The 144,179-nt window shown below is 39.3% G+C and overlaps 1 protein-coding gene and 1 long non-coding RNA gene across 3 annotated transcripts; one reads left to right on the forward strand and one right to left on the reverse strand.

The window, feature by feature from the left end:
* Nucleotides 1-3,255: 3,255 nt before the first annotated feature.
* Nucleotides 3,256-107,386, reverse strand: METTL22 (methyltransferase 22, Kin17 lysine). Of its 2 annotated transcripts, XM_075179842.1 has the most exons (11): nt 107,278-107,385; nt 102,998-103,157; nt 97,647-98,000; nt 82,375-82,415; nt 81,561-81,705; nt 52,423-52,494; nt 38,299-38,349; nt 29,714-29,794; nt 18,076-18,178; nt 5,829-5,994; nt 3,256-4,962 (listed from the first exon to the last, which is right to left on the reverse strand). In XM_075179842.1, the coding sequence occupies exons 2-11, from the start codon at nt 103,101-103,103 to the stop codon at nt 4,927-4,929; spliced, it is 1,155 nt and encodes a 384-aa protein (XP_075035943.1). In that variant the 5' UTR covers nt 103,104-103,157; nt 107,278-107,385; the 3' UTR covers nt 3,256-4,926. The 2 variants fall into 2 exon arrangements, with proteins under 2 accessions (XP_075035943.1, XP_075035944.1); XM_075179843.1 differs by lacking the exon at nt 52,423-52,494 and having other exon boundaries at nt 107,278-107,386.
* LOC142097744 (uncharacterized) lies at nt 107,339-113,299 on the forward strand. The gene is made up of 2 exons (XR_012678232.1): nt 107,339-107,461; nt 112,759-113,299. It is a non-coding gene; the product is annotated as an uncharacterized LOC142097744 (long non-coding RNA).
* The last annotated feature ends 30,880 nt before the right edge of the window (nt 113,300-144,179 follow it).

The raw sequence follows: 144,179 nt of genomic DNA on the forward strand, positions 1-144,179 counted from the left end.
GAAATGTATTGAATACTTTGCACAAAATCCTTTGTTGGTAATGACAGCTTCAAGACGCCTCCTATATGGAGAAACTAGTCGCATGCATTGCTCAGGTGTGATTTTGCACCATTCTTCAACGCAAATAGTCTTCAAATCTTGAAGTTTCCGTGGGCTTCTTCTATGAACTCTGCTCTTTAATTCTTTCCATAGATTTTCAATTGCATTCAAGTCAGGTGATTGGCTGGGCCATTCTAGCAGCTTTATTTTCTTTCTCTAAAACCAATTGAGAGTGTTCTTGGCTGTGTGTTTGGGATCATTGTCTTGCTGAAATGTCCACCCTCGTTTCATCTTCAGCATCTTGGTAGATGGCAGCAGTTTTTATCAAGAATGTCTCGGTACATTTTCCCATTCATCCTTCCTTCAATCATATGCAGTATGCCAGTACCATGTGTAGAAAAACAGCCCCATACCATGATGTTCCCACCTCCAAACTTCACTATTGATATGGTGTTTTTGGGATGATGTGCAGTGCTATTTCTCTTCCAAACATGGTGTGTATTATGGCATCCAAAGAGTTCAAATTTGCTCTCATCACGCCACACTATATTCTCCCAGTATTTCACAGGTTTGTCCAACTGTTGTGAAGCAAATTTTAAACGAGCTTCAACATGTTTTATCTACAGCAAAGTAGTCTTGCATGGTGAGCGTGCATACAGGCCATGGCGGTTGAGTGCATTACTTATTGTTTTTTTTAAACAATTGTACCTGCTAATTCCAGGTCTCTCTGAATCTCTCCACCAGTGATCCTTGGTTCTTGGACAACTCTTCTGATAATTTTTTTTCACTTCTCTGTCAGAAATCTTGCGAGGTGCACCTGGTCGTGGCCGGTTTATGGTGAAATGATGTTATTTCCACTTCCAGATTATGGCTCCAACAGTGCTCACTGGAACATTCAGCAGTTTAGAGATCCTTCTGTAACCAATGCCATCAGTATGTTTTGCAACAATAATGTAGCGAAGGCCTTGAGAGAGCTCTTTGCTTTTACCCATCATGAGATGTTTCTTATGTGACACCTTCGTAATGAGACACCTTTTTATAGGCCATCAGTTGTAGTTGAACCAGCTGGCAGGATTGCTTTCTAATTACTGATACATTTCAGCTGGTGTCTTGGCTTTCTTGCACCTCCCTTTCTTCATGTGTTCAATACTTTTTTCCCCTGTGTCATTTCACATTATTACAGAAAACTTAAATTATGGACATCTATGGTTTGATTTCTTTGCATGTGTGGATTGTAAGGGTTGTTGCTGACATTTGGTGTAAATTTCATTACAATAGCCACATTAAATATATATTTAATGAAAAAAATGTTGATGTGTTCAATACTTATTTCATCCGCTGTAAATATGATATTGCTAATTAATGTGTATGTACAGGTTGTAATATTTTGATTTGAACTTTCTAGAAGTGCAACTGGAAGGTGCAAAGTGCACCCAATTATATGTTATATTATTTTGACTTAAGTTACTTTAAATAACACACACACACATATACGTGTGTTATTTAAAATAACTTAAATCAAAATAATATAACATATAATTGGGTGCACTTTGCACCTTCCGGTTGCACTTCCAGAAAGTACATTTCAATGCACACTTCCGCAACTGTCATAAAAAAATCTCACAATAGTGGCACATGTAGTAAAGACCTATTCTCTCACCTGCATGATTCAGTTAAGACATAAAGGGCTTGAGTCATTAAAGAGAGTAAGGCAAAAAAAAGGAGTAAATTTTGACCCTGGACAAATCATGTTACAATGCAAGAGGTGCAAATTAGTTTATTATTTTGCATGTACGGAAAATACTGGCTGTTTTTTCATGTAGCACACAACTACTTAATAGCTTTATTTGTACACCTATATTTAAAGTTGATCTAGGACATGACCTACCCCAACTATAAATCTATCCCCACATTTTAAGTTTACCTCCCCCTCTAATGCAATATGGTTTTGACACAGTGCAAAGTTACTTTTATTTTTTTTTGCTTTGCTCTCCTTAATGACTCAGGCTCAAAGAGCTTAAACTGAGCAGATTTTTGGAGAAATACAGGGTAAGTTGTACTTTGATGTGGCTTTTTACTGTTTTTCCACTGTGAATATTCTGGAGCTTAAGTAAATCTAGGCACAGAATGATTCGTCATGCATGCACCTTGAAATGGGTTTGCAGGAAAAGTAGCTAATGCACATAAAGTGCCACTGCAGGTCTGCCATATTTGGTGGTTCATAAATGAAACTGTTGCTACTCAATATTTGTAATCATTACTAACAGAGGGAAGGATGTAATGCAGGCTTATACATGTTTGCAAAAGTGGTCTGTCATTATCAGTATTTAGGATGGCCAGCAGAGGGCACTAATAAATGTAAGTACAACAATTGCTGAATTGAGCAAGCAATGGTAGTCCCAGAGGACTATATTAATATTGTGAGGAAACAGAGGGGAGAGGATGTTAAAATGTGTTAGTAAAGTAAATAGAATCAAGCTATTATTGAACAATTTTCTTTCTCCCATAATGCTCAGCTAACCAACTGATGGCAATCGGCAATGGGGCCAAAGTTTGCCCAAATGCTGACAGATACTGTAATGAACAAAAAAGGATTATTTAATAACATAGCGAAAATACACATCAACTGTCAAGTACTCTGCTGTCACCATAGTAACTAATCAGATATTAGCTTTCATCAAGCTCAACTAAAGAAATCAAATATCTGTTTTCTGTAGCTTATAGCAAACTTGTACTATTTGCACCTTGTTATTAGATAATCATCATAGTGTCAATCAGGCATCCTTTCTTTGCACTCTGCTGGCCTTTCCAGTGTTGTTACACATTCCTCAGTCACAAAAGTGTCTTGATTTAGTAATGTATGGCACTGCCAATTCATTTAGTGATGCGATAAGCAGTATTGCCAGTAGTATACATTTTAAAAATTTTAATAGTAACGAGTCACACATCAAGTAATCAATTAAACACAAAACACTACAGTGTTAAATACTTAATGATCAGAAAAAGCACATTTGATACAACTTTGAAAAATAAAAATAAATAAGTTCAATAATTTATCCATGGAGATACTATACTAATTTATAACAACAAAGTCAAACAAAATGCAACTTAGGTTAAGTATTTTAATGTTAATTGTAAACGAATATATCAGCAAACCATAAACATAAAACTGCTCACTGCAATCAAAATAATAAACACAATGTAAAATTCAGTTAAATAATAAAACACAGTTTTAGAACAAAAACCCACACAGTTAAGAAATGTATTTATATTATTGCCCAATGTTAGGTGCCGTTTCTGACCCTTTGCTTAGAGCTTGATAACCTGTATTTACCAATGGAGAGCTAAAGCTGCCTCAGCCTAGTTTGGTATATAAAATGGAATACTCAGTTTGAGGCAATGTATAAAGTGTTTGTGCTCTCTAGCAATATGTCGAGATCGTGTAGTACATAGTATGATGGGGAAGGCTAGCTGTCTTAGAATAATTGCATGTCAAAATGCAGGATACACTTTAGCGAACAGAAAATAAAACAAATAAAACGCAGAATTCTGGACAGCTTGATAAACTAACGCAAAGCGTTCTAAACCATTCCTTGCCTGCAAACTACTATTGTGTTATAACAAAATGCTAAAATAACATCAGCCTTTTTTATACCCTTTAACCCTTCTACAGCAGAGGATGAGTCAGGCTAATGATAATTACCAGTGTACATATTTGTAATCAGTTGTGACTATGTTGAAGAAGATTGCTGCTTGATTCTTGTTTAGTTACAGTGGAAGCTATGTATGGCAGGCAAGGTATTTTCTTTTAAAATCCCCACTAGAGTTAAGAAAACACCACTGACAAGGTATGAAAAATGCATTTGACAAGTGATGTGTAACTAACTCTGCGGTCAGGTGTGTGTGGGTCAACTCTTCAGTGAACACGAGTAAATGGAGCATGCAGTGTCCAAAAGATGCTTACATATTGGAACCAATAGGTTAAAACATGGCCGAAAAAGCATACTTATTAACGCCACAGTGTTATCAAGTTATAGGATTTTGTTCGTTTTGCCAATTTTGGCAGGTGGGGATAAATTTGTGGCTAAACAGAAAAAAAGTGATGTATCAGCCCTGATGTGAACCATCTACACACCAGTCTGAGGTTCCTCACTTTAGCAGCACTTGTAAGAGTATCACAGCAGTTTGAGCCCTGGTAAACTTCAGCAATTTAGTGGTGGTTGTGTTTACTAGTGTGTCATCAGGCAAGGGCTGGCAAACTTTAGCCCAGGGGGCAAGATTCGACTCAGCAACCTATAAGGAACATTTTAAAGGAAAAAAATGCAGGTGGCCCAGCCCAAGCTAGCCCACTATGGGACCAACCCAGGGGGCAGATGTCCCTGTGCCCCCAAGCCCAGCCTGCCCCTGTGTGTGACACTAATAGAAAGATGTCCCATTCAACATATTAAAAAGATAGGCAAAAATAAAAAGTTGCTATTACTAAGGCAACATACATTATTTCTTTTTACAGCATTACTACATAACTCAGTGTTTTCATACTGTTATACTAATCTGCAGTTAAAAAGAAATGGAACAAAATGCCCATAACTCGGTTTAGGACAATGAAACAGTTATGAGGGACCATAAAAGCACCATATAGTTTTTCAAATAACCAGATTAAATTTTCAACATGGTAAATCTTATTTTCAGAATTTGCATAACCTTTATATAACAAGTTAGACTTTTGCTTCATTTTTTTATGAGAATTTATCCAAAACACTTTGTTGTCACTTGCCAGCACTTTATTGCCGTGTCATTCCAAAATCATTGGCAATTCTGATTCAATGTCTTCTTATAACTGCAATTGTAAACGTCACATTCATCATCTTAATACTTGATAGAAATACATCATGTAAGGGGCGCAGAAATAATTTTCCATAGTTCCTATTGATGGAAAAAAAAAGGATACAATGAATGATATCATGATTCACTGCTCTTGTTATATTAAGTTGAAATATTGAGGGCAAGTAGTCATAAGACAAAGAAATGGAAAAACAAACACACCATCTCTTAGTTACTGGACATTTTACACCATAACAACCTGACCAAATCTTTTCAATTTTCATTTGTTATTTTTTTATCTGCATTTTACATTTTTTATGTGACAGATACTTTTGGTGGTATATTGGAATATGTTTTTTCATTGTAAGTACATTATACAACATATGGAAAAACAAATACAAAACCATAGTAAAATACACATTGTAATGATTCTGGCAATGGTTATTTCCCACAACCAACAAAAAATAACAATCAGCTATTCCTTTCTATTACTGGGAAAGCAAATAATAGAAATAATATATAAATATAGATACATTGGTGATACTATAACTAGACCCATCATTGCTGTTCATTAAACCACAAGTCAGACAGAAATGTAGAAATGAAAAGTACCAACTGTTGTCCTTTTCGTGCAATGTATACAAAAAAACACTTGTTGTCTTCATTATGCATGTACCTTGTGATCCAGAATTCATCTTCTTATCTACATACATTATATTAATGTTAACTGCTAAAGGGCCATGATTTAAAATCTGTTAGACAGACTTTTAACAAATGGAGAATAGTTACATCACACTTCAATTTTCCACCACACTGTGTTCTTGTTGCAAATATATTTAGTCTTATTTTCGTTGACATCACTTGTCATATTAGCTTACAAAAAACAGCAGCATACTATGAGAATAAAAGATAATGCGGACAACTATAATAAAATAGCAGCCTTATGCATTAGAACATATACTACCTACCAAGTGTTCTCGCTCATAGCTGAAGAACTGTGGAAATACTGGTTCGATTTCCATTGCTGTCCATTTTAGTTTCCCATTGCTGTCGTTCTCAAAACTGTTTAAGCAATTTCTAAAATGATTGTATGCATCACATGTAATGTCCATATGTCTTATGGTAAAGTTGAATCTAAGAGAAATATAAAATGAAAATAAATTGAGAACAGACCATTTAAATGTAAAATGTTCACATATCATGTTCATCATCAAGTTTTACAAATAACATTCTCCCGATTGATTTAAGATGTGCCACTAAAACAATACAGAGTAAGCAATGGCTTAAAGGTCTTGAGGTACCCCTGACATAAATAACTTAAGCATAACTGAATTCTGCCTTCAATCCCTTCTTCTTGCAGTGCTTCACTAAAGAGCTCTCCTAAGAAAACTCATTTTCTTTATGGTAACAGTGAACTATATTATTATTATCTTTTATTTGTTAGGAGCCACAAGGTATCCGCAGCGCCGTACATAGTACAAACAGTAAACCATACAGGGTGGAACAGTACAGAACAGTAAACACAAAGCACCAATACTTCAGAGGCTCCGGGCAGACAAATGGAGTAAATACGGAGCAGAAGAACGGGTATGAAGACAGGAGGGGAGAGGGGCCCTGCTCATTCGAGCTTACATCCTAAAGGAGGGTGGACGAAACAGGCAGGATAGGGAGGCGGTGATGTAAGGGGGAGAGAGAGGGGACCAGAGGAGAGAGGGGAGAACGAGCGGAGGAGATGAAGGGCTAGGTGGAAGGTTGGTAGGCTTTGAGGAACAGGTGAGTTTTGAGTATATTCAGCTGTGCACATGCTGCTGTTAGTATGAAATGACCACCCTTCTTTCAAAACCACAGAAGGAGATGAGTGGAGTGACAGAGAGAAGGACCACCGCTTTGCAGTACACTTGTGATTGAGTCCTGCTGTTGTGTAACAGCAGTAAGAGGGTTGGTAATGATTATTATAGTATTATACATTATAATGACGACATGACAACCCAATATTATGATGGCGCCTCTCAGTGCAGATATCCGGCATGACTCAGCAAGCCAAAAGCTCTGAATGCCATGTCCCTAAAGCCAAGTTTACATATAAAGTACTCCATCTCTAGCACTATTTTTTGTAGTCCAAGGGGTAAATTTATCAAGCTGCGGCTTTTAAAAAGTGGAGATGTTGCCTATAGCAACCAGATTCTAGCTGTCATTTTGTAGAATGTACAAAATAAATGATAACTAGAATCTGATTGGTTGCTATAGGCAACATTTCCACTTTTTTTAAACCTGAAGCTTGATAAATTTATCCCCAGGACTTAATTTTCATCCATATTTGATGACAAGCACACAGCATACCCTCTATTTTTTGGCTACACAGAAATTAACAGAATTTTATAAGTTTTAACATCTGTGTGTTATATTTATTATTATGATAATTTGATCAAGTTCTCACCAACACTTTAATTGGTTAAAGTTGTTTTTTTAATGTTGAACATGCATCAGTACAGTAAACAGTTGCATTCCAGTGTACCTCCCTGGCTTATTAAAGTTTTCAGTTTGCATACTAAAAGTCTCAAATGAAGTATTCAAATGAAGCAGGTTTTAATAACTGTACTAATGAAAATTGAGCAGGCAGCTAAAGCCTCTTGTCTCACCACTTTTTGTTGGCAAACTCCTGCAAATACAAAATGATTAAAAGTGAAAGCTATGAAACTCTGTTTACCGGCTCACCTCACTTTACATTTCACGCTTCTTGAATTCAACTAAAATCTGGCCACAGGTAAGTGAAAAGTAAGGTCACCAATAATCATTATAATCCATAATAAATAGGTCAGGAGCTTATTAGAGTATTTTTGGTGTGCGATTTTAGAAGCCAATCTATTGACGGGGTTTTACCAGAGGTAACAAATAAGCTGCAAAAGCTGAAAGAAATGTTAATAAATCTCATGTGAAGTAGTATAGAAGGGAGAAGGTCATCTAAAATACAAAGTACACAAACTTTTAAATCTGTGCTTTTATAACTCTATACATTGGACAATTGTCTACACCTCATCAAATCCTAATATTGTATAAATGTAATTATGTCATTATAAAAACAAATAAGATTTTATTCGTCAACATACACCAACATGAACAATCATGGGTGAAAAAGTAAGCACACCCCAATGCTTATAGAACCGCCTTTAAGAGCAATAACTTGAAGTAGCCTAATTGTTTTCTGTATAAGTTTGTTAGACACATGGCCTCACATTGTCCTGCTCAATGTTCTCCATTTATAAATAATCTTTCTCACTGTGGAATGATGGACTTCAAGTTGTTTGGGAATGGCTTTATAATCCTTTCCATACTTCTGGGCAACAATCGCTTCTTAAGAGATCATTGCAGATGTCTTTTTTCCCTGTCATGGTGCTAACACAAACCTGGATGACCGAACTGCCAAATGTTATTTTTTTTTTATAGAACTGGAAGCACTTATGATCAAATAATGAAGTGCACTAGATTAGCAATACATTGCTCAAATTAACGTCTTTATTGATATTTAAACAAGTCTCATATATAAAATCAGATTTGAAAGATGGTGTTCTTTATTTTTCACACAGATGTAGAATAATCAACTAGAGCAGAGTTAAAGTAGTGATCAACAGAATTAGGTGATACAATACACTCATGTTGCAGACCACTTCAGGCTAGGTGCCAGTATATGGCAAGTCTGAGACAAGGCATCAGATTTCAGCTATGGTACAGCTAGAGTTTTGAGAAATGGGTCCTGTTCCGAAATACTTTTGATGTTATAAAATTGTCATTGAGCTCCATAACAATAGTTTAGATGGGGAAATCCATCTATATTTTCTGTTACGTAGTCAGAGGTGCTCTGTAAGCTTATGGAGTGCCCAACGTACCAGGCAAAAAAAAAACCATACCAGACAAAGCACTATTTATGCTGTTGTTGGAGGGCTCAAAAAGCTCTATCAAGTTCCAGCAATGGTTTGGGATGATCCAAGAAAATGTGATCAAGTCATGAAGAAACATCTCTAGGTCTGAACTATCTGCAGGACTCATTTGAAGAGAAGGTTGTTTCATCTGGACCAATTTTCTGCATCATCCTGATTTAATCAGGGCTATTTGCAAATAAATATCACAATATCAAAACAGCCTCAGTTGTCACTTTGACATCAATTTCATCAACATTCATACTGAGGCAATCTCTGAGGTTCACTCCTTAGTGGTCTGCTAATGCCCAGCTTGAAACATTTTTCAGGCTACAACATAGGGCATGTAAATCATTCTAAGTGATCTCTGTCCTGATCACCGTCATCTTTCACCATCAGCGGAGCATGTGTCTTAGCATTCGTAGGCCTTTCATATTGAAGGTATCAGGTCTCTGATTCGCCTTCTTCATAATGGGAGACATTTTGCAGGTTTGTGATGTTGGTGGAACGTTTGTATTTATGGGAAAAGCAAGGTAAGAAGCAGATTAATTAAAAAGAATCTCTCTGAGCAGCTTCTCAACTACACTCCATCATGATAGATCACCAGGTCACCATAGAAAAGCATTAATCAAGGGAACTAAAACCCTTGGAAAGAGACTAAGGGCTAGATTTACTAAACTGTGGGTTTGAAAAAGTGGAGATGTTGCCTATAGCAACCAATCAGATTCTAGCTTTCATTTATTTAGTGCATTCTACAAAATGACAGCTAGAATCGGATTGGTTGCTATAGGCAACATCTCCACTTTTTCAAACCCGCAGTTTAGTAAATATACTCCTAAATCTGTGAGTAGAGTTTAACCAGCATGTTGCATGCTTATTCCCAGCAGCTCTATTTCCAGGTGATTCTTCGTGTGTCTCTCCAAAGTGATTCTACATCAAAGCAAATGGGCAAGAAAATGCAAGTGAGAAAGAAATAGGGTAGAATATTAGCATGATATGTTTAGTTTCTTGCTCAATATGTATGCGTGCTAAATAATAAGTTACTACTGGTGTGATGGGCATTTTTAGTTGGTGCACAAATGCAAACTTTCATACCAATCAAATTAACGTGTTTTCAAATATAAAATGTCTGTTAATATTAACACATGTAGATCTGTGTTACTGCAGCCGTTCCAACTGGGTAATGACCTATAAATAAAAATTAATAATAATAATAATAATAATTTGATCTGTTTTAGCATTTCAATCTCTTCAGAAATTGAATGACATGCTTTCCACTACAGTACTAAAAACAGGATTGTCGGTTTCCATCTGATCCCATTGGGACTTTTCAGTCAAGAAAGACCAGAGGAATACATGAAGCTGTTTTACTGTGACGCAAGTTCCATCCTCACCGGCACAAAAGAAAGACACTAACCAGATGTTTTTACAATTCTGTTATTCAATTTGCACTCTACAAATTACTGTGTTAAATATGGCCTGCTGCTCTCAAACTTCCTTTCATTTATTTCACAATAGTACAGCTTCATGGATCAAAAGCAAAATAGGTTGGTATACTTGTCAACATATTCTCCATATTGTTAGAAAAAGACTTGCCATTCAGTGCCAATATACTACAAGTTAATGGGTAAAGGCCACCGATTTCAATAAAGTTGAGCTCTTTTCATTTGAGTTGTTGTACTCCTTTAGTAACAGGGTAAGTTAAAAGGCATAGTATAAAACAGAGTTGGGGCAGCATAATTATTTTTAACATGTGCCTTTCCTTCCTCCTGTTAGTATATAAACATGTCTTTAAGAGTCTTTATGAGAAGACAGTGACCTCCCAACCAGTGTGTTAGAACACAGGTGTCCTTACTATACTTCATGGGAATTGCTGTCCTATTTTCATGAACCCCACAATCATTGTGTCACAGCGCTAGACTATGGGTGACACAAGAATTTAGGTGATGTAAAAAGTCTTAAAAGAACAACAATGATATATATATGCAATGACAATCAGAAGCAAAAATATATTTAAAAAGAAAATGGTAATATTTACTTGATTAATCATTTTGAGTAAGTAGACAGAAATCCAATATCATACTAGGTAAGTCACTTTGCTAGCCAGAATCTTCACAGAACAGGGAGATTGCGCATCCCAGTAGAGATACAAATAATACATTTGTTGAAACTCAAATCTATTAGGTGGGACAGAGAAAGGTGACTATAATAATTGGAAGTGAAGTGAACTTATCTGTTGAATACAGTGGCACCTCACAATTACAATAATAGCATGAAAATCAGTTGGTAAATTGCAAAGAATATATGAGTAGGTAATTTATGTAAATGGTGCTCCATATCTTTATATATTTGTATTTCTAAGGATATTATATTACATACTGATTTATTTTTTTCAGACCCCCTTTAAGAATTTTGAGAATCAAAATTCAAAACAACAAATGTGTTTAGAAGTCATACAGAAAAAAAATTTATGCTACAAAGTAAAAGGCTTACCACACACATATCAGTGAGTGTCAGACAGAAATAAAAGTGCAATGTGGGATAGCAAAGGTGTGTGGATCAAACAGTGCTTAAACACAAGGGAGCTGGGACGAGTTGCAGACAGTAAAAGAATTGGCTGTTGATGTTGATGTGGGAGAAACAATAAATACCACACTTAACGGCCAACCTATGGAAAAGAGTCGGTATGGCGCTAGGAGTAGGGATCGCAATTGTGGATTGATAACAAGTAGGTTGTGTTTATTGTGACGTAAGTGGAACCTGTGAATAAACAGAACAACTCCTTACAGAGAGATTGCGATGCTGTCGTTATAGGAGCACATACAAATTTTAAATGGTCTTTATTGACTTGTTATGTACAATATTACAATATCAATCTTTGATGTATTTTGGAGCTACAGTGTCTCCCTTTTATACTCAGTATCTCCCTTTTATATAGGATAGGTTTGAATACCTTTATGCTGCAAAAACAGAGTTTATCATTGGCCCTGAAAGATTTTTGGGGACTTTGAAACGCAGAAGCTGACTCATGGTATAGAAATAAATAAAATTTAATTGGTCTCTATGACAACGCAAAGTTATATCCTCATGCTTAATACGGTCTCACACAATTGATCTTATGTGGGCCACCAGTATCAATATTTGTCTATAACTGTAAAAGTGTGCCCTGTTGTATGAGAGCAAAACAATAAAATAAACATATTCCATTGGTACTTGATCCTTATATAGATTACATTTTCTGACAATTTGGACATTAAAATCATAAAAGAGGCTGGGGTGTAACTTAGCTGTTAATGTCTTTATACATGTCTTAACTCAATACTCCTACACAACACAGAAAGTTCTGACAAAGAATATATTGAAAAGTACTAGAAATGTTTCTCAATGCCCACTGGGGGACTTAATCAGATGAAGAGCCATCATTCATCACCGTGACAAGCTTACATATATCAGACCAACACACTACAGGCTGCTGTCCCACACTGAAAGTGAAGCACGGGCTCCTGCATCATCTGCTCCCTTCATAATCTCTAGCCCTATTGCACTGAGGGACTAGAACTGCCAATACCAAAGTTTTGCAGCCTTAGCCAGTGACTACTCTTCTTCCTGTCAAATATACATCTCCATGGACAGTTAGCCATCCGTAGGTTAGTGAGCAGCTCTGGACCATTACAAAATAGACCCATTTCAAGAGGAGCGACCACCCTTCATTGGCTTCCTCAAGATTCCCTACAACACACTACACTTCCCATTCTTCCAAAAAACTAAATGGTTAATCCATATTTATTTGCAATGCAGTTCCCTTCTTGATAACAGTCTCTAAATCTGATCCAGAAGCCTAGATCATTGTCTTAGTGGGTAAGGTAATAAATGACTGGCCAATGCTGGCCTATTTGATGATGGGTGACATTTAATCCTACTTCAAGAAATTCCATTTTTTATATCACCCATCACTTGTACTCCTATATAAACATGATGGTGAGATGTAGCCAGTCTATCCAGACACCAACTGGAGATGACATTCTTTCTAATCCATGGTTGACCACCTTATTATAAAACAATTGACCTGTTGGAAAGTCTGAGAGGACGTTTGGCCGAGAGACTGATTTAGACCCTGTTTAAAATCCCTCAAATTAAGTAAACAATTTTATACACAGCTACCCAAAATATAAGAGGCACCTTAGACTGTCATTACAAGGTCAATAATAAAATATACCTCACAAAACAAAAAACAACAGTCGGCTGCAGCTGACTGTGTCCTCACAAAGAGAAAGTCTTCAGTGGTGTAATCAGAAAATTTATGTGAAAATTAACAAAGCAGATTCACTGTTGGATGACACACTGAAAACGAAAAAAAATATCTCAATCTCAATTATGATCTTAGAGTGATTACAAAATATATTTTGTGACTTTTATTCACAATAATAAAATTAACACAATTGCAAACATTCATGTATTCAGCATTATTCAGAAAAGTGATTTGCAACCCAACATACTTCAAGGGCCCTCCAAGCTCTAAAAGGGCTGCAAATTATCCTTAATTTCAAAACTACAGCAACCCCACATCACTCATTCCAAAACGCATCCACATGCCCTCCTGCTCCAAAATTTCACCACATGCCACATAGATCTGCCACTTGATCCAAAATGCACCCACATGCCGCATGTATTTAACAACTTGCCCATATGTCATCCAGACTCCCCTACATGCCCTTCATGTCACTCAGACCTTCCCAAATGTCCCACAGACCTATGCACATGGCCCCTCAGACCTCCCCACATAGCCCATCAGACCTCCCCACATGCCCCTCACACCTCCCCACACTTACTTGAACAGCCGGAGCCACATAGATAGACGGGAGAACATATGGAGCAGAATGCACTACAGTAACTACTCCTATGCTTGGCTGTACTGCGTGACCTCCCCCACATGCCCCCTCAGACCTCCCCACTTGCCTTGTAGTGTGCAGAGGAGGTCACATGACGAGGAAGCCAGTTGCTCCCATTCAGTCTTATTCTCTGCTCAAGCAGAGGGGGCCAAAAGGTGAAAGCTCAGTGGTCTATAAGGTTATCTTATACCTAAATTAGACCTGGCCTGTGCCTCACTAGCACAAATTTTCAATTGAATAATGCATGGAAGTAAATTTTGCTCTTACAAAACCCATTCTAATATTACGGTGATCCCAAAACTTGACAAAGTCTACACTAAATGCCCCAACTTCAAACTTATTTATATCTTGAACAAAGACCTAGGGGTATATTTACTAAACTGCAGGTTTGGAAAAGTGGAGATGTTGCCTATAGCAACCAATCAGATTCTAGCTGTCATTTATTTAGGGCATTTTACAAAATGACAGCTAGAATCTGATTGGTTGCTATAGGCAACATCTCCACTTTTTCAAACCCGCAGTTTAGTAAATCTAGCCCCTAATCTCTTTGCAAAGTTTTAAATCAACAGAATTAACACTCTCTTGAGTTACATTATTGACCTGGACAAAAGGTTTTTTTATACCCAAAAAGCAAGCCCTGGACAACACCAGAAGTACAATAAATTGAATTTCTTACATAAATAAAGATTAACCTACTGTAAGTTATTTAAGCATTAGATGCATAAAAAAGCCTTTGACCATCTGTCCTAGTCATTTATGTTCCAAGCCTGATAATCCTTTTTCTGTGGTATTGAGCAATGGTCTGACCTCATCTGCATTGAAGTTGGGAAAATGTACAAGGGGGATATCCTCTGTTCCCCTTAATTTTTGCACTATGCATTAAGCTTCTTGCTGACAAATTATATGAAGCCCAGATGGGAATGCAGATTGGTACATAGCAATATAAAGTATCTGTGTTTGCAGATGACATATGGTTGACCGTCATCAAACTACAAACTTATTCCACCAACTGGACAAATATGAATACTTTCAGGGTACAAAATGACCAACTTTGAATCGAAGGCTCTTACTCTCCATCTTCCTCAGCACATTAGAAAATTAATGTGTATAATTTCATTATTACATGTTTTTAAACTTTTTTACAATTATTTAGCATTGTATAGGTGGATACTATTTGCTACTGATAAAATGTAACTTTTCCTTATATTTAAAACATTTTTACTGCCTAATGTAATAAATATTCATAGTATGACAACAAAATATCTTAAAACCAGTCATATTGTCATGTGAATGTATATATATAGCTTTGTAACATTGGAATAAATGGACTTTTAAATGGTGCAACATTGGCATACCTCCCATCTTTGTCCCGGATGGCATGTCAAGTGCTTCCAAAGCATTAGTTTTCCCTCGACCCCACCCCCCAAAATAACTTTGAACTGGCGCTCCAGTGGAAAATGAACCTGGCCTTTGCTCTAAACTTCCTGTGAGTTGGGAAAAACATGACAAATTGGGACTGTATTGCCTAAATTGGGTCTGTTGGGAGGTATGCAATGGTCTAATTGGTGGTAGAAATAATTGGGTAAATTTACCACATATTTCACATATTAATATATTTATGCTTGATTCCTCTGCATATCTGGTACAAACATGGCCATTTAAGCTAAGTGCTCTGTCTATATATAAATCAACTGCATGGTCATGGTTGCAATTTTTACTTTCTTGTATTCAAAAAACAACAACTAGATCTCCTTATGTGGCTGACGGTTGCCCCATTTGATATAAGATCTATCAGGTATGTACATTGAGTATGTGGCAAATATAGACTTTTGCCCTGTAAAATGAGATCTTGTTTTGAACGAAGGTGCATTTCGCTATTGCTTCTGCTCAGTTCCTTACATCGGAACATGCAATACTTTGAAACCCTGTAGATGCTGCCATCTTAATGTGCAGATAAAAATGGGTGCATTATGTCACAAAACAACAAATATGCTGCAAGTGAGCATTACTGACAATCTTTATATTTTAATCTAATGTAAGTAATGAAATAGGAGGCACAAACAAGAACAGTTTTTCATTGGTCCCTGGCCCTTAACAGTATAATTGTTGGCCATCCAATAAAGACTGTGTGTGCCTTCTGCATCTGAGTAAATATTGATGATGAAGCCCTGAATACATTTTAGAGTATACTTCAGGTGATGTACTAAGTATATGAAAATAATCATGAAAATTGTTCTTTACATGTTTCTTATTTCTGACTCAAATGCAAATAAAATAACATTTAAAATGTGAACAAACGCAAAGCTATTAAAATATTTGGATAACTTGGGTGGTCTTGCCCCACCCCTCACATGCCATTGGAAATGTTTTACCATATGTAATATATGCACTCCTAATAAAGTATATATGTGCAAAGTCTGACTCCTGTCTCCTTTACCATGTGCAGGGAATGGAAGGAGGCAGTAACGAGACCTTCACAGTAATTCCAGTCAACTCTACATAAGCGAGATGTAAGAGAAGGGCCTGTAGTATTGTGACTGCTACACTCTGACTTGCTAGGAGGAAAGTGGAGACCAGAAGAACCGGGGCCCCTACCTGTGGTGCTGCACTGGAATGTTCAAAGCAGTAGCCTGGAAACTCTTGCCCCAGGATCTAGCAGACAGATTCCTAGAGCCAAAATTGCCTTCAAAGTAGCATTAGGAACTGGGTCAGAAGTCCTGAAGTCCGTTTGGAAAAAATCCTCTCCCAGTCCAGTAGTTTTGTATGAAAACTGTGCTGAACAACCCCACCTCCCCCACCACGAATTTTAATATAAACAGTTTAATCAAGTGTCGAAGTTGTATAATTGGATGAGCGAAAGTATATTAGTTAATATGGTTTTATTGTGCGATTGCACTCAGTATGCCACGGTACACATGGCATGGCGCGATCACGCGGTAAAATACGCAAGCACACACTCGCACTACAACATTTAGTTATTTATATATTTCTTATTTATATTGATTCCATTCCACAGTGATTTATGATCAGATAGTATTTAGTTTATTATTAGTTTATATATTATGATTATATGTACACTTTAGTGTAATTTAAGGTCCAGGTTATAGGAAATGTGTCATGTCTGGTATCATTTTAATCCCCTATTCATCAGCAGTTGTCCGGTTCTTTCGCTGAAGAGATCGCACATTGCAAACTCTAATTAGTGATGATAGGGAAGAAATACTTAAAGTGATACTGACTGTAATGTGTAAATAGACTAGATTAAATCGGTTTCTGGGCGGGAGAATCATTTGGAATGTTGACCCTAAGCCTTGGAGGGGGTTGTTTGAACTAGCTTATGACCTGTTTACTCTGGACCCATCTGAAGTCTGGACCTATAGAAGCAAGCCACGTCTTCTGCATTGTTGTCTCTGTAACACTGAGTGTATATAATATAGCTGTGCTGGCACTGGCCTCAGTATTCTGGAGTGAAATACTGTTCGCTGGTACCAGTGGGAGCGCAGCTAGCGAAAAGCGAACGCAGCGGTATGTATTTATCTTTTGGTATTGGCTGTACTGTATAATAATCATGTATTGAATTGTTAAATTTTACATCTGCTAAAATAAATTACTTTGTGCTTTGGAAGCACAATACAATCGCTTATGCAATGCTTATTTGAAAACGATAGAATTACTTTAATACAAGTAATGTGATAGGCAGAAGTCCAACTGATCCTCATGATAAAATAATCTGTTGGGAATGGCTAATGAGAGAGGGGGTTGGTTTAACTCCCTGCTAGTAAGTTGTGTAAAACTGCAAAAATAGTCAGGCTAAAAGTCTGTGTGTGTATAATATCAAGACCATCAAGTAGTGTTGTGTAACAGCTTCTATAAAATATATTGAGCAATAAACAACTTCAATGCTAATATACCGCTTTGTTCTTGCGACCAACAGACTGGGCAAACACTCCAGGCTATCCTGTGTTGAGACATTTGTCCTGCCTCAGAGCTCTGCTCACTACCCAGAAATCCAAATCCAAAAAAAAAGAAGTCAGGAGGAATTAGCCAGAGTAACCAGCAAAAAAGTGCTCTACACACTACCTAGTGGGTAAATGGTTCCAAGTGCCAATGAAGGAGCCTGGTATTAGCAGCAATGCCCTCTTAGAACTGAGTGAACCAAGTTGGCTCACAGTTGACTTACAGTTATTGAGTAGCTGGTTTTGCCAATCTACGCCAGTAGGCGTGGTCAGTATGGCACGTTACTGACCTGAGTAAGCCCATCCTGTCACATTACATAATATAGTCTTAAAATTTGTCAATAGAAGCATAAAGTATCCTAGGACATAAATAGGTTAAGCAAATATTTAATCCAGAAAAGTATTTTAACATTCTTGCAATTAAACTGTTAATATGCAGAACCGTATAACACTTACCTTCTTTCAACAGATAAATAAATAGTGCAACGATTACTTAAATTGTGTGTAATTCGTGAAAGGGTTTCAAACAGTGCATTCGTAAGGACCTCATCATAAAATACTGAAAAACAAAAAGGAATAATGTTTGACTTTAATTTAGCAATAATTAAACTGTTAATTCGAACAATATAATTTTAATAATATGTTTGTCACACATTTTGCTAATTAAATGTATTTAATTAACTTTCATTTACGGAGCAAACAGGAGGACCTAAGACACAACAGAATTGTGCCACATAAACAGCAATTACCTTTGTGTTAATGTTTATTAAAAAGAAAACCACGGCAAACATAAGAGTGGCGCATTAATCTTTCTTCCATATTTGTCTTGACCCCAATGACACATGATTTTGAAGCAAAAGTGCATTCTATGTAAGAAATAATTCATACAAGGTGCGCTCTGCTCCAACACAGAACATTGTGGGAGTTTAGCAGCGGTAAGTGTGCACCATTTTTCTTTTTTTTTAAAAAAATTCTCAGCAGAGAATATCTAATCTATCTAATATCTGCATTCTTTTAGGTAGAGCAAGGTATAAGGGGACTATGGCATATCTATCTATATACAGTAATTTTTACCAGAGAATGTGAGTCATGACATAATTTTCTGAGCATCTTCAGAGTGACAGGATGTTTTTGGCACTTACAGCTTCACTCACTGGCGTTAAATTATCTGGATTTGCTAACGTTTTTAAATCAGATATTTTAATTAAGATTTCAACAAAAACAGTACAAGAAAAAGAAATACTTGACATAGTTCCAAGGAGAGTTACAATCCACATTAATATAGTAAACATATTAACAACTCCATATATTGCATTTACTGGTAAAATACAGCCGTGCCATAAGACTTGGTTATAAAAATTGACAGTTTGCTAGATTGTATATGGATCCCCCAAACTCCTACCCTACAGGGTATATAGTAATAATGGATACAGATACAAACAGCTGGATACATCTGTTATAGGAATTAGTTAGCGGTGTCTAAAGTGCTTATGGGTGTTTAGATGGAGCAATCCCCAGTGCCGACCAGGGATTACGTAATATTCAAATAGGATCAAAGTCTGCAGCCAGAGAATGAATCGCATACCTTGACTTTGTCCATCTCAACCATACTTTGTAATATTTCGGCCTGATATCTCGGCACTGATAGGTGAATCTCTTGTCCCCCACAGCTACATTAACAAGAGCCACCCAAGCACCGAGATCCGGCCCTTCCCGTGCCATTCACAGTCTAGCAATTAATTAATTTAGAAAGCTCCGGTAGAGTACTGTTAACCCATAATGAAGTATCCGCATCCAACCCGGTGGGTTGCAATGTCCCCCCTATAATGTTCCAGATCATTAAAGTCTGCCTAAGTAGTGGCAGGGTCATTCTAGTAACTCTCGTACCCAATAGGGTCTGTATGGGGGGTCTGTCAAAACCTGTACATCCTCTAAGAAAACTTGTGAGGTCAGCTGTCAGAGAGTTCCGAATCCATACGTGGGGATTAGCCAGTTGTGCAGCAAAGTAGTAGGCCCTGAAATTAAAGAGGGCCAGGCCATCCGACATTCGGGGATGACACAGGGAAACCAGTCTAACTCGAGCTCACTTCTCCCCCCAGACCAGAGAGGACATATATCTGTTGATTTGGGAGAAAATCCTCCTCGGAAGATAAACCGGGGAAAGATGCAGTGGGTACAAGAATTTTGGTTGCAAGACCATTTTGATTAAACTGACCCTACCCTACACCGACAGGTATATATCTTGGCCCGAAGATAACTGATCACAGGATGAATGTTAGAGATATATATATACAGTATGCAAATTTCTGATACATATTCCTAGGTATTTTAATTTTACCGAAGACTGCAATGGGAAGGGTCTAGCAGCGCTCTCCGGGACCCCCCCACCAATGGAGAAAATGCTAGACTTGGACCAGTTTATCTTCAGGCCAGTGAAGCCACCAAATTTGTCCACCAGACACAGCAATGTGGCTAGGGATGCCTTCAAGTCCTGCAGAAAAAGAAGCATATCATCGGTATATAGCGCAACCTTATCTACTCCCTTTCCAGCCCTGAATTCACAGATTTCAGGGTGTGCCTGTATCATACATGTCAAAGGCTCTATGGAGATGGCAAACAGTCCTGGAGAGAGGGACTGTTTGGGGAAAAAGGTGCTTAAAATGGCAGAAAGTATAAAAGGTGATTGGTGCACCAGTCTGCACAACACAAGATGAACTGGTCTCCAAGATGAGGGACTGCCTCGTGCCCGTGCCCATGCCCATCATAAATGGGGAAGAGGTGTGACCATTCACACAAACTCTTACTACAGGGGGCCAAATATAATAGCCTCAACCAGGACAAGAACCAAGGACCAATACTGAATCTGTTCATGACTGCCTACAAGTACTCCCATTCTACAGAGTCAAATGCTTTAGCTGCATCTAAGGATAAAACCACTGCCCCATTGCTGTGACCACCAGGCATCTGTAGATGGGTATACAGGCGGCGAAGGTTGATGACTTTATATTTGCCAAGCATAAACCCCATCTAGTCTGAGTGGGTCAGCTGAACAATAACCGTGTTTAGTCTTATAGAAAGTATTTTTGCTAAAATTTTTACGTCCTTTGTCTTAAGGGGCCTATAAGATACAGGTAGCAATGTGTCCTTGCCCGGTTTGGGGATGACCACTATTACTGCTTCAGACATGCATGGTGGCAGAACGGCTGCCTCATGGAATTCGTTACAATGCTCCAATAATGTAGGGACAAAGAAGGTGCCTAATTTTTTGTATAACTCCATGGGCAATCCATCCACACCCGGGGCCTTGTTACACGGAGAAGACACTATGGGCGCCTCAATTTCCTCCACAGTAATAAGGGCCTCCAGGGAATCCACAGTCTCCAACGAGAGGAGTCCGCCCCTGGAGGTATAAAAATCTTCGTAATAGGCTCGGAATACTATGGCAATATTTTCAGTATGAGTTTGAATAATCCCCATCTAGTCAGAAATGGCAGTCACAGTTTGGGTTTGTAATTCCGTTCAGGCCAAATATGCCATGAGGCTTCCACTCTTGTCCCCTTGTGCATACATAGTGTGTTTAAAAAAGAGGAGCCTACGTGCAGATTTATCTAGCAGATAATTCTTCTGTGCATGTAACCAAGTCAGCTGATCTGCGTGGAGCTTTGTTGACAAATACACCTACAATACAATCCCGGCAGACCTGATCCAGTCTTGATTCCTCTGCCCTAAAGGACCTCTATTGCCCCTCAACCCGATTTACTAGCGTGCCACTGAGGAATGCTTTAAGGCGTCCCAGAGGAACAGCGGATTGACTGTGTTGCTATTGTGTGAAAAGAACCCCTCCCAGTCCACTATCAGGTCACTGCCGGTTCCCATGAGTGTGAGTAAGAATAGGTTAAGTTTCCAGAATCTAATTCCAGTATCAGGGGCCAGGGCAACAACCAGCAGCACTGGGGAGTGATCAGATATGCCCCTTGAAAGGTACCCAGTCTCTCTAACCAGTGGGGCCAATATATTGGATATCAGGGCCAGGTCTATATGAGAAAATTTGCTAGCGATTTTAAAGCTAATGTAACACATGTAAAACAGGCGGATTACAAAACTGTGTCAGCACATCCACATTCGGGTTCATTACTTTATTGTCGCTGTTTACAGAAAGCTTCTTACTCCATTAAATGTGCTCAGTACTAGTTATATATGCTTGTGGATAATTGCATTATAAACTAGAAAATTAATTGTAGGTGTCTAACTGTATCATTTGACTTATCAAACTTTATCATATGTCTTTGATAACGTTTGAAAAGTCACGAAATGCATTAAACACCTACAACCGAGACTTACTTCTTCAATCCTGTGAGACCATGGTACAGATTTTTGTAGTTATTAGATGGAAAAGTGCATTGGTCTGAGTCATTCTATTGGACTGCTCATGGTGGTTTTCAGATTTCACACTAATTACCTCAAACAGTATTTGTGATTGTCACTCAACGGACTGTGAGTGCTACTTCTCGTGTAGTTAGGAACCGTGGCCGTCCACCATCCTGAGGGTCTGCGCATGTGCAGCCCTTTCAAACCTTCAGTACCTGTTCCTTTTAGTTAATTGGCTGATCAGGCAACACTCCCTATTTAAAGCACCTGTGGTCTATACCTCGTTGCCTGATCTTGGAGTCTCATTCCCCATGAGCCTCTGAAGGTGTTCCTGTGTTTCCTCGTGTATTCAGCTCCTGCTGATTCCTGTTGTTCGTTTGTGGTTTCCAAACCACTTCAACTCTCCTGTGTTCATCGTGACTGCACCAGCTGATTCCTATCCGCTGCCTCCGTGCTTCTACAGTATCCTGCTCACCTCAACTCTCCCGTGTTCATCGTGACTGCACCAGCTGATTCCTATCCACTGCCTCCGTGCTTCTACAGTATCCTGCTCACCTCAACTCTTCCGTGTTCATCGTGACTGCACCAGCTGATTCCTATCCGCTGCCTCCGTGTTTCTTCAGAGTCCTGCTCATCGCAACTCTCCAGTGTTCATTGTGTCTGCAGCCAGCCGATCCGCTGTCTCCGTGCTTCTACAGTGTTCCTGCTTATGTCAACTCGCCTGTCTGCATCGGGTCAACGCTCCGCTGCTTTCATCTCAGCTAGACCGCCTCAACTCTCCCGTGTTCTCCAGGTGTCCAGTTCTATATACTACTGCTTCCTGAGTATTGTTTAATCCTTGCTGGTCTACCTACCGTGCGCTGCACCTACTTGGTTACCGCTTCCACCCTCCTGTGACTTCTCATCCTGCCGGCCTCCAGCCGTTCAGGTATCCCTGCACGTCTCTCTGACAGCCTGCTCTCCTGAACCACGGTATGCATACTTCTCATTGACTGTGCTGGTGTATTACATATCTAGGTGGACTGAGTTGTTCTCCTCCGGAGTTTCCTATCCACTGGGATTATTGCTATCATTTCACTGTGTTTCCTTTTAGCCTGGATAGTTCTTGTGACTTTGTATATTTGTGCAGTGCTGCTCAGTTATCATTGTATTGTGCAGATCATCGTGGGATCAAGTTCAGTGTGCCCGTGTATACTCTGCATTGCATTCATCTCCTTGTGCTCCTCCTCACAAATATATTTCAGTGGTACAACTTGCTAGAGGCAGACCACTGTCACCTGTTTCCTGTGTCACCAGTTTCCAGTATCCTCTCACATAGCAGTGGTACAACTTGCTAACGCAGACCACTGACTCCTCTGATACCTTCACCTGGATTCCATTCATTCACCCAGACAGCGGTACAACTTGCTATACGCAGACCGCTGACTACCCTCACGTTTCCTTGTCCATCCAGTTCCTCGTGTACAGTTATCTACCCATTACCAGTGCTGCTAGTCATAGACTTTCCTCGAGCATTCTCTTACCATCTGCTGTCTCCTGTTCCGTGGTCACCCCGCTACCAGAGTACCATATTACCAACTATACTGCTCTGGTAAGTCCATCATCTGGTGATACCTGGGTAAGACTCCTAGTGCCCGTGACAGTGATACTCAGAGTGATCTGGAACCGTGCCTACTTCTGCGGTGACTTCATTAGGAGGATTTATTGGTACCAGTATAGTGAATGGACTATTTTTCTTTAACTATTACCACAAAATCTGAAACGGACATATTGTTTGGACTTGTCCCTATTCTGCCAAGAACTGATTCACGGTCCTTTTATTGATCTCTTCCACTTATTAATATGCAGCCCACTTTTTTGTAAACCAATTTATGTTAAGACATACAATTTCAGTTTTTTCCACGCATTTTAGAATATATATTATATATATATATATATATATATATATATATATATATATATATATATATATATATATATATATATATATATATATACACACATATACATACACACACAGTGTTCTCCCCAGCATCAATTTCTTAGGTGCTCTATCCGGCTGTTTTTATTTGCCACCCGGCATTTGGAGCCCAACAGAGTCCAATTCTAATAGAAAAAAAACATTGTTTCTCCTATTATAAAAGGCACTAGGTGAACACAACAGCCAGCAATGTGTGTTAGACCACTGACCAGCAGTCCGACCAGTCCTGGCAAGTGTGGGCAATTAAAGCAAACATTTTTCATTATTATTGCAAAGTATTACAAATGTCCCCCCCAGCTGCTTCTTAATGCCACCCGGCTGCCAAAATTTTATAATATATACATGTATATATATATATATATATATATATATATATATATATATATATATATATATATATATATATATATATTTATTTTAATGCTTCTGGTTTGGTTAGTTATATATTTCGCCGTAGTCTAATTTGTGGTTTTTACTTTTAGACTCTCTAGAGACTGCACTTCAGCGCTGTTTTTTTTCTGTTTGATCTGTGGATAATTGCATGTCAACTACATTTGCATTTTTACTTACATTTTAACTATTTTCTTCTTATTTGCAAATCAAATACCAATGGATATCTTGCCTAACACTGATTTTTGTTGAAAGTACCTAGTGTCTTATTATTGAGTATTGGAGAGAGGATGTTTGAGAACTCTGTACAAGTATCTGTAGATTTGTATTAAATTTACCTTAAACGTGATCTAATTTTGATACAACTCCTGATAATGTAAACAGAACTGAATTAAACAAATAGCATGCAATATTTAACTTTGTACATCTTTTTTGAATACATTTGAGATGCATTTATAAAAACTGCTGCATAGAAATACTGTGCAAAAACAGAATAGTTGAAAAATAAAGGGCAAAAATTCCCTACATTTATAAAAACTGTACTTTTAAGTTTTTATAACAGCCTCCCAAATAGCAAATCCACAGCAAAACTTCAAGTGAATCGAGCTTTGCCATGAAGAATGCCATTTCTCAGAGGTGTGAAGTCATGGTGATACCATATTGGTATTCCGCTTGTGCTTTGCCACTCCATGCTGTATTTCTAAATTTTCTATTAGCAGGCAAAGCTGGAACAATGATAGTCAATTCATTCTAATATGTAGTGTGGTTGGGATAGAGCTAGGAAAACTTAATTCAGAGGTAAATATCTTGCGGATTAGTTTGGAAAAATGCTGCACATCTCTAAATAGCACCTTGCACCTGTCCTCGAAATGGGACTTTCTATAGAAGTTGAACAGCAGATTCCACTGATAAGTTCAACCTCTTTCCCACTAAACTCCACTCCTTTTTTTCCATGCTAATTACATGGTGTGCAGGAAATGAAAATAACCCTTCTGTAATATAGGAGAAAAATATCTTATTTTGCAATTTTATAAATGCCACTAACTGATACAACATTCATTTTCACAGACATAGTAGATCATCTGATTAGCCAAGGACACTTGGAAATCCTCCATCCCCACAAATCCCTGCAATGAGGCCATGTAAATTGCACATAATTTTCACTAATATCACTTTACTATCAGATCAAACCTGTAAAATGCATTTTTTCTAGTAGTTCCAGGTTATATAGTTCATATTTTAGCCTTACATTGGGGTGTTATCTACTGACATAAGAGCAACGATTAATTTCCCTACAGCAATATATACATTATTTGCATTTATTAGTTTAGCAGCTAGCCCTAACAATTTTTGTTCCTAAAAAGTATGTGCCCCTTATGAGCCTTTGCAAATCTTGAACAATCCTGCCCACTGCTTTCGAGGTATTCAAACACATTCCTTGTCACAGTACTGCTTCCACTAATATGTGTTGTCCTGTATTATCTATTCAATTCTCAGTTCATGCCAGCACATTTATATTAAGGTCATCTCTCTTGGCCATTCCAAAATGTAACACTTTTTCTGGGTTCACTATGATGTTGTAGACCTGCAATTGTGTGTTTAGGATTGCTTTTGTTCTCCAGACCCCACATTCTGTTAAGGTTCAGCTCATGGACAGCTACCTAGAAATTCTGCTGTACAATTCACTGAACAATTAATTGTTTCCACAACGACTAAGCTCTCCCTAAAGCAGCCCCAAACCATAATACTACCACCACCACCATGTATCATGGCTTGGATATGGTTCTATAGGTGGAAAGAAGTGTTTTGTTTTTTCCAACCAGACTTAACATTTATCACTTATCTGACCGAAGAACATTTTCCAACAGTCCTCTTGGATATACAAGTGATCTTTGGCAAGCCTGACATGGGTGACACAGTTAATTTTAAAAAGCACAATGTACATCACTACTGACGGGTGTTTTAAATATTGTGGACTTATGAACAGTGACAATACACCAAGAGATACTTGCTACCTTCTGGAGTACTGCACATCAAGCCCATGGAGTGGCTCTTGTCAAACAAGAACTCCCTGTAAAAATGGTATTTAATTGTCTCTATTAATTGATAAGTTTATAGTTTGCAAAGTATTCAGCAATGTTTTTGCAGTCCATCCCAACGTCAGAGACATAGTAACACTTTTTCTGAGGTCTGAGGTATGTCTTTTGATTAAGGCGTGATTCACATCCGTAAACCGATCACAACAGCAGACTCTAATCATACCAAACAAAGTTTCTGTATATTTCTAAGCGAAGAGTTTCACAAATGAACATCTAATTGTCACCTAATTAATTGGAACTACTTATCCTCTTAAAAGATCTGACTATCCTTGAGGTGTAGGACACATGACTAGCGCCATTCACCATGGGTAACCTTCACAAATTCTGCTCAAACAGTAAATCCAACCATTTTAAAGTTCACAAATAAAAGCCTGGAAATAGTAAAAGTCCATGTTTTCTTCATTCTATAAAACTGTGATGTATTATGCCCACCTAGTTAAATCAGACCTATAGCAAGCAATTATTGTCTCCTTTCACAACTAATGTGAGTTTAATATAAAAATATACTGCGCACTGTTTTATTCTTACAGAATAAGAATTATTCTTACAGAATAAAGATGATTTAGAAAAGCACATATCTGATATTGAAAGACTTTCTATTTCTTCATCATTTCTACACATCCAATGTATAAGTTTGCTTTTATGAATTAATATATATTTTAAGATGAAATTGAGAATAAAGGACAAACTCATATTACGGCTTTAGGCAATGTTTTTAGGCGAGTGTAACCACATCCTACAGTTTACATTATTTTTAAATTTATATAGTGTATACTATATTTCTTTAGAATTTTCTTTCCTGGTTCCTTCCACTTGTGGTGGAAACACAACTCATTACATTAGGAAGAAAATTTCCCCAAACAAAATGAAATTCCTCCTATATTAAAGTATCACTGTGAGGATCCTCTGCAATACCATCTAGAGATGACAGAAGGCAGTGTACCATCAACTCTGACAACTGCAACATTTTTCACATACTGGAATTAGCACGTCTACAAAAGATCAAGTCAATTAGGACTAGCAGATTTATAAAGCCCCCACTTCTACCAAACTTTGCACAAGTAAAGTTTGGATTTCTGCATCTCTATTGGTGCTTCAAAGAATCTTAGTTTCTTGCCTGTTCATCGACTTCATCTTTCTCCCTCACTATTCTACCTTGTACAATCCATCGACATCGTCCCTCATTATTCTACCTTCTCCAACACTTCGACTTCAACTTTGTCTCTCACAACCTATCCTCTCAGGACTAGACAGGAAGTGGTGTGTCTCTGATAGCTATCCCAGCCAGTGGTTTTCTCCTGGGAGCAACCCGCATTGTTACAGTTGCACTTGGAGGAAAGAATAATTGCTTGCTAAATGACTGACATCACCATAACTGGGTGAGCATAATTATTCACGGTCCATTTTATGGACTACTAATCCACACTATTGTTTTTGAGTAAGATACATATGTAAGAAAATCATTTTTATTATGGCACAGCTTTAACTCAACTCTTTATTGAAGAAAATACTCATGTAATTCTGGGTCTCTTCAGTGTCACAGCACACTACAATAGTATATCCTTAAGGTTCTCATTTCATTACCAAAAAAAGCAAAGCAGCAAGGCTCATTTACAAAGCTGTTAAGATGCACAAATGCTGTTTTGTGATGTCTGTGCCTCTATTTCTATGTTATAAGCTTGTTTATTTAGTAATTACATGGTCCAGTAAGTTCTAGCTGACAGTGACTGCAGGGGATGCTATGAGTGATGTAACGGTAGGAGTTGTAGAGACTGGCCATGCACACATGTGCCTTGTATTGCACCTACACAAAAACAAGACAGCATGTTGCAGGTGACGCATCTTTTGCACTTTCCAGGCACATTTAATAAAAGTGCATTTTGTTGTGCACAGATAGCAGTGTGATAAAGACAATCAGATGTAAATATGTAACACATGAACTATAGACAGTACCGCAATGTTCCCTTTCCCTCATGACTTATTTAAAACACAAATAAGTTACTAACAAGCAATATTTTAGGAGGTGCTACTAAAGTGCCAGGAAGGAAGACAATGAAGTGACATAATTCTACCTGGGTATGCACTCATGGGTAAATGTCTTATGTGATCATTCACAGAAGTATTTCCCCAAAGCACTAATCTTAGTATTATATAGGTGGTCAAATGAACAAAATTAAATGTACTCTGTCCATATAATATGTAGTCAGCAAATGAGACTTTGTGAAATGCTGGATCAATATGCTAAACAAAAGAAGTAATTTTTTTATATATATTATTAAGACTTAAATGAAGATCAGTTCACTTTTAATTAATACAGAAATCCATAACTGTAGAGGATTCCAAAACGGTTTTCTACCACTTAATGAACAGGTGGCTAAAAAGTTTTAAGCTGCTGTTATTTTTCCCCCCATAAGAAATAGGTAATAAAAAACTATTGAACACTGCCTCTTTAATCCTCTAATCAGAATAGGTAGTCTTATGTTCTATTGAAGGGAATCTTAAAAATCACCTGCATTTTTAAAGAGTGATATGTACAAAGTAACTAAATTAGGTGCAGTTCGATAATAATTCTAAATACAACATAGTTATCAGAAATGTAAACAGCTTCACAAGGTAAACAGACACCTCGTCATGAAAACTATGACTAATTTGCCCTTTAAAACACCAAAATTAAACATTCTCCTTCACTTATATGCTATTAATTCCACTCACTGAACTGTAAATTAATAAAAAGGGACACTAACCCTAAAATATGAGTTGATTTAATAAAAAAAAGACACAGACTGAGCATTTTTCTTTTAAACTAATGAAACTATACAGTGATCTCTGAATGGAGATGGGCTTACTGGGGCGCACTGCAATAAACCATCTTCTCAGTTCTATTTTAGTGGTAGTGGGGCAGCGTAAAGCACAATCAATGTACAGTGTGATGTTCTCCACATGGATGTTTGTCTAAAGCAATTCCACTTCATCTGTGTCTTGTAACATCCACATCTGTTTATATAAACTAAACCATGAGCAGGGTTAAGTTGTTTGAAACTATAATTAACTTTTCTATCAAGCTCATCACAAGTCAGCAACCATGAAGCAAGGTCGAATTCTTGTTTTGATTAAAAAACAAAACATTTGGAGGGCTAATAAAATTCTGAAAAGGTTAAACAAATATAATGAGCTTTTTAAATAAGTCACTTGCTTATTAAGTTTAGAAGTTTTTTTAAAAAAAATTGCTTACAAATTCAATAACACAATACATTACCATCTGCCGCAAGGATTACAGTTGTTTGATCATAAAGGTCAGCTATGTCATCTTCTGTCCAGCTGTAAGAAGCTTCTGTATCTGAAAACATGAGGATATGTCATCAATCTTTTTAATTAAACATTATCACAAAAATATTTTGGTTAACTGGTGAACATGTCAAAGATGAGGGCACAGAAAGTACCCAAGCCATTGTTTAATACTCTTTTTTATTCCATGTTTGAGCCAACATGCAGCAACTGTTTCCATAGGGAATACAAATGATTTACCAGTACATTTAAACTTATGTTTACTGAAGATAGTTGAGAAAAGTCACTGTTCGGAGTAAAATGTTCTGAACCATTCTTTAAAATAAACAGCAGTATTGTCACAGTGAGAAACTGGATGGGGTATTCTGAAATATATTCAGCCTCTGTGCGTGATCTATTCCATGTTCCAAGCTATTTCAGATTTATTAGCGCCATTACATGTCTACTATGGAGTCTCTTTGCAGGACAGAAAATATGAAATACCAAACTTCATGACAGTAGAAATACATCTTCATTACAGTGGAGCTACATCTATAGATGCAGCCAGATTCAAGTCCTACTTTTCGAAAGAAATAGACACAAAGACACATATCTACAACACTGTTCAGCTGTGAGCAGTTTGGTTAAGTTGTACAAGAGATGGGCTGCAATGTGAATCTGGAAGAAATGCTCTTCACCACTTTGAGGTTCACAGTGAACCTCACACCCAAGCAGAAATGGTTCATTGGCCATACCCATTTTCTGTTCTGATGCACCAAATTCAATCAAATTTCATTTTGGCCAAGTAGTACAGGGACATACTCTGCCAACCAAATCTGTGGCCAACTGAAGAGGTATTCTTGTGGAAAGCTGGAAGCAACACACAAAGGAGACCTTAATGACTGACCGTGAAACTGGTAGCTGGGACTTTTTACTTTGTGGAACCATGAGGAGAGGTTAAGTGGGCCTAGCTGAGGTGGTAACTAGAACTTTTCATTGTGCAGACTGCGAAAATGGGTAAATGGGCCTAGATGCCCACCAAATGGAGAACTGCAAAAGAGTGAATTGCAGACTGGGTTTATTGATTTTGCACATAATCAATTTTTCTGTTAGGTGCCTTACATATAGGACCTAAACATACCACAAACAGCATATAGAGTACCACCTACTTTGAAAGGGTGCATTAGTCAACAAAGACAAGACTATACCCCCATGTATTACTTTCAAAAGAATTAACAACTGTATCTTAAATTAAGTTTTATATGTGAGTTCATAGGTGGGTTTAGATCCATTTGAAAATCAGATGTTTCAAGGTTTATTTATAAAGAGAGATCTTAAGTACTTGATAATAATTAACAATATCTAAAGATTTACTGGGATGAGATATGAAATCAGTTCAAATTAAAATAAATCAGTGATGTAAATGTAATGCGTGATAAATATATTCTGAAAAATGCTGAGCACAATACTAGTTTGTTTTGTGATATAGATGCATAACACAAAAAAGTTTGACTTGAGTCTGAGATACTGTAACAGATGATCTCTTATTCCGTACTTATTGTATGAATGTCAAAAATACACAGGAAAGCAGACCAGAGTAGGAACTGTCTGTGGGATCCCATATGATACTGTCTGTCATTCACCACTTGACCAGTGGTCAGTTATGTCCTAGTAGTTATCTCAGACTCTAACCCAAAATATGTGGAGTTGCAAATATTCAACTGTACTAATTAAAAATATGGTTAACAACAAAATAAATTCTACCAAGTCTGAAGCTATGAGGGTGGGCTTAGCACAAGATAGGCTTCTCTATCTATAATCTACTTACAAATTTCACTGGTGCTCCTCGTCTCTTAAATACTTTGGAATCCATATCCCATTCCACCGTAAAAAACGTATAGACTTATTATATCCCGCTCCTGCAACATTTTATAGTCCTTACTATCTCATGGCTCGGTAGGCTAGCTTTGCTCAAAATTATGCTCTTGCCAAAAATCCTATACTTTTTCAGGTCCATTCCAGTTTTGGCTCCTCGCCAAGTACTCAAATTTTACATGAGTGCCTTGTGATTTATGAGAGGTTACAAGCTCCCTAGGATGGCTTGGTCATGTCTGTTATTACCTATATTAAGAGGTGGCCGTGCAGCTCCCGACTTGAAACTCTACCAACAAGCCACAAGGCTTGACTAGTTTAAGGACTGGACAGCGCCCCATCCTTACAAACCATGGGTTTCTACTGAAGCACATGCAGTATCCCCGTTTCACATCCACCAAACACCGCTTACCTTTCACAACACCAAATATATAACCAATATTTGCCACTGACAGTTCCTTCATATATAAACTGGATAGGTTTCTGACAAAAATGCCTAAAACCCATCACACAGTACATGTTTATAGTTAAGCCTCAAAGATTTGAGTTATGAAAACTTTAATAATCTAATGAAACTATTGTTACAAATAGACAATTTCTAGCTTAGTATTCATATTGTATATGTATCAGTCATTTATTTGTATTTTCAATCTTCTGCCCATGCTGATCTGAAAATGTGTTTTGTGGCTGTGAAGCTTGCTTTACCTGCTGTTTGCCATTTGAGTAATCTCTTTACTTCCTGAAAACATTCTGAATTATGTGGATGTAAATTTAATGTTCGAGAATAATAACACTATCAGCAATAAGAGCATAGAGAAACACATAAAACACACAGAAAAAAATGTAAGCACATTTGGAAAGAGCCACATTGGAGCATGTTATGAGAAGAGATTGTGAATTACAGACACAACAAAACTCAGAAGTAAGGCACGTCCTAACATATATATAGGTTAAAAATCAGGACTGTTTCAGTGCTTATTAAATATATATAATAGAATACTCTTACAGCTTGGAGCTTGTGATTTCCATTGCTGTTTGATTTTAAGTGCTGTTTGTTTAAAGTGTGGAATTAGATCTAGTAAGGAGTTGAATCCAGGAAGGGGTTTAATCTGGTAAGTGGCTAGCAAAGGTTAGTACTCTCGAGTTCACTGTAGGCTATAAGAAGCCATAATAAGATGAGTGGTAGCAGGCTTGATGTTCTCACTCAATGCATATCTTGTCATATGAATGCACACTTGGAGCAATTGTTCCAAGGTTTATACCTCTGTGAGAAATGTGAGCAATTAGTCTCTTTGTAAGGTAACTGATCTAAAGCAGACCATTGCAACATTGAGAGAGATTGCCAACCTGGAGCAGAGTTTACAGCTCACCATTGATGCGTTAGCTGAGCAGGGTGGAGCAGAGACAGAGGAGGATGCACAGGTAGGCAGCTGGGTAACAGTTACTAGGGCTAGCAGAGGGAAGAAGAGGCAGGCCAGTTTTGAGTTAAGCAATCCCAGCAGATTTGCCAGATTGGATGAAGATGCTGTGGAAGGCAGTTCATAATTGGTAGAGTTGAGTGAGACTGCCTCCTCTAGCAACCAGGAGAACGGTCTCTCCAGCATAGAGGGGACAAAAGTTACTCAGGGACCCAGGCAGATTGTGGTGGATTCAATTATTAGGAAGGTAGATAGGGCAATCTGTTACCGGAACCGTGCATGCCGAACAGTGTGTTGTCTCCCGGGTGCTCGGCATATTGTGGATAGGTTGGACAGATTGTTGGGAGGGGCTGGGAATGGCCTGGTGGTTTTGGTGCATGTTGGCACCAATGACCGAGTTTGAGGAAGAAGGGATGTCCTAAAGAATGATTTCAGAGACATAGGTCCTAAACTTAAGGCAAGGACATCCAATGTAGTATTTTCGGAAATACTACCTGTGCCACGCGCTAGTCTAGGGAGGCAGCGGGAGATTAGGGAGGTTCATGCATGGCTAAAAGATTGGTGTAGTAAGGAGGGTTTTGGATTCTTAGAGCACTGGGCTGATTTCTCGGTCAGTTTCCATCTTTATTGTCGAGATGGATTGCACCTGAATGAGGAGGGGACTGCAGTGCTAGTGGAGAGGATGGTTAGAAGGTTGGAGATTTTAAACTAGGCTTCGGAGGGAGGGGCAAGCAAGTATTTATGGGATAGACATTGAGAGTAGTAAGGAGGAATTTAACAAGAGTCAAGGGGGTGGAGAAGGGGGAAAGGGAAGCATAGCCGATAAGGAGAGGCCCTTTTTAAAGCAAAAAGAAATACCTAAGGGAGGCAATAGACTTAATTGTATGCTTGCAAATGCAAGAAGCCTGACAGGTAAAATGGAGGATTTAGAACTAGTAGCAATGAATGAGCAGTATGATATTATAGGTATTACGGAGACCTGGTGGGATGATACACATGACTAGGCAGTCAACTTGGAAGGCTATAACCTCTTCAGGAGGGATAGGGTAAATAAAAGGGGAGGAGGAGTATGTCTTTATATTAAGCCAGAGTCAAAACAAAGTATTCAGGAAGTTATTTACACGAATATTGATAAGATAAGATAGAGGCATTGTGGGTGGAAATATCCAGCGGAGGAAAAAGTTCAGGGAAGCTGCTGATAGGGATATGCTAAAAACCGCCAGATATTAGTATGAGTGAGGAAGACCAACTTCTACAGCAAATTGAAAAGGCACAACACACACAACTAGGTCAAATTTTAATTATGGGGGATTTTAATTATCCGGACATTCATTGGAGTACTGAGACCTGCGGCACAGCTAGAGGAAATAGGTTTCTGAGCGCGCTAAAAGACCATTACATTTCCCAATTAGAAGAGGAACCAACTAGGAACCAGACTACACTTGGGAAATAGTGGTCATAATATGGTCTCATTTGAAATTAGTTTCCAGAAGCAACGGTATACGGGATCAACTAGGACTTTAAACTTTAGAAAGGCAAATTTTAATATGCTAAAGGAGTCTATAAAGTGCATAGATTGGGACAACGACTTTGAAGGAAAAAACACGAAAGAATAGTGGGCTGTCTTTAAAATGTTGTTGGAAACATACACGTATACGTTCATTCCTATGGGAAATAAATGTAAAAGAATTAAGTCTAAACCAATGTGTCTAAATAATAAGGTAAGGGAAGAAATGCACAGGAAGAAGCGTGCATTTAAATTGCTTAAGTCTGAAGGGTCCCAGGAGTCCTTCTGTAGGTATAAGGAATGTAATAAAACATGCAAAAAGGAAATTAGATTGGCTAAATTACAAAATGTAAAACAAGTTGCAAAAGAAAGTAAGACAAACCCCAAAAAGTTTTTTAAGTATATAAATGGCAAAAGGATTAAAAAAGATAATATAGGACCCCTAAGAAGTGAGATGGGTGAATTGATAAATCATACGAAGGAAAAAGCAGAGGTATTAAACACTTTATTTTCTTCAGTATTTACTAAAGAGACACAAATGGTAGAAATAATACATAAAAATGGAAATGAAACCATGCCATTAATTAATACATGGTTGACAGAGAAGAAGTCCAAAGGTGACTCAAGAATATTAAGATAAATAAATCTCCAGGTCCAGATGGAATACACCCAAGGGTTCTTATGGAGCTAAACTCAGAATTGCTAGACCACTATTCCTAATTTTCATAGATTCAATCTCATCAGGTTCAGTACCAAGGGATTGGCGAATAGCAGATGTGGTGTCATTGTTTTAAAAAGGGACAAGATCACAACCAAGGAATTATAGACCTGGAAGCCTGACATCAATAGTGGGGAAAGTACTGGAAGGTATATTAAGGGATATTATTCAGGATTACTTGGTGCGCAATAAGATTATAAGTGGGAATGAGAATGGATTTGTGAGGGAAAGGTCATGTCAACTAATCTAATTAGTTTCTACAAGGAAGCTAGTGGGAACTTAGACCAGGGCAGCACAGTAGATGTGGTCTACTTAGATCTTACAAAGGCCTTCGATACAGTGTCACACAAGAGGTTGGTTTACAAAATAAGGGAACTGGGTATAGGAAACAACATTTGTACTTGGATCGAAAACTGGTTAGAGAATAGGAAACAGAGAGTTGTGATAAATGGAACATTTTCTAATTGGTCAAAAGTTTTAAGCGGAGTACCTCAAGGTTCCATGCTGGAGAGACTCTTTTTTAATATATTTATTAGTGACCTTGGTAATGGATTAGAAAGTTAAGTTTCTATTTTTGCAGATGATATTAAACTCTGTAAAGTTATAAAATCAGAGCAAGATGTAGCTTCTCTACAGAGGGACTTAAATAAACTGGAAGATGGGGCGGCCAAATGGGACATGAGGTTTAACATAGATAAATGTAAGGTTATGCATTTAGGGATCAAAAACAAGAATGCAATCTATAAATTAAATGGAATTTAGGAGAGCCTATAATGGAAAAAGATTTGGGAGTGATCATAGACAGTAGACTTAGCAATAGTGCTCAATTTCAAACAGCAGCTGCAAGAGCAAATAAAGTATTAGCATACATAAAAAGGGGTATAGATGCAAGGGAATACAGTGTAATTTTACCACTGTATAAATTGTTGGTAAGACCTCATCTTGAATATGCAGTACAGTTCTGGGCACCACTCTATAAAAAAGATAATTTGGAACTAGAAAGGGTTCAGAGAAGGGCGATTAAATTGATAAAGAGTATTGAGCCATTAAGTTATGAGGAAAAGTTAGCCAGTTTAGGCATGTTTACTTTAGAAAAGAGGCGTGTAAGAGGAGATATGATTACTATGTACAAATACATTAAGGATCAATACAGAGAACTCTCATGGGAACTTTTTACCCCAAGGACTATACACAGGACATGTGGTCACCCCCTAAGGTTAGAGGAGAGGAAATTTCACAACCAGGAAAGGAAGGGGTTCTTAACAGCAAGGGCAGTCAAGATATGGAATTCACTGCCAAGGAAGATTGTGGTGGAAGATTCAATAGATATGTTTAAGAAAGGGTTAGACAATTTTTTTTGCGGAAAAGTGTATCCAGGGATATGAAAGTTAATTAAAATGAATGATAGTAGTGGATATAGGGTAAAAATAGGACTGCAATATTGGGTCTGCGGGGATTTTCACAATTGAAACTGATTGGCGGTTGTTTCCTCTGGATCAATTTCAAATATAAGTGAGGGATCGCAGGAGATCCAAAATAGGTTGAACTTGATGGACTGGTGTCTTTTTTCAACATCATCAACTGTTACATAATAGGCAGTTCCACTTAGCTGTTATTTAGGCATTGGCTGAAGGCTATTGCACATGACAAGGATGAATGCTATGCTGTACCAATAAAATTGTCACATAATATTTATATCCTATTATGGAGACACAGATTCAGAAGCTTTTCTACAAAAGGTTCTGACTTCCTGTATTGCGGCAGTGCTAGGAATATCTGAATCTTATCCAGTCTTGATAGAATCGGGGCTCCCGGATGTGTGTAACCGTCCCTATTTGAACATTCCATTGACAAAAGAAACGCAAAGCTAAGTATATGCTATTTACTTGCAATAAACATTATTACTTTTGATCAATTGTGTGCAGAGTGCTTTATTGACCTCACTGATACCTCAGTACGTACGGGTGCAATCTTGGATTCCACTGAATACAAAATTCCATCTGACAAAAAACAAGTATTGTTAACTATGGATACATAGAATACAAAATTTGCTTCAGGATATGGCTAAATAAGAAAGTTTTTTTTTCTTTGCACCCAGGAATCTAAATCTCGAACCGGAAAGCTAATTGAATATGCCCCCAAGTAAAGCGTGTTCTAAGAGTTCAAAAGCCAGCATTACAGATAATCTAATGTAGTCTCCTCCTGCTAAATTGAAATTCTTAAATTGAGTTTGGTATTTGGCAAAATGTTTTGCAAAATCATGACTACTGACTACATTATGAATTTGGTGAATTCTCACTATTACTAAATTAAAATTCTCAAAGAAAAGCCACATCAGCAATAGGTCTGTATTTATCCTCCGGATTCATTTTCTGTATGCAAATTATATTTTGGTTTAGTATTTGGCTGAATGCTTTAGGGGCGATTTGTGTTTTAGCATTAGTCTGAAATTATGTACAGAAGACAAAATAATTTCTCGTATGTGCTGGTTCTGGCTAATGAACATATTCGGTGCTTTCAATAATGCCAATTTAATAAGTTACCCACAATTTCATCAATGAAAATTAAATCTTAATTCTTTGAGTTTATGGGATAATGCTGGCTGTTACTTCCTATCTACAGAATACCTTCTGTTCTAAGCAGACTCTACTTGTATTATTTATGGTGTAGAACTTGTGGTTTCCATTAAGCCCACCACAACAATTTAGAATTGTTGGCAAACTATACAGCATTTTATTTATTAATAATACACAAATGATATTAACATATGTATAAGCATTTGATAAAAACACCTGTGTAAACAGTGAGTTCTAATATCATCCATAATAATCAGTGAGATGTTATCACTTTGGTGTTAAATAGGAAACCTTATGTATTGTAAATTAAAAATGCACCTGCTGCTGTAAACTTTTATGAATATTAGAGGTCACCTCAGACTTTTGTTAGCATCTAATTGGAAATTATTTTTTATTTTTATAAAATTTGCATATACTGAGTAAAATGTTAGCTAACATGAAAAACAGAAATGGCATCATGCTTATTTGTACAATATAATTAATTACCTTTACAGAATTGGTTAAGCCAGTCCAGTTCTTTCACTTTTACTTGTCCTCCTGTTTAGAAACAAAATAAAAAATGGATAAAGTCACATTACTATGAACAAAATATAACATGTGAGACATGTACAAACAAAACAGAGTAAGACACAATATATAAACAACGGGAGGCGAATTGTCATGTACACAATACATGTTCCAAAGAAGCAAGATCAGAATCTTTAAATTTCTGCAGGCAACATTTTAATCACACAATTGTTCCTGCTATCAACCTCTGACACGTCTGTTATATCCTTTTATAATTATAGTACCTTTAAAAGAGTTGTATTCAGTGGCATAACAATAGAGATAGCACAACTACGGGGTTCGGAGGTGAGAGGGGCCTTACAATGCGCGGTTCTGCCGCTGGTTGTATTGCTCCACAATAACAAAACATGGCCAGGAGAATGTGCAGAATGAGAATGAAGCATTCAGGAGAGGCGGACTGAGAATGACACCAAGACCAGGGAGGAACGCTGCACTTTAGAAAATTATTTTATACTACAAGGAATAGCAACAGAGAATCATGATTTAATGTGCATACTTACGCAGCAAACAGTATGGACAGTTGATCTAAATGTGTGCATACTATCTGATGAGGACTTGAGAACTTATAGTTTGTATCACTGACGAGTGAACAACGGACTGAGAACTGATTACAATTTTTAGACTTTCACATTGCATGCCTCATGTCTGTTAAGTTGCAGGTGTTTTGAACAAGACTTGATTTTGTTCTAACACGATTAGCATATGTTACGGCATTGAATTTGAGTTTTTATGCTATAAATGATAATGAAGCTAAGATATATTTAGCACTACCTACATATTAGTGATTCATTCCAGTGCATTAGGTGGCGTCAGGGGTATTGGAAAGCTTTTGCGGTTTATGCTCTTAAGCAGACTGGATACTACTTAAAACACAAAGCTTTTCTTTATGGTTTAGATGTATTTATTTATACTGATATCTGTTTAGTATTGTGAATGACAGCCGTACATTACACCAATAGGGAAGCACTATTCTAATTTCTTATTCTACTGTGCTACTAAATAGGTAGAATGATTCTCTATAAAAAAATATATAAAGCTTATTGTACACCCTAAATAACCAATAACACCACAATCCACATAGATATCTAATTACATTGTTAAACAATCACTAAAATGCCAAACCAGTGTGTATCAAAATCTATAAAGCTGTGACAGACTACAAAAAAAAAACAACAATCAACACTTGATAAAACAAATCACGTTTACAACCTTCAAGAAAAGAATGAGGACACTTGTAAAGCTACATTCATGACAATGTTCCACACATATAATATATGTAAAATGTCAAGAGCTGTTGACTAGTGTCAAATATAGAAACCATATATCCACACTCCAGGTCCCAGGATGGAAACTAGTCTTAGTTTGTCTCCAAGTAGCTACTTAAAAAAAACAGTTCTGATGTGTACGTTTGTGTGCTCCAAGAATGAATACATATAAACAAACAGTGATCGACCTCAAATCGTGGATTTATGGATAAGCTAGAGATGAGGAATCCAACTGTAATTCACAGTAAGAGTTCAAATATATCTGCTCCTTGGTAGCGAAAACTCAATGAAACTGCATAGCACCCACTTCAGAAAATCAATTAATCCTTATTGATGTATTATCAAAGCAGGAGGTCCCTGGGAATCCCCTTCATTGCCAGTTAATCACATCATGGATACTGTGGGGAAACCACTTGTGATTGGCTGTGTAGCTAAAAAAATTGAGTCCACGCTCATTCTGACACAGGGCTCCGAGATGAGCAGTTCATGTCATCTTAAGTTTTTTATGTGGCTCACCAGAAAAAAATGTTGCCTGGACTACAGTGTGCATTAAAAGAAAATCATCCGTTTTGTCTTTCCATCTTGGATTACGCATTGAGGACATTTCCCTTTGGAATAAAATAAGAAAATCTATTTTGACTTTCTCTTTGAATTACAGATTGCTATATATTTTCCATTGGATTAAAAAAAAATATCTGGTTTGATTCTTCATAATGGATTACAAATTAAGGACAATTCCCTTTGGTTGAAAAAATGCAAGCGTGGAAGAGTAAAGGATGCAAGAATTCCTATTGGATTATGAGGTTTTATTCTAAAAAGTAAATATTTGTATTTAAGGATGCACTCAATTCAGAATTACTCTGCACTGTGCAAAGCCCGTACTAAGAAAACAGATCCACAACTGTTTCATAGATTAGAACAGATCAGCACCAGTATTGAAAAAATCTTTAGTTTTTTGATGAAAACAGAGATAGATACATTACAAAATGCCCCTGATGAAAGCATGATGTACTGAAACGATTGTTGGGGAGGGCATGATTTTGTAATTTTTCGTTTGGCGTTAAAATACTAAAGATTTTTCATGACTGGTGCCGGTCTGTTCTAATTCATGGAACAATTGTGGATCTATATATGCAATATCAGCCTTTATTATCAAAACCCATTCGCAAGATGCTGACACCTGGGGGTAAATGTATCAAGCTGAGAGTTATACGGCGGGTTTGAAAAGCCAATCAGATTTATAGCTTTCATTTATTTAGTACATTCTAAAAAATAATAGCTAGAATCTGATTGGTTGCTATAGGCAACATCTCCACTTTTCAAACCTGCCAGAAAACTCTAAGCCTGATACATTTACCCCCTGGTTGTAATTGACCCATACCGAAATGGAAGATTGGCTTCAAAGAAATCATCCACAGATAAGCTTAATAATATTTTCTTATTTATGTACGCTGCTTTTCACTTGATTAAGCCTGGTGTTTTCTAACATACTGCCCTATGAGCGCCCCTTTTCCTTTTTCCCCCTTATTTATTTACATACATAATATGACATATTCCACTGTGCTAAGTCCTGCATACACACAATGAATGTCCTTACTAAAATCTGGAATAAAAATGTGGCTATAATGCATTTAAATATTACATGCCAAGGTCCCTCTTTCACAGTGGTATGTTAGAATATCTTTAAAAGAGTTAAATTAAAACTGGCAAGTTGAGGGAGTTTGTGAAGACAGATGTGTTTTACTCCTGATGCACACTCAGAATGACATTCATGTTGCATTTAACATTTGAAGCTGACAGTATTACTGCTATTGCAGACACTCTTTTTATGCTCTTGTGTCATAGATTCCTTACCAAAATGAAACCTTGTACTGACTATTATTTATTCATCTTTAAATAAACAGAGGTTTGGACATTTCTAATAGCGTATTCAATAAAATATGAGTCTTTGATTTGGGCTCTATTATTTAACACATTTTTTTGGCATACATCTAATGTTTTTGTGCATGTTACATAAGTGTATTTAAAATGGAAACAATTCTGGTAGGGATTAATACCAAGCATCATTGTTAATTTACTTACTATTTCTTTTTAATTGATTGTAAAGCAAAGGGAGGAAAACAGAGAAAAATAAGGGAGGGTGGGGTAAGGGAAAGGTACAAGGGTGCAAGTACAGCATATTCAAAACAGACATTCAAAGGCACCGAATAGCACTGGCCTCAATAAACAGCTACCCATCTGATGGGTCTATACTGTATCCCTTTACTTGTCTGCTCTCATAGACAGAAAAAACGGGATGTTGCTACCCTTTTTCCTCGCAAGTAACTTTTGTGATGTTGATGTCCCACTCTGACCCGGATGGTCGTTTCCTGAGCCTAGTGGGAAAACTCAATACCTTATGTACTTAAGTAAACTTGTATGCCCGGAAACAAAACCAACATCCATTTTTTGCTTCCCTAGATTCCTTGCTCTCTCAGGTCCACCAGTGAGAAGTAATTATGGCTGGGGACTAGAATGCTGTAGTAGATGACACTGTTGATAGATCTTCTACTGTGGCTCCCCCACCAGCGTCTCAAAATCCCATAAATCCAAGGTCTTGGCGTCTCTCCTCTCTCACCATCTTCTCTTAGATTTCTGGAGAATTAGGGAACCCTACTATCGAGATTATACATTCTATTCCCCGGTCTACAGAACTTATTAACGAATAGATATTCTCTTCCTCAGTCACGATCTGTCCCTGAAGCTCCAGGCAGCTCACGTCCACCTGATGGTCTGGTGTGACCACTCTCACGTATCTGCTGATCTCACTGACAAAGTCTCCCGCCCACACTCGCCACGTGGTGCCTCGATAACCCTATCCCACACGATCCGCAACTCACTCTCGAACTGCGAACCCTCCTAGAAGAATATTTCCTCCTAAATTGCCTTCCAGCTATGCCCCCCTCGACCCTCTGGAATGCCCATAAGGCCGTGCTACGAGACCACCTGATTAGCACGGCCTCACACCGTAGAAAGCTAACGATTTCTGAAGGCACTTTGTTACCTATCCAACTCCAGATCCTGGAACGACAACAAACGCTCCCTAGATGAACCTACTTTGATCAAACTCCTAAAAGAACGGTCTGAATTGAATCTCCTCCTCTCTGAGTCAACTGCAACGGCCCTGAAATGGCTGAGGCAGGCATTTTACAAGAGAGGAGATAAAGCAGTCAGGGTCTTGGCCGCCCGTTGGAGGGCTCAAACCTCCAAAAGCAACGTTATGCCCCTGAAGTATGCCTTTTGCTCTCCCATCTACAGCCCTGACCAAATAGGACACGAGTTCCACAAGTTATATTCTTTGTATAATTTAGACAGCTTGAACCCTGTACTCCCCAGCAGAAACCATAATGGTGTTTCAGAAAAAAGCAAACCTCCCCACTCTCTCTTGCGGATCAGTCCAACAATTAAATGAGGAAATGATGTCAAAGGAAATACTGGCGGTTATTAATATCACAAAAGGACCCCAGGAAGTTTAGGTGTCCCTCTTTGCAGACGGCATACCTTTTTCTCTCACGAATCCCCGGGACTCTCTACCCACCCTATATAGACTCTTAGACTAACAGGCTATAAAATGAATTTCACTAAATCTGAGGCCATGCTCCTTCACGCTCCCCCACCCGTCCCCACCAGCTACAGGCTAATTTTGCCCCTGCGCTGGCAGGTGAACAAGATCAAATATCTTGGTATCTATATTACGTCTTCCTATGACCGACTATACCGAGAACATTTTCCCTCCCTCCTAATTAAAATCAAAAAGGAACTAGAAATATGGAGGAGCTATATTATATTGTGGCTGGGGAGGATCACTGATGTTAAGATGAACATGATCCATAAACTTCTCTACCTATTCCAGACTCTCCCAGTGAAGGTGCCGGACCTTGTGTTTAGGGACTTGCATTCCTCTTTCCTTAAATTTGTCTGGTGTGGCAAGCTCCCAATAATCTCAGTAGCAGTAGTCAAGAAGCCCAGGGCTCGCCGAGGGAGAGGCTTTCCAGATGTTAAACTCTATTACTTGGCATCGTATTTGACCCAGGTTGTGGTTACTTATGTCCCATACCAGACTGTAGTGTGGGTGGACTTGGAAACCCACTTTACGGGAGTCCCCTCCCTGGCATCCCTTTGGGGTCTCTCCAAGGTAGACAGACCACCAGGGTCCTCCTCTCTCCAATCTCTCAAATTTTGACTGCCCCTATGGGACTCGTGCTGGCTCAAGCACAAACGGTCCTCCCTTATTTCCCCTCTAACCCCCCTCTGGAGCAACCCAAGCTTTCCTCCTGGTAACTTGTCTCAGCAATCTAAGCACGGGATACGTGCAGAAATACGTGTGGTCATCGGAACTTGGGCCTCCATATCAGATCATCATCAGAAGTTTGAACCTTTCCGCACGCTTTTCTTTGAGTATTTCCAGGTCCAACACTTCGCTATGTCCTTGCCTGCCCCTGACACGCTTCGGTCCCTTACTCTCTTTGAATACGTGTTTGCATTTTCCACGTCCCAGTGGGATGATGTCGGGGATTTATAATTGGCTAAGAGAGATCAACTTCGACACCCCAGGGCGTATTATCCCTTTTTGGAACATGGTCCTTGCACTTATAAATTCCGTACCTGAACAACAGGTTATTAAGGATCCTTGGTCGTTCCTTCTCTCTCGCCCTATTCCCGATGAGAGCGCCCCTTCCAACAAGCTGATCTCTCATATACTAAAACATAGCTAAACATTGGAAATAACAAAATCCTCCCTCCATGCAGGCTCTAGAGAATTACATATGGCATATCACAAGCATGGAGAATATTACATACAACCTCCACAACAAATCATATAAATTTTAAAAGGTTTGGGCCCCATGGTATCTACATGAAAGCCGTAGCTGCTTATCCTCTTTGGCTCTCCCACCCTCTATTGACACATAGCTCTTGTACCACCTCCGGAACCCCAGGCTGGGTGAAATGCACCATGGGTAAGATCACCGTATGTGTTAATGTTTGTTTTTAAATTACATAGGACGATTATCTCCGGACATGTTGCATATAATTTTTTCATTATTAGTTATGGCGATATTCCTGCCTACACCCTCCCTGCATCCCTGATCTTTCTTTCTTTTCTCCCTCTCGACCAGTATGAAACCTAAATAAGAGGAGACATCTTGTATACTCATAATCTTTTGATTTATTTGCTGTTTGTATTTTTCATGCCGTTTCCTCTTTAAAAAAAAAAAAAAAAGTCCAACCCCCACCCCCCAAAAAAAAAACCCAAAACAATCAAACCAGACATCCCAAGCCTTCTTTGTTCATTTTATGACGCTTCAACCATGAGCTAATTATTTTATGGTGTGAGTGACTTAGACAAAGCCTCCCATATTAGCCCAGTCTGCTTGTTACAGTAAATGTTGCAAAAACAAAAAAGGGTCTTGAAAACATGAGGAATGGGCAAAAGGAGGACAATGATATCAAGTGCCTGAGCAACATCTGAATAGCTTGATTGAGCAACAAGGCCCTCCAAATAAAATCCGAATTCAATGATACAGTATGTGACACTCTAGCTCAGTGTTTCTCAACTCCAGTCCTCAGGACCCACTAACAGTGCAGGATTGCCAGGTGACCAGTGAAATAATTATACCACCTGCTACACTGTGTCAGTCAGTAATGAATACACCTGTGCTCCAGCAAGGAGGTATGGAAAACATGTACTGCTAGGGGTCCTGAGGACTGGAGTTGAGAAACACTGCTCTAGCTGATTTAATAGTACAATGTCCACAATTATCTTGAATTATATTTAATCGATAAATATATGATGAAAATTTGCTCACATATTAAGTACATTTATTTAAAGAGAAAGCCTGTTTCCACTGATCAACTACATGAATGGCAGTAGTCTCATCCCTTTATTGTTACCCAGACACTTACTTCTTTCATTCCACTTATTTGCATCCAAAAGCAATACAAAAAAAAAGGTGAAGTCCTTTAAGCTTGCTGGATGACATCAATGATCCAATTTTGAAAACCCTTTAAATCTAAGGGCAGCATGTCAAGATCACTATACTCCTACTAATATGGCTTATTAAAACAGCCCATAAGACTGAACAGTATTTTTAATGGATTTTCTCACCTCTCTGCTCAGGATTTAATAAATGCTCTTTATTCCTGTGACTCTGAACTACTAAATCATGGAATGGCGATTATGCTTCTTCTAGCAGCAAGAGTACTGCTTTAATACTGCCTCTGAAGTATATCCATACTTGCCAACTCTCCCTGAATGTCAGGGAGACTCCCTGAAATAGGGGTGATCTCCCTCACTCCCTGAAGAGTCTGGCATTCTCCCTGATGCTGAGCCAGTACAAGACGTGGTTGGCTTCGCCATCTGTGGCATGACACAGTTCAGAAATTGTGTCCTATGTCCATGTATTGATGCCTATGGAGGTAGCCATTTTCATGGAGACCAAGATTTAATCAAAGACTGACAGGTAAGACAACATGACTTCAGTAATGGAGACAGAAATGTAAAAGACACTTCAGTCTCTAGATATTCATTAGCTGTTTTTCTTTAACGCATAGTTGCCTACTCTCCCAGAATGTCCGGGAGACTCCCGCATTTCTGGGAGACCTCCTGGGAGAGCAGGGCAACCTCCCGGTTCTTACCCCTGCAATAGATAAGGGGCGGGCTTAATGACGCAAACATTGCTTCATCTTAGCCCCGCCCCCTGCTGTAATTGCCCAAAATCGTTTAGGGGTGGGGCCAAAATGATATGGTCCATCAAGACCCGCCCCGTCCTCCCACCTCCCCCGGGATCTCCCTGAAGCCAACGAGGAAAAGTTGGCAAGTATGAGTATATCAAATAAAGTTAATGTTTCATACTATTAATTTATAAGGATGCCAAATGGACTATATGGCAGTGGCAGATTTCTTTTTATACATTTCTTTTGAAAAAAATGTTGCTTTCAAATTGTAAAATATATAAAAGTGTTGGTGTATTTGCTGTGTCATACATTGTAAACAGATTGTACCAAGACATATATTTCCTAATATGCTGTTTTACATATCAATATCAACAATTTCAACAGCTCCAACTAGATCTTGAAAATGTAACTTATATTTTTTGGGTTTAGTCTGATATTGGTAATGTATCATTTTGTTATATTATGGGCCTCATTTAAAGTTAAGAACAAAGCAAAAATAAAAATCATGCTGCATTGCAAGAGGGAGACAAATATAAAATGTGCGGACATATTTAGAGTTGGGAGGGAGAATGTCTAGTATTTGTGTGTCACATGCAAAAGCAGCCAGTATTTTCTCTGCATGTAAAAAAATAAAATAAAATAAATGCATTTGCACCCTTTACATTGCAAGTTGGTTCTATCCAGGAGCCAGTTTACATATGTTTTGCTTTCCTCTTAACTGCAAATGATGCCCTATAAGTTCACTCATAGCCCTTAAAAGGAAAATCGTTAAGTATTTTTAAAATATCTCACAATTTCCTCTAAACATAAGTTGAAATTAACAACAGTATTTTGGTCTCCACAATTCTTTCTTTCTCTATAAATATCCACAACCTTTGTGTTTGATTCTGAATTTAATACTGTATATATCCTTTTAAATCAGAGAATAAGAAGAACCCTAAAACCTCATGTCCACTCACTCTCTACTTCATCGGTTCACCACATTCAATCTTGCCCCATTTACCTCTACTGTCTCTCATTACTCCTTCCTTCTAAAATATAAGCTCTCACAGGTATGGTCATCTCCTCCTTAGGTCCACTGTATGCTTCCCTCATACCTTGTTGTCATGTCTTAAGCTACATTCTCAGCTACCTCATGACCATCATAATCATCATCACCATTTATTTATATAGCGCCACTAATTCCGCAGCGCTGTACAGAAAACTCACTCACAACTCACTCACATAAGGCATGACCATCCATGGAGGCTTCAATATACTTAACTGTATTCATGTCACTGTTATTATCTGCAGCTGTCATTATACTTATTGTACTCATGTTTGTCTTTTCTGCAAGATGACTGGCGCTACGAAATCTGTGGTGCCTTACTTAACAAAGATGATGATTATTATGATGAAAAAATTGCACTGACAAAATTATTGACAATTCAAAGCACAGTCTTTTGTAAACATATATATAGCCATGGATGAGATTCCTGCAACTCTTTACTGACAATTTGGTCCCCTTCTTGTGTAAACTGCTCCAGTTTGCAAGGGTGTATTATTACAAAAAAGTGCAAGTATGCCAATATTTTTGGCCACAACAGTATATATAAATAAATCAGGCCTTGCTATCCAATTGCCAAAGTCAGATCTGATATAATCAATAACATACCTGCCAACAGGCATATTGGGGTCTTGGCTGTATCATTGTGGGCGTGTCATGTTGTCCTCCAGGAACATATCAGCGCTCTTGAGCTGCCCAAAACCTCAACCCCCTTAAAAAGGTTCACTGTTCACAGCAGTGACCAAGGTACCCTACCAACAGTCCCATCTGTAAGGACAAAAAAAAACCCCTGAATGCTGGGATGGCAAGATAGCACTCTAAAATCGTGAGTGTCCTGCCTTGTGGCAATAAGCATACACCATTAACAAAATATGTCAGGGGGTCTATATATTGAGATAAAACTTTTTTTTTATTTGAAACCTATTTAAAGAGAACATTAGTTTTTGTTGAATAAATGCCATTTTCAAAGCTTTCATTTAGAGAGTTTGTACAGTTAGAGGAGGGAAGTAAGGTGGGGTGAAGGTATTCATGGTAAAACACTGAATAGGTACACCGAAGCACCTTGTTGTGCAGAAATGAGTTTTCAATTTGCAGAACAGGAATAACGTAATGCAGGCCTGTACAAATTTTATTATTAACATCTTTTACTTCTATGGCGCCACACAAAGTGTCCACAGCTCTGTATATAGAGAATGGGCAAAACAGAGCAGACAGGACAATACAAAAAGAGAAGTACAATTTAAACAAACTCAGCTGTAAACAGGTGCATAGGTCAAAGAGGTATAAGTGAATTCTAGAACACTTAGAATCTAGAAAAGGGAAGGAGGAAAGGTGGGGAGTGAACTAAAGCAAGCTGAATCTGTGTCCAGCAGTGTGGGATTACTAACAGGATCAGAGCAATGATGGAGATGCAAAGGCAAGGGAGAAGAGAATAACCAAGAGCAGGGACCAAGTATGGAGGTGTAAAAGTGAGGCTTGGGAGCCGAACGTAGAGGCAACAGGAGGAGGAGGACACAAGAATTAGGGGTCCCATGGAGAGCGGGTTCCAAAGAGTTGGGAGGGAAGAAGATCTAGAGAGCATCATGGAGGGGGGGAGAGGACAAGAGCAGAGAAGGGTCTTCCTCACCTGAGATGGGGCGGAAGGAGCACATAGGATGATGGTTGGAGGCAATGGGAGGGTGAGCCCGGGGGGTTTGAGAGAAGTAGGAGGAGAAAATTTATTTTCTGATTGCATCAATTTTAGAGGTGAAGAAGTTGGCAGAGTCAGTTGCAATGATGAAGAGTGAAAGGGGAGGAGGGGAAGGGAAGAGTAGAGAATTGAAAGAGGAGGCGACTATTGTGATATTATGAGAGATATGAAGAATAATTGTTTGGCTAGGGAGAGAGTAGAGCAGTAGAAGGAGAAAATCTGCCAAGGAACAAGAATTCCTCCAGTGGCGTTCAGCAGTATGTGAACATATTTTTAGGGAATGTGTAAGTTTAGAGAGTCAAGGTTGGGGACCCTACTCTCTCCATCTACAACCCCAGGGAACCTTTATTAGCTTTTCCCTAAAGCTGAACATCTCTCTGGAAGAATTTCCCAAATATAAACACTCGCCTTGGGGTTTTAAAACATGTAGGTTAGAAACCTGGAATATAATATGCCTGTCTGCAAACACTATTCCAGAGTCTTTGTCAGACTATACTACATTTTCCAAACAGGTCCCAACATTCCAGGATCCATATAAGAATCTAGTACCAGGTTGTGAAAGCTGCAACAACAGGTAGGTGAGAGCAACAGCGTTTTAATACAGAATATGTCATGTCTAAATAGGCGCAGCCACGCCTCATATTGACCACGCCCGACACTATGTGGCCACAACCCTTTCGGTGGGACACAACACTTATCCTGCTCATCTGTGGAGAGGAAGACACAAAGTTCCTGTACCGGGTCCCCACATTACTCTTGGCAGCCCTGGGAAGAGGGAATCCCTAGTGAAACCAAACTGAAGTGCTGTTCGTAGAGAGCTGGGTGGAAAAACACCTTTCCAGTATGGCCAAACATTCTTCTCCAGCTTTCTTATAGAACAAAATAATAGAGATAATGTATTCTTAAACCTATGTATCACAAACACTTATACAAAATTGAATCTCTAAGCAGTACCAACTGCTCTCTGATTTATGCAATCCTAACTATTCATAAATAAAAAGCCTTTAAAATAAATCATGTGTGGCTCATTTGCTGCATAAACTCTCCGAATTCACAAAAACTCAATCAGCAGTGAAAATTTCTTGAAGTTCTATACTACTCCAACAACTAATCACATGAATCCAATAATCTCTCAACATGTTATAAAATAATGTATCGTGAGTAAAATAAATAATCTAAATATTGTTTTTCATATGTATACCACAGACTAACTTTTAAAGCATACTTGCCTACTGAGGCTCCCGAATTTCGGGGAATCCTCCTGGACGAGTAGGCAAACCTCCTGGACCCTGTAAAATGACGAAACTCAGGGCATTGAATAGTGGGGGGCGGGCTTAATAGTGTGACTAAGCCCCACCCCCCGCTATTCAATACCTTGAATTTCTGTATTTTATGATAGGGATGGGGCTTTAGTGACGTAATGACGTTGTCACGCCCCTCCTACCCTCTGTCACATGATCTGTACTCCGATCTCCTGGAGTACAGATTTAAAAAGTAGGCAAGTATGTTTTACAGTCAGTAAGTCTGTAAGCAATTTCGAACATCAATGGTTGTCTGTGCTAAGTAATCATTAAAATAGCATAAACATATAGCAAAGCTTGTACTCACAATCCTTTAAAGGTCAATTAACACTGAAAATATCTTTAAGCTATGCATGTCACTGCCTCCAATGTATGCTAAAAAAAAGCTTTCAGGAACACATAGAATTGATGGTCTAATAAATTTACTTTAACTCAAAATAAGAATTTGATTCAATGGGCTGTGGGGGGGGGGGGGGGGGTACTCACTTTAAACTGCATGCTACTGAGAACAGTAAATTATATACTATTAGTTTCAGTCTTAGCTTTTCTTGGGTGTTAAATCTGTTTGCAAAGAAATTATTAAATTATTCACTTCATTGTGCTATATTTCATCATCATCACCATTTATTTCTATAGCTCCACTGATTCCACAGCGCTGTACAGAGAGCTCATTCACATCAGTCCCTGCCCCATTGGAGCTTACAGTCTAAATTCCCTAACATACACACACAGACAGACAGACAGACAGACAGACAAAGAGAGATAGAGACTAGGGTCAATTTTTATGGCAGCCAATTAACCTACTAGTATGTTTTTGGAGTGTGAAAGGAAATAAAGAAGGCACAACTTATCTGACCTTGTCACTGGTGGGGTATGGCCACCGACAACAAGAGTTGTCAGTGAAAGACAAACAGATGATATGCTACTGAAGACAAACACTGGAAGAGTGTAAAAACAAAAAAAAACATTGTTCTGATGACTCTCAGCTCCCGCTGTTTCATGCTAATTAGAGGAACAAGATACAATAAAGATAAACAATGCATATCCATAGACCCATCTGGCCTGGGGTTGACAATATAGGCTAGTGGTGAAATGATTTTGGGTCGGTTTTAACTTAAAACCGACCCAAGTTATTTTATTTAACTTATTTAACTTAAAATAACTTAAGGCACAATAAAGGCTAACGCAGAGTGAGATGTATTCAAGTTTGTGCAGCATATCGTGCATGAAAACCATCTGCTCATGTCCATAAAGTGGGCGCACACATATGTGCTTTTGCAGACTTGCGCAATTCTGGAAGATACATCCACCTGAGACTGGAGAGGTGGAACGGGGTAGTGAAGGGGTGTTCTACCGTTGGCAGAGTATTTCTGTTTACGCAACTGCATCTCATGCAGACCTGCAAAAACACACATGTACGTCTGTTAGGAGGTGTATCTTTTGCACTTGTTATAGGGCAGTTACAAATGCATACTGAGATGATGACTGGTCATAAACCAGACATATGCTGCAGATGGTGGTTGCATCTGCAGATGTTTACAGCTCTGCCTATAAGTCGAAATACACTATTGTTCTGTGCTCTTTTTTTTTTTAGAGGAATTTATGCCCATTTTGCCAGCAAGTCTGCATTGTACAGAAATCAGTAGGTCAATGTTTAATGCCTGAGAATATAATAAAAAAACAAACAAAAAAAAAACTGTTCAATAGTCCCAATCAGCATCATTTAATCATTAACTGTATCAATACAAAAACAGTATTTGTTGTATTATACTACAAAATTACCCCTTCTGTTCTTTCTACTGTCAAACAACTTAACTACCTACCTCTTTCTAAACTTGCACATTGCAAAACACTTACGTTATTAACCACAAACTATCTGTCCCTCTAAGTTCAGTACTCTAAAGCAAACAATCAAAATATTACATAAAATGCATGCATCTCCTTTACCTTTTGACAATTGAATCCTTATCAACCTATCATGAAAAACAAATCACACAAAACAATACATGCACAATAATTGAATACAACCTGTGGCATCTGTGAGGCATCTGTTTAGGACCACATTTCTCTCGCACATCTCTAGGAGGTCTTCACCAACATCTACAAAAATTAAAGTTAATATATTTCAATAATTGCAAGACACACAACATAACTAGCTTTTAGCATTTTTAGAAAATGGACAATGCAAATCTTATTGGAAAGGTTAGTGGATGCTGGATTAGAACAAACGTGTCTTCTAAAGCTCTTTTGTATCCATGGTAGAAATGAGCAAATTTTCAGGATCACTTTTTGTTTTTCCTTCACCATTCCATGGAATGACCATTCTATACCATATTTGTAAATAGCATTTAGCTGAATAAATATATATGACTAGTGCTGGGGCTATGTCAGTTAATTCAGCTGTGTGAAGTAGTTGGGGTAGAAACGTATTTAATTACATTGTAGTACTGAGGAGTGTTATTATACCCACAACAATGTTAGTTTAGAACAGCGGTGGTCAACATGTGGCTCTGTGAGCTTTGAAATGTGGCTCCTGGCCTGGAGCATCAACAAAGCATAGTTGTCTAGGCGCCGACAGGGGTAGATTGGAAAATATACAGCTGTAAGACTTACCGAGAGCAACCGCGTTTTGTGACTTACTCTGAACAATGCAGAGAGGCCACAGTGTTACAGACAATCCAATCAGGGAAGGAGGAGGAGAGAGTGCAGTGTGCTCTTCCTCCTTCGTCTGTGCAGGCAAGTAAGGGGCATGTGGGATCTGATAGCATGTGAAGAGGCTGATGGGCATGTAAGGAGATGTGATGGCATTTGGGGAGATGTGAGGGAATGTGTGTAGGTCTGTAGGCATGTGGGGAGAGGGGTGATTGGCATGTATGGAGTATATGGGAAGGTCTGATGGCCTGTATGTGGAATTTGGGTATATCTGATGGCATGTGGGGAGGCCTGATGGCATGTATGGGGAATTTGGTAGATCTGATGACAAGTAGGGAAGTTAATGGGTATGTGGGAAAGACTGATGGCATGTCTGGAGAATTTTGGTAGATCCGATGACAAGTGGGGAGGATGGGTATTTAAGGGACATGTAAGGGAAATTTGGGTAGATCTGATGGCACGTGGGAGGTCTGATATTTAAGGGGCATGTGGGAAGATCTAGCGGCACATGGGAAGGATTTTATGATTATTTTGAACATTTTGCAGTGTGTTGGATAGTTTGTATTTTTGCTTAGAAAGAAAGTTATTGTAAATTATGTTATATTTTCAATGTATGTGTATATGGTATGTATGTGTATATTTATATGAGTATATGTATATGCACACACATATAAAAGGTAAAGTTGGCTCTTTGCAGAACCTATAGATATTTTTATCTCTTGGTCTCTGACTGGTTGGCCACCCCTGGTTTAGAAGATCTACTGAATACCATCTCAGTTCTGCTGCCGGGCCCAGTAACCACAACTGTCATTGCTGTTCACCCCTTCCTTGGTAAATCAGTGGCAGACGAACATCATGGGTAACAACTTCCTTAGTTTTGTAGCACACACCTATTCCAGATTGGCGGATAACTACAATAGTACCTGTGCACAACGAAAGCAATAGCCTTTTATAGAACTAAAAAAGGAAGTTGGTTTAGTTAACATAAATAGTGAAAAACAGTTATGGTTGACATTAGCAGACTGTTTTAAAATTTCTACAGTGATTGATGTTTTGTGTCTCTGTCTTCTGCTGCCTCTCCTCATTCCAACAGTGATAGCTGCACATAAATGACTGCTTAATTATTTTATGGCTTATAATGCTTCTAGCTTAATATATATACACATTTTCACCAACAGCAGCTACAACTGTTATTTCACTACCTGTATCCAGTGTTCCCACAACTCATAGATTGTAGGTTTATTTGGGCAAGGCCATCTTAAACTTCCGTTTCAAAATGGGGTGTCATGATCCCCTCAATGAACATCGCTGACTAATATCTCAGTGCAAGCGTTGAAATTTAGATACCTATCGGCATGGGTCACTTGAGCATAAAGCTTTTCATCTAATAATAATAAACAAGGTTTATAAGTCTGTGCTCAAAGTTAAGTGGGGGAAAGGATCCCTTAAACAGCCACTTGTCCGTATCAGAGTAATTCCTGGACTGACATATCGAGAGAGAAAATGGGACAATTAAGCTAAAATTGTGGAGAGTGACAGCGCCCTCTGTGGCATAGTGATTTGCATATTCATCCAAGTGTGATAGCTGTTTACTTATGGGTTTATACCCTTTATGTACATTTCCAGTTTTGAGCTAACACAACAGGAGTATGATAACTTACATGAGCTCCAAACTAATATGAGACGAGCAACACTTAATTGAACAATTTTATTAACCGTCTACAGATCCACTCGGAATGCAGCGAAGGAAGGATTTATTTTTCATGTTACTCAGACAGGATTGACATTTTACTATCTGATCTTCCAGGGACCACAGGTATGCCGGCCACCTCTTATTAGGCTCTGGTCGAACTTAATTATTTGAACAGTCAAACTAAATTGAATGGCATTTGACAATGTGCATTTTCACACACAATCTTTATTTATGAGATGATTTGAGTTGTTTTAACAAAAATGCAGTACTGGTCTATAAATTACATTTAACATTTGTCTTTTGTGCTAAATCTATGGGCAACCTTGTGACACAGTCCTATCTGTATTGAGTTTGCATGTTCTCCCTGTGTTTGCATGGGTTTACACCTGGTGTTTTGGTTTACTCCTACACTCCAAAAACATACATAATAGGTTAATTGGCTGCTGCACAATATGGTGGGACTCTATAAATAAACAATAATAATAATGGATGGAGGCAGAAACAATATTTTGTCCTACATAGCTGCTCAGATCTACAGTTATATAGACTGCATGTATTCCATTGTGAATTAGCAGCTCCACCATTTTGTGAGTGACAGCAGTCTTACTTCATGATAGTATATATGGATATAATTATAGGTTCTTTCGGGCGCTTCACTAAGGTATGCAGCTGTGTATATACTTAAGAATCTCCACAAAAATTTAAAAAAAGCATAAATACAAAAACTGAGATAGTACATACACTTGCGCTTCCGTTTAAGTCTATAGGTAATCACAATCTGAACACCTTATTCATAAAGGGATTGTATTTTATGCACAAAACTCAAAGTCACCATCATATGAAATGTGTACACATATGGAAAAACACAAAAATAAAGCACATAGCGTAATATGTATGAACATAAACAGAATGCTTAAAGTCCACCACCACTAAATAGTGTGAAGAGGATTCTTAATGTAAAGTATTCTTCAAAACATCACACCCATGATTCTTCTTTCTCAGATCTATTTTCGGGTGTATGCTTACATATCAACACTCCAACAAGCCTTGAAAAAGACCCACATTGAATAGGGTCGAAACGCGTTGGGTTCTACCCGGAGACCAAGTGACCAGCAGTACATTTCTTCCCGTCATGGATCCTAAGCTGCAGCAATACCACCTATAGATTGGGATTCTATACAGGTCTTTTTGCATATGGACATCCGGTACGGGGCTTTCATATTGTCATTCTCTTGGAGCTTATGCACATGTTTTTTATCTTTTGCTTTTTATCCATTGTTTTTATTGTTATTAGATTCATGTACTGAGGTAACGCACGAAGTTGGTTCCATTTACTTCTCTTTACATATTTGTGTCTCATCTGAATTTGGAGGTATTTCCTGGTGATCCAAAATGAGGAGGGAGAGCAGGATTTATTTTGAAAGGCGCATGCTGGAGTGTTGCGCAAGTGTATGTACTATTTCAGTTTTTGTATTTTTACTTCATGATAGTGTTGACTCTACAGCTAGCCACAGGATGTGATAGCATTCTATGTTTGAATTCACAAGGAACATGTCAATTGAGCCTTCTGCCTTAATGAGCATAATTTAATTGCTTTGTGGAGTTTCAATATTTTTCTTAATTGTGTCATAAGCTTTAAACGGACATGGTAGACTGTAAGGTTTTTTGTTTATTAAATTTGTAAAATAAAAAAAAATAGGATTTAAAACTTTAGAAACAGAGAATATGAAATACCTCCCACTGTCCACCAGCTTTTCTCTCACACGCCTCCCCCTGCTCACAAGCATTATCCCCCTGGCTTTCTATCACATGCCACCTCTTGCTCACCAGCTTTTTCCCTCACATGCCACTCTACCAGCAAGATTTTCACTGCCATGAACACTCCTCAGACCATTACCCCTTTCCCAACTGATTCTCCTCCAGTTCTTTCAGCTGCACAGGGACAGTAACATTTGCAGCAGCCCAGCTGAACTGTTTACCATGTGACTGTGGTAATGACAAATTACATTGCAAGGTACATTTACTGAAGGGGAACCATGCGCGACCTCTGGTGAACTATATGTACTGCTGATGAGCATCAGCACAGTCTTTGCTATTACTAAAAGTATTCAATCAATAAACAATCTTTATAAAAACTCCATCCACACAACATCCACAAAATGGGAGCCGGTACTAGCATTCATAGCCTAGGCTGTTAGCGGCAAAATTGGATGGAACGAAAAGCATTGGTTCACCCTGAAAAATCCACAACTAGCACTGGGCTATGACAGGATGGACTGTCGCCATATGTGTTGGCCCTTCGTTACTGAATGTCTTTCTGCCATTTCATCTTGGATGTCCTCTCGTCAACTCAAACTCAATCTTTCAAAGACAGAGTTAACAATATTTCCACCCTCCAACAGAAGTTACCTACTTGACATTTCTATTTTTGCTGACATGACAATGCATCCCTCAATGTAAGCTCGCTGCCTAGATGTGATCCTTGACTCCACATTTACTCTATACTTAAATCCTGTTGCATATATCTAACACATTTGCAGAATATGCACATATGTCACACAAGACACTGCAGTGCACTCATCTCCTGCATTGACTATTGCAATTCCCTCCTTACTGGTCTTCATAGAAACAGACCCTCGCCCCTACAATCTATTTTGTATGAAGAGCCTAAATTGATTTTCCTTGCAAATCGTTCTTGCTCTGTTAAACCACACTGTCAGGCTCTACATTGCTTGTCTTTTTTTCAACAAATTCAATAATAAAAAAAATACATCTATTAACATACAAGGCTATCAACAAAACATACATCTCCTCTCAAAATAATTCCCAATTCGACACCTCTGTTCTGCACAAGATTTGGGTCTCTCATCCACTCTCATTACATGCGCCCATTCCCGGTTACAGGATGTTTTGGGGGGGCTGCACTCACTTTTTGGAACTTCTTCCTCCGCACAATAAGACTTTCTTCTTGTCTTCAATCCTTCAAGTGTTCTCTGAAACCCCTCCTCTGCAGACAAGCTTATAATAATTCTCAACCACTGTTAACCTCACTAGTTTACCCTATTACCACCTTTTACACAGTTCAAACAAGACAACAACCCTTTGACCCTCTGACGCCCGGACCAACATTGCAGTGTGACTGGATCATATAGCTCACTAAGCACTTTTACCTTTGCACTCTAGCTGGACCAATATGCAATAGGTATCACTTAACCTAATGTATCAAACTCCCATTGCTCTACAGATTGTAAGCTTGCGAGCAGGGCACTTGTAGCTCTCTGCCCGTCTGTATTACCCAGTATTGTTTTATTACTGTGTTTGCTCCCAATTATAAAGTGCTACAGAATCTGCTGGGACTATATAAATAAATGAAGATGACGATAATTACTATATATATCTATAAACATTTACATAATTCAGACAACTTACAGAACACTGTTTAGTATGTACTCAATCTGTTCTACAATGGATCCTATATTGCAAAATTATTATTATTACGTAAGATCAAAAAACAGTTCAATGGTTTCTAAGGATCTAATCGAAGTTATAATCACATAAGTTCTTTATAATGATAAATAACTATCATCTATATTGATAGTATGATTACAGATAGTGTGTAATGTTTAAGTGAGTTCATGAAAATGTATTATACTCTCTACTAAAGCACATAATACACAAATGTCACAGGTATAAAAAAAAGGGACAAGGACACTGGGAGACTCAGGGACCAGCCCCGAATAGCCCCAGGTTAAAACTGAAGACACAACAGGAAGGCAAAGGACTTTCACATTATAAAGCGCATAACATGGATTCATCACATCACCTGCTGTTTTCTACTGCACAATACCAAACAATACCATCCTCAATGCATGCACATTACTACTGCTGTCATTGAAAATATAATTGCCAAGAGGACAAGATTACTCTTATTTTGAGATAAATATCAGTTCTTGTGACTTTTAAATAATGTTTATTTCATGACCGTAATATTTGTAATAATTATCAGAAAAATATATTACAATTGGCAATACAAATATTTACTATAACTATAAAATATTTATTTAAACTAAATATATTATTCTTATAGATAAAAACACTATTTCAAAAGGCATATAAATATATATTATACATTTTTAATACAATTTCACAATTACTGTTATGAATAAGAATTGTAATAATGAATGATGTTAATCACGAACATCATCATGATATTACTACACAGTAATATAGTCACTGCTGCCAATTGTCATCTTCTACTATGAGCCCTCTATAATATTAATCAATGATAATCTAAACATATCATTAATAGCAATGCTGATTATCATTTAACTGCTAACTAAATTGGCAGTGATAAGAAAACAATATATATTGTCATAAGATCGGGTTTGGGGTAAATCACACCAGTTCAGTGCTATTGCTCACTCTTTTGGAAGCTTTTTCCCACACACAGACAATCTCCCTGGGATTTTAAAAACACAACATATATCTATAGCTACTTACATTTGTCTCCCCTCAAGGTCATGTATTTTGTTATTTTATTGTCATTATCTGGTCAGTGACAGCAAATGGCCCTCCACAGTGTATGAGAAAACAAGTGAGCTTCTATTGCAGACTATACTTAAAAAAAATTGGTGTAATAGATCACAATGGAGCACACGAAGTCCCTGATTTCTGCTTATGTTTGGGCATATCGCTCATTTTCTAATGTGACTCTTTATGTAGTGAAATGTAATCTAATCACCCAATTCTATATTTAGAAAACAAATTAAATTAAGGAGATAATTAAAAGATAATTAGGCTACAAACAGGTCTATATAGTGAAAAACGTAGCCCGGACATAGAGCACTTCGCCTGATACAAAGTTAGTTTAGTCAGTTAAACCCTGATTAAAATTATCTTAAGAAATGTGGTATTTCTAAGAGTATCAGGAAGTTGAGGTGAGGAGTTTTCCAGCTATTCTGTACATTGTTGTCCAATTGTAATTGGGTGTGATACATATGTTTGACAGTTACATGATTGTCATTTATAAGGTCAACACCATAATATAGATAGGGCTGGAAAGTCGACAATGAGGACATTGACAGTATAGTTAGGTCAACAATTGAAATAATACTTTCTACATCAGTGTTGGCTAACCTGTGACACTCCAGGTGTTGTGAAACTACAAGTCCCAGCATGCTTTGCCAATATATAGCAGCTTATTGCTGGAAGGGAATCTTCCAGAAAAAAGCTGCTATATATTGGCAAAATATGCTGGGACTTGTAGTTTCACAACACCTGGAGTGTCACAGGTTAGCCAGCACTGTTCTACATTCAATTTGTTGGCCTAATACTGCTGTCTACATTCGAATTGTAGAGCTAATAATACTGTTTACATTTCAACTGTCGACCTAATAATACGGTCAACCTAATGTTGTCAACGTGCTGAATGTCTAGCCGCCGACAGTATACCTTGCAATCAATCACTATTTTTCTAGTGTGCGACTATTGAGATATAGGCAGGCAGGTTACTTTTGAAAGGAGAACATAGAAGACTTGTTTTATTTGAAAATAAACTGGAAACCACAGCGACATACTGCATTTACTTGGTAATAAAATGTTAGGTTCGTGTCTAGGTTTAGAACACACAAAACCACCCGATTTTAAAACTCAAAGACAATACTTGTGTCTGGTCTGTAAACGAGTATTTCTAGAAAAAAATATTGCACTATTGTTTTTTCTTTTCTCTTTCCATTTTTTTGATCCATCAATGTGTCTGGATACCAGTGGTTTTCCACAAGCCTCTAAGAGAGGAGTTAGGTGTTCAGCATACGGTCTGCAGGTAAAGGCTGCAGACAGGGTTAATTTCCTGCAGAGGCGATAGGGACTATTGAGGTAAATAGACGAAAGAGTGGGGTTTTGTGTATACAAACCTGTGTTGTGCATATGGGCGACCGATGCCAGATAGTGGTCGGTGTATAACAGAAGGACTGTGTCTAGTCAGTGTTGGGTTACCTGGTGTCATCCTCATGGAAATGTATGCTGTTTTATTGTGATGGAACAATAAAAGTACTGTTTTTACAGAAAAGAAGTTGTTCGTGTGTGCATCACCAGAAGGGTGCCCGTGCCACAAGTGGTGTCAGAAGTGGGATTGCAAAGAACAGCCATAACGCAGCTGATCATCCAGCCAACCAGATGCACTAGTGGTGAGTGAAATATATTGAATATCACTATTATGCACCAAATTATTATAAAGCTGTCAGTTGCAGGGAAAAAAAGCAAATATTTTGTCTGTGGAGAAACAGAGAAAGGAGCAATATAACTGAACTGATCTGCACCTGTTTTATCTTGCAAAGGAGCAAAGGTTTTTGGTCATTGACTGAGTTGAGAGTTGGGTGTGGTCTGGAAAAACCCTGTGCACAGAAGTTTGCTATTTTCCTGTGTGGGATGTTAAAGCACCTATTTGTTTTGCCAATTGCCTATGAAAAATGCTGGATGCATGTAAAGATTAAGATTGTTGTATAAAGGCTGCAATAGAATAAAAAGTACTTGCTGCCAGTATAAATTGTCTTTGCTACAACAAACATGTGTGTATGAAGTTGCCTCAGCAGGGAAATTTGGAAAACCTGCACTGGAGTTGAAGGGGATAAATGAAGTTGGTAAATTTGTTGTTACCTGGGGCAGATTATGTGGCAGGGAAAGAGTTTGATCACATGGAGAAAACTTTTAGAGAAGAAAACGCCTGGTTTGAAAAAAAGAGTTGTGGTACTCAACCAGTAAGTTGTATGAGTTTCAAAAATCATATGAAGAAATAGAAAAAGAAATTGAGGCTCTTAAAGAAACTGCAGAGAGAACTGCAGCATAGAGAGAGCAGAAAAATGGGTTGTTTGAATCCTTGAAATATGGGTTTTAAAAGCCATAAGAAGAAAGAGGAAAAGAGATGAGAGTTTGGTTATGATTCCTAGTATGAACTCAGGGAGAGATAAAGGGTATTGAAAAAACAAAGTGGCTTTATTAAGGCAGAGATACTCGGGAAACCAATTACTGCAGACAATTGTAAGCAGAAACTCAGTTCATAGAAATTTCTGGTTTCAATACCAAAAATAGCGAGTATACTCTGATAAACAAATAGGAACAGGTCCAGTGGATGGCAGAATTAGTTCATAGAAACAGCAGGTTCCAAGGTATAAAGGGTAAAATGTAGCACAGGGAACAGGTTTCCAGGTATAATTCAGATGACAATGTAGAGTTCACATGCAGGAACAAGGAGACAGAGTTACCCAGTTGCCCGCAGACATGAAGCACCAGATGATGGAAATAGGTATCATAATTCAACATAGCCAGGAGGCAGTGGCTGAAGGAGGCAGGCATCAGGATTCCAGATAGCCAGGAGACATGAGTCACCAGATGAAGGAGGCAAGAATCAGGATTTCAGATAGCCAAGAGGCATCGGATGAAGAAACGGGTATCAGACGATAAGCAGAGTCAAACACCAGGCAAAGGGTCGGTTTAGGCAGCGACATACGTAGCTGGGGTCACAAGCAATATGGTTGAATCAGACAGCAATGGGGGTGGTCAGGTCACAGGCAGAGGTCAAAACAGAGTATCAGACAGGAGCAGAATTTTCACAAGATTTACAGACAAACAGCAGCAGCCAGGAACAACTGATGAACCGTGCAGGATGCAGGGGAAGGCAGTTACTTAAGGGCCAGGCACAGATGATTAGCATCCAAGAGTTAATGAGATTAACTCCTGCCAGTTAGGAGAATGGTCCAAGTACCACAGCGGCACCTCTGGTAGAACAGAGGTACTGCAGGTAAATTCAACACAATGCCAGACTCCTAACAAGCTCTTAAAAAAACAGAGAAAGACCAACAAAGAGCTGTTTTGAAACAAAATCTTGTCATGTTTCGCCAAGAGACCTAGAAATTGCTTTTTCCAAACAAAAATTTGTCATGCTTCAGCAAGAGATGCACAAATTAAGAGGCTGTAAAGCATGAAGAGCCTGAACGACTGCTCCATGAGGATGAAAAGACTATTTCATAGAGAAATGCTGAGGAATGTGACAGAGCTGAAGCCGAGGCTCTCAATAAAGAGGTCAAAGCTGTGGACTTGGCGTCCTCTCTGGAAGGTTCATTGGAATTTGATGTGGAGTTAAAAAAACTCAAAAAGCAGCTGAAGGAGGAGATAAGGGACCTAGTAAACACTGAGAATGAGCGTGTCCAATTGTGTAAGCCCATAGTCTAAGTCCTCAAAGAGAAAACTGCTGCTAGTCGAGATCCAGCAGTAAGGATGTCTGACCTGAGGTGTTTCAAGTGCGGAGAGCTTGAAACAAAAACAAAAGAGCTTTGTTCACTTGGCTGGGACAGGATGGGCCTTTCTTTCTAAGTTGTTGTTCCCACTTTACAGCATGTCTTTAAATTGGCTAATAATGGGCTCCCCAGCCCCTTCACCCGGTTTCCAGCCCCACTTACCCAGCTGGTACTCCCCCAGCCGTACTTTCCATCCCCCTGCATATGTTTTGACTGGATATTACCTACAACACATTTTTAATCATAATAAAATGTGTGATGAGGGTAGTAGGTATAAAAAAAATAATGCAACCAGGGGAAAATGGTGCCTAATGATGTGGCTGCAGATTGTCGGTCAAACCCTTACAATTCATCTTGAATTATGGCTGGCTATCCCTCTCTTTGCCATATATCCCTCTCCCTAGTGTCACCAACTTTGGTGCTGCGAACCACGAAAGAAGTGCATATTTCTAAGGCAGGGCATCAACATTCTGATCAAAAATTCCTGGCCTATGCTCAACCATGAAATTTGATAGACTGCAATGGTAAAAACCAATGAGTAATCACCGAGACGGTAGCTAACTGCATATCATTTATGGTAACTGGGGATCTGTTTTGAGATTGACTAGCTCCACATTTTTATTCATTTTGTTACACGAACACCATTGGGATACTTGTAGACAACAGAGAACTACGTTTATTGCAATCAGAGATCTATACTGCTGGCATGGGTCTGTAATTCCATCCTTTGATATTGGCTCAGGCATTGAGGAATGATTTTCAGAGAGTATATCATGGATATTATTTTGTGCCGTTTAGCAGAGTGGAGACCATCAATTTATGTGTGAACAATCACCAACAACCTTGTCATATGCACAGTGTGGATATCATTTGACATTTTTTGTTTTATTTTGATTAGTCAACTGGTCTAATTTATAATTCCTACTATATGCGCATATATGTTTAGTACATCACTGAACACCCTCTATCTTTATATTTTGCATTATTCTTCTCTATACATATTTTTGTTTTTATTCATCATATTTTTTATGTGGTTACATATTGTTTTATGTTTGTAATAAAGCTGTTATTTTTAATTCCATGAACTCATCATTTTTGATTAGTATCTCTTTTTCCAGCGCTGTTTTGTTGGTTTTAAAAGAAGAATTGAACTATTAGCGTCAAGTCCAAAGGTCCAAGAGTGTGGATCACCTTGTCGTACTAATATCACAATATCTGCTCACTGCTCCTCTGAACTAGGCGCTGATGGTCTGAGTTTAAAATATGGCTTGCAGCTTTCCCAGAAATTTCAGGAATTTGCTGTCTGCAGAGGATCGTTCCAGTAAAAAAATCTGGGGTTCCTTCAGTGAAGAAGTAACAAAGCATGTTGATTGAGCTGCATCCTCTTTAGCAGAAACTCACCAGGAGAGATCCTGGACAATCTGTGAGTGAGTTTACAGCTGATTGGTCAAAATTTAAGCAGGAGAATGTGGGCTTGCCTCCTGACCGGTCCAAAAAGGTTTGGATAGTGATAATATTAGTGCAATAGCAATGTGATAATAAGCCCTTAATCATTCTTCACAAGCTAAAACTTATAGCACCCTCCTTTCCAAGGAACGCAATATGTTCCACAGTACACAGTTGCCCTTAGGTCTTAACAGTGGGGTGAATAGGACATGGGAGGAGGTAGCAGATTGTAGTAAGAGCAGCAATATACAAGCCAAAAGTCAGGGCAGGCTGAGATCTGTAGCGAGATCAAAGTACCAACTGAGGTCAGGGCTGGCAGCATGTAACAGAACAATGCTAATAAAGGCTGAGGGCAGGGCCGGCAGAGTTCAAGTCACAATACAGTAAACAGGCCAAGGTCAGAGAGGTGATAACAGCAGAATCCAAAGTATGGTCAAGGTTACAACAGCAAGTGAAAAACAGATCAAAATAAACAGCACACTAGCTTAGTAGAAAATAACACAAGCACAGGTGATAGGGAGAAATGGGTTTTAAATGCTCAGTCTTCAATGAAAGGAGGTGCAGCTAGGACCAGGACGCCATTTGCAGATACTAGGCAACCCACCTCCCCTTCTATTAACACATGCTTTGCAAGGCGTAGAAGAGCCCAGTAATGTGATCTTTCTCTTGGTTCCACTAATATCGCAAAGCAATAGGGTCCAGCAAAGTTAAGTGCTGTTCTGTGAAAACATTCAGTGAATGCATTACTACAGAAAATAAAAAAACACTTTCTATTCGGTTTTATTAAATAAAAAACAAACAAACAAACAGAATACTAAAAATGAGTTATGGTTGTAGGTAGCAACAAACACACAATAAGTTCAACCAGGAATTCATGCCTGCATTAACCAACAAAATAATTGAAATAATAAGTCACATTTTGGCTTTCATCAGCTTGCTGTGTGTTTCTAAAAGGACAGCTATTTCTATGTTAAAGGCATACATGCTGAGTATGCATTATATTTCCTGGGGAAAATGGAAGAAGTTTCTCTCGCCATTAGTAACTGAGGCAATACTTAGAACAGCAAGCACATAAGTACTTTCAATTTCCCCTGTGAAAAATGTTTTATTTTTAGCAATGATTGTCTGCCTCAAGCAAGATGTGAAAATATAGTTCCTTGTATGTTAGAGTGGCAATTTACTTTTTAGAAGCAGTTAAAAGTACATTTGGGAGAATTAAATGCAGAGGAACCAGATAAGAGGCATTACAGCTTATAACACCTTTGCCAATTGCTGAATACTCTGCAATGCTGATAAGAAATTAACAAGCATAAAAACTTGGTTTTCTTTTTTTTTTTATACAAAAACAGTGAGGCTGCTCAAATGTTGCAACCAAATACATGACCTGAAAACAATTTTCACATGACCTGTTAATGTGTTGAATGTACCCAACTGAGTCACAGTCCACAGAAACCCATCATAGGCTGAATAATTATCAGTTAACTGGGTGCTCTGTGACTTGTGTTCAGTGTCAGTCTACAGGATCTGTTAATTGTAAATACTTAAAGCATCACAAACGTAACCAATAATTGCTAGAAAATAATGTTTTCTTTCTTGCTGTATTGATGTGTCTTCCTGTATGTTAATAGGAGAATCGAAACATGGATGCAATTGACAAACATTCTGCACATCCTCAAAGGAAGAATAGGATCATAGGAAAAGCGTTAATTAAATGTGGTTACTTAAAACTTACTTTGCAGTCCATATGTTAACATAAAAATTATATTGCTAATAACAATCGTATTTTATTTGTAATACTTCATTTTAAAGTTGGTCTTCTAGTTCATTAGTTTATCATCAGACTAGAAAGACTATTTTGGGGCCCGCAACCTCTGATCCAAGGGTGATTATGCTCTGCTCCCCAAAGGAGCCTGTGCCAATTATTATTATTACCATTTATTTATATAGCGCCACTAATTCCGCAGCGCTGTACAGAGAACACACATCAGTCAATCAATTTAACCCCCTATCGCTGTGGTAATGGAACATATGTTCACAAAAAACATGCATTCAGCTTCTGAACTGTGGCTACACCTTTTTTCCCCTCATTTATTAATAAATATTACATAATTTGTACAAATATCATAGCATTGCCTAACAGAAACATTGTTTGGTGGACATTCTTTTAAAATAAAGAAAGTAAGGCAGTAAACCTTTCCTGCGCAATTAACAAATATAGTTAGATTATCAGATTATTATAAGTAATGATTTATCTAGAATGCTTGTAACCTGGGATTTCCTTGTTAAGATATTTTTACATAATTTGGAGCCAAGTTTCTATAAATATACTAAATTAAGTTTAAAAACGATCTTCATTAAAGGGTATAGGGATTTCCAACCTAATCAACAGGATCTGTCCTGGGACTTCCTTTTCAGGCCAAGCACTCACCCACTTCTGGTTAACTTCCTGGCCATTTGCAATGAAAATTTTGATTCAGCTGGGACCTTCCATTCACTTTAAAAATTGAAAAGCGCTTGTCATGATTATAGCCTGCACGCTTCAGGAGGCCTGCATTTGTAATTGGCTTTGATAGTTTATTCAGATAACTAGTGTAACTAAGGTCCATATTTGTGGTCACTTCAAGTGCAGGTATATTCTCTGTAGGGAAAAATACATAATACTTTCCATTATCCATGTTTTTGGAGAACAGTGAATATATTTGTGATCACCATAATTAAAAACATAACCTGGGTCAATGATATATTATTTATCCCATAAGGAACCTATCTAACATAACCATGTTTAATATGCATAGGTGTGGAAAATCATGTTTAGTGGACTAAATGTCATATCTACTATGTTCCAGAAGAAAATTAAAATATTTCTATAACCCATAACTAGAATTCTTTTAACAAATGGCAATACATTTGTTGTAAAAAAAAGATTAGCATACTAGCAAACTCATTTAATTGATGTCATAAAGGAGGCAATTTGGGTAAGGAAGAATGTTAAAGATCTTCTACTGATGATTTGTCCATATTTTGTAGCTTTTCCTAGATCACAGATTACACAAGAATGCATAAGTGTTCGATGGCCATTTCTGTGTTTTACATCTGTTGCAAAAAAACTGATATGCATTTATATTTCTGTATGTCAATTTACTATCACCATTTTTATCAGTAAGCATTATGACTTTTTGTCATACAAAACTTCATTTAATGATTGTTCTATCTTTGTATTCTTGAGCTCATGTGTCAGATTAGCTTTTTTTAATTTTTAAACGCTGTATTTATGCATCGAACTGATTAGTTTACTGTATATTGTATATTCACAACTGAGTTGTAATTCCATTTTTGGCTCAGTCTGGTAAACTGAAGACTTCCTAAGAATGTCAGGTCTCAAATTAAATCTTAGTGGTGGGAGAACTGGGTTTTATTAGCAAGAGAAAGATATATTTTGGGGGATTTTTGTCATTTTTAGATATGGCACTTTTAGATACTGGATTATGTATGTGTCTAGGACCAGCAATTATTACTCCTTTACAGTTTTTTTTATCAGATCGTTTTGGATAAGAGGTTTCAGGACACAATCGAAAACAATGATATATTGCATTAATGAGTTTTGTATAGCAATCACATTCAAGGAATTGTTGTGCAGATAAAACATGGTGAACACAGCTTGACCTGAAATAAAAATCACATATCTCTACGACAAACGCACCATCGGTACACATTTAACATCATTTACTATTTGCAAAATATACAGACGCACAACACATTTAGTTTTGAACAAATGTAATTGCCTAGCTTCACTATCTTTAAACCTTTGGGACATGCGTCTATGGATTTGTATGAGTGATCACAAGACTAGGAATGCACTTGCTACAAAAACATTTTTTTTCTTTTTATTATAAAATACTGCTTGTTTGACCCTGAAAGTTTTACACAAATAATGAGAGTTAAGAACTTTGGGGATAATTTCAGATGTCACATTTTTAGTTTTTAAAGTTTTTATTTTTAATTTGTAGAAATGGCTTTTTAAGCTCGACCTGGATGGTACATCCCTCTGACAGTATAGATTTATACCTGATTACTGGGCGTTCATTGCTGGGGCTGGGGAGGGGGGGGGCTCTGTTACAGGTCACAACCCGGGAAAACACCCAAAATGCACAATATTTGCCAAATGAATGTATTATTTAAGCATTTCAACCACATGTGCTGCAGGCTCAAAGTTTTGCAGCACTGACGACTGTACTACAAGATCAGGTGAAGCTGCGAACGCTCTTCTATGCACTAGACTCTACCATATAAGAAATGTATATTGGGTACTTGTCCTAATTGATGATTATATAACTTTTTCCAAATTAAGTGAAACAATTGAGGAAAATGCATACCGTATATTGTATAGCAAGTAAATCAACCAAACTACAACAATTGGGTTCAATGATGTGAAAATAAAGCAAGAAGGCTGTGCATGCAATATTTCAAAAAGGTTAGTTTAGAAGTAAAATATCAAACAGCAGGGACCAGGCAAAGAATGAGACATGGCTCTTTGAAAAATAATTTTACAAATAAAAATAAGTTTATATATATTGTGACAAAGCCATTCTACGAGACAGTTCAGGCTGAAAAAGGTCTGTGACAGGCTGCAGTGTAGGGAGAAAGCCTTACACAGACATACACAGAGTTTAAATTCACACAGGTGTATGTCCTATGATTAATGGACAATTAGATTAGTACTTTGGTACAGGGCAACTGATGCCTAACTAGTGGGCCGTTAACTAGATAGTGTTGCTGTGTTAGTCAATGCTAGGGTTGCAAGACTGTTTATGGGAAAAAAAAACTCATTTACTGCTATCCTGACAAAATAAAAGAAGGATAGTGAACCAACTGTGTCCATATTATATATATATATATATATATATATATATATATATATATATATATATATATATATATATATATATATATATATATATATATATATGCACTTGCACTCTAAAAACATCCCCTTCAGGCAGAGTACAGCGTCTAAAACAACACAGAAAGGAAAGTTGCTCAATCAATTTAAAGGCTAACAGCAGGTGCTTGAAATGGTGGGGTTATCCTGAAAGGAGCAAATACAGAGAAAAATCCCCCAGCACATCGCTGTTAACCAGCAACAAAGCTGCTATTTCTACATAAAAATGCAGAGTTCTTAGTTATACACATTTGCAGATGCATGCTAGGCTACATGGGGTTTCTGCTAATAGGGTGTCCTAACTCTAAGAACAGCATCTCCCAGCATGCAGTGGGAAAGAAGAGCTTGTGAAGAAGAAGTTGAAAAAACAACAGTAAGATATTCTGGGACAGCAGCAGTTGAGAGAAAGAGGAATTACCTCAGACAGAGAGCGGCAGATAGGAATGTCTCTAACAGACAAGAATAAAGTGAAAGAGACAAGTGGAGAGTCATTGAGAGGGGGAGCAAGCAGCTGATTATAAAACAGGGTATATGAGCTTTTCAGGCTAGCTGTGGACATACAGATAGTGATAGAAGCCCATACTTGCCTATAGCAGAGAGAAGGAGACTGCTGGAGTCCTGACTGGAGAAAACCATCTGGGACCAAGAGGTCAGCCGTCACATAGATAAGAAACCTTTTTGTTAATGTATATATATTTAAAGGGATTGTGTATTGAAATAGTAGTTAGATAGGGACTAGGTGGTAAGGCCCAAAGAAAATTAATTTACTACTTTTGCTGGACTTAAATTATCATCATCAGTTATTTATATAGTGGCAGCAGATTCAGTAGCGGTAATACATACAGAGGGGTAAGAGGGCCCTGCTCGCAAGCTTAAAATCTGGTGAGAATAGGGATCATCATTTATTTATATAGCGCCACTGATTACGTAGCGCTGTACAGGAGAACTCACTCACATCAGTTCCTGTCCCATTGGGGCTTACAGTCTAAATTCCCTAATACACACACACACAGACACTCAAAAATCAAAAAATCAATAGTAAGAGTAAGTAAGTAAACCATACAGGTATTAAACATTCTAAAATTTAAACAAACAGCAGCAAGTTGAGAGGCCCACTTCATGGCAGTGTAGCTCTAAGTAATATGAAATATGCTCTCAAACAGAGTCTCACAGCTGACAAACACTAGATTTATAGTCAGACAAGTAACCATACAACCAAGCAAACAAACATAGAACAGCAGGATATATTCATAGTGGAAGAAAGGAGCTTGGAAAAGCTATCCAGTTTAATAAACTCATTGTAACAACTAAGCAAGTAATGCAATCCATGGAAAAGAGGCCCATCCATTTGGAAACAAGTGAAACTAATCAAAATAGACAAACATGAAACTCAACAAATGTAAAATAACGCAGGAAGAAAAAAATTATAGAATACAAAGATTATTATTATTATTATTATTATTATTATTATTATCCTTTATTTGTTAGGCGCCACAAGATTTCCGCAGCGCCATTAAAGACAAAAATACAATGGTTAATTATTTTTATTTATAAAGTGCTTTATTTCATCAATAATTTTTATTGAAGTTTTTTGCAAAATATTTGGGGTACAGAAAAAAAATGAGGGTAATCAACAAGGGGGATACAGGGGGGAACCCTCTTGCAGGTGAGGTGCTCAATGAGTATTACAACAAATATATATCCACACATTCCGAAAATAGAAAAGACACAACAAAACAAAAGAAAACATTGCAATGCACATCATAGAAACATAGAACATCCAAGAGATGACGTGGGGGAACCACTAATCCTTCTGGGGGGAATCAGGTAAAGCCAGGATTGAATGGGTAGTAGAGGAGGAAGAGGACTATCTATTTGCACCCACTCCCTCTGTGAGGTATACATGCCACTTAAACCACCTCATGATAGGGGCCGAAACAGAAGTGAAGTATGGCATGTCTATCATGTCCATATCAAAGCTGTACTGTATTTTAGAAATAATTTGAGTCAGCATAGGGGATTTATCAAGTGCTTTAACAGAAACATACAATTAAAATGCTCATTTTCAGGTTTTTAACATTGAACAAAGTACAGGGTGCTGAAAATGTAAGAAAATAAATTAAACATGAATCTAAGTATAAATATATATAAAAACACTGTCTATTATATGTATCTATATTGATCACACGCTTTCTTTCTGCAAACAACCTATTGGATCGTCTTCAGTCAGGCTTTCACTCAACACTCCAGAGACTGCCCTGACCAAGGTTGTCAATGATTTGATCAGAGCTAAAACTAAAGGCTATTACGCTCTTCTAATTCTCCTGGATCTCTCTGCTGTATTTGACACTGTTGACCACTCTCTCCTCATACAAACGCTACAATCCCTAGGTCTTCAAGATACTGGTTCTTATCTTACCTAGCTAATCGCTCTTTCAGTGTTAATTTCTCTGGACACATCTCTGCTCTGCTTCCTTTAAATTCCACCCCACAAGCTCGCTGCCTAGGTGTAATCATTGACTTGCAACTATCCATTGTTCCCCACATCAACTCTATATTTACATCATGCAGTATACATCTAAAAAAACATTTCCAAAAAACATGCATATCTCACCCAGGACACTGCAAAAACTAATTCATGAACTTATCATCTCCCGCATCGACTATTGCAATTCCCTCCTTACTGGTCTTCCCAATATCAGACTCAAACCCCTACAATCTATTTTGAACGCAGCAGCTAGATTGATGTTGGTTGCAAATCGTCCTTCCTCTGCTGAACCACTCTGTCAGTCTCTACATTGGTTGCCTGTATTGCAACGAATCCAATATAAAATTCTTCTACTAACATACAAGGACATCAACAAAATTGCACCGACATACATCTCCTCACTTGTCTCAAAAAATCTCCCAACTCGACACCTCTGTTCTGCACAAAATCTGCGTCTCTCTTCCACTCTCATCACATCCTCCCATTCCCACAGGACTTTTTTCGGGCTGCACCCACTTTGTGAAAATCCCTCCCTTGCACAATAAGACTCATCAAGTCTTCAAACCTTCAAGGGTTTTCTGAAAACCCACCTCTTCAGACAAGCTTATAATATTCCTTAACTACCTCTTAATCTCCCTAGATTACCATATTACCACTTCCTAAACCGCTAACACGAGACGAAAAACCTCTGACCAACACACATACATATACACACACACACATACATACATACACACACACACACACACACACACACATTCCTGTCCACTTAGGTTTCCCTGTAAACCTGCTACTTAATGCAAAGATCTAATCAGCCATTCATGTGGAAGAAACTCAATGTATACAAGCATGCACACATGGTCAAAAGTTGCAAACATTTGCAAAAATTGCAGACCAACCAAATACCAGAATGGATAAGAAATGTGATCTAAGTGACTTCTACTGTGGAATGATTGTTGGTGCCATTTGGGTTGTTTTCAGTACCTCACAAACTGCTGATCTCTTGAGATTTTTACACACAACAGTCTCTAGACTATATAAAAAAAGATGCTCAAAACAAAAACCATTACCATCTAGTGAGCGACAGTTCTGTGGGTGGAAACACCTAGTTAATGAGAGAAGTCAGAAGAGAATGTGTCCAACCTAGTTCCAGCTGATAGGAAGGCGACAGCAACACAATTAACCATGGGTGGTATGCAGAAGAGCATCTCTGAATTCACAGCACATCCAACCTTGAAGTGTATGTGCTACAGCAGCAGAAGACCACACAGTACCCTTGTGATCGCCACACAATACACAGCACTCTTGTGACCGCCATACAGCAGATAGCACCCTTATCACGGCCATACAATACAGAGGGCTTCTTGTGACTCCCAAACAATACATAGGGCAGCCATGAGACCGCCACCTATTACAGAGAGCAAAATATGATTGTTATTGGTACAAAGAAACACTGCCGTTAATGTGTAAGAATGTGATTATCAGTTGTTGGTTATTTTCATAACTTTTAACACCTCAAATGACCAAAGGGGAAATGTATAAGATTTGTTATATATAACTATTCTTTCTTCAAATGTTCATACATCTGAGCAGACTTCAAAATACAAATAGTCAAACACAGTTGGTAATTTTGTTGTAAAAAAAGAAATGATCCCTATGTTAATACACACAGGCCATTGACACATGCATATTATATATTCACATATCCCTTGTTGGGCCTGGTGTCACATGGCGGTTGGCTGCCTGTTGCTTTCTAATGACAGGACTGCAACCAGGGAAGCCTCACCAACCCCCCCCCCCCCCCATGCTGGGTGCCCTCCCTACTCCTGGCTTCTGCCCTCCTACCCTACTCCTGGCTGTCCCCACCTATTTCTGTGGAGAGGCCTGGGACTGCAGCCCCATCAGGCCCATTGTTAATCCGGCCCTCTCTGTAGTAACAGCTTGTCTGTTACCACCTTCCGTCAGGTGGTGAGATATGGTCTATTACCACGCATAAGATGTGATTTTAAAACGGATGTGCCTTGCTGAGGAAATGTCTGGTAACAGGTTTGTCAGGTTCAAAATCCGAAAAATGCACCTCTGATAGCAGAATGATGGTTGAAACAACCAGGTTTAACAGAAAGAAGTCAAGATTGGCTCAATAAAACGTAGGCCACATTGCACTCCGCATGGACTAAACAATCACGTAGATTCTTCCCTCTTCTGTAGGCAATCATAAGATTATTTGTCAATAGCAGGGAAGGTTATCATCAGTGCCTGTAATTGGCCAGTGTTTATTAATAGCATCCTGTATAGTATTATATGCTATAGAATAACTGGTATTGATCAAAAACAATTCTTTAGCTTTAGCCATACTTGAGTGCCTCCATACATACCCCTATAAGTCTCTCCTGACTCTCCATGCCATGGGTAGCCTCTCTGTGAAAAAACACCTGTCATCTCATTCCGTTTTTGATTTGCCTTTGTTGAATCAAAATTTATTCTCAAAACCCGAATGAAGTGTGAATAAGGAAGTCCTTATAGAAGATAAATCTGATAAAAACTAGAAGCATGAAGAGAAGATTTACGTTCAGAGGGCTTCTTATAAACCATAGCATTAAGTCCATCAGAACCAAATACAAACAATTTACTGAGGTAGGTCTATATTCAATAGTGAAACTGATGGGAAATCCATGGTGTTTAAATATTCAAGCATCCCAGGTTCCACAAAAAGAAACCACAAAAAGAACAAATCATCAACATAGCAACTGCTAAAATTGAATATGGTGGCCATACTTATATGTTAACTCTAAAAACAGTGTATAAATATGTCGGCATAACTGGGGTCCATGATTAAACCCATCATCATACTGGCTACTTGCAGAAAATATTGACATTTAAATTAAAGATTATTCCGGTCTAGTGTCAAATGTAAAAGATCAGTAACAAATTCTATCGAAACATAATGTTGAACCTCCATACATTTTTGGATTTAAATATTTCTAAACATTCTCCTGAATAGTAGCATACAGATGATATTTAGGGAAGATACGGTTACGTATTTGTTTTAAATAAGGACAGTATTATTCCCAATATCTGGATAAAGTCTTTGCGCTGATCAAGTACTTCTACCTTATTTATATCACTCTTCTTGGAGTCCAGCACCCGAGGCAGACTAAAACTACTGCTCTCAGCAAAAACATGAGTTCCTAAGTGGTTGAGTAAGTGATTAACAGGTTCCGTTATCATTCAGACCAAAACACCAGAAACTGCTGAACCTGGGAATTCAGGCACAACAGACTATAGAGTTTAAAGAAATGGTGCACAAAAACAAAAAACATCCAGTGAGCAGCAGTCCTGTAGTTGAAAATGCCTTGTTAATGAGAGGATCAAGAGAATGGCCAGGGTGGTTCAAACTGACAGGAAGGTGACAGTAACTCAAATAAATATGTGTGAGAACAGTGGAATTCAGAAAAGCAACTCTGAATGCACAGCATGTCGAGTCTTCAAGTGGATGGGTTACAGTCGCAGAATAGCACATCAAATTACATTTCTGTCAGCCAAGAACAGGAAACTGAGGGTACAGTGGGCACAGGCTCAACAAAGCTGACAGCTGAAGATTTAAAAAATGTTGCCTGCATTAACGAATCTTGATTAGTCTGAATGTGGCATAAAAAACATGAATCCATCCTGCCTTGATTCAACGGTGCAGAATGGTGGTGGTGGTGTAATCATGTGTAAAATGTATTCTTGGCACAAATTAGGCCCCTTAATATAATACCAACTGAGCATGAATTAAATGCTACAGCCTACATGAGAATTGTTGATGACCATCTGCATGCCTTTATGGCCACAGTCTGTCCATCTTCTAATGGCTACTTCCAACAGGAAATGGCATAACGTCACAAAGCACACTTTGTCTGGTTCCACATACATGACAATGCGTGTAGACCAAAGGCCTCCAGTCACCAAATCTCAACCCAATAGAGCAACCTTGAGATATGATGGAACTGGAGATTCCCAGCATAAATGAGTAGCTGACAAATCAGCAGCGTGATGCCTTCCTGTCAACATGGATCAGACTCTCTAAGGAATGTTCCCAGCACCTTTTTGAAACAATGTCACAAATAAGTCTGGCTGTTCTGGGGCAAAGGTTATCCTACCCAGTACTAGAAATGTATACTTAATTAAGTATCCACTGAGTGTATACTGTGAGAATACCAGGGTAATGATTAGCACTGTTTGTCCTGGGATTCCCAGTACCTCTACAGGACTTAAAAAAAATCACCTTGGCAAACAGTGAGTGAAAGACGCAAACATATATTATATATATATATATATATATATATATATATATATATATATATATATATATATATATATATATATATATATATATATATATATATATATATATATATATACATATACATAAATAAAAAAAACAAGTGTCGAATTGAAAAATTAGTAGTGCAGGTATGAAAAATAAAATGGGAATGTAAGTGAGTGCTTTGATAGTCGTACAATGAAGACAGTTAAGAAAAGTGGCAGTCTGGAATAGCGTCTTATATACCCCCACTTTGACCACTGTATAGAGAGAGAATATATATATATATATATATATATATATATATATATATATATATATATATATATATATATATATATATATATATATATATATATATACATACATACATATATACATACACACACACACACACACACACACATTTATATAACACGGCACACAAAATAATAGAAAATATGCAACAATGTCAGAGGGTTCAACTCAAAAATTCAAAAATTGTATACTCCTAAACCTCATCAGTGTCTCTGTTATCAGTATCTTTGTCACAACAATGCGCAATCCTGGCTACTAAGCCACACTCTTCACTCCTCTACCCAGTGCTAGTGACTAAGTTCAATGTCATCCTGCTTTTACAGGTACATAAAGAAAGCACAGTCAATGGAGACTTACACTTCCATGGACCAGTAATGGCACGACGAATGACTCCTAGTCAGCACTGTCCTGGAGAGAGAACCCCCTGTGCCCTGCATCTGTTTCTTTTTAAACCCCTCTTACATTCTCATTTAACATGTGCTGTCCGTGGACCTCTCTCAATCCTCAGATACCTTGCAGGCAACCGGGAGTTTGTAGCTCCAGCAAATCTGCTAAGCAGGATGCATCATGGCACGACACCTGCTACCTGTGTATAGATGCAATGGGCACGAGGCATATTACAGTACACAAACAAAAGTATGTTTACATAATAGTAGCAGTGTGTGCAGCTCCACCTGGCAACATTTAATAATATGGAATAGACATAAAATACATACATGGTTAACACACTACAACCCTAACAATATTAAAAACTAATTTTATGATGAGTAGGGGTGTCAAGCAGGCTAAAACCTATTTTCAAAGTCCTGACACCCCTCTCTCTTGATAGAAAGATAGATAAACTATATCACAACAGATATGTGAATTGTTTTTCTTGACTTGAAAACATACTATGGTATAGAGAGGAGCAACGCTAGAATGAACAGAAAATGCACACTAATTTTATTTGTGCTGCAGATGTCTAACATTCATGTCTTTAACATGTCTGTATTAAAAGTAAGATCTGGCTAGCACAGGCATATAAATTAGTCATTTTTATGTCAGATCACACCGATGTAGTGATATAGGTCAAAACGGTCAGTGTATAAATTAATGGTACATGTATCCCACAAAGTAGTTCTTTTCTTACGCTCAAAAATCATTTATATTTCCCATGAAATCAATTTTTAATTGCAGAGAGCTATGTTAAACTGAGCACAGTGATTAAATGTGACTTTGGGGTAATCAATCAAATGATGCTAAGCGCAACAATTCAGCAGCAACAAGAAAAGGTCACATAAGAGGCATATATGTAATCTGACATTCTAGGGGAGTTAAAATTTCCTGTCCTAAACTTATGATGTTAATAACAACAACCTATATTGCTGAGGGGATTTACTTAGTAGCTGGAGAGTGCTGTTATAATTTCAATAGCTCAAAATATGCAGCACTGTGTACAGGGAAAAGACAGCGTATGTATGTCTATGTGTGGGTTTTATTCAATGAGATCAAACTGTCCTTGTCCATAATTAACATTATATGTTCAATAAAACACATTTGGAAATCCAAAACACCTATTTGTGTGTATGCAGCTTGGCAGAAAAATTTGCAATCACGGAATTTTGTAATTTGCTATAACTGCGCAGTCATGTTCAGCTCAATTTCATCTTTTAAGCATCAATTGGAAGAGCAGTATTCTGGGTAAATAAATAACATGAGCAAAGCATATTTTTGTCACTAAAACTCTTTGGGGAGTATTCAATTGTCAGCGTTAACGCTGCAAAACGAGCGCTCGAAAAATATTACCAACGGTAATATTGCGCGCGAAAACCGTTAATACGGTAGTTTACTCGCGGAATTTCAGAGCTGAAATTCCGCAAGTAATTACCGTATTAACAGTAAGATTTTTCGAGCGCTCGTTTTGCAGCATTAACGCTGACAATTGAATACGCCCCTTTAATTTGCTAAGCTTTTCTTTCCTATTATTCAGGCTCACTGTAAACAAGATTTATAGGAAGACTCTAAATTTCAAGACCACCACTTTAGAAGTGGTGGTATAGAAATTTAGAAGTGGTGGTATGAAAAATGTAATGAAAATGTAAGTGAATGGAATTTGATAGTTTTACACTGAAGACAGTAGTAGGAGAAGTGGCGCTATGGCTTACCACCATATACACCCCCCACTTTGACCACTGCTTTATATAATACGAACAAAGGAGGCATGGTTTGGATTTTATGGACTAAGTATCTTTTGTTTTGAAAAGAAGGCTTGGTACAAAATGATTTGACAGTAGAAGACGTTATTACATAAAACAAGTTTGATTGCATAGAGAAGTGTTGAAGAACAAAGTAGAGAGATGTCAAGAAGTGTGTGATTTAGTAGGTTAAGATCAAGTGATCAACACTTATCAGTTCCTATTCAAAATTGCACATGCCGGAATCAATATATATTAAAAATTTTGGCTGGGAAAAAAAGTGTGGCAATAGTGTTGGTCTGTGCAGGAATTATTGTTGCAGTTCTTTAGTGCTTTCCCCTTAAGACCTGCTTTATTAATGAAATCTGTGCTAAAGCTGAAATAATGTTACATAGAGAGTACGAGAGTACTCAACAGAATCATCATTGGATCCTTTTGTAAGACCAGTAAAGGAACTTGGAGTGACCCCCAAATATGGTCCTATCTAGTCAAATGAATTTCATATACTTTTAGTATCTTTTGATTTGTTTAATGGGAAATAAACAAGGGATGATTGAAACACCAGGTATCACTGAATAAACAATCAAAGCCATAAAGCACTCCTCTGAAGCATGCATAATAATACATTAAACCCTAGTTTGCTTACACCCAGTGATTTGCTGGAAACCCCCATTACCCAAAGCAACTTAATTTTTTACGAGTGATCATGATCTCATTATATATTATTTTTCTATTTATCTTAGGCTATAATAAGGACAAAAACCCATGTTCTAAATGAGAGACGTGACTCAATACACCAAAGTCTAAACAACAATGTGGTCGCAAGCAAATGTAGTAGTGAAACACAGATGTCTCGCTGGTCTACGCTATTCACAACAAGCTATGACACATTCATTGTACATTCAGATGCACCTCTTTCAGCGATAGTTGCAGAGAGCCTCGCTCTTCACTTCTCTACCCACGTGCTGGTGACTGAGTTCAATGTCGTCCTGCTTTTTTCAGATTAACAAAGAAAGCACAGTCAATGGAGACTTCCACTTCCATTGACCAGTTTGGCATGAGCGTTGATCCCTAGTCAGAACTATCCTGGTGAGAGAATCCCATGTGCCCTGCATCTGCTCCTTTTTAAACCCCTCACATTCTCATTACCAGGAGCTGCCCCTAGAACTCTCCCAGTCCTCAAACAAAAAACATGTTTACACAATAGCAGCAGTGTGTGCAGCACCACCTGGCAACATTTAAGAATATGACATATTCTCACTTACCAGAGGCTGCCCGTGTTCTTCTCCAAGTCCTCAGCTCACTTGCAGGTACCTTCAATCAACGAGCTATTTCTGACCACATGGTATACTAAATCACACTGGTATACTAACCACACTTTCAGGCATGAAAATCCAAGCAGTGTTGCTATTCCCATTGTAATAATGCCTCTCACAACCACTATCATGTTACATTCAAATCAGGTCACTTAAGTATTTTGTCTCACCGATTCTCCCTCAGAACCTGCCTGTGCTTTAAACTTCATTTATAGAGGAAGGCTGTATCATAACTTGAACTTTTAGGGGCATATTTAATTGACGGCGGGATCGCCGAAAAGCCCGCGCTCTAAAAATATTACCGTTAATACGGTAATATCTCGCTGAATTTCAGCTCGCAGCTCCATGAGCTGCGGGCTGAAATCCAGCGAGTAAATTACCAAATTAACGGTTGTTAAGCGCAGAATTACCGTATTAACTGTAATATTTTTAGAGCGCGGGATTTTCGGCGATCCCGCCGTCAATTGAATATGCCCCTTAAAGTGGAAACTTTATATTGTAAGCTAATTTGAGCAGAGTCATCTTTGCCCTTTATTCCTTTCAATGTACTGTGCTGCCCAACATGACAGGGCTTTATAAGTAAAGGACAATAATAATAATAAGACTGCAAACTTGACCTCCTCCTGTATCAAATGAGGAAACTGGGCAATACAGTAAGACAAGGTATTTACAATTTTTATGGACTCAAGTAACGACTTTTTGTGTAACTGTTTAGCTGCTGAAACTCAACTGTTTATACTTCTTCCTGAAACAAAGTGTTTGTTTTTGCTCACACAAGTGAGTCCCCAAATGACAGGATTCATTCACATGATTGTGATAACTAATCATGAAAATAAACTCTTACCAGCATGTCTTAATGATTTTAGCTGGAGAGAGGACCATACTAGCTTTAAAAGTACAACATATATATTTAATTTGTACCAATAAAATGATGCTGTGCCCAAAATTAACCCCTTTAGGTTACTTTTTATGTTCTTTCTTAGCATAGTTTGGGTAGAAAAAAAAATCATGTCATTGCCCCTGACCATAATTGCGCCTAACTAAATGTGTTAGAATTGCCTCCTCACTATGTCTTGCAGGGGTTAAATAATATTTAATTATTTTCCATTTCACTAAAATAAAAGTTAAAAAATAGTCACATTACAGAAATACAGAATATGTTATTTTACATTTACCATATATTATGTAAAAAATAACTGTGGTATTCAGCATGGTTATTAATAGCAGATTGTTAATTTTAGTAAAATAGCGTTTTATTAGTACTCAGCACCTACATATATACAATATTTTAAAATACATAGTTATGTGATAAATATATTGGATACCAAGAAGCTTTAATTTTTTTAGGCAAAGTAACCAATATGTTGGTTATTGAATACAAATAACTTTATTTCACAATTGTTGCCTGGTTATTTCCCTATATGTTAAGCTTTTGCGCACTGCAAATCTATTGAGTGTAGTAAGATCAGTCTGAAATGTAACTCATATTACTGTAACTAACCTAGACTCAGGGCAATAGGACAACAGACTCAGGAGTTTATCATAATAAAAGGATATGCTATACCTGTGCAATAGACCGTCTTAGCAACAGTTGCCATGATGATGCTTGTGAAACCAGTGCCTGCCCCTAGCTCCAGCACTGTACAACCTCTGAAGATATCTCGCTGCCAGAGAATGTAATCAGCAAGAACAAAAGCTCCACGCCATATCTAAAACAGAGAGAGATCATAAGAATGTAGTTTTTGTGCATTTCTATGATCAAAGTGCTAAATAATGTTAATAACTTGCACAGTATCATATATGAAATATATATATATATATATATATATATATATATATAGATATATATAGATATATATATAGATATATATATAGATATATATATATATATATATATATATATATATATATATATATATATATATATATATATATATATATATATATATATATACACACACACACATACATACACACAAATATATATATATATATATATATATATATATATATATATATATATATATACACACACACGTACCTATATACACACACACGCATTACTGTATGTATGTATAATATATATGTGTGTGTGTTTATACTATTATTATTTATAATACAGCTGTCCATCGCTTCAACATACTGTGCAGCCTTACAGACAAATATATATATATAGTTATTTATCCCAATTAAGAATAAATAATTTCTCTACAAAACAATATTACTTACGGTTCTGCAAAGTATAATACCTGAAGTGAAGTGAATATATACAAGCGTAAATATGCCTATTATACACACACATATATACATACACAAACATACATACATACATATATATATTTTAATTAGAGTGTCTGTGTGTGTCATTGCCAGCCTACCTGTTTCCCAACATCTTCAAGAGTTGTAGCCATGGTATGCTCTGAAAAGCAGGAATTTAACATCTGTCATTGTCATAGTGTACTTACATATAACTTAAGAAGTTTTACATTAGAGTTCATTACATATGAAATTACTAAGTGGACCATTTTTTTAATCTTCTTAATAGAGTGCATGTTTTTAAATTACAGGTCCCAATATGATTTTTAAAAGCCCTTCAAATTGTAGTGATCATGACAAGATGGAGCGTGTGTGATATGTTAAAAGGATTCACCAAAACAAAACCACCTGGCATGTCTAAAAATAAATAGAAATCTATCTCACACTTATTATTAAAAACAAAACACTGCAACTACTAAAATTTAGTTCAAGAGCTGATACTCTTAAGCAGTCTTCTGTTATGCCCTGACAAATTAGCAAAGTCACTGTAAACTAAACAATTCTCTGCACAAATATAGTGTTGTAAGAGTCAAGACTACCTGAGATGTAAATTCTTTAGGAGTACAAAGACAGATCGTTAATAAATGTGATTTAATATGACAAGTGTATTGGCTAAAAGTAAATAATTAAAACATATTGACATAAAAATATAAATTCAAAGCGTTTTTTTAATCTGTGGTCTTGGGAAAGGCTTGAAAATTTGGACAGTGTCATAGCAGCAATCATTTTAATATAATTTTGCTTTTTAAACATTCATTCTTCTGTCCAAAATCATTCCCCATGTGACCTGATCAATTAAACTGACAGGTTCATTTTTGTCCCAGAACATTTCTATTCATTGGCCCAAATTCTACCATAACTCCATTCTAAAACATAGCAGAAATATGTAAATGGTATCAATGCCTTAGTTAGAACTATCTCATTCAATAAATGTCAACCATAATTAAGTTATTTGTTGGCCAATGAAATGAATTAAATTTCTATACCATTCTGCAGCTACTAATCACCACATTTGACATATTTGATCAAGCTAGTCGATCCAATTAAGAAGTCTAGTTGTTTCTCATTAGTAATATATGCTGAAGTTTGATTGATTCAAAGTCTTGAATACTAAGATTTTGTTCTACCAAACTCTAGCATGTTTAAAAGGCATTAAGCTATGCTTGAAGGCTCCACAGTCTGATAACATATCTCTCAAATGCCCCCATTTAGGCAGAACCGTCCTGGTTCTAGGGGACTATCACTGTCCCAACTATTGGGACTATTAGAAGGCGTGTGCCTCTCACCTCAACGCAAGGATGTTTTCAGGTTAATAAATGATAGTTAGGGTGGACGTGACTGCAGGCCCCCAGGGAAAGTGGCATACTCCAATGTTACACAGGAAATCTTCTTAGCATGATTACACACTGTAGTTTCACGGTCCCAAATTCAAATGTTAGGATGTATGTAACAGGGAATCAAAGAGGCCAACAACATGACAAGGGATAAGAAATAAAGTTTTGGACTTTAACACGGTGAACCCCTCTTTTTCTATATCGCCCAGGATTTGTTTGGGAAACATGAACATTTAATTTAAATAATTATCGTGATTAAGCTATAATCATGACAGGATAAACATATTATTTTCATAACTATCCTGGTAGACTATGAGGGGGGTATTCAACTGACGGCGGGATCGCCGAAAATCCCGCGCTCTAAAAATATTACCGTTATTACGGTAATCCTGCGCGGGAAAACCGTTAATACGTAATTTACTCTATGGATTTCAGCTGGGAGCTGCGAGCTGAAATCCAGCGAGATACCGTATTAACGGTAATATATTTAGAGCGCGGGATTTTCGGCGATCCCGCCGTCAATTGAATATGCCCCTAAGTGTGACAGTGATATTAAATCAAAATAATTAAATATCAGTTATAAAACAAACATTTATCAAAGAGACAGATTCTAGTGCTTGAGTTATACTTTAACAAGTATAACTATTTCAACTCATAACTGCACAGATTTAAAAAGCAGTGTACTGCATATAACACACCGCCGTAACTGACAGCAATGTCTGATCATTTGAGACTCTAAAAGGATATATTGTGTTCAATGTTCATACTGTTAGAGACAAATGCTATATATGATGTAACCAGTGCCCTCAGTGTTTTTGTATCCAACAGTCATTCACGTGGTATTTCACAATAATAAAACCTTCCTATTTTCCTACAGGAGGTAAAATTTTATATTTAAGCAGGTGGAATGTTCAGGTTAATGTGTACCCTATAACTACATGTAGTGGAGGAAACCATTTTTTTGGCTTAAAGAACATTAACAACGTAATATTAACACTATTATTCCGAATGAAATAATGAGTACTTATGTATTTCTTATTATTAGATCTTTCTTTTTAAAAATCAGTTATTCTGAAAAAATGGCAGTATGCCTAGGAGCTTTTTAAAGGCTAGTTCCACTGAAATATTTTTTGGGTGGAATTGAGGCAACATACCAAATTTTACCTACCTGCACTTTATCAATCTGGTGGGTCACAAGCTGCATCTAACAGTCCTTTGCAAATCTTCTTTCATGCCCAGGTGGGTCTTATTCGAGCTTGCTAAAGCTCTTACTCTGTGAACTTCTTACTCACATGAAAGGAAAATTTCACAAGTATTGATAACCCCAATATTAGTGTGCCTGAGCAGGACAGAGAATATCCTATTTGGGGCTAACTAGAAAATAAAAAAAACACTTATTTAGCCTAATTAATCTAAGGCAGCGATAGGGAACTCGGCCTAATTTGTGGGCCGCATGTGTGCTCCCTCCTCTTCCTCCTTCTCCAGGTATACAGCACCGTCAGAGGAGGTCACACAACGTGGAAGTCAACTGCCACCATTCTGCCTTATTTTCTGCTTATTAATCAGAGAGCAAGTTTGGAAGCAATTGGCTGGGAGGACGCAGGTGAAGGCTTGTTACAAATACACAAGAAAGGATAAAATCAAGCATAGATAAATAAGTGCAATAAATATCATGGTTTGTGTGCATAAGGAGACAAGAAAAGTAAAATATATCTCCAAAATATTATTTATATATAGCAATGCAACAATTAATTTAGCAAATTATATAAGTATTGCATCAGACTGGATGTCACTCAATCCAGCTCATAGTCCTGAGACAGGATAGCATATCTTGACTCGGACCAATGTGACCAGATCTTGTTGTATTTATAGAGAGATTTCAAACTGGTATAAGTGAAGTGTTCATGAACAAAGAAACAAGAGGATTCTCCCACCACCCATTACCATGCTATGATGACCTTTGTCAATGTAATTAGATATTTACCTAGACTTTCTTTCAAAGACATCCTAGGTAAACATATCCCAGGATTAACTTGAGGGACATGGATCCTTGTCTATGAAGCATTCCCACATGGATACCTAGAGCCTGTGAACCCCAATGCCATCCAAAACTACATGCGGCAAAATATAAGATTTTAAATGAATTTGTGGAAACCTGTATTATAAAGAAAACTTTTCAGTGGAGCATTACTAAATAAAGGCCACTTCACCCCCAATCTGAGCTCCTAGGGCATGGTGCAATTGTATGCATCTAAACAATATGTTACTGGGAATTTCAAAGTCAGAGTTCACTTCAAAAAGAAGCAGACCAAACTTCTACCACTGTCAGATTATCAGGGCAGTTCTCTTTGATTTCTTTACCTGCCATAAAAATTTAGGAAGCATATGGTAACCCTCAACTGTGCACTCAGAAAGTATTAGACCAGGGCAGGACAGTAGATGTGGTCTACTTAGATTTTGTAAAGGCTTTTGATACAGTGCCACACAAGAGGTTGGTTTACAAAATAAGGGAACTGGGTCTAGGAATCAAAATTTGTACTTGGATCGAAAACGGGTTAGAGAATAGGGAACAGAGAGTTGTGATAAATGGAACATTTTCTAATTGGTCAAAAGTCTTAAGTGGAGTACCTCAAGGTTCCGTGCTGGGACCACTCCTTTTTAATATATTTATTAATGACCTTGGTGATGGTTTAGAGAGTAAAGTTTCTATTTTTGCAGATGACACTAAACTCTGTAAGGTAATAAAATCAGAGCAAGATGTAGCTTCTCTACAGAGGGACTTAAATAAACTGGAGGACTGGGCGGCTAAATGGAATATGAGGTTTAACACAGATAAATGTAAGGTTATGCATTCAGGGATCAAAAACAAGAACGCAATCTATAAATTAAATGGAATTAATTTAGGAGAATCTATAATGGAAAAGGATTTGTGAGTGCTCGTAGACAGTAGACTTAGCAATAGTGCTCAATGTCAAGCAGCAGCTGCAAGGGCAAACAAAGTATTGGTATGCATAAAAAGGGGCATAGATGCAAGGGAAGACAGTGTAATTTTGCCACTGTATAAATCGTTGGTAAGACCACATCTTTAATATGCAGTACAGTTCTGGGCACCACTCTATAAAAAAGATAATTTGGAACTAGAAAGGGTTCAGAGAAGGGCGACAAAATTGATAAAGGGTATGGAGTCATTAAGTTATGAGGAAAGGTTAGCCAGTTTAGGCATGTTTACTTTAGAAAAGAGGCGTCTAAGGGGAGATATGATTACTATGTACAAATACATTAGGGGTCAAAACGGAGAGCTTTCATGGGAACTTTTTACCCCAAGGACCATACACAGGACACGTGGTCATCCCCTAAGGTTAGAGGAGAGGAAATTTCACAACCAGCAAAGGAAGGGGTTCTTTACAGTAAGGGCAATCAAGATATGGAATTCATTGCCAGGGAAGGTTGTGATGGCAGATTCAATAGATATGTTTAAGAAAGGGTTAGACAAATTTTTAGCGGAAAGGTGTATCCAGGGATACGACCGTTAATTTAAAATAAAGGATAGTAGTGGATATAGGGTAAAAATTGGATTGCAATATTGAGTCTGGGGGGATTTTCAAAATTGAAACAGATTGGCGGTTGCTTACTCTGGATTAATTTCAAATATAAGTGCAGGATCGCAGGAGATCCAAAATAGGTTGAACTTGATGGACTGTTGTCTTTTTTCAACCTCATCAACTATGTTACTATGTTACTATCTATAGGTTCATGCTGGAGAATTCCCAACCCATTTTTTCAAAGATGTCAATTGGGCAGCTTGATCATATAATTTAAAATTGGGGAGTGCTATACCACCTGAGGTTTTAGACCTGCACAATGTATTAATTTTAATTGATTAATTTAATTCACACCCTCCTTTCCCCACAAATCAGAGGATATGTACTTTGTGATGTTCTGGAATATATTTCAGAATATAAATCGGGGAGTGTTGTAAAGGGTATACAAATTTGTGTTCAAATATTATTTTAATTAAGTTGACTCTACCAGATATAGCAAGGAGTTTTTGATAAATTGAGATTTTAACTTTAAATATTCAATAAAAGGGTCAATATTTAGAGCTACATGGAGCAAAACTTGCCCTTAAAGACATTGGCATTTTATATTTAGCTGTCAAAGTCGCCAAATATCTGCAATCTGTTTACTACATTTACCCCCTGGAATCGAGTGAGCCATCTGCATCGACCAGAAAGAAGAGCATATGATCAGCAAATTGTTAGGAACTCCCAAGTCAGTACAGTGAAACTCGGGAACTACTCTGAAGGCCAGGTGTTCGCTGGAGCCCCTAGTGGTGGGGACAGACTGGGCTGCGGGCCGACCGAGGGTCGAGTAACGTATACTGACTTAAAGGAGTTCCCAGAAGTGGAGTGATTGGCGGACTGTAGTTAAGAAGAATCCTAGGTCAAAGGGTCACAGGCACAGATGCAATATCCAAGGACAAGCAAAGGGTCAAACACACAGGCAGAGAAGCAAAATCCGAATTCCAGGCAAAAGGTCGAGGTCAGAAGAGAAGGGTCACAGGTCCAATAACAAGCAGGGGTCAAAACACGGGTAGTCAAATCCAAGGTAGCAGGAACCAAAACAGATAGCACAAGCAGGCAGCAGGACTGAGGACAGAACGCTATAACCGGCAGTGAGTTTGCAGAACTCACTGCATTAAATATACAAGAGGACCAATCAGAGCCTAGCTCTGAAAGCGGACCCAGGGGCTGACTAATTAATAAATCAGGACCAGATAGCCACCAAGTGATTATATATTTCTGCGCTTGCGCCCGGCTGTCCCATGTTGCCGGGACGCGGCGCTACACTGCGGGGCGTCCGACCGTTGCCTCGGCAGCGGTCAGGAGTTGGGAGGAAATGACGTCACGGTCGTCATGGTGACGGCCAGGACGCACGGCAAAGATGACTCTTGTCAGCTACATTATTTGCATTTGCCATTGATCTACTGAGCTGTTTTTTCAAATTTCATATTGTTGATTCTCAGCAGGTGATATTACTGATACAATTGCCTTATTTGTGTCACAAGCCGCGGCGGTACTCACAGCCGCCGCGGCTCGTGACACAAATAAGGCAATTGTATCAGTAATATCACCTGCTGAGAATCAACAATATGAAATTTGAAAAAACAGCTCAGTAGATCAATGGCAAATGCAAATAATGTAGCTGACAAGAGTCATCTTTGCCAAGTGCCTCTCCCAATTTAAAGGGGTTTGGGCATATTGAACATGCCTGCTGAAAAGCAATCTGCACTTGGATTTATCAAACAGGTGGTCAGATTATTCCTTCTCCATTTTCGATCAGTTGATCCTAGCCTTTTCAGTACATAAATTTAAATATAAATTCCAAATCACTTCATGATTGTTCAAGTTGGGTCTCATCCCTTCTGGAAAGAGAAACCCACTACTTTAGTGATGAGGGTACCCCTAAAGAACTCTTTAAAACATCCCAAAGAATGCAGGGATTCACATATTGAGCATTAGTACCAACATAAACTTCCCACATACCTACCGGCTTAGAGCCCTCACCTATTAAAGATAACAAAAAAGGATTAAAGCTTTCAGAAGTAAATAATCAGAAAATCAATTGTTAGGGTCATTTGGGAATAGTCTGCTATACCCCTGTGAAGGTATTCTACTTCTGTGACCAAAAGGACCAATCTATGGGAAATCAAGCTCATATCGATTGTCAATAGAGTATGGTGCGTCTTGGAGTACTGAGAATTATGTTGTGGAATACTGAGTCTCCAGACATCGACCAAACCCATTTCAGAAATTAATTTAGAAAACATGGAGGGTATTGTACAAGTTATTGATTCCTTTTATCTATTGAAATCTGTATCAATAGTATTAATAAAGTGTAACAGCTTTGCTATAAATGTTCATGGTGGAGCCCTCGGTTGTGGAGATTGTGTTGGTGGGGATAATGTGCCCTTTCCAGTGCAAGTTGCTAAGTCTCTCTGCCCAATTCACAAGTAAGCCAGTTTTTTAAGAAAGTCTCTGAGTTGGAACCTTCAGCTCTTTACGACAGGCCAACAAATCTTCAATTATTTCTCCTCAGACTTCCCTCTGAATACACATTTCTTTGTTTGTAGATAACTATTATTTAAGTGGCAAGAGATTAGAAACGTGCCAATTCATATGGTAGTGATGTCTTCAAGGGAAGAATTTCTGTGTTCGCTTTCTCCGCTGTTTCCCTCATTTTTAAGAAGTCTTCTCAGATTATAGATAGGTTCATTTGAACTTCTCCCACTCTGTACGTTAATGGCTTTTCACAGGCAGTAATACCATTTAGAACTTGATAAAGAAAGGGTATCATCGGAGAATTCATTTTCTGACTCTGCTTGAGAGGAAAGCGTAAGTGGAGGCAATAACTCACCACAGTTATCAGCGAAGTAACAAAGGGCTTATCTTTCTAGGCTAGCGGCAGCAGCTAGGATGGTTTTGCCATTTTGACAGGATATATGTTTTGAGGCAGATATAGGTAGTGCCCTTGAAACAAAGTCCTCCGCTAAGTTTTAGGCACCATCTGCTCTTTTATAACAACACTACTGATCATGTTCCACAGCTGGCCTCAGATAGTTAGAATTTTATGTGTGCATAATTAAATAGAAGGAAATACAGATACTAAAATATATATTGCATCTTTTTTTTTTTTTTTTTTTAAATTTTTATTTTTGGAAGGTCAAATAACAAACAAAACCGATATGCAGTGTCAGCAAGAAATAAAAACCACATCACATAAAACATGATATAAAATCAACAGAATATCGTAAAAAATCAGTGCAAAGAGGTCAAATTAAGTGTACAAAGAATGACCAGAATTTTTTTTTTTTTTTAAAAGATGTAAGGGAGAGAGCGAAATGCCGCGAAAGAGGAGGGCATAACGCAGAGAGAGAGGAGAAGAGAGACTAGAACAGAGCAGAAAAGGAAAGGAAGAAAGGGGTTCTCGAAAAGAGGACGGATATATGTAGGTGTAGAGTCAAGTGAAAGGGGAGTAAGCCTGAAAAAACGAGAGCCATGGGCGCCATACCTTAGTGAACGATCTTGATGTCCTATTGATGATGCTGGTCATGTATTCCAGGCGCTGAACCTGCCAAACTCTGTTAATAACGGCCTGAAGCGAAGGTGGAGATTGCTGCCTCCAGTCTGCTGCAATTTGGCAGGTAGCTGCCGACAGGATATGCCTAGCTAACTTGTTCTGGTGTCGAGTCACCGCTGGCGCTCCCAAGGGCAAGAGAAAAAATTTAGGCTCTAATGGTATTGCTATCTGGAGAATCGATTGGATCAGGTGTTTAATCTCGGCCCAAAAGTTTGATAATTTGGGACAAGTCCACCATATATGGATAAAGTTACCCTCATGGGAGCATCCACGCCAACAGCGATCAGAAGAGTCTGGAAGAATTTTATGAATCCGGGAGGGAACGTAATACCAACGTTACAGTACCTTATAGACATTCTCTTTTATTTTAACGCAGATTGAGCTGGAGGCAGCATTCTCATATATCATTCCTTGCTCAAAAGAACTTCACCAAGGTCACGTTCCCAGGCCAGTTCATGCGAAACGCTAAGGTCTGAGGAAAGTGGGGCAAGTTCATAGTATAATGTTGAAATAAGGCCTTTCGTGGAGGACTGACGGAGACAAAGATGTTCAAATGTGGTAAGGGGACGGGAGGAGAGGCGAGTTTTGGCAGTATGGTGAAAATGGCGGTGTCACTCACCAGACTGTGAGTGCTTCTTCCCGTGTGTTTAGGAACCGTGGCCGTCCACCATCCTGAGGGTCTGTGCATGTGCAGCCCTTTCAAACCTTCAGTTCATGTTCCTTTTAGTTAATTGGCTGATCAGGCAACACTCCCTATTTATAGCACCTGAGTTCCATACCTCGTTGCCTGATCTTGGAGTCTCATTCCCCATGAGCCTCTGAAGGTGTTCCTGTGTTTCCTCGTGTATTCAGCGCTGCTGATTCCTGTGGTTTCCAGACCACTTCAACTCTCCTGTGTTTCATCGTGACTGTTTAGCTGATTCCTATCCGCTGCCTCCGTGCACTACAGTCTTCAGACCACTTCAACTCTCCTGTATTTCATCGTGACTGTTTAGCTGATTCCTATCCGCTGCCTCCGTGCACTACAGTCTTCAGACCACTTCAACTCTCCTGTATTTCATCGTGACTGTTTAGCTGATTCCTATCCGCTGCTCTCCGTGATCAACAGTTCCAGCTCAGCTCTACTCTCCCATGTTTCATCGTGGCTGCACCTGCTGGTTTCTATCCGCTGCCTCCGTGTGCCTGCAGAGTCCTGCTGGCTGCTACTCCTCGGTTCTGCTCGTGTCTGCAGCAGCTGATCCGCTCTCCGTGCTTCTCAGTGTTCCTGATGGTGTCTGCTCGCCAGTCTGCATCGGATCTGCGCCTCACTGCTTTCATCTCGTCTAGACCATCGCTACTCTTCAGGGTCCTCCAGGAGTCCAGTTCTTCATACTACTGCTTCCTGAGTATTTGTTTCCCTGCTGGTCTACCTACCTGTGCGCTGCACCTACTTGATTACCGCTTCACCCTCCCGGGACTTCGCATCCTGCCGGCCTCCAGCCGTTCAGGTATCTCTGCACTCCTGTCTGACAGCCTGCTCCTGAACCACGGTATGCATACTTCTCATTGACTGTGCTGGTGTATTGCATATCTTGCTGGACTGAGTTGTTCTCCTCTGGAGCTTACTATCCGCTGAGACTATTGCCATCATTGACTGTGTTAGCTTTTGCCCGGATAGTTTCTGTGACTTTGTATTATTGCAGTGCTGTTCGTCATTACTATATTGTGCATGTCATTGTGGATCAAGTTCAAGGTGCCCGTGTATCCTCTGTATTGCAGTCTCTCCCCGTGCTCCTCCTCACATATATATTCAGTGGTACAACTTGCTAGAGGCAGACCACTGATTCCTGTTTCCTGTGTCACCTGTTCCAGTGTCCTCTCACATAGCAGTGGTACAACTTGCTAACGCAGACCACTGACTCCCCGGATACCTTCACCTGGATTCCATTCCTTCACCCAGACAGCGGTACAACTTGCTAAACGCAGACCGCTGACTCTCATCACCTCCTCGTTTCTGTTGGACATTCCTTCTCACTATAGCAGTGGTACAACTTGCCACCGCAGACCACTGACTACCCTCACGTGTCCTTTGTCCATTCAGTTCCTTGTGTATTACTACATATATATTATTACCAGTGCTGCTAGTCATAGACTTTCCCGAGCATCTCTATCATCTGCTGCCTCCTGTTCCGTGATCACCCCGCTACCAGAGTACCATATTACCATCTATACTCCTCTGGTAAGCTTATCACCTGGTGATCCCTGGGTAAAGACTCCTAGTGCCCGTGACAGGCGGAGCTGAAGGAATTGGTAGAATAATTTAGTGGGAATATTTATTTGCGATTGGATGTCAGAAAATGAGGGGAACATAGCCGCATAGGTGAGATCGTTTAAGAAACGGACCCCTTGTGAGGTCCACGAGGAGCATGCTTCAGGAGTAAGGCCTGGAGCGAAGTCTGAGGAGTTAAACAAAGGAATTAGGGGAGAGGGATGGGGGGCAGAGGCCAAATTTCTGAGAGCATGAGTCCCAGACCGCCAGGGAATGTGTAATGACCGGATAAAGGGAGACACGTTTTGGTCTACGAGCCCGTGGGAGCCATAGGAGAGTAGATAGGGAAAACATACCCAGACTCTCAGCATATATATTGCATCTTGAGTGCACATAAGTCAATGTTCAGGCAATTTTGCAGAACCAATTGCAGATTGGTTTATTTATGCAAATGTGGCAGATCCTGATTAAAGTGCAGTATATCATTTCTGTTTAAGCCCACCTGGTGTTGACATACATAATAGACATGGGCCACACTAATAAGGATGTATGCTTTGTGCCACAAATTGCAGCTGTAACGACATTAGACGTTAGTTAGGGACTGCAATAGTATTAGTGTCTAGAGATGTGCTCATTGGTATAAATCAGGGGTGTCCAACCTTTTAGCTTCCCTGGGCCACATTGGCAGACGACGAGTTGGTTTGGGCCGCACATAAGATACACTAACAATAACGATAGCTGATCATCCAAAAAACCATAGAAAACATAGATATATATATATATATATATATATATATATATATATATATATATATATATATATATATATATATATATATATATATATATATGAGAAAAAAAGTGAATATATATATATATATATATATATATATATATATATATATATATATATATATATATATATATATATATATATATATATATATATATATATATATATATATATATACACACACACACACACACACACACAAGTTAACCCGTGCATGATACTCATGCATTCTAGTCATATCAAGCTACTTAAGGTGTTAAAAAGGTTCTTGTCATGCATTTGAGCCTAGCCCAGGCCTCCTCAAGGGAAGAGCGTTACTTCCCGACGCAAGCGCCCTTTTTTAACGTGGTTTTGTCCACATGTCACCACCTCATCATTTTTCTCCATCACCTCATCCTTCATCTTCATCGCCACATCCTTCATCAAGCTACTTAAGGTGTTAAAAACTCCCCACTGTCACCCCCGGCAACCACCAACCATTCCCAACTGTCACTTCTCCTTCAAGAAATATATAGGTCAGTGTATAACTCTGCCCAGCAGGTGGCGCTGCAGCTTCTTTTGTTTTTTTTCCACACACGCCACTAGGCATTTATATAGTAGATATAGATAGATATCACTTTTTTTTCAAATCCCCCTATACTTACCTTTCAATCACCCTGTTCAAAAAATCCTCCTTAGTTATTATACTATAATCACTTTTTGTATTGTTTCGATGCAATATCATTTAAGCCAGGCATTGTATATCAGGTTGCCCTGACCAGGCCTGCGGTACCTGACATATACACCACTGTGACCCCAAATTCGGACCTGTTTTAATAATTACACCACTATGTTAGTTAAGGGATAACAACTTACAATGGGCCAAAGAGAATAATATATAATGCCCCATTAGTAATACAAGTAGAAGTATGTAGCAGGGAGATAAGGTCCATGATGCTCCAGGACCAGGTGACTTTTATTCACTTGTCAGCGTCCCTTGAAATAATAAAAAAAATCCCCCTTAACTTACCTTTTAATCGGCTTGTTCTCCTGTCCTCTTCTCTTTTCTCCAATTCTGTGCTGCTGATTGTTCTTCTCGCGTGGGTGACTCCTCTGTGCTGCGCTCCGCAATGGATGTTGGGCGTGATGACATCACGCCCGACATTCACTGCGAGCGCCGCAAGGAGGAGGAGGAGACAAGGGAGGGAGCCGGAGTACCAGCTGACGTGACCGCATGAACGCAAGGTAAGTAGTTTCTTTCCTTTTTTTTTTTTGCAGGATTTTTTCCCCATTAAGAGCGCTGCCCACTTGCCACAACCAAAACTCCTTCTGGGCCACATTTACAGGCGTGCTGGGCCGCATGCTGCCCGCGGGTTGGACAACCCTGGTATAAATGTTTCACACCAGTCCTGATGTACTCAGATCTGTAATGGAAGATTTAAAATCAGAAAGGTCATCTCTAATCCCAATACATCTGATGTGCTCTGTAGCAATAGAAGACATCCCCATGGGGAACTCGTTGTGCCACCAGCATTTACTGTGCTATTTGGGAGGTCTCTGACCAAATGAGACTGCAGTCCTTCTTTCTCTCCTATTGCCAGATCACAGCAGGAGTCTGCCTCTGGAAAGCCCAACAATAGGGCTTGCACAGTGTGCGGTTAAAAGTCACTGGACATACCTGATATCAATGCCAGTGAGTGTCCAAGCAAGTTTATCTTTGTGCCACCAGGGCCGGATCTTAGAAGGAGTGGAAGCACCAATAGAATCTCTGGCCTCTTCACAATTTCTGCAGGATCATGGTTCAAGTCACGTTTGGGTTACCTGATTGCAGGGGGATGCAACTGTGCTAATTAGTGGTGCACTTATTTTCCTACATGTGGCCCAGTCAGACGAGTAATGTAGGATATAACAAATATATTTCTATTAATTGTGATAAGTTTCATAGAAAAAGGGTTAATTAATCAGGAATTTGGCAGGATAGTAAATGCCATGTAGCCTACACCATGCTGTTCCAAACCATGATCATGTTCACCATGATGCATTTCTAAGATGTAGCACATATAATGGAGTTCTATGGAAAAACTCATTAGGTACACATTATGCAAGGAAAGCCTTCAGAGCACACTTCCAACACACTATGGGAGGAATTCAACAGCGATGTGCCGGCAGACATCACCGCGATATCCAGCTGCGCACATTACCGCTTATTACGGAAAGAAATCTCCGCTCGTTTTCCTGCGCACCACTATGAGTGCATGGACAGTTCTGGAGGCACTCTGGGGCAAATCGCCCCTACTTGAATTCCCCCCTATGGCAAAGTACAAAGTTTTTTCTACACTTTTAACAGGTGTTTTTAACAAACACTCATTTGTATGAAGCCTAAATGATTGGCTAAGTGCTAAGAGCAAGTCTCTAAAATAAATGTTATCATTGGAAAAGTGTGTTAAAATATGGGAACTATGAAAACCCCCCAAAAGTGCACAGTTATTAAACATTGAAATGTACTGTTTATCATACTCATGCACCTTGCACAATATTAAGAATATTAAATATATATTGTTTTTAGATATGATATACTCAGGATAGCTATTAGCAAGAAGTGCTAAAATATAAGTGCCACCAAATCAGCTCCGACCTGTCGAGGCAAGGACTCCACCAGACCTCTGAAAGTGTCCTGTGGTATCTGGCACCAAAACACTGTCAGCAGATCCTTTAAGCACTGTAATTGTGAGGTGGGGCCTCCATGGCTTGGACTTGTTTTTGCAGCACATCCCTCAGATGCTGGAACAGAATGAGACGTTCTTCCCCATTGTGCATTCTGGTGCCATCTCTCCCCAGGTAAATGACGAACAAACTTCCGTCCACATAATGTAACAGAAATCCTGATTCATCAAACCAGGAAACTTTCATTGCTCCATGATGAACATGCCCACTGTAGCCGTTTCCGGTGGTGTACAAGAGTCAGTATGGGCACTTTTACCATACTATACTTTACTTTATCTCATCTGAAAATACTCTTCCTTGCATCTTCTTAGACCTGCCTCTGACCAGCACTCTGCCAATCAACTAATCAATCCCTTCTACAAGACTTTTTCTGTGTCCTTACCTACCGATAGAATTCCCTACCACTTCTGGCCAGCCTTCAAATATTGAAAACTCTGTTTGAAAACTAGCCACTTTAATAGAGCCTAACCTACTCTCACCTACACTATTTACATTGGTGAATCTTAGGTAGTGTTTCAGCCACACTTGCTCTTCTTGTCTCAGCTCTACCATTTTCCCACTAGATTGTAAGCTCTACCATTTGTTCACAACTGCATTTATTTTATCTACCTCGTATGTCCCCATTTTATGTATGCTCCGTTTTCCCCACTGTACATAATAGATGCATTTGCGCAAATCGAAGAGCGCAGCATTTGCACTGCTCAACTGTCCGTTTGCACATACAAAATTACCTATAGAGAATATGACTAATGACAACTGCTTCATATATGCAGACAATAATGCATTTCAGAGTAAAAACTTTCAAACACATCAAATTGTCAAACAGAATGAAGATTGTTTACGAAAACATAAATGGCAGGTTTTCAGAAAAATATATTTAAAACGCAGCACAAAAACACCAGAATGCTCCAAACATAGAAGGTGGATACTACTATACATCTATAAGACAAGTACGCACACTTAGAGGATTATATGGATATAAGTTTATACATCAGACTTCAAAGACTGATAATTTGGGAAGTAAGAGAGGTTTGGGGATTTGCAACCAAATGATAAAAAATTGGTGGAAAAGCTTCTAAATGTTTTTAATTTTATCGATTGCAATATGTCACTTACCTATTTTAACAACATCACGAGTGCTGTAAACAGGCTCTTCTTCCTCAGTTTGTTCTATACTTCCTATTGTAAGAATAGTTGGACAGACAACATTGCGAGAACAAGTCTGTGATTCATCTTTGCCAGAATGTGATTGTGGTCTTCGCTCTACTTCAAGATCACCATCATCATCAAGCAGTACTTCTATTACTTGCATATGTGTTTTTTTATGTTTAGTGAACAATGACCCATCTTCACTACCCAGCTCTTGTGTTTTTTTACTGTCTTTATTCTTTTCTTGCTCAGATTCTTGGTAACTACTTGCAGCATCCAATACATTGTTTTCCCAAAGGATCTTGAACTGTGTTTGAAAAACTGCAGATAAAACATAAACATAAATAAACTAAAGTGACAAAAATAAGATCTGAAGAACAAGTACTAAAATCAGAAGAATAACATTGCTGAGTGCTAGGTTGATACAACCAGTGATGTTGAGCTTTTAGATTTCCCAGTATTTCCCAGTAGGCGATACCATGGAAACACAGAAGACATCAATACGAGTCAAGTCTAGGGGCAGCCATGTCAGGATGGGGGTTTGGGAGGAGGAACACTTGCAGCTTTGTCCCGTTCCTCTGTTTTAATATATCACTAGTAATATTGGCTAGCTTTCATAGATTAAAATAAGGCAACGTGGCTTGAACATCCCCCAAACAAAATACAAAAAAAATACATAACATTTTAAAAAGTTTGACTTTCATTCTATATGACACTGGCTCAAGCTGTCACTCAAGCAAAAATTTACTCCTGCTCATGGCTGTATACTTTTTTCACTTTTATACAATATATGCTATATAGCATACTTTTTAAAAGGGAGAAAAACAAAGTGGAAGTCATTTACTAATTGCAAAAGAGTGGGCAAAAGCAGCTCTGGACACTGTATGCCTCAATTCGCACAAGTCTTCTATATTTCTGCTGAGACATTACAAAGCAAGTTGGCAGCATTTGTGGTGAAGCAGGTTTGCACTAGCATTGGAGAGAATATATAGAAGTTGGTCCCCCGATGGTCCTTGTTTTGGGGAGAAGTACACTAACAAGATTTAATTTTGCAGCATTACTGTAAGGAGATAAAAGGATGCAAATGGTGCATTTTTTTTATCATTATAAAGTTATTTATAAGGCGCCACAGATTCCGTAGCAATGGACAATCGCACAAATACAGTCAAATCTAATATAGTAAGCAAAATCACAATAACATGAAGCAGTTACACATAAGTAGCACAGATGAGTGTGAGAAAAATGTAGGGACTCACACAAAGCCAAAAGGCATGACAAGGACATATAAGGAAGATGGACAGAAGACAGACATGAGACAATAAGTAGAGAGGACACTTACCATGAGAGCTTCCATTCAGGAGGGAGGGGTGGTGAGAGACAGTAGGAGCCCTGGCATAAAATAGAGATGGCGGGCAAAGGAAAAGGAGTGGATGGATGAGATTAGCAAGAGGAGGTTGGCCTGGCAAGTATGTTCAGGAGAGTTTTGAGGGAGCATATGAAGGATTGTAGGTTGGGGGGGTCGATTGATGTGGGGGTAAGGAGTTCCTACAGTGCGGGACAGCACGGAAGAAGTCTTAAATGCGAGAGTGGGAGAAGGTAATAAGAGGTGATAGAGGCGTAGATCAGAGGAAGATCGGAGTGACCAGGTAGGGGTGTACCTCAAGATGAGGTCAGATGGGGGACTATACTTGCCATGTGGAGGGAGGCACTTTTTACTATAAAAGGGTTTCTCCATAATAACATTTTAAATAAACTCGATTTTCCTCATGGCTTACATTTCTATACTTATTCTATTCCATACCAATAGGCACAGCATTTTATTTTTTTTACCAGATGTGGTTCAGCATATATAATTGCCACTACCCTTCTATAATTGGCAACAATTATATCTCATCTTTGTTACGAGACGCTGCAGTACGCCGCATCCTGGCGTGAGGTAGCAGCCGAGCACGTGCATTAGTTTCAATATACTGTTATCTTTGTGGCATAGAGTAGGAGGGTGTAGGGACATCCTCCAACTCCACGGGGAGCTCTCGCATGATTCTATTTGTCATTTATACATGTTCCTGGTTTTTGATATGACCTATGCTAGTTCCCAGCTAGTATTTAATTAGCAGCCTCCTGAGGCTCATTGTCAGCCCTGTCCTCCTTTCTGATTTGTCCGTCATAGTATTTAAGGCAGTGAGGACTGGGCATCACTGCCGGTTATAGTTGCTGCTCTGTGCATACTTACCTGCTCCCTGCTCAGTTCCCCTTCTCTGCCTTTGGATTGACCTTGCTGTGTATGACCTTGGATCGTGTACTGGACTCTGCTGTATTGCCTGTGACCTCGATCTCTGCCTGTTTCCTGGATTCGTTGTTTGCCACCAGCCCTGACCTTTTGCTTGGACTTCACCACCGCTGTCTGCTATTACACAATATTCCTGGGTTCTTCCCAGTCAGTGCACATCTCACGACCCTCTGTCTGTCTGCAGCCAAGTCTGTCCCCACCACTAGGGGCTCCAGTGAACGCCAGACTTTCGGAGCAGATTCCGGGTTTTGTTGTACTGGCTGGAGGGGTTCCTAACAATCTTTTCTATATTCCAATTTGCTTGGGAATTTTTACCACTTATCTACACAGATACAGTAATGTAAATAGGCACGGGTCTTCTCTTGGTGGAGACCTTCAATTTAATATAAAAAAATAAACCACCATTGTTTTAATACTTAATAGAATTACATTTAACTGTAATTTCAGCATGTGTGGCTGCAGAAAATTTCATTAAGTCTTTTTTTCAATATTGCTCGAGTTCCATTAGGTTGAATGGGAACGATTGGTGAAGAGAAATTTTTAAAATCACTCCAGGACATTTCATTATCTGAATTTAGCCACTCCAATATGGCATTTGCTGTATGCTTTGGATGACTGTCCTGATAAAATAAAAATCTCCCATGTCTTTTGCCGACTTATTGCAGGGTTTCCTACAATATTTGTCTATATCCTGCTCCTTCCATTTTCCCTCTATTTTAACAAGGCCCTGAATAAGAGACTCATCCCCATAGCATTAGGGATAATGTTCTTAGGATTGTGTACAGAGATAGGTTTGCAACAAACATAACACCTACCATTGAGTAAAATTTATAGTATCTTCCTCTACTTGATATGAAAGTCTCTGTATTAAATAAATATATATATATATATATATATACACACACACACATAAATAAATACATACACACACATCTTGTACACATACATACACACACATCTTGTAACCAGATTGGGGGAACAGATGCCAGGGGTTCCTCCTAGCGCTGAGTGCAGCGTCTGTCCGATGGTGGTGGACATCTTGGATTCGGGTCTACGATCTACTTTTAACCCTTCTCCTTTCCTGCTACTGGTGCTCCATTCATCAGCAGCATATTTAAGGCATCTGATCCTGCAGTCAGGTGCCTGTTCTTTGTGTGTCAAACTCTAACAGTGTTAAGATTTGACTCCTTTTGCTCCTGCTAGTTCAGCTCGCTGTTCCAGTGAATCTTTGGTTGCCGTTCAGTGCCACTCGTCAATGGATATGTTCTCCTCAAGTCTACCCTGCTGCTCTGCTGTACCTCTCTGCAGAGTTTCTCTTGTTCCTCTACTCTCCATACGAGTCTCGCCTAACACTTGAAGACAACCTGTCCCGTTAGACTGCGCGCCTCTGGGTAGAGCAGTGCGAAGTTAGGCTGATCTAGGGATCCTATACTTCTGCTGTGAATGTGACAAGAAGGCACACAAGTCATATTCAAGGTATTGGTACAACCGGCCTCAAACAGCTTTATTAAGCAATATAAACACCTTGACTGTCCGGCATTACCTAAACACATGCCATTCCTGAATGTCAAACTAAACAAAAAACTATTAGACGTTCCAGCACATATAGTTTACTCACAACAGATATCAAGCTATCTACCACAGAGACTCTGCAGTCTCTTTCCCCATGCAAAGCAGAGATTCAGACTGATCATACCTTACAGGTGCAACCATTAATCAGTCTGCTGTCAGACTAGAAGACCTGGACTGGGTCTTGTAAATGGAGCCCTCCCTTCTCTCTCCATTTACACGCCAGGGACCATTACCACCTTTTTCTTAAAGCTGAACACACTTTTTTGAGAAGCTCCTTCCCACACAGAACAATCTCACAGCGGTTTTTAAAACATATAGGTCAGAAACCAGGGACAAACATACTTGCCCAAAACCACTATTCCCATGTCTTTGTCACAATAATAGAGTCCCATGACTCTTGCACCCCATTCTTTACATTAATTCCAACTTGTGTCAGGTGAGTCCCAGGTCTCCCATGGCTGCTAGTGCTAGGGAAAGACTTGCCTTTAAAAGCTGTGTGCAGGTAAGCCTTAAGCCCAGATAAAATAGCATAGCATTTGATCATGTTAGGACTGACCAGAATGAGAAGACTTTGGCGTGAGTTGGTCAGCTTAAACATATATTGCAATATGTGGAACTAACATTCCCTGTTTTTAATATAGAACAGTACTTGATATAGAATTAATTATGTGTTTGGAGAGTGCAGAGTATCCCTGTTTTCATATATATATATATATATATATATATATATATATATATATATATATATATATATATATATATATATATATATATATATTAATATATTAATTAATGTTGCTTTAAATATCTTGTCCAGTAAATCATGTATGCGCCATGAGAGTTGCATTGTTGTACCTTATCACATATTTAGCAAGCACCTTTCAGGATCTACGATCAAAAGGAATACCATTCAGCACACCCAGTCACTCCCATCCTAATGCTCTCAGCGAGGAACAATTGGCATAAGAGTGCAAAAATAACCTCATGATGTCACAAAATGCCTCAAATGTCTCATGTTATCAATTTCACTTCTCATTACTAAGGTGGAAATACGCTTGAAGCGCTTGTATAAATTTTAAATACAAATGACTATCTACAGTACATTAGGCAAAGAAAACGACTCACTGTTTTCATAAGGAGACACACTATTTATATTGCTTTGTATAAATATTTATTATTTCTATTTAAGATGCGCAATTATTACTTGACAACCATACTGCAAAGCAGTGTGGAAATCATTGGTGACTTATAACAATGGTAACAGCATGCTGGATTAACCCAACATAAAGTTTCAATGCCCGTATGCTTACTGGGAATGTATGCATTTTATTATTCATTTCACATCTGTTAGAAAAATATTGCCAGTAACTAAATTTTATAGTCTTTTCTGGTTCATACTATTAGAAGGAACATACAACTAAATAGTTAAACAAGTGATGGTTATCACATATTTTACCTGGCTGTCCAACTGCATTCAGTCTGACCATGAGATGCCTTTTATGTGGGATGTGAAGATGGATGTCTGACAAAACAGTGTCTCTTGTGAATGTAATCTCTTCCATTTCTGCCTGCTCTCCCAGGTCTGCATGTTTCTCTTCCCCAATATCTTGTGATGGCTAAAAGATTAAAAACATAACAAGGGTGAAGATTGTAGCAAAGTATTTACCATCAATTACATTTCAGCATTTTATAGTGGTCCTTAAAGTGCACCTGTAGCGTGTGCACAGTGCAGTCCAGACAATTTTATGGCTGACCCATTATTTGCCATATATCTCAATTGTGTCCCTAATTTCTACATGGTGGTTGCATTCTTATGAATATTGAGGTCAGTCCACAAAATGGCTGTTAATAGGTGCAGGTTAACATAACATTTCAAGTGGTTAAAAAAAATACACTTTTAAAAATAAAATAAAAGGTTTGTTTAGTGATTGTGCATCTGCTTCTTGCGTGCACCCCAACTGTTTAGCTTTGTAAACAGCTTGTTTTATTGATACAGCTTCCTGGCCAGATCTACTTTCTGCAAAGGTTGTATGGTAATATGCCTGCGGTCTCTCCCAAATACTGATGAACTACTTGATAGCGCTCTGCTAAGGTCTGTTCTGCTTCTAGCGCCAACAGCCTATTAAAAGGTGTTGGTATCTGGTATGTGTTCTGCTTAGACAAAGATCTGTTTCTTGGGATCGAAACAGCTGCTGTTGGCCATTTAAAGCCACATAATGTATGTGTGAATAAAGGATTTTGTATCTACTGAGAGCTGGGCTCTTGGATTCTGCAAGAATTACTGCTTTATGTCTCCACTCTGTCCTGCATCGGTTCTCAGCAGGCACAGGCTGGGAGAGCGAAGACCGGGGGGGCACACAGGAGGCCGCATCACATGAAACGGGATGCGTCCGCGTCATTGATGCGGCCGCCGGTGAAAAGGTGGTATATTGCATCCGGGGGGGGTCGGCCGGCCGGCCTACCTCCTGGCCCTAATAGCGGTCTGACTGAGCGGCCCGGGGTCTGCTGCCCCCCAGGCCAGCCCGCCCCTGGTTCTCAGATGCCTTTATGTAAGGGAGTGTTGCTGTTTTTAGTTATATTTAATTTATATACTGGGTAGGAACCCCCTTTGCCCCCAGAATAGACGGAATGGCATGTCGTGGCATGGTTTCAACAAGGTGCTAGAAACATTACTTAGAGATTCTGGTCCATGTTGACATGATACCATTGTTGCAGATGTGTTGGTTCCACATTTATGTTGTAAATCTCTTCTTCCACCACATCCTAAAGGTGACTACGGAGACTACTGCAGTACACAGAACTTATTGTCATCTACGTGGAACCAGATTGAGAAGAAGTGTGCCTCTGCAATATGATGCATTATCCTGGTCCTTAAAAGATGGGTAAATTTGGCCATATAGGGATACACATGGGCAGCAACAATACTCAGGTATGCTGTGCATTTAAACTATGCTCAATTGGCATTAGGAATCCTAATATGTACCAAGAAATCATCCCCCACACCATTACACTACCACCACCAGCCTTCACTTCTGACACACATCAGGGTGAATCCATGCTGTCTACGCCAAATTTTGACCCTACCATCTAAATGTTGCAGTATAGTTCGTCAGACCAGGAAACATTTTTCCAAATTCTCAACTGCCCTGTTTTGGTGTGCCTGTGCCCATGGTAGTATCAGTTTATTTCCTCAGCTTATAGGAGTGGAACCCAGTGTGGGCCCTGTAGCCCTTCCAATTCAAGGTTCAACATGCTGTTCATTCAGAGATGCTGTTTTGCATACCACTGCATGATTATTTCAGTTACTGTCACAGTCCTGTCAGCTTGAACCAGTTTGGCAATTCTCCTCTGGCTTCTTTCATTAATAAGGTGTTTTCACCCATAGACCTGTTGTCGCTCAGTGGATGTTTTCGGTTTACGCACCATTACCTATAAACTCTAGATACTGTTTAGCATGATAATTCCAGGAGATCAGCAGCTTCTGAGTTGCTCAAGCCCCCTCGTCTAGCACCAACAATCATTTCGTCAAAGTCACCTAGATTACATTTCCGGTGTTTGGTCTGAACAGCTTTATGCACTTATGCACATGATTGGCTGTTTAGATATTTGCATTAACAAGCAGGTGTACCTAATAAAGTGGCCACTGAGGGTATATACACAAAGAAGAGGCTGAAGTAAGCTTTTCAATAAAAATTAAATGCAGGAAAAGATTCTTAATCTAGTGATTAAGACCTCAAGTGCCATCTTCTCCTTCTACCTATTCAACCACTTGGGAAGGCACTGGAGCAAATCTATGACATAGCATGCCAGGGATAAGCACCTATTTTCCGGGTGCTCCATCCAGCTGTTTTTGCTTGCCACCCGGCTCTTGGAGCCTAACAGAGTCCTATTATTAGAATAAACCACTGTTTCTCCTATTAGAACAGGCACTATGTGAGAACTACCGCCAGCAGGAGACCACTGCCCACAAGTCTGACCAGTCCTGACAGTTGTGGGCAATAACCTCCAACATTTTTCATTATTAATGCAAATTATTACAACTGCCCCCACCCGGTTGGCAAAATTTTATATAAATAATTATTGGCACAAAACAGCAAGTGAAGCAACTATGTGTGAGTTTAGTATTAATGGGGACAAGATATCTGCTTTAGAAACATATCTAATTAACCAGTTCTAAGTATTAATATTAATTTAACTGTTAATTTAATCTGCATTTTTTTATTTATCACATGACTAGATATTTATTTAGAATAGATTGCATAAATAAAATAAATTTTTGTGTTTGGTACAATATCATTTGTAGAATAGGGCACATTCTTAAGAGGCAGTAGGTAGGGGATAAATAACATGAGGTACTATAAATAGCTTAAACGTCTCCTCTTGGACAATCTATAAATAAGACATTTATGCCATCTGACACTTGCATATGATTTACATTAGGATGAAATACACACTAGCTAAAACAGCAGAAAATAACTTTATACATTTGTAAAGCCTATAAAGTTTGTGCACTTATTGTGGATTAAGGAGACATAAATTGAAATGTTTTATGTTTTTAAGTGACAGTGTCTCTGCTTCTGTGTCATTATTGTACAAAATATTATTTCAAGCATTTCTACTTGTTGGGAAGTTTCCCTTTACAAGGCAGCGCCGCTTTAAATTTAAGCGCTGAAGGCGCTGATCTCGCCGGAGTTGAAGAATCCGGACATTGATACATTTACCCCCTAATGTTAAAAGGCAGAGAAAGAAAACAAAAATACATTCATGACACTACAAAACTCACCTAGGCATGCAAAAATACCCTAATTGCAAAACAGCTGTCTTAAAAATAAAAAACAGGAATAAATAAAAGGTCATAGTACACTCATGTACTCTTGGCGTAATTTTGCTGTTCGCACTAGAAAGATTAAGCCCCACGAATTGACAATTTCTATTCTAATTTCATTATTTTTTAAACCATTTTTCATTCTTCCAGAGGGGTGCAGTTACTAATTATAATCATACTTGGCAACTCTGTAAAGTTGGCCTCCAGTAGAACCCGGAGGGCTTAAGGGAACGGGAAGATGCGAATCGTGTCATTTTAGTACTGTCCCGCGGAAAATGCACTGTATTGCCGTGGGGGGGCAGGGCCACAATTATGCGATTCACCGCAAATCATGTCATTGAGGCTCCCATCGGACAAGATGCGGGCGAATTGCCTGCTCTCCCAGAATGTCTGGGCAAATATGAATTATATGCTAGTAAGTTTAAAAACTGTCTTATTGCCCCTTTATGTAAAATGAACTGTACTTCCTTGACCTTTGCAACACTTATTTTTTTTGTAAATGACATTTAATGAATAATTAGGTAGCAAGGTTGCTATTTACCAAATATAGTATCCTTAGCTTTTAATAACAAGTGATACTGCAATGTTATGTGCACTTTACTTAACCTTTATTTAAAAACCAAGCATCTGTATTTATGTTTATTTGCACGTTCCACATGCTTTTGCTCTACCCCTTTAATATATTTAGAAATAACTACTATCGGGAAGCAATACAACAAAAGTAGTGAAACGATATACAATATCACACTTTCATACACTTCTATCACTTTATGTCGATGTACAGCAATTATTCCGAGACTCAAAGCAAGTATGAGCAGCTGCATGAGAAAACATCAACAGCTCGTAATACACCATTAGAGGATACTTGCAGCCCCATCAGACATGAAGGCGTTAAATCAGACAGCACTCACCCGAAGACTCGGCCCTCGGAAATGACAGATGTTAGTTGCTAGGTCCCCTTCTGCTCAACTACCTTCAGACGTCACTGTGATATCACCAGGTCATGTGTCTGCAGCAGTCACATGGTGCACAGTGCAGGAGGCTGCTGTAAATCTTCCAGTGTCTGTGTAGCTGAAGTCAGTGATGGAGAAAAAGGTAAGGAGAAGGGGTAATGTGATGGGGAGGGAGCATATGTGAGCAAAGCATGTGGACAGGGGTGGGCATGTGTGATCAAAGTATGTGGACAGGGTGGGCATGTGTGGGCAAAGCATGTGGACAGGGTGGGCATGTGTGGGCAAAGCATGTGGACAGGGGGGACATGTGTGAGCAGAGTGGGGCATGTGAGGGAGATGCCTCATTCCCACACAGCCCCTCCTCAACCACCAATACCCTGACACTCTTCTGCTTTTCTCTAACATTTACTATGACACATGGTCACAACCTTTTCTATCACAGGTGCCCCTGCCCACAAGCCTCTGTTTCACATGCCCACAAGCCTCTGTTTCACATGCCCACTGGCTTTTCCCTGACATGAGCCCATCGCCACAATTCCGACCCCACTGTTGCTTCAAAATGAAAAGAGGCACCCTTTGTGTGAAAGGAGAAGAGCCTAAACATCAAATGAGTTAATAATGCAGAGACCATTATTACCATAAATGTTATGGTTTGTGTTTTAAAAAATACTGGACCTAGTCAGATATTCTTACCATTACAGGCCTTATTTATCTATAACATTAAATGTTGTTATTTGTTAGGCATCCATTGGGGGACCCTGAGAAACTTTGGGGTATAGTGCAGGGACTAGTCATGAGGGCTCTTTTAGACATCTTAGAAGTTTACTGACCTCTTTCCTCTCTGTTAGGCCTTTAGTTTAGATTAAGGGGCATATTTATTTACTAAACAGTGGGTTTGAAAAAGTGGAGGAGATGTTGCCTATAGCAACCAATCTGATTCTAATTATTTACTTAGTACATTCTACAAAATGACAGCTAGAATCTGTTTGCTATAGGCAACATCTCCACTTTTTCAAACCCGCAGTTTAGTAAATATACCCCAAAGTGTCCAATGTGGCAGGGCATGTTTTATTTTATTACTGGGGCTGCTTCAAAGCCTGTTTTCCTTTTATTTAGTTTCTTTTATTTTTATTTGTTACTTTACTTGCTCCAGAGCCACCTGGGCTGATTCCGGAATCTGCACCTGCAGTGTCACAGCGCACAGCACAGCTGCTCGAAGTGGGTGGAGCGGCAGTACAGAAGGAGTGCTTCCGTTGCCCCACCCCCCAGCCATAATCGCTGCAGACTGTGCCCTGGATACCTAGACAGTGACTGCAGGAATGGCAGTCGCTGCTTTATGGTGCTCAAAGAATGGCTGGACGTTTAGTGTTGACCTCTCCCAGCACAGTGCGGTGGGCACCAGGAGTGGCTTCCACTTTAGTATAGGTGCAGGTTTCATGTTTCCTTAAGGGGGTTGGGTTATGTTGGGGTTGCTGGGTATATGTAAGCCCCCACTAGGCACTGAACAGCTGGCAATCCCATTCTGGGCCCTGGGGGAGGTGCTTCCCTTTTCCTGCACTTCCTCCCAGGTGGTCTCTCACTCCACCTGAGCAGAAGCCATCTTGGCGCTCCAGCACTCCTCTGTTCTTTCATCTGTAAGGTGCCAAGTTTTGGAGTTGCTTTTTGAAGTGGTTAGTCTCTCAGATTTATTGGGCTCTAGGGCTGTCTTGCAGGGTCACTTCTTTTTCTGATTGTGTGCTGCTTCTGTATTTTCTTTTATTTTTTCTTCTACCTGTGTCTATCATGTCAGATAGGGGGAGATCCTTGAGGGCTAATGCTGAGGTAATTTATTTGACTAAGTTTACCTGTGACTGCTGCAAAGCTAAAATTGCCTTCTGGACAGCCAGGCACAGATGCTTTGTGTGCACCTTGACAGTCTGAAACTCAAGTGATGTGTATGCCTGGGGGCTCTGATTCTGACATGGTAGAACCTGCTTGGGCAAGGTCACTAGCCAACTCTATGGCTTATATTGCTCAACTAGTCCATTCCCAATTGAGGAACAGACTTTCCCATGTTCTCTCTGGCTTTCCAGACAGTCTGGCGGGTTTGCGGCCTGTAGCGCCAATCCAATTTCCTGTGGGTCCTGTGGCAGCAGTCTCAGAGTAACTGGCTTGGGTCAGAGTTCTAAAGACTCTGCTACATGACCTGATATTGGTTTCCTCCTGTTTCGAGAGGATGTTGAAATCCGCTACACCATTTTTCTCGAATAAGCACAGGAGGGTGGTAGAGCCCCAACCTGGTAATGAAGCTCCAGGTGTCCTGTAGGTTACAGTGGGGTTCTGTTTGGGCTGGAGCTGGACAATATTATTAGTCAGACGACAGAAGGAAAAAGTGCTTTCCTTCCTGTTAATGTGCCAAAATCTATAGTGTAAATATTTTACTCCTTTCACTTTTGCCGTCTGTCCCCAGGGATGGTTTGCATTGTGGACAGCAGACCTGGCTAAAGCGCACCCAATCACCAAGTCTGCCAATAAGCAATCGACATTATCGGCTTTCTGCCCACCCAAGATTGTTGAGGTTGGATTCTTTCTACTCCTCTTTTGGGATCCGTGGGTCCAGTGCACCACGGGTGCCTGGGTGAGGGGAATTTGGAATACATGAAAGATCTTCTCAGGTATACCCCAACTTGGTTCTTTACCACAGGCTTACTGAACAAAAGTATCTTGCTCTGAAAGAGGCCACCTACTCCCTCGTTTCTTCAGGTTTGGTTGTATCAGTTCTGGACCATCTAAGAGGTTTTAGGTTTTATTCTGACCTGTTTCTGGTTCAAAAACCTGATGTTCATTCAGACCAATCCTGAACGTCTGAAATCTTTGAACACTCAGTTTTGTGTGCCAAAGTTCAAGATGGAGTTTTTGAAGTCAGTGATTCACAGCATGGAACAGGAGAGTTCTTGGTGGCTTTGGACATCAAGAACACATATTTATGTGTTCCCATCTGACAAGGTCATCAGTCCTTGCTCAGGTTTGCTGTTTGGTGAGAACACTATTAGATCAGGGTACTTCCTTTTTGTCTCACCACAGACCTAGGGGTCTTCACCAAGATCATGGAGATAATAGCGGCTCTGTTCAGGTCCAAGGAAGTGGCGATCACTCCTTATCGAGACGTTTTTCTCATCAAGGCGTAGTCACCAGCGGGGCTTCTGTCCCATGTTTATCTGACAGCACAGACTCTGGAATTCCAAACCTGCATTCTGAATTTTAAGACGTCCAAACTAGTTCCATCTTAGCAGATGATCTTTTTGGGGTCTTCTCTTCAACAACCGCAAACTGAGGGTGTTCTTACCACAGGACAAGATTTACGCTTTAAAAAAGATGGTAAGGTCTCTGTTGGCTGACAGACAGACTTTTGTACACTTTTGCATGAAGCCTCTGGACAAAATATCGATTTTCGAGGCAGACCAGTTTACTCATTCGATGCCAGGGAGTTTCAGCTAGAATTCCTCTTTTAAGTGGGACAGATCTCAGCCAAACCTTTCCAATCAGGTGTTTCGTCTTTCATCAAGGGTGCTTCAGTCGCTCCTTTGTTGGCAGCAGAAGGACAGTCTCTGCAAAAGTCACCCATTCTCAATCTGGGATTGGGCATTGGTGGCAAAGGATGCCAGCCATCAGGATTGCGGAGCTGCGAGTCCTCATGCCCTCTTCCAAGCAGTGTTTTGGAGCTGCGTGCCGTGTTCCCTGCTCTGGTCTGTCCGGAACATTTGCTGCTACAGTTAGACAATACCAGGGCGGTGGCATAGCTCAATCACCAGGGCGGCACCAAGGATCTTTCAGTGAGCTGAAAGACAAGTTTTTGGGAGGCTAACTATCTTTCCCTGATTACTCTTTCAGAAAAAAACCTTTTTTTTCGTGAACTTCAAAGCCATTTTTCTTACATGCCATACAGACTGCTGCAACCTTCATCTTTCTGCAATGATACAGTATATGGACAAATGTATTTGGCCACACCTGTTAATTATTGAATTGAGGTGTTCCAATCAGACCCGTTGCCAGAGGTGAATAGAGATTGCATGGCTAGGTGTCAAGCACCTAGCCACGCAGTCTCTACTTGCAAACATTTGTGATAGAAAATGGGTCATTCTGAAGAGCTCAGTGATGTCAAGCGTGGTACTGTGATAGAATGCCACCTTTGCAATAAGACTGTTGGTGAAATTTCATAATTGCTGGATATTCCACAGTGAACTGTAAGTCATATTATTAGAAAGACGAATCATTTAGGAACAGTAACTCAGCCACGAAGCGGAGACCATGTAAAAATCACAGAACAGGGTCAACGACTGCTAAGGCGCATGGTATGTAAAAGTCATAAACTCTGCTGATTCTATAGCTGAAGAGTTCCGAACTTCCACTGGTATTAATTCAAGCACAAAAACTGTGCTGTGGGAGCTTAATGGAATGGGTTTCCATGGGCGAGCACTGCATGCAAGCCTCACATCACCAAGACCAATGGCAAGCTTCGGATGGAGTGGTGTAAAGCACACAGGCACTGGAATGTGGAAACGTGGTCTGTGGAGTGACGAATCACACTTCTCTGTTTGCCAGTCAGATGGGCGAGTCTTGGTTTGGCGAATGGCAGAAAAACGTTACCTGCCTCACTGTATTATGCCAACTGTGAAGTTTGGTGAAGGAGGGATAATGGTATGGGGCTGTGTTTCAGGGTTTGGGCTACGCCCCTTATTTCCAGTGAAGGCCAGTCTTAATGCTTCAGCATACCAAGTCATTTTAGACAATGCTATGCTTCCAAATTTGTGGCAACAGTTTGGGGAAGGCCCTTTTCTCTTCTAACATGACTGTGTCCCAGTGCACAAAGCAAGGACTACAAAGACATGGTTTGATCAGTTTGGTGTGGAAGAACTTGACTGGTCCTCACAGAGCCCTGACCTCAACTCCATCGAACATCTTTGGGATGAACTGGAACGGAGATTTTGAGCCAGGCCTTCTCTTCTAATATCAGTGCCTGACCTCATAAATGCTGTACAGAATGAATGTGCACAAAGTCCCACAGAAACACTACAACATTTTGTGGAAAGCCTTCAAAGAAGAGTGAAAGCTGTTATTGCTGCAAAAAGGGGACCAACTCCATATTAAAGTATATGTATTTCAATACAACATCATTACAGTTCTTGTTGGTGTAATGGTCAAGCGTCCGAATACTTCTGTCCATATTGTGTATCTTGGTACCCTACAATCTATTCAAATAGCTGCTGCAGTATAATCGCTCTACTCTTCATCATTATCTTCCATTCTTCTACTGAAATCAACTTGTCTTCCATTTTCATTATCTTTTCACTACAAAAGTATTTAGTACTCTCCAATCCATATCCACGTGTTATATTTGTTATCATAATCTCCGTACATAACAACCCTCTGTTCATGCTGAGCCTTTTTTCTTCTTTCTAGGTTACCTTCGCTGTCAGTACTACAACCCTTCTTGAATGCTGCACCTGGAACTCTTCAACAGAATGTCTGTCAAGTATCTTCTCAAACTGCATAACCCTGCTGAATGCTCACCTTTAAGGAAGAGTTCAAAAAGTGCTTGTGACTTCTCCCAGAGCCACGCTCCAGAGGCAAAAAGGACACGTTCTTTAGCAGACTTATGGGTTTTCTTTAAAGTGTCCGTTCTTCAATTGTTTTTAACAGAGGTTTGAGAAAAGCAACAAACATAATAATACTGTTAGTTTATGTATTATTTTATTTCTAATCATGAATTTCATTTTAATTATCCCACCTGATAATGCCTGCTAAATTCAATGCGAAGAGTAATAGTTATGTTGTTGTTGGTTAAGACCATCAAGTGGACTATAGTACCTGACATTGTAAAAGGACATTATCGGACATTTCTGCGTGCTGTTTCATACTATAGACATCTGACGTTTTTAATATATAATATTTTGTAACAAGTACATAATTTAATATGTAATGTAAACAAAACATATTTAAAGCAGCTTTTTTTGTATATTTGAGAGGTAAGGGTTCTATGTAGCACGTTAGTTTGGTTACAAGCCACCAGACCTGGAAGAAAAGTCCCCATGTAGATTAGGCATTCATTACATGTCTATCTGTGACCTGTGTGGAAGAGACCTTCACTCTTTCCTGTTCTGTCCCAAAGAATCTCACCATAGCTAGACTGCTATTCTTAATTTTCATAGATTCAATCTCATCAGGCTCAGTACAAAGGGATTGGCGAATAGCAGATGTGGTGCCGATGTTTAAAAAAAATCGGTTGAGATCACAACCAGGGAATTATAGACCTGTAAGCCTGACATCAATAGTGGGGAAACTACTGGAAGGTATATTAAGGGATAGTATTCAGCATTACCTGGTCCGCAATAAGATTATTAGTTGGAATCAGCATGGATATTTGAGGGATAGGTCATGTTGAACCAATCTAATTAGTTTTTACGAGCAAGTTAGTGGGAACTTAGACCAGGGCAGCAAAGTAGATGTGGTCTACTTAGATTTTGCAAAGGCCTTTGATACAGTGTCAAGAGGTTGGTGTACAAAATAAGGGAACTGGGTCTAAGAAACTTTTGTACTTGATCGAAAATTGTGAGTTGTGATAAATGGAACATTTTCTAATTGATCAAAAGTTTTAAGTGGAGTAACTCAAGGTTCCGTGCTGGGGCCACTCCTTTTTAATATATTAATGACCTTGGTTATGTTTAGAGAGTAATGTTTCCATTTTTGCAGATAATACTAAACTCTGTAAGGTAATAAAAGCAGAGCAAGATGTAGCTTCTCTACAGAGGGACTTAAATAAACTAGAGGATTGGGTGGCTCAATGGAATATGAGGTTTAACATAAATATAAGGTTATGTATTTAGGGATCAAAAAGAAGCACACAATCTATAAATTAAATTGGATTAATTTAGAGGAATCTATAATGGAAAAAGATTTGGGAGTGCTCGTAGACAGCAGACTTAGCAATAGTGCTCAATGCAAAAGAAGACATGTAATTTTGCCACTGTATAAATCATTAGTAAAACCTCATCTTGAATATGGAGTACAGTTCCGGGCACCACTCTGTAAAAAAATACATTTTGAAACTAGAAAAGGGTTCAGAGAAGGGCAACAATTTGATAAAGGGTATGGAGTCATTAGGTTATGAGACAAGGTTAGCCAGTTTAGGCATGTTTACTTTAGAAAAGAGGTGTCTACGATGATTACTATGTACAAATAGATTAAGGGTGAATACAGAGAACTTTTCTAGGAACTTTTTACCCCAAGGACTATACACAGGACAGGCATTCACCCCCTAACGTTAGAGGAGAGGACGTTTCACAACCAGTAAAGGAAGGAGTGCTTTACTATAAGGCCAGTCAAGATATGGAATTCACTGCCAGGGAAGGTTGTGATAGCAGATTCAATAGATATGTTTAAGAAAGAGACAAATTTTTAATGGAAAAGTGTATCCAGGGTTATAAGTGGAGAGAGGGGAAAAATAGGACTGCAATATTGGTCTGGAGGGATTTTTCCCGATTGAAACAGATTGGTGGTTGCTTAATCTGGATCAATTTCAAATATAAGGGAGGGATCGCAGGAGATCCAAAATAGGTTGAACTTGATGGACTGGTGTCTTTTTTTTCAACCTAATTAACTATTTTACTATGTTATATTAACATAATTTGCCAATATATTATGAGAGCCATGTGCCAAATTAGGATTGTCTTATTGATTGCCTACATATTTTTTTTTTTATAGCCTGACAATTACATGTTAAGTAAAGAAATAGCCATTTTAGTGTAAGATGGCTAAATCGAATAATTGAAAATGACCTCCGCATTCTAGGGTAAAGTAGTACAAAAAAATAAATATAAAAAGGTCATTCGGGACAGTAGGAAACAAACAGTCATGTAAGTATGGCCTGGCTAAATCTGAACACTCAAAATGACCTCAGCACTCTAGGGTAGAAATGGTCATTTCAGAGAAGGGTATCTAGAACAATTCATTACCTGGTCAGCAGGGGGCAAAAAGGTACTTTGAGAGAAAGGAATATAACAGTCTCACAGTGTGCAATTTCCCATACAGTGAACGTACCAGGTACTTTAGTTGAAGTGGATCTAGACACAGACAATAACAGATCCTTGGAGTAGCCACTTCACCCCCTACCCACACAGGCCGCGATGACACCATTAACGAGCGCTGATGAATGTATATAGCTTAGAGGACCATAAATGGCAAAGAAGAGTGTATTTTATTTTCTATGTGCTACCTCATCTATGGGTATAAATACGGTTAAAAAATGAAATAGTGATATAGGATATTCCTTTTTTTCTGCATATACGTTTGAGATATATATATATATATGTATGTGTGTGTGTGTATATTATATATATGTGTGTGTGTGTGTGTGTGTGTACACACACACAAACACACCATTCAGTGAAACAATCTTATACGTTTCTGTGGTACTTTAATACCAGACAAGAGCCAGTAGTTGCATTATGTATTAAAATACACTAATTACAGTGCCAGTTTTAAAATCATTGTCCTTTGAAAAATCACTATTTACAATACGGATCAAGCATACAGTACAGTTTCTCACAAGGGCTGATCAGAGCACTGTCTGGACCCATAGCAAAATTTGACCACAAAAATCCCTGTCCATCCTGATAAGGTCCCCCGACCACATGGTCAGTAGTCTAGAGTGGGGATCATGGCAGATCAGACTGGCATTACCAAGTCCCTGTAGTGGACGCACCCTTGTCATTGGTTTATCCTATTCTGTGTAATAGATACTACACACATTTTTCTCTAGCCATACAAGTTATCATTCAGTGGAATATATAAAATTCAGAAAATACATTGTAAATGAGCCGAGCAAATATGTCCCAATTTAGATTGCTGTGTCCCAATGTTAGGGTTACAGATATTCCAGGTTTAAATGGTTTGTCCTCATTAGGCACATATCTCTAAAATGTCCTGAATTTGTAGAACTGTGTTGCACTATAATTCCTTTAAACAGCTAAGAAAGTATAATCTACATTCATAGCAATGAAAGGGCTTTGAAAGGGTTGTTCCCCCCTTAGTTTGGTTCCCACAAAAGCCCATTATCCCATGATACCTTGCATCATACCAGGTGATGTTACCAGCTGACTAGCACAGCAGGAGGCAGAGCACGCTACATCACTCCTCCACATTGTTCTCTGATTACCTAGACAGTGTTTTGTGTAGGAGAATAATAAACAAATTGCTGTTAGCTTATTCTGTGCCTGAGATCAGCAGCTTGTCATTTTCTGCACAATGACACTTCAACTACTAACTGCAAAGGAGTCAATTTAGTGTTAATGTAAACCTACATTATTTTATTTGGTTGCTGTGTTAGTGTGATTTATGTGCAATCTTTGATTCACATATCCTAGTATGCGGTAACGGCCACCGACATGGGACAATGGCATATGTAGTTTCACAGCAGCTGAAGGAGGCAAGCCAGATGATGTTACCAGATGGAGTGGGAGGGATTTGGAATCCTCTGCCTACAAATTGTAGACCAGCCCCTGAGTAACAAAATCCACCGCTGCCCAGGGCCAGTACAAAGCTTCAGTTTACTACTCAGTCACTCCTACCCACATGTGACTTGTGTAAAATTAAAATAGTAATTTAGTAAATTAAATAGTAATGCTGGCTGGCAGGTAAGGCTAGTTCAGAGCACTCACTGGGATAGGTCTTCACCTTGGTTGGTGTAAAAGAATAGTAATATCAATAGAGGAGCACTGGATTAGATATGGGAAGACACCGGCAGAATAAGGTGCTATAGTAGTAATAGTAGGGTGCAGCACCAGGATAATGTTAGCTGGGAATAGCACCATAGGTAAGTAATGTAAGAACTCCACCAGGATACCAGCAGTATAAGAACTGCACCAAGATAATGGCAGCGATATAGAACTGCACCAGGACACTAACTGGAGTGCATTAAAGCTAGAGATACAAGGGAGCCAGGAACACCTAGACAGGAATCTACTATATAAATCCCTAGTGGCGTGTGTGGAAAAGAAAAAACAAGCTGCAGCGCCATCTGCTGGGCAGAGTTATACACTGACCTATATATCTCTTGAAGAAGTGACAGTTGGGATTGGTTGGTGGTTGCCGGGGGTGACAGTGGGGAGTTTTTAACACCTTAAGTAGCTTGATGAAGGATGTGGCAATGAAGATGAAGGATGAGGTGATGAAGAAAAATGATGAGGTGGTGACATGTGGACAAAACCACGTTAAAAAGGGCGCTTGCGTCAGGAAGTAACGCTCTTCCCCTGAGGAGGCCTGGGCTAGGCCCAAATGCATGACAAGAACCTTTTTAACACCTTAAGTAGCTTGATTTGACTAGAATGCATGAGTATCATGCACGGGTTAACTTGTCTAAGATAAATACTCTGGCACCCTAGCGGTGCATAGAGCGTGTTTATATAGTGTAGAGAGATCGACGGGGCTTGGCAGGGATGCAGACCATTTCTGAAGTTATAAACAAAAAAAATAATAATCAGTGTGCACATGTGCCCACACATGGAGTCCATGGGGTAAATGTATGATCCTTCAATTTCTGCAAGTCGCCGGAAATCGATGACTTTGCAGTGAAAATTTAAAGCGGCGATGGCTTGTAAAGGCAAACCTGCCTCTGTATTCTGGCTGTAGATTAGGGACAGACCAACATTTCTTGTCAGAAAATAATTTATAACACAATGATGATTTCAAAAGATCAACAATAGACCAGATACTACAAAATTTACAAAATACAACTTCCACAGCCAGTACTTCTGAGAATGCAGCTTTAAGAAATGTGAGTCTAGGATGGCATCCATACATGACAAACAAAAAAAAAATGGAGAAAACAAAGATGATTTATGATGATGTTTATTGTGGGCAAGTTTTGCCCATGGAAACTAACCTACCCAGTTGTGTTGAGTAGCAGAAGAGTAGGTTGTTAAGAAGGTCTCCAAAGCTTGATTAACTCTCTGATTGGCCCTTAGATTGTGTATGGTAGGTGGAAGAAAATTGTAACTCAATGCCAAGGTGTTTAAATAAAACTCTTCAGAACCTGGAAACAAATTTTTTGCTACTCATTTCTTTAGGACAGCTGAAAAATTTTTTTAAATGAAAGTTCGGTGAGAATTGAGGCACTGGAAAAACTGATGGTTTGATGAAATGGGCTAAATAAAGCAACGGTCCATAAGGAGCTTGCCAGGGTACTATATGCTGAGCACAGATTTGACACGCAGCCACAGACTCCCTTACATACTTTAGGTAATGATGGCCACCAATGGTTTCTAGCAATTAACTCAAAGCTCTTTTTAGCTTCAGCGTGACCAGAGTATTCAGAGGTATGAGCCCAATGGAGAATTCTTTTCAGGAGATTTTCTGGTATGAAAGTTTTACCAGGTGAAGGATCTTGAGAAGAAGAGGATGCTGGATAATTTGAGGATTCAAGGTGAAGTGGAGTTCTTGATTGTAAAATATCAAGAGATGGTGTCTGCTTTTTTTGGGAGAAGAACGGTGATAATGATGTTAATAATTTGTGAAGAGCAAACATTGTTGTTTCGCCTTCAATCCAGATGGCTGGGGCCAGTTAATAATAGATTGAACTTTCTCCGTGTCCATTTTCAATTCAGAACCAGAAGCAAGTAAAAGGAATGATTTCTTGCTCAAAGATACACTTCTCCATTTTACAGTATAAATGATGTTTGCAGAGTCGAGAGAGTGCCTCTTTTATGTGGGAACAATGAACACATGATCCTTAGAGAAGATTAAAATCTTATCAAGGTAGATCACTACAGAGATATATAACATGTCTCGGAATATTTCATTTACAAATCCTTGAAATACCTCAGGAACATAACATAGACCGAAAGGCATGACAGGATATTCATAATGACTGGTGTAAAAAGCGGTTTTCCATTAATCTCCAGCTCTAATGCAAATTAAGTTATAAGTGCCCCGAAGATCAAGTTTGGTGAATAAGCAAGCTCCTTTAATGTGCTCAAGTAGTTTCATGATGAGAGGTATTTGCAATGAATGAAGTTGAGACCTGTATTAATCAATGCAGGAGTACATGGTCTGAGACTGCCATTTATTTTATTTATTTTTTTTAACAAAAAAACCGCCTGGTCTTGCTGTAAAAAAAGATGATTTTTGAATTAAAACTTTCTTGAGATTCTCTCTACTGTATACCAACATAGCCTGACTCTTAATTTCTGAAAGGGAATAAGCCCTTCCATGAGGAGGTAGCTTCCCTAGAAGTAATTCGATGGGACAGTCTCAGAGATGGTGAAGAGGTGGTATTTCGGATTGCTACTTGTTAAACACCCATAAAATACAGAATATTGTGGAGGACTGGATGATGATTCAGAATGAGAATGAATAGAAGAATGGAGAGGAAGAACTTTCTTCAAGCAAGATTTCTGACTGTCAGTACCCCAGAATAAAACTTGAGCTGAACGCCATTTTAAAGTAGGGGAATATAACTTCTGCCTGAAAAGGTCCAGAATAAATGAACAGGAGGCTTGTGGATTGACTAGGAGCAAGAGTGTCTCCAAGTGTAAGGCTCCTATCTGCAAGGTTAAAGGAGTGGTTTGATAAAAGAATTGTGGCACCTAGAAATCTATGTCTGTCAATAGCCATCAAGAAAATCAAGGTTTGATCAAAATTACATAAATTGATATCTTGGAAACCAGGTCTTGAACAATGAAGTTTCCTGCAGCACCATACGCCAAAAATGCTGGTAAGGAGATGGAACCAGTGAAATAGGAAATGGTAACTGGTGTGGAGAATTCATTGCCATTAAAAACAAGAGATACTCATGACTCCTAACCCAGCCTCTCCCGTGTAAGTTAGGATCCAGCGTTTCCTGGACACCTGGGGCACTGAAAATAAGATGACTGGGTTCCCCACAATATAAACATAAATTATTTTTGACTCTTCATTAGTGCTCTTCAACAGATAAACAGGAACGGCTTAGCTGCATAGGCTTCTCCTGCGACTGGATTGTGAAATCGGGGAGCTAATTAATTGTGTCATGACGAGGCTGCGCTCTTTCTTAGGCATATTCTAGAAAGTGAATTTCAACCTTGTTATAAATGGAAATAAGATTGTCCAGGGAAAACTTTAGATCTGACTGGGACTGGAGCAATTTAGGGTGCAGGAGCAGAAACTGCTGGGGTAGCCAGGGTATTTTGAATTGTGGCTGACAGACCCTAATGACCAGGGGCAGGCTGGGCTGGGGGGCATATGCACCCGGGCAGGTCCCATAGTAGGCTACCTTGGGCTGGGTCACTGTGCCACATTAATTATTTTTCCTTTAAAATGTTCCCATTAGGCTGCTGAGTTGTGTCTTGCCCCCCGGACTAAAATTTGGCAGCCCTCCCTGCTGAAGACACTGTATGAGATGCATCTGAGAAGTCTCAGTTTTCTCCACTTTGCCCAGAAAATGTTGAGGAAGATCGCATGGCAATGAATTTCCTGCAGGATTCAAGGCCTGAGCGTTATATAAGGGAGCACTGAGTATTGGTCCTGAAACCAGCCCAAGTTTACCAGGAACACCTAGACAGGAATCTAAGAGAAATGCTCTGCCACAGGGACATAAAGACGCACAGAGCGAGTTTATATAGTGTAGAGACATGGTGGGGGTGAAGTGTACAAATTGGTCATGTGACAGAAGTTATAATAGGTCGGCGTGCAAACTGGAGTCCATGGGCGAGAGTGGAATAAGACCTGGCAGCACCACAAAGAAATAATAGAATAGCGCACCGAGGTGTGTCTGGCCCATCACAATGTGGTGGGTTTTTTTTGCAGTGTTTTATTTATTTTTTTAAATATAGAAATTTAGAGTCATGTGGATTGCCCCTCCTGTTGGTTAGCCAAGTGTTACAGTATTTTTAGGACTTCGGTCACATACAATTTTGATGCGTGGCTGCATACATGTAGCTTTGAAACTGAAAAACATTTAACATCATGAACTACTTCTTATGGAGCCCTGATGCAAAATGACATTCTCACCAGGTCAATAGCTGTCCAGCTAATAAGAGGCAGCAAGCATTGCTTGTAGTTTGCTGAGCTCATACCCCAGATTTAAATTTAAAGTGATTCATTTGCAGTTTCTTACTAATTTTGCCTTGCACTTTGAATTAATGCATGGATATCACAACGATCTTGAACTTTGCATTCCCACCCACTGTTGCCTTTTGTATTGTTTTTCCCTTGTAGTTATCCTTAGACACCACTGCTCTTAAAGCATTACTAAGTTGATTTGTTTAGTGACCAGCTTGTCAAATGCAACAATCACCTCTTTTAAAGTCACTATGTTCAGTGGTAACCATAATTATAGACCATTAGGGCAGTACAGCATTTTTCTTTTTTTAATTTTGTGTATTAACCTGACAATGCTGGCATGCTGTTTGTTTATTTAATGCATGAGCCATACCTGTATGGAAGACCTTCCTTTCACTATGCTTGATGTCCCTCATTTACTTCAGTGTTTCCATTTGGTATCATCTACCTGTACTTTTAATTGGGAGCCTAATCTATGCTATAAAGCTGAAAGACGATACAGCATTAAAACCACCTGTCTAATATTGTGTAGGTCCCCCTAGTGGCACCAAAACAGCTCTGACTCAATGAGGCATGGATTTCAAAAGACCCCTGAAGGTGTTCCATGGTATCTGACAAGACATTTGCAGCAGGTCCTTTAAGTCCTGTAAATTACAAGGTGGGGCCTCCATGGCTCTGACATGTTTTTCCAGCACATCCCACAGATGCTCGATTGGATTAAGAGCTGGGGAATTTGGAGACACCACCTTGAACTGTTTGCATTCTTCCTCAAACCATTCCTGAACAATATTTGTAGTATGACAGGGGGTGTTATCCTACTGAAAGGGGCCAGTGCTATCAGGGAATACCGTTGCCACAAAGAGGTCTACTTAGTATGCAACAATGTATGGGTATGTGGTACATGTCAAAGTAACATTCACATGAATGGCAGCACCCAAGGTTCTAAGAAGAACATTGCCCAAGCATTACTCTGCATCCGCCTGCTTGCCTTCTTCCCATAGTGGTGCCATCTCTTCCCCAAGAAAATGACAGCCACGCACCCGGCCACCCATATTATATAAAAGAATACGTGATTAATCAGACCAGGCCACTTTCTTCCATTGCTCCATGGTCCAGTTCTGGCTCTCGCGCACTGATTGTAGGCACTTGCAGCGGCGGACAGGGGTCAGCATGGTCACTCTGACTGGTCTGCGGCTATGCAGCTTTATATGCAGCAACTTGTGATGCACTATGTTTTCGGACACCTTTCTTTCAGAGAAAAATCCCCCAGCACACCGCTGTTAACCAGTAAAAGAGCTGCTAATTCTACACGCAGAATTCTCAGGGACTCATTATTTAGAGTTAGTGCCACCCTATTTACAGAAGCACAGTGACGTTGTGGGCAGCTTATCATGCATTTGCAAATGTATGTAACTGAAAATTCTGCATTTTTATGTACAAGTAAAAATAGCAGCTCTTTTACTGGTTAATAGCAATGTGCTGGGGATTTTTCTCTGTTTTTGCTCCTTTCAGGATGATTCTGCCCTTTCATGTGCCTGCTGTTAACCTAAAAATTGATTGAGTAACTTTTCTTTCTGTATTTTACCTTTATATCGTAGCCAGCATTAACTTTTTTAGCAGTTTGTGCTACAGTAACTCTCTTGTAGGATTGGAACGGTTACAGTCACTGAGGGCAACTATCAATCAGGATTAGCGCAAGTCTTCCTGAGGCTCGGAGTCCACAGGCCGCTGCCCTCAGGATAGCCCCCGATGTGATAGAGGGTAGATGGACAGATGCAGCTGGTTAAACACAGACAGGTACAGAGGTCGTGGTCAATATACCAAGCTGGGTCGGATACATTCTGAGATAAACAGCTGAGGACAATTCAGAAAGCGAGGTCAGTGAACAAGTCGGGTCGGATATACACAGAAGAAAGCAGCACAATGGTTAATCCAGGAAATAGTAGTCAGATGAGCCAGGAGAAATTAACTAGGAGCTGAGAACCAGAAAGCACAGTGGGAGCCAAAAGCAGGGGTTAGCAACCTGTTGTCAGAGTAGATCTTATATAGTGCAGGGATGTTCAAACTCCATGCCCAGAATCACATGATCGCAGCACCAAGCAGAAAGTAAACGAGTGCTGTGATCAAGAGATTGGACAAGGTAAGTTCCTAACAGGACCAGATGGACTAGCATTTGAATAGTGCTCATGCGTGCATGATACAGAACATCTGGATCTTTCAGATGTACAGAGATTTTTAAGTCATCATGGACACATATGCATGAATTAACACAATCTCTGTTGACAGACTTTTTTAACATGTCAAAATCCACCATATTTATTATACTTTTGCTGGAGCTGTTTTTAAACTTTTGTTGCATTTCTCTTTCATTCTCAATAGTGTGTTACATTTTGCTTTAAACTATATGTACTGTAATATAACTGAAAGTGCAGTCTATAGCCTAGATAACATTAGTCAGGCAATGTGAGCAAACTGAGAAAGAGATCTCATAGGAGTCTACAGCTTCTTAGAAAGATAGTGAACGTGTACACAGCATTTCTAAAATCAATAAAAGAACACATTGATAAGATAAATCATAAACTAAATCATAAAATAAGACAATCATAATATTACACTTAAATACTTTTAATATAAGGTCTTCCACACATGAAAATGTACTGATTTATATGCAGTAGGTAGATTGCCCAAGTCTCTGAAACCTGTTAAAGGTTATTTTTTTACAGTAATCCCCCACCCCCGAACTTTAATTGTGTGGGTATTCCATCAGACCCCTTTTCTCTGCGCTATTTGTGTCCCTAATGAAATTGGATGGAGGGTTCTTTATTGGCCCTACCTGTTGCCGTAAGTCACAGCATGTCTATCTGGAGTCTCATGTAATATGTAATGTAATATTATGTAATTTACAGTCTGAGCCTGAATAATGGTTTCATCCACTGATACTTTTTCCCCGCTGCTCTTTATTATGGGGGCCTCTCTTTCAACCACTCCATCTGACCTCATTACTAGCCAAGCGGCCAAGTGGAAATTCTCCTATCCCCCCCAATTGTGCCTTCCATGTCATCTCTCCTGAGCCCTTTGTTTCATTCTCCTCCTTTGAAGGCTACTCTATCAATATCTTCTACGCAATCAATCGTCTCTCAGTCATCTCCTCCTTCCATCACTCTTCTGCCACCCCTATCACTCCACCCTCCTCTCCCTCCAGCCACCACCTCTTGTGCTCCTTACACCCCACTACTGGTGATGAAGTCCATTTGATTATATTATCTTCTCCACCCTCAACCTGACCCCTGGATCCCACCCACTCTCACCTCCTGTAAGGATACTGGGTTTATCTGACCCAATTCTACTGCTGGGATGCAGGCTTAAATATTTTTATCAAAACATGAACTAATACCTCATGTTTTCATTTTTCTAGACACACACATATGCAGTGTAAAGGATAAGCGCTGACAACTGTCTTTTTGTTTTGTATACATATATGGGCATTTATATTGCCACACAGCTGGTACCATATACAATATGGGATATACCTAGCACGGGCTTATTGCCAAGCAGCTGGTACCATATATAATATGGGATATACCGAGCGCGGGCTTGTTTTTTCTCTGGTTTTATTTCAAAATATTGCCTTTTTGTCATAGCAGCTGTCCATCAAGCCTATTTAAGGCACATTTGGGTGTGGCTCACAAGCCAGCCTTTGCTAGATGTAAACCCCTATACCTGGGAGGTGAGTGCATCTGATTTTAACTGCATTTTAATAATGTTTAAAGCATATAGGTCAGTGTAGGACCTGCATATAATGAGGTGCCCTTGACGTTGGGATGCAGGCTTAAGTCTTTTGATCAAAATATGAACTAATACCTCATGTTTTCATTTTGCTAGACACACAGATATGCAGTTTAAAGGATAAGCGCTGACAACTTTCTTTCTGTTTTGTATTCTCAATAGTGTGTTACATTTTGCTTTAAACTATATGTACTGTAATATAACTGAAAGTACAGTCTATAGCCTAGATAACATTAGTCAGGCAATGTGAGCAAACTGAGAAAGATCTCATAGGAGTCTACAGCTTCTTAGAAAGATAGTGAACGTGTACACAGCAATTCTAAAATCAATAAAAGAACACATGATAAGATAAATCATAAACTAAATCATAAAATAAGAAAATCATAATATTACACTTAAATACTTTTAATATAAGGTCATCCACACATGAAAATGTACTGATTTATATGCAGTAGGTAGATTGCCCAAGTCTCTGAAACCTGTTAAAGGTTATTTTTTTACAGTAATCCCCCACCCCCGAACTTTAATTGTGTGGGTATTCCATAAGACCCCTTTACTCTGCGCTATTTGTGTCCCTAATGAAATTGGATGGAGGGTTCTTTATTGGCCCTACCTGTTGCCTTAAGTCACAGCATGTCTATCTGAGTCTCATGTAATATGTAATATAATATTATGTAATTGACAGTCTGAGCCTGAATAATGATGCAGCAAAAGCTGACAGAGCTTCGGGTGCAGCCTACTTAGAAATTGAGCCAACTTTATTGGGGACCACAACGACATAGAGGAAAGTGGTCCAAACGGAGGAACCCCTACAATATTAATTTATGGTGGATGGTGGATTACTCTTTTAAAAATTATGGTTTAACAATGAAATAAGCATTTACTCACATTTATCATTTGTTCATTTACAATGTATGGGAAGTGCATGGTTTAGCAAAGCAATATGGCTGTGTAATATATTCAACATAGAAAAATATGAGAAGGTTGGAGTGGACATGTAAATGAGCACCAATTTACTATACCTTAGCTCCTAAAAAGACAGGGGTCCCAAAATTTGAAAAAGAGAAACCACCTCTTTCTAATTATTGTAGTAGTAGTATTCATTATCTGAAATTAAGCAGACAATACAATGTAATATAAACAAATGTAAATCAGAGAAAGTGCAAATGGCATGGTAAAAAACTTGACTCACCTGCTACCTAGAAATACAGGAGTACCTTCATTTGATACATTAGGTAGCTGTTTGTCTAAAAGTATATGCCACTATGAAATTGTAGGTTGTAGTAAAGGTCCTTTGCACTCGAAGATGAATTGGACATTGCCGAGTTCTCTGGGGTATGGTTTGGGGTTTGATTCGAGGGGGATTTTACGCAATACACGGCATGTATCGGCATTTACACGCCTTAATGAATCAGGGCCAAAGTAATTCTTTGTAAACTATCAACAACACAAATTTGCTTGCATTTTACTCTTGTGCAATTTCAATTAAAAACACAACACTTTTGTCCATTTTAGGTATATTTTCTGTGTTGTGTCAGGGTTCATAAAAAAAAAAGTAATGGTATCTTCTGAACATGCAAAGTACAATTTAAATGTCAATATTGTTGGAATGTTATCAGCCCAAAAGTTTCAAAACAGGCTCAGCACAGGGATAAGAATAGCCTAAGTGGCGAAGGGGTGAGATTTTCACTTTTCCAGCAAATGCATTTTCACGCAGCCTGAATCCTCAGAATTGTTCATGTGGGGCACTGTTCAATCCACAAAACTACACATTTTTTTATGCTATGCAAAATTGACTGTGCTGCGCAGCACAATTGCATATTCTGTGGGTGGTGAATGAGCCTTATGTGCTTACACCATTTAAATTGGACTTGATTTTATTTTTTTAAAAAGTCAGATAACTGCAAGTTTATTTTATATTTGTGTTAGAACACTACACAATATGTTTCTTTAAATTTTTCTGGGTATTTTTTCTTTTTTATTGCTTTCTTTTCTTCAGGGTTAAACCCATTTGCTTTTTCTTCAACACTGTCAGGTTTACGCAAATACCAAATGAAATTGTAGTTGAACTGACAGACCCAGTTGCAACAAAATACATTTTACGTGTTTCCCTTGCATACAGTCATATGAATTGTGCAATCAGGTAAACTACTATGAGCAAACAGTTCTCAGTGTGGTTTGATTAAAAATAGAATCACCTGTTCATAACTAAAGTTTTCCAACAGTTGGCTTCTGTTTGCTAATTTTGTGCAAACTGCCATTGTGTGCAGGAGAGCTTATCTATTACGTTTCATGTTCACTTTACGTTCTATACATATTTGCAAACACCATTGCCATTTACTCTGTGAATTATATACACAACGTCTATGAAAGCACATTGAACCAACTTTAATATACGAACAGTTATATAAAGACCTTTATATTCAATTGCATTGGGGAAACATGATATTTTACTTTCTGTAAGTTTTTTTTTCCTGTGCAACAAAGTAATACATAAAGATAGGGCTAATATATCAAAGTTGCATTACTACCAAATCATTACATTTTACTCACCTGCTCCTTCCACACCCCATCTTTCCTGGGCTTCATGGTCTGTCTCACAGCCCTAGCTGAAAACCAGAAGCATGCTGGGGAAATGGAGGGGTGAGCAGGATGATCAATCAAAAACCACAGTCATAAAGATTGGGGCTTTTGATTGGTGCTCCTACACTAGGCCTGGCCAACCTGTGGGTCTCCAGGTGTTGTGAAACTACAACTCCCAGCATACCTTGCTAGCTCGGCAGGCTATCAGCAGGAAAAGCATGCTGAGGCTTGTAGTTTCACCAAAACTGGAGAGCCACAGCTTGGACAGGCCTGTCTTACACCCTGTCTTAAGCGATTTTAAGGTGGCTTAAATGTTTTCAAAGCATGGAACACATTTGCATGTGAGAATGCTTTAAATTGTCTTAAGCTGGGTACACACCTATGCAATTATAGTGCAGATCACACAAGAAAGAACTGAAATAAACAATATTTATCACTGGTCTAGCAACAAGCCGCCGCTACAAGAAGAAATATGACAGCACCTCTCAACAGTGCAAACTGCCGCTGCAAGGAAAATTGCAGCGGTATAAAAATACATAGCAGTATTAAAGCTGGTTAATGAGCTGGGTCACGTAAACTCCCCTTCTGCAATGCTTGTGCCTTAGCTGCTTGTTGCCATGGAGTTCTGGGTGGAGTCTGTCTATGGCTTTGAATTTCCTTGATCTACATATCCAGAGTGTGGTGTAGCAATAAAAATGTCCCCACAAAATGTATTGGGATCTGGTGTTGGTGAATTAATATAGGAATTGATAATACAAATAATTTATTTAAATATAAATAGTTATACAAACAGTATATTAAATGAAAATAATATTAATTAATGCAAAAAGAATAATGAGATATAATTAGATACAGGAAATGGGAAAATATCAAAATAATGAAAATAAATGAGGCAGTGATAAATTAAAAGAATTAATAAATTATGTAAACCATTAGTGAAATCAAGTAATTTAATGCATTTTAATATGTAAGATGGAACATACTCTTAAAGTGAATACAAGTTTTTTTAAGTTCTTAAGGGACATATTCAATTCTTGGCGTTAAAGCGAAAAATCCTGCGGCGCGCACACTATTACCGTTATTACGGGTAATAATGCGAGAAAATACCGTTATTACGGTAGTTTTCTCGCTGGATTTCAGGGAGCCGCGAGCTGAAATCCAGCTTACTATTACCGTAATAACGGTAGTTTTAACACCGCGGAAAACGGCGAGAATTGAATATGCCCCTAAATGTTGTTTGGAAGCGTGTTGGGGTTAAAGAATATGGGCCTGATTCATCAAGGAATGAAAATCCCAATATGTGATGCAAATGACTCTTACTAAGGGGCAGTTGAAAGCAGAAGAATTACAGTAAAGGCATTCCGAAGCAGAAGTGTGGAACATGCCTGTAGGGAGAACCATCACCCCAAGGGAAACCTTCTCCTCGCACCACGAGTACTTAGTGGACCCTGAGGGACAACTATGGAAAGCTGCCTGCCCTCCTCTCTAAGGACCTTGGGCTTCAACCACACTGCACAGCTCTCTCTGCCCTATGGTCTGATGAGAGAACTAAACAGATTACTGGAAGTAGAGAATGCTGGAAGAAAGGAGAGGGAGTGTCCGAGGTATGCGGCAGGGTGTAGAGACACTTCACCCTACCCCGATTGTCACCACTTTGTTTTGCTCTGGGCCTGGGAGTAGGACTCACTGTGAGCTAGGTGAGGGCCTCTACAAAGAAAAGCAATCCAGAAAAACAGTTCTCAACAGGAACTGATTGCCTTCTTTTGGTTGCCATCTTCAACTCTATCATTTGAACTCCTAGGAACAGGAACTAGAGCCTGAACTACTGGTGAACACAGGCCTAGAGCCTAAACTAATTGCAGCCACAAGCCACAGCTAACTTCCTGGCTGTCACCCTCCTCAATGCTCAGCTGCCGACTCTTCTTCTTTCCTTCACAGTAGGGGTGCTCTTAGCCCTGACAAGGACTCCCTGTCAACTTCCTCTGTGACTTGTTTCCAGTGCTGCTCATATAGATTGCGGGTCTCTGGAGATGTTCTTCTCTTTCCTGCTCCTGCGACTGACTGAAAATGGCTCTGGGTGTGACGCAATATTTAACACCTGTCATGCCGACATCACTCAGTGACGCGGCAAGCCCTGATTGGCTCACTGTGGTGACAAAAATTCAAATGTCCAGAGGTAAAAGCTGATTAGCTCACCTCTCTGGCCATTATTGGCAGGTGGTGAACCATTGCTGATTTGACATCACCAGCGTCGGAGATCGCCACCAAAGAGCAGGAAAACTTACATATGCTGGATCCAGGACCAGGTAAGATTTATTTTCTTCTTTCTTCCATACTGTTCATGGACTTCGGGGACCGGCTCATCACAGATGTAGACGATTTAAGTTCGGATGTACACAGGTTTTCCAAACAGATGCAGTACGTTTGGACGTATGCAGGCGTTCCCAAGTAAATGCAGGCGATTCAAGTTCTCACGTACACCTGACCCAGGGCAGATGTAATTGACGGATGATAGTGATGACTAAACACGACTTTCACTCTGACAATCTAATGGGATGATTGACACCACTCATCTCAGCAAACAACATTATAAGATCATGGCAGGTGGAAGCCATTGTGTCATTTTGTTTCAAAATAAAAAGGAAAAGAAAAGAAACGGACTGCTTACTTAAAAGAGATAGGTAAAACTTTCACATGTGTGTCTCAGTAGCAGCAATACCATTTTTTACCAAAAGCATGGCATATATTGGCATGAGAGAATGTTGTCTTATGCTGGGTACACACTTAAGCAATTATTGTGCAGATCACACGAACCATGACAATTTGGTTCGCTATTGCAAGAGTGTGTATGCTCACACAATCCTGTTTTAGCATTAAAAAAACACATTGCTTCTATTGTTTTGGTTTTCTAAACTTCCTAAAAATCACAATCAACGATTGAACGATGTCAGGCAAAATGGAAGTGTGTATGCACTCACTCACAACAGTCTGTCCAACACTTCTGCCGATAGTTGCTCCAACATATTGCAGCATAGACAGATATCTGTAGCATTTGTACGGAGTCACAATCTTTTTAGCAGATGGTTATGAGAGATGAAGATCACAGATCTGAAGGTAAATTGTGTAGGTGTGTACGCATGAATCGGTATGCTCATCTGGACTTTCAATCGTTCATGTAATTGTTCCAGAAATTGTGTCACGATCTGTCTCCTGCAGCTCCTGTCTGCCAAGAGCTTTGTTGGACTTTTGCAGCTTGCAGTTCCACTGTTCTACCAAAGGGGCCCTTGTGGTACTTAGTTATCTCTCCTACCTGCCAGAGCTAGGCTCATTACTCCAGGATACTTAGCACCTATCCCTGGCCTATAGAAACCTGCCTGTCCTAGCAGCCTTTGCCAGTTCATCTGTTACCTTGACCTCTGCTGGTTCTCCTGTGAATTATTCTGTTTGACTTCTACTTGTCTCTCCGTTTTGGCATCTCTTCCTGTGACCCCTGTCTCGGCTTTGTTTTGACAGCACCCACAGCTCGCATCCTGTTTCCAGTCTCTCTTGTGTATTGGTCTGCAGACTATTGCATCCTGTGTGTCATCTTCACTGTTTAGTGGTAACGCCTTGCAGCCTATTGCATCCTGTCTCCAGTATCTCCTCTATATAGGTCTGCAAAATATTGCACCCTGTGTGTTACCTCCACTGCTTGTGGTAATGCTTTGCAGACCATTGCATCCTGTCTCCTGAGTGTCAATCCCCAGACTACTGCACCCTGTGTGTCATCTCCTTGCTACAACGGCCATACTCTGCTGACTTTTCATGCCTTACCGTTTATTGCATCACTTACCTGTGTAACCCGTGTTAAATAAAAACCAATGTGGTTTTATGTTTTAAAATGTTAAATTTGTTGCCAATGTGGTACATTATCTTTAAAAAAATTACATTTCATACTTTTTATAGTGTTTATATAATAGTTTTTTTTTAAACAACATTACAAAATGTACATATTTGGATGGATCAAGCTTTGTTAGTGGCAAACATGTTTTGTCTATAATGCATAATTTCAAAAGGGACCCCAAAAGCTACAATGCAAAAGGGATTTATTTTCACAATATTACCATCCATGGGTGGAAGAGGTAGAAGTTGCTGGCCAGAAGGAAAAATTACGTTGCTCCTATTCCTCCAGATTCACAAGCTTATTCAGCCTTCAAGGTTTATGTGATTTCATCTTAGTTTACCTTTTGGGTTAGCTTAAAATGTAATGCTTACAATAAATGGACAAATAACCAAGGAAACTGTTTTTTTTTTGTTTTGTTTTTTTAAAACTCTGAATTGAGTGGAACAATTACCAAAAATAGTGAGACACAGAAAAACATGCATAAAAGAAACAAAATAATTTGGAATTGCGTCCTCACTTTCCCATTGGCCCAACATTCCTTGTGCTGCTGGATCTTTGTTGCCTCTGAGTCAGTCAAGTGGCACAGCTCACAGTGGCAGGAGGGGCAGCAGATGTCACTGGGGTGAGAGGTAAACATGTGTAAGATGGTAAGGGTGGTAAACAGGTGGCAGATAGGAAGGAGGGTTAAAGGGTGGTAGATTATGTTAGGATATGTTAGGGAATTTAGACTATAAGCTCCAATGGGGCAGGAACTGATGTGAGTGAGTTCTCTGTACAGCGCTGCGGAATCAGTGGCGCTATATAAATAAATGGTGATGATGATGGTAGATGGGAAGGAGGGAAAACATGCAGCATTTGAGAAGGAGAATAAAAATGTGGTAGATAGGAAGAAGAGTGACTAGATGGTTAAAGGGCAAGAGGAGCAATGTGTGGCATATGGGAAGGAGAGTAAAGTGGTAGATGGAAAGAAAAGTAAACAGGAGGCATAAGGACAACATAAGGCATATGGGAAGTGGAGCAAAAATGTGGCAGATGAGAAGGTGTAAAAGTTTTTTAAAAAACTCTATTAAAAATTCACATTACCATAAATATAAGGGTTCAGATATGTATTGCACAATGACAATAGTTTGCACAATTAGAAACTGGTTTGTCCGTATAACATGTGTATCCAATAAAGGAAAAATGCAGCTATACGATGTACCAGATGCATCAACCTCTCATAGATGACCGTGTTCGCGGCTGTGCTGGACCGCACATGGAACACAGAGGTTCCTGTAAGGTGTTTCAATAGGGTCACAAAGGATTGTTGACTGTCTATGATGGTCAGTTTGTCCCTAAGAAGCGTCTTCAAGTCCTGCCACCTGTGTGAAATTTTTAAGTGAAGAAAGTTGCAATGTACACTGGCAGAAACAAGTTTAAAATACTGTTGCATACATACATATAGATATAAATATATAATATTGTTTTGCACTTAAAGTTTACACAATAATAATAGACTCTCACACAACCATAATCATTTTTACACTTATAAAAAGTTTGAGTTTGGCCCATGCCATGCACATCATATTTGTGTTTGACAATATTGAAAGCACAGACAGATTAGTAGTGTATGGAGAGCACAATATAATTTTATAACAAAACTGCATTCACGTACCGTTTTTGACCTCGGTGAAAGACCTCCAAATAGGAGCCACGACATTGACCTGCTTCATTATGTCATCCCAAACATGGTGCTTCGCTGAGGCAGATAGCTGCTGGTTGATATGGTACAGCCTATCCAGCACCAGCTGCAAAAGTATTTCCACCTCACATTGGCCAAAAATTGCCTGTTGATGCTTGGTTGATGAAGACTGACTTTGTCCAGCTTTCTCTGTATCAGAAGACATCTTGTGAAATCAGATATAATAGCAGACATTACCAGATAGATACATCCCAGATCACAAAATGCAAAGGCATTATGATTGGCCCTGCAGTTTTATATAGTGTCTGCAGGGGAGTCTTCTCCTGCCATTGGTTGTATGTGAATGCCAGGCACCAGAACGTCCATAATTCCCTGGGTACTGCCGACTATTGTGATTGAATGACAGATGCTCCATTAAGGACAGGTGAGTGGAAATCAGCCATGTTAGATATGCTATAGAAGGGATTCGCAACCCATATATGGCCTGAAAGCCAATCAGTGATGAGAATGTTGAAAAGTCTCATTCACTTGTAAACAGAAGAGCAGCAAGCTTTACTTGGACTAATCTGCGGGCGCTCACTAGTACAATGGACCATTGTTTTGTGTGCAGCAGTTCGGTATATAAGCATAGATAAAAATGCTACCTACAGTGCAGCAAAACTGGTTCCGTGTTGGCGGTACAGATGTAGACGCACTATAGTGCAGCTGCAGCGGCAATGTAGTGACCTCAGGAGAAGGCAACCCCAGCTGTTTGCAGATCTCAGTAATGAAATTGCTAAGTGTAAGTTCTCAAAAAAGAAATAAATTAATAAATGGATTACAGTTTGATCTATCCCAGTGTAGAAGAGAAAATTGTATATAGTAATGTGGCTTGTAATAAGCTTCATTGGACAAAGGCAAGTTATGTAATAGTGATATTTCAAAATCAGTATGTGATCTACATATCCAAGGTCAAGTTCATATGCAAATGGTGTAGAGGTGTTTTTAATGTGTTTATTTGGCCAATGGTGGAATAATGGTCCATATGTGGTATTTGATAATTAACATTAAAACCTAATATCTATGTCTGTATGAGAGAAAGATAAAATTTAATAAAAGACTAATGTGTCATATTTCTTCCAACAGATTGTTGCAGCCTCCGCGTCAGCAGGATGACAAGGAGAAGGCCTTTTCCCCACCCCCCCAAACAACCCCTTTCTCCACTCCCCCGAATTTATAGTATTAGGGGTTTCCCACGACAGCGTGGGAAAATCTCCTAATACTATAAAAAGACCTTGCACAAGAGCTAAGTTCATTGCATATCGGAGCTTCTACAGTATAGAAGCTGTTTGCGATGTCTGTCATCTTTTTTTATTTTTTGTAAACATGCATGTTCCGGTTTGGATCATACAAATATGGGGCCCTTCTGGCTGAAGATAAGAAGATTTCAATCAACAAGGGGGCCCTCCTGGCCAGAAGAAATGAAGAATTTTCCAAGCATGGACTACTGGAATTACAAATTAATTTGGAACATTTACAAGCAGGTCTTTTGGATACAAATTCATTTTGGATATGGTCAAGCGGGACTTTTGGATACAAATTTATTTTGGACATGATCAAGCCGGACTTTGGATACAAATTTAATTGGGACTTGGTTTACACTCATTTTAGGATTAAAAGCTGTTGACGACAGATGAAAACATCACTGGTGAGTATTTTCTGGATTTATTATTTTTAATAAAATTATGTGGTATAAATGAGGGTGTTTAGTGTCTTTATTGGAGTTATATTATTTTTATTAAATGTATGTGCTTTAAATGAGGGAGTTGTGGTTTTGTAAACTTTTTATTTTGTGGAACTACATGTGTCAGCAAGCCATGAGTGCCAGGGCATTTTGGCACTTGTCGTTCTCCAACTGCCAGCATGCCCTGGCTGCCATGGGTATGTTGGTTATACAAGCATCAGCATGCCCACACTGTTTATGGCACTCTGGCTGGCTGGGACTTGTAGTTCCACAAAACAAAATGGCATCCATTTTTTTAACACAATAATCGCCATTATTACCCTACACCCACTGCCCAGGGGTGTAGAAAGAGCCCTAGTGCTTTCAGCACTGGGCTGGTTATCCCTAAAGGAGGGGCCCGCTCATTTTTTTTCGGCAGACCCTACTATTTAGGGAATCAAGCCCAGCTCTGAACAGCCTGGGGTTGGTTGTCATTATGGCAGGAGGACCCCTGCCGCGTGACCCCCTGCTATAGTGCCACCCGCCCCAGGCTGATTTGCCTAGTGCTGGTTAAGTGAAACTCAGGGGCACCCCTTGCAAATATTTTCCCCGATCTTCACGTAACCAGCAGTAGGCTGGCAGCACTAGGGTTAATAGTGGTAGGACGGGGGGACCCCACACTTTTTTTGGGGGAACTTTTATCTATTTTTAAACATTTGACAGCTGCCGGGACCTCCAGCTGTATAGACAGGGGCAGTGTAACAGTGATGTGTTTACTAATCACGCAGGAAACACAGAAGAGTTAGCTAAAGACGTGAATGTTTGACATCGCAGCAAAGCGCCAAAGATGACCAGAGATTTTTAAGATCAGAGTAAAAATCGCAGTTTAATACATATGGCAACTTGGGGACTAAAATCGCGGGTTGTAACCCGCGATTTGCCGCGATTTTAAAACGCTGAAAAAATCGGACCTTGATACATTTACCTCCAGGTGTGCCCATGCTCAGTTCAGACCAGCAAGTGAATGCAGGGAGTGAGAACCAAGGGAAACAGTTAAGAATAGTGACCAAAATGCAGGTTAGCTGGTGTAATGTGTGACATAATTGTCATTGCTGAAATAGAAATAATAGGGCTGGCAATGTTTTTAAAAGTATCCAGTAACATTCCATTGTGCCATAGCTCACCCAGAAATATAGGAGGTGTCAGTGTTTACTACTGAAACAGAAATTCAAATAATATGGCTGGCAGTGTTTTTAAAAGTCTCCAGTCACATTCTACTGGGCCATAGCTCACCCAGAAATAGGAGAGGTGTCAGTGTTTAGTGCTGAAACAGAAATTCAAATAATAGGGCTGGCAGTGTCTTTGTCACTCTCCCGTCTCCTATCTGTCATTATTTGTTTAATCGTTACACAAATACTTGATAGCTTATTTGTACACTGAAATTTAAAGTTGATATTTGTGTGCTACATGAAACAACAGACAGTATTTAACTTAGAAACAGAAATAGAAAACTAATTTGCACCCCTTGCATTGTAACATTAGTTTTGTCCAGGTGACTACTTACTGAATTTTTTTTACTTAACTTTTCTTAATGAATTAGGCCCTTCAGGACATTCTTCTCTTGTGATAGACAGATGATGGAGAATGAATCCAATAGTGATATTGACGAAGTGTAGTTGGAGGAGAAGTTGTTTGAACAACCAGTACAGCTTGTTGCCAAACTCAGTTCAGGGGTAATGAAAAGGACTGTGTCACACTTCAATGCAGAAATCACAGCTAAGGAGCCAGGATTATGGTGAAACATACAATGTTTATTGCTGGAAGGTACAAACCGGATGGTGTAGGAATGAGGGAGATGCAAAAAGCAAATGCCAGATGCAGATAAGCAGGTAATAAGAAGAGATCCCAGGGAACAGGTGAACCAGGAGCACAGCAGGGAACAGCAAAGCAACATGGAACAGCAACAACAATGACCAGCAACAGGAGAGGCAGAGAGGCAGGTATAAGTAGGGAAGACCTAGATGCAGGAGATAATTCATGAGACAGGTTAACCCCTAGCAATAACAAAGGAAAATGCACAATAACAGCACCTCTGGTGAACAGAGGTACTGTCAGTTAACATAATAAAAAAGTCCAAGGTCCTGGAGGCAGGACCTGCTAATAAGCTGGATGCCAAACAGAGGGCTGCAGGCATATCCTGACAGTCTGCTAACTCAGGAACTCAGAGTCAGTGTCTGAGGAATATTTTATCTGTAAGTACTGTGACTCCCTAGTTGAAGAGGGGTGCATCCAACGTTGCCAGTCCAAAAGTAATTTGGATTTAGCAAAAGCATCCCCTAGATAATTATCACTCTCTAGTGGGTAAGGTTTTAAACCAAACTGAGTGCTCGGTGTACTCTTATGTGCCTCAGGGACAACATAATGTAGGATTAGTACTGTTCCCACTAAACATCTGAGGTCCTCAAATTACGGGGAGGGAGGCCCATAGAAGGAAGTTATAATATCACTAGGTCCCCAAGTCTAAAGCTTCACTCTATAGATCGGTCGTTGTTACGTCTGAATTTTTGTAATGTAAAGAGACTGGAGAATTGGGAAGCTGAACTACCTGATCAGACAATAGCTCGCCATACTGGTATTGATGGGAGACTCTCAATAATACCAATAACCAGGAATACTGATGGACATCATAGATGGGGGCATGTCCGCAAACATAAGAGAGTATTCATTGGGAAAGTTCCTTTAGGTTATTATCAGAATGCTATACATGCCGAAACTTGCCTTGAACAAATGGAGACACTAGGCATGGGGAGTTATGTCAAGCCCTTATACAATATTATCAATGATCATACTGTACCTTATGCCCTCCCAGATTATGTGTATTATATTTGTGGAAGAAATGCTTACTCCTGGTTAACTCCGAGTTCCAAGTGTTTATGTTTTCTAGGTAAATTGGTTCCTGAGGTCATGACCATTACACATGATGAAATGATTGATATTCATAGAGCAACATCACCTCCATATGTACACACACAGTATGAACATTTAGGCTAAAGAAATATGATTCTAGGTGAAGAACCTGTAGCTACAAAATTAATTTTAAGTACATACAGGACCTGCCTAAATTAATAGACAATATCTCTGAGAAGTATGATGACACTTTTCGGTATACGGGTAAGGAGCTACAGGCTTATAAAAAGGAGTTAGTTCAACACAAGTTGGTGTTAAATTATCTCACATCTATGACTGGTGGATACTATGTGACGTTAGCCACCCAATTTGCTGTCAAATGTTGCACATACATCACCAATAATACAAATGACCCTAAAGAAGTAATTGACCAGAAGATGGACGAAATCTTACAATTAAAATGAGAATTTCAGAAGAACCATAATTCTTCACTGTATGAAATAAGAGAAAAGGTAGCAGGATTTTTTTCATGGTTGAACCCTGCTTAATGGTTCTCAGGTCTAGAGGAATGGGTGCAAGAAATGATCACTAATATAGATAATCTCCTTATCCTTTTATTTGGTGTCATTATAGTAATTGGCTTATGTGTCAGATGTGTTTCTACTAGGGATGAGCGCGCTCGGATTTCTGAAATCCGAGCCCACCCGAACGTTGCGGATCCGAGTCGGATCCGAGACAGATCCGGGTATTGGCGCCAAATTCAAAAGTGAAACTGAGGCTCTGACTCATAATCCCGTTGTCGGATCTCGCGATACTCGGATCCTATAAATTCCCCGCTAGTCGCCGCCATCTTCACTCGGGCATTGATCAGGGTAGAGGGAGGGTGTGTTAGGTGGTCCTCTGTGCTGTTTAGTTCTGTGCTGTTTAGTTCTGTGCTGTTTTGTTCTGTGCTGTTTAGTGCTGTGCTGTGCTGTGCTGTTTAGTGCTGTGCTGTGCTGTGCTGTGCTGTGTTCTGCAGTATCAGTCCAGTGGTGCTGTGTGCTGTGCTCTGTCCTTCTGAGGTCAGTGGTGCTGCTGGGTCCTGTGCTGTGTCCTGTTCAGTCCAGTGGTGCTGTGTCCTGTGCTCTGTGCTTCTAAGGGCATAGTTATTTCCCCAATATTCCCCTGTGTTTAAAAAAATAAAAAAAAGTTTTTTTAAAAAATACCAAAAACTACTTTAATATTTTTTAATTACCACAAAATTTTCACAACCAATCCTGCAGTATAAGCCCATTGGTACTGCAATATTACCAAGTTCACACATTCAGCAGTAAAAGTCCAGTGGTACTGCAATATTACAAAGTTTACACATTCTGCAGTATCAGTCCAGTGGTGCTGTGTCCTGTGCTCTGTCCTGCTGAGTTCCGTAGTGCTGCTGGGTCCTGTGCCGTGTCCTGTTCAGTCCAGTGGTGCTGTGTCCTGTGCTCTGTGCTTCTAAGGGCATAGTTATTTCCCCATTATTCCCAAGTTTTTAAAAAATAAAAAAAAAGTAAAAAATAATAAAAAATTTAAAAAAAAAAAAATATATAATAATTATAACCAAATTTGCAAAACCAATCCAGCATTATAAGTCCATTGGTACTGCAATATTACCAAGTTCACACATTCTGCAGTATCAGTCCAGTGGTGCTGTGTCCTGTGCTCTGTCCTGCTGAGTTCCGTAGTGCTGCTGGGTCCTGTGCCGTGTCCTGTTCAGTCCAGTGGTGCTGTGTCCTGTGCTCTGTGCTTCTAAGGGCATAGTTATTTCCCCATTATTCCCAAGTTTTTAAAAAATAAAAAAAAAGTAAAAAATAATAAAAAATTTAAAAAAAAAAAAATATATAATTATTATAACCAAATTTGCAAAACCAATCCAGCATTATAAGTCCATTGGTACTGCAATATTACCAAGTTCACACATTCTGCAGTATCAGTCCAGTGGTGCTGTGTCCTGTGCTCTGTCCTGCTGAGTTCCGTAGTGCTGCTGGGTCCTGTGCCGTGTCCTGTTCAGTCCAGTGGTGCTGTGTCCTGTGCTCTGTGCTTCTAAGGGCATAGTTATTTCCCCACTATTCCCAAGTTTTTTAAAAATAAAAAAAAAGTAAAAAAAAATAAAAAAAAAAATAAAAAAAAAATATATAATAATTATAACCAAATTTGCAAAACCAATCCAGCAGTATAAGTCCATTGGTACTGCAATATTACCAAGTTCACACATTCTGCAGTATCTTGTGCTACATATAATGGAGACCAAAAATTTGGAGGATAAAGTAGGGAAAGATCAAGACCCACTTCCTCCTAATGCTGAAGCTGCTGCCACTATTCATGACATAGACGATGAAATGCCATCAACGTCGTCTTCCAAGCCCGATGCCCAATCTCGTAGTACCGGGCATGTAAAATCCAAAAAGCCCAAGTTAAGAAAAAGTAGCAAAAAGAGAAACTTAAAATCATCTGAGGAGAAACGTAAAGTTGCCAATATGCCATTTACGACACGGAGTGGCAAGGAACGGCTTAGGCCCTGGCCCGTGTTCATGACTAGTGGTTCAGCTTCACCCACGGATCTTAGCCCTCCTCCTCCCCCCCCCCCTACAAAAAATTGAAGAGAGTTATGCTGTCAGAAACAAAACAGCAAACAACTCTGCCTTCTAAAGAGAAATTATCACAAATCCCCAAGGCGAGTCCAAGGGTGTTGGTGGTTGTCAAGCCTGACCTTCCCATCACTGTACGGGAAGAGGTGGCTCGGGAGGAGGCTATTGATGATGTAGCTGGCGCTGTGGAGGAACTTGATGATGAGGATGGTGATGTGGTTATTGTAAATGAGGCACCAGGGGGGGAAACAGCTGATGTCCATGGGATGAAAAAGCCCATCGTCATGCCTGGTCAGAAGACCAAAAAATGCACCTCTTCGGTCTGGAGTTATTTTTATCCAAATCCAGACAACCAATGTATGGCAATATGTAGCTTATGTAAAGCTCAAATAAGCAGGGGTAAGGATCTTGCCCACCTAGGAACATCCTCCCTTATACGTCACCTGAATAACCTTCATAGTTTAGTGGTTAGTTCAGGAACTGGGGCTAGGACCCTCATCGGTACAGGGACACCTAAATCCCGTGGTCCAGTTGGATACACAGCAGCAACACCCTCCTCGTCAACTTCCTCCACAATCTCCCTCAGATTCAGTCCTGCAGCCCAAGTCAGCAGCCAGACTGAGTCCTCCTCAATACGGGATTCATCCGAGGAATCCTGCAGCGGTACGCCTACTACTGCCACTGCTGCTGTTGCTGCTGTTAGTCGGTCATCTTCCCAGAGGGGAAGTCGTAAGACCGCTAAGTCTTTCACCAAACAATTGACCGTCCAACAGTCGTTTGCCATGACCACCAAATACGATAGTAGTCACCCTATTGCAAAGCGTATAACTGCGGCTGTAACTGCAATGTTGGTGTTAGACGTGCGCCCGGTGTCCGCCATCAGTGGAGTGGGATTTAGAGGGTTGATGGAGGTATTGTGTCCCCGGTACCAAATCCCCTCGAGATTCCACTTCACTAGGCAGGCGATACCAAAAATGTACAGAGAAGTACGATCAAGTGTCCTCAGTGCTCTTAAAAATGCGGTTGTACCCACTGTCCACTTAACCACGGACATGTGGACAAGTGGTTCTGGGCAAACGAAGGACTATATGACTGTGACAGCCCACTGGGTAGATGCATCCCCTTCCGCAGCAACAGCAACAGCTGCATCAGTAGCAGCATCTACAAAATGGCTGCTCATGCAAAGGCAGGCAACATTGTGCATTACAGGCTTTAATAAGAGGCACAACGCTGACAACATATTAGAGAAAATGAGGGAAATTATCTCCCAGTGGCTTACCCCACTTAGACTCTCATGGGGATTTGTGGTGTCAGACAATGCCAGTAACATTGTGCGGGCATTAAATATGGGCAATTTCCAGCACGTCCCATGTTTTGCCCACACCATTAATTTGGTGGTGCAGCATTACCTCAAGAGTGACAGGGGTGTGCAGGAGATGCTTGCGGTGGCCCGCAAAATTGCTGGACACTTTCGGCATTCAGCCAGTGCCTACCGCAGACTAGAGGCACATCAAAAAAGCTTGAACCTGCCCTGCCATCACCTCAAACAAGAGGTTGTGACGCGCTGGAACTCCACCCTCTATATGCTGCAGAGGATGGAGGAGCAGCAAAAGGCCATTCAGGCCTACACAGCCACCTACGACATAGGCAAAGGAGTGGGGATGCGCCTGAGTCAAGCGCAGTGGAGACTGATTTCCGTGTTGTGCAAGGTTCTGCAGCCATTTGAACTTGCCACACGAGAAGTCAGTTCCGACACTGCCAGCTTGAGTCAGGTCATTCCCCTGATCAGGCTGTTGCAGAAGCAGCTGGAGAAAGTGAGGGAGGAGCTGGTAAGCCATTGCGATTACAGCAAGCATGTAGCTCTTGTGGATGTAGCCCTTCGTACGCTTTGCCAGGATCCGAGGGTGGTCACTCTTTTAAAGTCAGAGGAATACATTCTGGCCACCGTGCTCGATCCTCGGTTTAAAGCGTATGTTGTGTCTCTGTTTCCGGCGGACACAAATCTACAGCGGTGCAAAGACCTGCTGGTCAGGAGATTGTCCTCTGAAGAGGACCGTGACATGCCAACAGCTCCACCCTCATTTTCTTCCACATCTATGGCTGCGAGGAAAAAGCTCAGTTTTCCCAAAAGAGGCACTGGCGGGGATGCTGATAACATCTGGTCCGGACTGAAGGACCTGCCAACCATTGCAGACATGTCTACTCTCGCTGCATTGGATGCTGTCACAATAGAAAAAATTGTGGATGATTACTTTGCTGACACCATCCAAGTAGACATGTCAGACAGTCCATATTGTTACTGGCAGGAAAAAAAGGCAGTTTGGAAGCCCCTGTACAAACTGGCTCTATTTTACCTGAGTTGTCCCCCCTCCAGTGTGTACTCGGAAAGAGTTTTTAGTGCAGCGGGGAACCTGGTCAGTGAGCGGCGAAGGAGGTTGCTTCCTCACAACGTTGAAAAAATGATGTTTATAAAAATGAATAATCAATTCCTCAATGAAGTACAGCACTGCCCTCCAGATACTAGAGAGGGACCTGTGGTTGTGGAGTCCAGCGGGGACGAATTGATAATGTGTGATGAGGAGGAAGTACACACTGTAGGGGGAGAGGAATCAGAGGTTGAGGATGAGGACGACATCTTGCCTCAGTAGAGCCTGTTTAGTCTGTACAGGGAGAGATGAATAGCTTTTTTGGTGTGGGGGCCCAAACAAACCAATCATTTCAGTCAAAGTTGTTTGGTAGGCCCTGTCGCTGAAATGATTGGTTTGTTAAAGTGTGCATGTCCTATTTCAACAACAGACCTCTCAACTGCAGCTCATCCCTCCTCTGCGGGGATAATGTCTCCTGTGCTCTGACACGTCACTCTGTGTACTCTCAGCCTCAGGATCTGACACTACAGCTACCATGCCTCTTGTAGCAGCCCTCACTCCAGGGCCTCTTCCATGTGCAGTGTCCCCCTCTCTCTTGGGTTCACTATAGTGGCATGGAGTTCTCCCCCTCATCCAGGGCACACATTCCTTGCCCTGGCTCAGTCACCACGCTCAGACTTCCAGGCAATGCTGGGGGAGCCTGGGAGCTTCCACCCCAGGTCCCCAGCTACAACTCTCCTCTCCTGTGTCTTCTCTCTCTTTCTGACACTTTAAAGATCATGCCTTTAAATGAAAAAGTCAGTCTTCATTGCAGGACTATGTGCAAGTGCAACAGGGACATTTTTTTGGGTTTACAAAGTCAAACAATAACACTACGACCCTGTCTGTCTGGGGTCTGTCAATGACGAATTGTCTGGAGCATGTTTTGAGGAGGTATTGTGGCCCCGGTATCAAATTGGGTACTGGGGCCACCCCACTATGCAGTCCAGATACTTGTTTGGTGGAATTCCGACACGTGGAGGGTTTTTTAATTATATTGTGGCCTCGGTACCAAATTGTGTACCGGGGCCACCACACTACGCAGTCAAGATACTTGTTTGGTGGAATTCAGACCAGTTGAGGGTTTTATTATTATATTGTGTGGACCACTCTATCTATACCACACTACAATTCTATACCACTCTATTTCCTACTTTAATTCTATTTAATTCTATTTCCTACTTTAATTCTATTACTAATTAATTAACATAAAGAGGAACAAAAAAAACCAATT

Source organism: Mixophyes fleayi, chromosome 7, assembly GCF_038048845.1.
Source record: "Mixophyes fleayi isolate aMixFle1 chromosome 7, aMixFle1.hap1, whole genome shotgun sequence".
Lineage (NCBI taxonomy): Eukaryota > Metazoa > Chordata > Amphibia > Anura > Limnodynastidae > Mixophyes > Mixophyes fleayi.

Excerpts from the sequence above, each read along its gene's own strand:
- METTL22 (XM_075179842.1), bottom strand. The coding sequence starts at position 103,103 with ATGGAAGAGATTACATTCACAAGAGACACTGTTTTGTCAGACATCCAT. Across the intron at positions 52,495-81,560 it reads TAAGACGGTCTATTGCACAG|ATGTTGGTGAAGACCTCCTA; the intron begins GTATAGCATATC and ends TAATTTTTGTAG. Across the intron at positions 18,179-29,713 it reads TGTAATCCTTGCGGCAGATG|TATTTTATGATGAGGTCCTT; the intron begins GTAATGTATTGT and ends TTTGTTTTTCAG.